General features: G+C 34.7%; 9 protein-coding genes, 1 long non-coding RNA gene and 1 pseudogene across 15 annotated transcripts; 5 read left to right on the forward strand and 6 right to left on the reverse strand.

The window, feature by feature from the left end:
- Window positions 1-7,438: 7,438 nt before the first annotated feature.
- LOC131021781 (glucan endo-1,3-beta-glucosidase 6-like) lies at window positions 7,439-11,973 on the forward strand. The gene is made up of 5 exons (XM_057951069.1): window positions 7,439-7,770; window positions 9,177-9,246; window positions 9,999-10,058; window positions 10,363-10,636; window positions 10,724-11,973. The coding sequence occupies exons 1-5, from the start codon at window positions 7,735-7,737 to the stop codon at window positions 11,829-11,831; spliced, it is 1,548 nt and encodes a 515-aa protein (XP_057807052.1). The 5' UTR covers window positions 7,439-7,734; the 3' UTR covers window positions 11,832-11,973.
- A 5,012-nt stretch (window positions 11,974-16,985) lies between these two features.
- Window positions 16,986-18,583, reverse strand: LOC131021782 (uncharacterized). The gene is made up of 3 exons (XR_009101068.1): window positions 18,432-18,583; window positions 17,933-18,292; window positions 16,986-17,517 (listed from the first exon to the last, which is right to left on the reverse strand). It is a non-coding gene; the product is annotated as an uncharacterized LOC131021782 (long non-coding RNA).
- Window positions 18,584-60,541: 41,958 nt separating this feature from the next.
- LOC131021783 (uncharacterized) lies at window positions 60,542-65,138 on the forward strand. 2 transcript variants are annotated; one of them, XM_057951070.1, is made up of 6 exons: window positions 60,542-60,681; window positions 61,869-62,705; window positions 62,787-64,127; window positions 64,199-64,306; window positions 64,382-64,585; window positions 64,668-65,138. In XM_057951070.1, exons 1-6 carry the CDS (start codon window positions 60,664-60,666, stop codon window positions 65,121-65,123), a joined length of 2,964 nt encoding a protein of 987 aa, XP_057807053.1. In that variant the 5' UTR covers window positions 60,542-60,663; the 3' UTR covers window positions 65,124-65,138. The 2 variants fall into 2 exon arrangements, with proteins under 2 accessions (XP_057807053.1, XP_057807054.1); XM_057951071.1 differs by having other exon boundaries at window positions 64,394-64,585.
- Window positions 65,139-65,262: 124 nt separating this feature from the next.
- On the reverse strand, window positions 65,263-67,696 carry LOC131023460 (uncharacterized). The gene is made up of 3 exons (XM_057953001.1): window positions 67,630-67,696; window positions 65,698-67,546; window positions 65,263-65,599 (listed from the first exon to the last, which is right to left on the reverse strand). The coding sequence occupies exons 1-3, from the start codon at window positions 67,694-67,696 to the stop codon at window positions 65,263-65,265; spliced, it is 2,253 nt and encodes a 750-aa protein (XP_057808984.1).
- Window positions 67,697-70,868: 3,172 nt separating this feature from the next.
- Window positions 70,869-74,596, reverse strand: LOC131021784 (protein FAR1-RELATED SEQUENCE 6-like). Of its 5 annotated transcripts, none has more exons than XM_057951077.1 (3): window positions 74,360-74,596; window positions 72,930-73,053; window positions 70,869-72,842 (listed from the first exon to the last, which is right to left on the reverse strand). In XM_057951077.1, exons 2-3 carry the CDS (start codon window positions 73,039-73,041, stop codon window positions 71,032-71,034), a joined length of 1,923 nt encoding a protein of 640 aa, XP_057807060.1. In that variant the 5' UTR covers window positions 73,042-73,053; window positions 74,360-74,596; the 3' UTR covers window positions 70,869-71,031. The 5 variants fall into 5 exon arrangements, with proteins under 5 accessions (XP_057807060.1, XP_057807057.1, XP_057807056.1 ...); XM_057951074.1 differs by having other exon boundaries at window positions 72,930-73,091; XM_057951073.1 differs by having other exon boundaries at window positions 70,869-73,053.
- A 4,134-nt stretch (window positions 74,597-78,730) lies between these two features.
- Window positions 78,731-81,591, forward strand: LOC131021786 (short-chain dehydrogenase RED1-like). The gene is given in 4 exon segments (XM_057951079.1): window positions 78,731-79,122; window positions 80,879-81,038; window positions 81,103-81,310; window positions 81,312-81,591. Coding segments are annotated over 4 exon segments (834 nt in total). The 5' UTR covers window positions 78,731-78,785; the 3' UTR covers window positions 81,441-81,591.
- On the reverse strand, window positions 81,445-85,286 carry LOC131021785 (uncharacterized). Its single transcript, XM_057951078.1, is given in 9 exon segments — window positions 81,445-82,361; window positions 82,458-82,493; window positions 82,586-82,654; window positions 82,656-82,729; window positions 82,824-82,980; window positions 83,080-83,178; window positions 83,180-83,236; window positions 83,460-83,707; window positions 84,660-85,286. Coding segments are annotated over 9 exon segments (1,146 nt in total). The 5' UTR covers window positions 84,736-85,286; the 3' UTR covers window positions 81,445-82,031.
- A 4,410-nt stretch (window positions 85,287-89,696) lies between these two features.
- Window positions 89,697-90,151, forward strand: LOC131023461 (peroxidase N-like). Its single transcript, XM_057953002.1, has 2 exons — window positions 89,697-89,799; window positions 89,919-90,151. The coding sequence occupies exons 1-2, from the start codon at window positions 89,697-89,699 to the stop codon at window positions 90,149-90,151; spliced, it is 336 nt and encodes a 111-aa protein (XP_057808985.1).
- A 1,354-nt stretch (window positions 90,152-91,505) lies between these two features.
- LOC131021787 (60S ribosomal protein L30) lies at window positions 91,506-93,177 on the reverse strand. Its single transcript, XM_057951080.1, has 5 exons — window positions 93,029-93,177; window positions 92,796-92,901; window positions 92,573-92,674; window positions 91,826-91,894; window positions 91,506-91,739 (listed from the first exon to the last, which is right to left on the reverse strand). The coding sequence occupies exons 1-5, from the start codon at window positions 93,047-93,049 to the stop codon at window positions 91,699-91,701; spliced, it is 339 nt and encodes a 112-aa protein (XP_057807063.1). The 5' UTR covers window positions 93,050-93,177; the 3' UTR covers window positions 91,506-91,698.
- A 7,329-nt stretch (window positions 93,178-100,506) lies between these two features.
- LOC131021788 (uncharacterized) lies at window positions 100,507-105,393 on the reverse strand. Its single transcript, XM_057951081.1, has 5 exons — window positions 104,913-105,393; window positions 102,723-104,190; window positions 101,790-101,969; window positions 101,551-101,702; window positions 100,507-101,301 (listed from the first exon to the last, which is right to left on the reverse strand). The coding sequence occupies exons 2-5, from the start codon at window positions 104,155-104,157 to the stop codon at window positions 100,783-100,785; spliced, it is 2,286 nt and encodes a 761-aa protein (XP_057807064.1). The 5' UTR covers window positions 104,158-104,190; window positions 104,913-105,393; the 3' UTR covers window positions 100,507-100,782.
- Window positions 105,394-110,660: 5,267 nt separating this feature from the next.
- Window positions 110,661-119,747, forward strand: LOC131021789 (protein CELLULOSE SYNTHASE INTERACTIVE 1-like; annotated as a pseudogene).
- Window positions 119,748-127,072: the final 7,325 nt, after the last annotated feature.

Here is a 127,072-nt window from a genome sequence, read left to right on the forward strand (position 1 = left end):
CCCATTACAGCCGTACCTCTGCCACTGCCACAACATGACTATGTATTCATTTTTCTTTTTTCCTTTTTCCTTCAATAAAGGTTAGATTTAATAGGGAAAAAAAATCCAACGAAAAAAGCAAGTGCAGATACTGTTTGGGGCTGTAATCTTAATCCCAAATTAAATGCTAAACATTGAAGTATACATAATGGATGAAAAACACAAATTTCACAAATAACGACTTCAAGCTTGCAAATTGAGTTTCATATTAAAATCTAATTCTTGAACTCTATAAGTTTAATTTGATATATTTTTAAATTGGTAGGGAGAAAATTTATGGACTTTAATTGATGCCGAAGAAATTAATAATGTGACAATATGTTTATCGATAGTATATTTCATCTAACTTTGATTTTTATAGGATCCCACACTAATTTATGGACTTTGATTTTTATGTGAGCACCATTCTTGTTAGCATTATTTTTTTTGTTTTATATATTTTTATTTTAATACTTTATAATTTTTATTAATATCATTAATTTTGTCAATTACTATATAAAATAAAAGTTCGATTATTTTTTTTATTAATTAATGAAACCTTTGTCTCTATATATAATTTCCATGGGCTACGTTAAGCTTAATCACCACACCACCCCCTCGAAAATCCTGCATTTTATTGGTTCCCAACTAAGGCAAATTTAATAAAGCCCAATCCCCAAAATAAAACGCTAACAATTTGTGAACTTTATATCTTGCGAAAAAAGTCGGTAAAATCTACAAATAAATTTGTCCAAGTGAAGTTGAAAGCATTTAAAAAAAGTGGGTGGCTAGATTTACAGCAACAAGAATTTGTGAACATCTAGTGCAAGAGGTCGGTTTTAAAATATTGCAAAGATACCTTAGTTTTAAACAAATCGTTTTATGTAATGCGACTTTCCTGTTTATAATCTCAAGATTCTCAACCATCCAATTTCTTGATTAACCAAAATACTCCCTCCGTCTCATAAGAGTGTATCATATTTTCATTTTCGTCTATCTATAAAATTGTATATCACTTTTATTTTGGGACATGACCAACTTTTTTTATTTTTAACCACAACCACTCATTTTTACATAACCTCACAATCAATTCAACCACAACCACTCGTTTGCACTCAACACATTATCTACCAATTTTTTCATAAAATTCGCGCCATCCCTTATGTGATACATTTTTACGGAATGAAGTCCACTCTATTTATCATATGAGCTCCCGGGTTAAATGCATTAGTCCAATTAATAAGGATTGCTTTGGAGTAAGCAGTCAAAAACTCAAAGTTACAGTGTGAAGTCCCATGAATGACAAATCTTGGAGTTAAAAAGTAGTCTTCTATAATGAATTTGTGATCGCTATTTTATTAGTAATAAAAATTATAATTATAACAATATTATTGAAAAATATATATAATAAATATAGTATCGTACCTACGATGATTAACAGATGAAAACACAATGAATAATTCAATACCAATTCAATATCCAGACAAACAAATAAAAAATGGTGAAGATCAATAAATTGGACACAAATCAAAGCAAATCAACTCCAAAAATAAAATTAGATAATAAAAACATTAACTTTAGGGAATGTAATTACAATTGAACCTATGTATTTACCTATTGATTCACTATCAATTTAATCCAATCTCGATGAAAAATCACATTGCTATTAATCTTCTCGAACGAACAACTACTTAATTAAATTTCCTATCACATTCAAGACTTAAGAGAATAAATTAACTCCAAATAGCACACAAAGAATAGCTTCGTATTATCCACCTATCACATTCAAGTCTCAAGGTAAAATTATATAATGCATTCCTAAATCAGCAGAGCAATTATCACATTCAAGATTCAAATTGAACAACTAGATATGTATACAAATTATTGATCAGATAATTCACAAGAAATTAGACACCAGGAATCATGAATCAGGAAGTAAATCAGGAGTATCAATAAATGAAACACATAGATTCAATGAACTATATGCAAACATTAAAATCAGAAAACAAACTAGCCATAGATAATGAAATAAATCAAAGACAATACTAAAAGAAAAGCAATTGAATTAAATAAAATGATAAAACCCAGAAAGAATTCGGGATGGACAACTTGGATCTTCAACTTTGCATAAAATCGAATCCAAGCTCTAAAAACTATGAAAGCAATAAATTCTAAAGCTAGGGCTTGAAAATGGTGTCTAATGTTGGAATATAATTGGATGATAAAATTAAATACTTATGCATATTAATTTCTTGTAGCTATCACAAACGAATCTACATCAAGGAAGCAGAATACTATAAATATTAAGATCTGAATTTACCTTACTGTAGTTTAATGGCCTTTGAGTATTAGCAACTTTTACACCGTTTAATTTTCATCAAATTTCTTATGATCCCAATTCGACCCTTTAAACGATCTCTTTTGGACCTGATGATCTACTTCGAACGAGCTTCGCGTGGCCACCTTAATAGAAGTTTCGTAGAGGAAGTTATGATTGTATTAGGGGAATGCAAATTTGTATATATTTTCTTGTGTTGGATTGTTGTACTCCCATCTTCCCTATTTATAGGGAGTGTTAGACTATGCTAAGGATTATCCAAGACCATTTTTCCTAATTTAGTTTTAATATTTTTGTAAAATTCATCAAAATACGAGAAAGTATCGAGATGATATACAATTTTTATTTAGACCATTTTTCTAATTTAACTTCAATATTTTTGTAAAGTCCATCAAAGTATGAGAAATTATCATATTTCACAAGATAAAATAATTTAAACATAAAACAATTATCAAACATTCAATTTCCTATAAAATTGGCATCATAAGAACATTAAAAATCATAAAAAAAATGAGTATTATCAATTTATAAAGTTAAAGATCTCGAATTTGAATTCACCATAACACAATTTTTGAAATTTTGATTTGGGAGACTAAAGATCTTGATATAATCATATAAAAAAATAATATTAAGTCATTTTTAATCTAAACTGATTTGATAGATAAAAAAACTGATCACTCAATTTGATTGTGGATATAATACAACTTACTTGCTCAATGGGGGTTCTAAGAATTCAAAAATTATAGTATTTCTTTCTTTTGAGACTATATTTATCAATAAATCAATTAAGTTCCACATTTTAATAATAATAATAAAAATCCCTCTTTTTTTCCACATACATAACTTATAATTCTACATTTTTTTATATAAATAAAAATTGAACAATTAATTTTATAAGTTATGTAATGATGAGCTCGAACACAACATTTGACCTTATGATAAATCACTTTTTATGCTTTATTAATAACCCAACTCAACTAAACTATTATTAATAAAAAAATTATTTTATACGAATAAAATGATTATGTGTGTGAAAATTGGGAGAGGTACTAAAAAACAGTGACGAAATCAAGAGGGTGTTTGGTTAAGCTTATTTTAAAGAGTTTATAAGATCATGTTTATGAGCAATCATCCAACCACCCAACTATTCAACCATCTTTAATATTTAATTAATTTTTCTCTCTTCCACGTCACTAATACTCATCCCAACCCAGGGACGGAGCCAAGGGGGCTAGAGCCCCCCCCTCCCAAATTTTGACTTTTTTTTAATATATAGATATATGTTTATACCTATTATAAAATAATTTTGTTATATAAAAGAGTATTTGGTTATTATATTCTCTCATGTATACTTAATTTAAGGATAATTTTGTTATTTAAAACTATATAATCTATGAAATATTATTTGTTATTATTACTATTATACTTGTCTTTTAATAAAAAATGCCTAATATGTATGAAATGCTAAAAAAATTATTATGTATTGAAACTAATTTGTAATATATAGAAAATATATAATCTATGAACATGTTGTTTGTTATTATTATTATTATGCTTGCCTTTTAATAAAAAATGTCTTAAATATACGGAACGTCCAAAAAAAAATTTGTGATATATTGAAACTATATAATCTATGAAAATATTGTTCGTTATTATTAGTATTATGCTCATATTTTAATAAAAAAAATATCTTAAATATACAGAATGCCCAAAAAAAAAATTCTCGGGGGCTACCGCCCCCGAACCCTAGTTCAAGTTCACCCCCCCGAATTTAATTCCTGGCTCTGTCCCTGTCCCAACCCAACTACCTCTATTTTTGTTCATTTATCAATGACCACGCCAACCATCCAACCACAACATAATTTTATAATTATTTTATTATTATTTGTTATCGTGATAATTTTAATAATATTAAATATAAATTAAAATATTATAAAAAATTAAAATAAAAAAAAATAACAAACTAATAAATATTTAAATTACGTCAAAACTAAAAATATAAATTACAACAATCCAAACTCAAAATAGAAAAAAAAAAATAATACATACTACGCATTTACTTATCATCTCCAAACTTTTGACATATATGCTCGATCAAGTCATGTAATAGAGAGCTGTGATCTTCTCTATTGCGAAGTTGAGACCTAGTTCTCATATAGTTGGTTAGGCTTGCAATCCTATTCGTAGAATATACGAAATCATTAGTTTCCTCTCCATCTTCACTTCGACGAGTATTCTGTCTTAGTCGATTTTCGATAAATTCTGTAGGATCATGATAGTTAAAGTAAGTGCTTCTTTCATCTTCCACTATCATATTATGCATGATGATCCAATCAATCATTATTTTCCCCATAATATCACGATCCCAAATAAGATTTGGATAATAGTCTTGGGAGGGATTGAAATTTTGAGAGTTGAAGAAAGAATTATTGCCTCGATCCATTGAAAACAAATATAGAAAAAAATACTAGATGTTATATGTAGAGAGGAAAAATGAAAGATTTTGAAGGTGTGCTGAAATATAGCAAGAGTACTCTCTATTTATAGAGAATGAAAAAATATAAATTTTGATATATATACATAGGGTTGAGTTCAACAGAGAATTATCTTTTTATTCATCATGAACAAATCTATATATTTTACGAACAGATCAACATAACTAATGAACAGACGTATTTAATAAAAATATAGAAAAACTCGCCACCAGCAGGATTCGAACCCGGGGCAAATTGCTGTTCATGCGGTATATTGATCTGTTCATTAAAATTATAGATATGTTCGTTTTTATTTTACGAATTCTCTATTCTCCACAATATTTAGCTTCTCTGTTGAACCCTTCTCTACACATATATATATATATATATATATATATATATATATTTAAATATTTTATATAAAAGATACACTAGTTTTTATTAATTATCCTAACAAAATCTGCTCAACCAATTAAATATTGACAAGTGTTAAGATATTATTGGTCCATGTTTGAGGAGAGAGAGAGAGACCGAACTTGGTCTCTTTTTTTACAAGGTCGACCATGTTGGAAGGGTGCCTTATCAATTGTTTTTTTTTTCTTCCTTTATTGACGTGGCATGAGACCAGGTCTCCTTTCTTGGAACCAATAAACATGGTCTATGGTCTTAAAATTTATAAGATGTTATTTTTAAAAAGCTTATAAGTTGTCAAAGTGTTTGAATAATTGAGCTTATAAGCTAGAGACAAAATTTTAGTTGGAGAGAGAAAATAAAAAAGAGATGAAACTAGAATGATATATGATGAAAATAAAAATCATAATTGAGTTGGTTTTGTAAAACGAGTGTTGCTTATAAGATAATAGGAAAATAAGTTGGGGATAGAGGAACTCATTTCTTGAAAAGTTTATAAGATCTTAGAGCTTATTTTTACAACGTATAAGCTCTTTAGTAGTTTATTTTGCCAAAGACTTTGAATGAACTTATAAACTCCTAAACAATTTATAAATTATTTTAAAGAACTTATTAACACCCTTTAAATCTAAATTTATTTTTGTTTTTTTTTGCTTTTTAGTGACGACCTATATATAAGAAGCTTGTTGATAATAGGGATGTAAACGAATCGAATATCATTGGATTTGATTCATATTCGTAAAAGTAATTTCATATTCGAATAAGTATTCGAATATTTTTCAAATCATATTTTACTATTCGTATTCGATTCGTATACTGATTCGCGAATACTCGAACCGAATCAAATATTCGTTTCATTTTTTTACAAGTGTATATTATGCAACATAAATCGAATATTCGATTCGGAAATTCTTACTATTTAGTTTAATTCGAATATATTTAATTAGTGATTTTAATAAAGAAAAATTCTAAAATAATATTTCAAATAATATGGAGATCACGCACGTTACATTTACTTAAAATTCAATAATACTCCCTCCGTCCACGAAATAACTTCCTATCTTTCTTTTTTGGGACGTCCATAAAAGAACTTCCTACCTATTTTTGGACTATACCCCACCACTTATAATCCTCTTACTTTTTACTTTTCACAACTCTCAATATTAATTATAACATTTTTTCACCGCTCCTCATACACTCAACTACCTTTTATTCACTCTCAATACACTCAACAATATTTTTTCTTAAAACCCGTGCCACTCACTCCTAGGAAGTTATTTCATGGACGGAGGGAGTATATGCTAAAAATATGTTTTTCTATTTCAAAATCCAACTCCCAAATTATAATACAAATCTAATATTCAAAAGTTTGAATAGCATAAATAAGCCTCAATAAAAACTCTTTAATAACAGTTTTATAAATAGAAGTGCGTCTTTGCACTTCAATTAACTATAATTATTTGAATAAATAAAGCAAGCATGTGAATGCTATCAACAACACTATTATTGTAATTCACTTTTATTTTAATAAATATTAGTATTTTTTATTTATTTTACTTTAAATCTATTTTATTATTATTTATTATATATATATATATATCTCGAATATTTTCGAATACCGAATCGAAAATCGTGATTCTCGAATCGTGTTCGATAACTAAACGAATCACAAAAAATATTTGTATTTATATTTGAATCATAAAATTTTGTATTTGATTTACATCTCTAGTTGACAACATTAGTCGAAAAGGGTGAATGACCAATGTACATAATTTCAATCCCTTATTTCCGAACTTATGAAAAAAGGTTACTAAAAGATAACTAGTACTATTAATTAACTGATCTGCCCCATAATTGATACTTTGTGGGTGTAATAAACAACTTGGCAATATGTACAAGTAGGCTCTCTTTGTACACCTAGTAGTAATATTTTTGAGATATAAGTTTGTTTTATTTTAGATTGAATTAATAAGATTTCAAGACAGTGCAGCTTGGCTAAAAAATGCTCATATCTTAATTATCGGTTTATATGATTTAAATAATGATGTTGATGTTGGAAAATTCTCGTACTTGCGAACATAATTTGTTGTCTGAATCATATCTTTTTTTTTTTCTTTCTTTTTTTTTGAGAATGTCTGAATCATATCTTTTCAAGGAACAAACTTAAAAATATAAAAACCTTACATGCAAGAGAAAAGCCCACAATACCACACCAGTATACTTTATCGATTTTCTATACATTTTGACAGCAAAAGTCCCACTTCACTGGTCCCACTCTCTCTCTCTCTCTCTCTCTCTCTCTCTATCTATCTATGCTCGCAACTTCAAAGCAGCCTAGATAACCACTGGCTATTTGCCAATGAATTTATTGCAGCTTTCTCAGCTTATTTGAATTTTTACTTCAAATTTTCAGTTCCAAGATCTAATTTTTATCTCAGTTACTTTGTTTGTTCTCTTCAAAGGAAGAGAGCTCCAAGTAGAGATCTACTGGATATGTTTCGCCTTCTGCTCTTCTTCATAGTCATCTTGGTAACCTCTCTCTCTCTCTCTCTCTCTCTCTCTCTCTAGTTTCTTCTGTCCAAAACTTTTAGCGGATAAGCGAAATATGTTTTCTTTTCTTGTATTATTCCGACAATTTTTGAATGACTAAAATCATCACCTAAAATTGTTTTTCTCTTCATATTTTAAAGGTGGTGATTTTTGATGTTGTGGGTAAGTGTAACTGGCAATAGCAATTGTGTAACCCAGGCGAAGAAATAAGATAGCATTGATTTCTTCCTTTTTGTATGTTAATAACATTTACCCTTTTGCGGTAAAAGGAAGTGTAAAGTGAGGAACTGAGGTTTCTTTTGTTAAAATGTTTATATTAGGAATTAGATTTATGGTGGAGTATGTAGTTGTACTAATTGGAAGAACGGTAAAATCAAGCTTTAGTAAAAATGCTTTAGCTTTTGGCTCGAAAAAAGAAAGAAAAAACTTTTGGTTTAATTATTGCAACTATGCTATTTATTGGAAGTGACTGCAAATTGCAAGAACATTACTTTCGGTTATAATAATGATGGCTACATGTTAGTGTTGATGCCTCTTTAATTGAGAAGTTGAAATTATTTCTGTTATTTATGACATTCTTCAAGATTTCCATTTGAGATGTTTGCGGAGAGTATGTCATTTGAGAAGTTGAAATTATTGAATTTCGTTGTCAAGAAACTTGTGTCTGAGAGTAGCTTAGTTATGTCAGATATGGCTAATTTCTATTTTCTAGTTTGGTGGCACTTTCATTCCCTTTGCTCACCTAAGATCGGTTATGACTGGCTTCCGGTTAGTAACATGTCGTAAATTCATACTCATGATTGTGAATACACCATGTATTCATAGTTCAATAACTGCCCTTCCATCCTTTGCTAAAACTAGTAATTATTGTTTTAGGCTCATAATAATCCATTAAACTAGTAATCGGGATAGTGTTCTTCATCATGCAGACTCTCATGTAATGCCAGTTAAAAGAACTTTTGATTAATTGTTTTCATTTAGATGATTGATAAGATGCGTGCTTGAGTATTTTTATCATCAAGAGTAGGATTTCTCTAATCCCACCATTTCAATGAGATATGAATCAAGAAAAACTATCTCAAAGTTTCAATCCATCAAAGTAAACAAGAGATTAACCTTACTTTATCTATCAAGATTCAAGACTAATCCTCCTAAGTAAACGCCCCCTTAGTGTTTCCTTAAATGATAGATGAATGAATCATGAGCTCGCATTATTTGTTGGATTGGAATCTGAGGCTTCTGTATTCTAACGCCTGATAAAATGCCCCAAGATGCTTGAACTGGAGGTTGTTTTTGAATTTTTTTACTTTTAGTTGCAAAATCTAAACGTTTAATTGATGATGAATTTCAGAATCTGATAGTTGCTAGTGTAATTACTGTCTCAGCTGTTAGGGCTCGGGTTGAATGGTGCAAATAATCAAAGGATTTTGACTTCAGAATCTGCTGCTGATAGAGGTAGCTTGAAATTTCCTTTGCTTTTCTCTGTGCTAGTGCTACATTTTGTGTTCTTCGTAAGGATTTCTCCAGTAAGCCTTCTTTAGGGAACTCCATCTGTTAAAATCCATGGACTAGTTCAGATACTGATAACCCCGTGTCATCCAACTTGAACAAAGTGATTGCTTTTAGTGATCACCCCAAGGCAAGTACTTGCCCTTGTGTCAAGATCATCCGGCCCAAACGCGACCGACAGGCTATGTTTGTGATACTAGTTTATGACATTGTTTAATTCATGGCCTGCTTTATCTGTAGGAAAAAGAAAAGCATTGTTATAATTCCATTTTCTTTGCTATGGAAGGTGCAAGATTAACAATGTCTGTCTAAAAGCTTCGTGTAGTTTGTTCAGTTCGACTCTAATTCACTTAGTAACTTGGGCAAATCTATACGACAAGGATAGAATTCCGGTGTAAGCAAGCACTATCTCACTGCCCAGTTATACTGAACTAGAAAGGTTGATATTGTTATATGTTTGTTTTCTTTTAATAAATTTTAATGCCACCACCACCATTACATGCAACTGTGTATAAACACGTTGGACCACCACAGAAGCAAGACCATACTGCCCTTTTGTTGTCTATCAGTTGTCCTAATAATTCTGCGATGTCGAAAATTCAAGCTGGAGGGACTTACAGGACTTACAATTTTTGTTTCTAGGATCTTGGAGTCCATGCATATTCTTACAACTAACTCTTAACTCATGATTATTTCAGATGCTGGGGATGTATCGTCTAGCACAGTCAAAATGAGTACCGTGAGTCATGCCGTTGCAGGTATTTCACACTTGTCATATGTGCATCTTTTATGAATCTAGATCTGCTTCTTTTATGTTCTGTTGCTGCTTACGGTGTTGTAAATCTTTCAAGTCTGCAGCTATTATGTTGGATATTTAAGTAATTAGAAAATACAAAAGATTTGTAAAAGGTCATTTGATTGTTGCATTTGCATTTTGTATTGCCACGCGTACTCTCAATGGCCATTGGCTTTCACACAAGATTTTGGGAGAAAATCGAAAAATGTATTGAAGCTCCATAACACAGTTTAGTTAGTATGTTGATGTCTGTTATTGTTGGTCAGTGGGAGGGATTGGCGCGAACTGGGGCTCACAATCATCTCACCGGTTGAGACCGGAGATAGTAGTGAGGATGCTAAGGGAGAATGGGATTCAGAAGGTAAAGCTCTTCGATGCTGATTATGATACACTACGAGCTTTAGGCAGGTCCGGTATTCAGGTTATGGTTGGCATTCCGAATGACATGCTTTCCGATTTAGCCAGTAGTTCGAAGGCTGCTGATAAATGGGTATCGGAGAATGTCACCCATCATATCACCGCCAACAATGTCATGATCAGGTCAGTCTTTCTCTATTGAACGGATTTGCGTGATGTTATTTTACGAGGTTGATTTTGAACTGATGACGTGAATGGTGATGGTGATAGGTATGTGGCTGTTGGAAACGAACCTTTCTTGCAGACGTACAATGGTAGCTTTCTCAGAACGATGTACCCGGCTCTCAAAAACATCCAAGACGCCCTCACGAAGGCCAAGCTTCACGACCAAGTGAAGATCACTTGTCCAAACAATGCTGATGTCTACTCGACCGAGAGTGGCTTGCCATCGGGAGGGGATTTCCGAGCTGATATCCATGATTACATGATGCCGATTGTGAAGCTGCTGAACGACAACGGAGCCCCATTTACAGTCAACATATACCCATTCATAAGCCTCTACACAGAACCCACCTTCCCCGCTGAATACGCCTTCTTCGATGGGGATGCAACGCCACTCAACGACGGTGGGATGACCTACAACAACATGTTTGATGCCAACCACGATACTCTCGTGTGGGCATTACAGAAGAACGGGTTTCCCAACATGCCTATCATACTTGGCGAGATCGGCTGGCCCACAGACGGCGATAGGAATGCCAACCTACAGTACGCGCAGCGATTCAACCAAGGCTTCATGACTCGTATGTCTGCCGGGAAAGGAACCCCGATGAGGTCCGGTCCAATCGATGCTTACCTTTTCAGCTTGATCGACGAGGACGTGAAGAGCATCCAACCAGGAAACTTTGAGCGCCACTGGGGGATCTTCAGGTACGACGGGCAACCCAAATACCCTCTCAACCTTGGCACCATAAACTCGAATTCTCTCATCCCTGCAAGAAATGTGAGCTACTTGGAGCCGAAATGGTGCATCATGAAGCCAAATGCGAGGCTCGATGATCCTAAGGTTGCGGAGAGCGTGAGCTACGCCTGCAGCCTAGGCGACTGCACATGCCTCGGATACCAGACGTCGTGTGGCGGCTTGGATGTGCGGGAGAATATATCGTTCGCTTTCAACAGCTATTACCAGATAAACAATCAGGCTGCTGAAGCTTGCAACTTCAATGGCCTCGGGACAGTGACGAGAGCCGATCCCTCCATCGGAAACTGCAGGTTTAATATTATGATCGAGCAATACTATGCTGCTGCAGCAACACTCGAAGGATCTTTCATCAGGACATTCTTGGCTGTGACCCTTATTTTCTTGAATGGTTTGTGATTTTTGATCAAGATTTGTCTTCATTTTATTTTTTCTTTAATGTAGACGAGTTTTAGGGATTGACATTTGCTGGAATATTTGCAAGATTGAGCGATCCTCCAAAATGCTTCATGCCTTATTAATGGAAATCTGGAATTGTTCATGCATTGGTTTAATTATCAAATGATGTTTTTTCTCTCTTTTTTCCCCATCATTTTCGTTCATATTCACTGACTTTTTTATTTCATGGAAATTTGTTTTGTGTGTGTGTGCGTGTGGAAGTAACAGGATAAGGGTTGATTGCATCAAAGGTAGCACATAAATATTGTTTTAATTCATATTATGTCAGATTCAAACAAATGCATCTCTAAACTATCTATATTCTTCAAATCACATGATTTGCTCAATACATGTTCAAATTCACAAAAGAGCAGCTTGTGTTGCATCTCACATTTGAACCAACTTGAAACAACAAAATATTTTCTTGCATATTGTATTTGAAGAGCTGCGTGAGTAGTGAATGAAGAAGCGTCGGATATTCGTTTGTACGTACTGATATTTCTCCTCCGGTCGATTTCATGCCATCAGCTCCCCCCCGAGGAGGACGCTTCGCTCCACTATGGTGCGATGGGACCCCCAGAGTCTCCTTTGGTGAAGCTGAACACTGATGGATCTTATGACTTACAGGCGCATCGTGGAAAGGGTGGAGGAGTGGTTCGTGATCACACTAGTCTCTCCTTGCTTTCTGCACTCCTTGTACGGCCACCTCATGTTTTGAGGCTGAGTTAGCTGCTCTGCTCGATGGTCTTAAGCTTGCTATCACGTTCTCTGTTCATATCTGGGTTGAGATGGTTGTTGCGGCAATAGTTTTGCTCATGTATGATGGCGTCACGGTCATGCTAGTATCTGTCATACTGTTGCCTGGATTCGACAGCTTATTCGACACCGGCGGATTCGTTTCACTCACATCCACCGAGAGGAAAACCGCCCTGCTGATTTTATGACTAGGCGAGGGCATCAGGTTCAGGCGTTGACTATGTTCGATTCTGTGTTTGCTCCTTGTTATTTTCTTGCTATGGTTATCCTAACTTCAGATTCAGATATCATGTTGATAGTTAGTTTTGTTCCTTCTTGATTTTGTTTCCGTTGTCTTTGGAATGTAATCACTTTTGGCTACATCTATGAATGGTTCTGTTTTGTCTCGTTTATGCTTTTTCCTTTGGTTTCAGTTGGGCGTTGTCACTTTTGAGCAGGGTCATGTATGAGATATTGGTTGATATTTATTCACAGGTTGGAGGTCTACCTAACCCCTCACTCTTCTGTTGTTTTCTTAAATAAAAGAAAAGAAAAAAAAAATAGAGAGGAAATAAATAAATAAACGAAGCATACAAAGCAAAGTGATGTGGATAAATCCTTTCTAATATTTGGGCTTGGCCCAATAGAACAGCTAAGGACTCGAGCGTTGTTAATTTATCAAAAGAAAGAAGAGCCGTAATTATTGTACAATAGCGCTTTTATTAAGTTATAAGAAAATTGGTGAGTGTGTGTTAGCTCGGTGGTATGGGGTTAATCTAAGAAAAGGTTTTTAAATTTTTTTTATTTATTCTTGTAATTTATCGGAAAAAAATGTACGATTTTTAAATTTTTTATTTATTTATATAATTTATCCAAAAAAAAAATTAAGAAAATTATGTTTTAGACCTTAAAATATAGAAAAGATAAGATAATAGCCTTGGTTAGTTAAAAGTAGTCCTCCCTTCAAAATATTGCAACTAACATGTACGTAAGTGTGATCCATGGTTGGTTAAAGCCAGATAGCCTTTTTGCCCTCTGACTGAGGTATGCATTATTTACATTTTACCTTTTTTTTTTTTTAACTTGGGGGTAGGAATGTAAACGAATCGAATCGAATCGAATATCATTGTATTTGATTCATATTCGTAAAATTAATTGCATATTCGAATCGGTATTCGAATATCTTTCGAATCATATTTTACTATTCGTATACTGATTCACGAATATTTGTTTCATTTTTTTTACAAGTGTATGTTATACAATTTAAATCGAAAATTCCTACTATTTAGTTTAATTTGAATATATTCAATTCACGACTTTAATAAAGAAAAATTCTAAAATAATATGGAGATCACGCACATTACATTTACTTAAAAATTCAATAATATATGCTAAAAATATATTCTTCTGTTTCAAAATCCAACTCTCAATACAAACCTAATATTCAAAAGTTTGAATAGCATAAGTAAGCATTTGAATAAAGCAAGCATAAATAAGAACTCTTATATAACACTTGAATAAATAGAAGTACGTCATAACACTTCAATTAACTAGAATTATTTGAATAAATAAAGCAAGCATGTGAATGCTATCAACAGTGCTATTATTGTAATTCATTTTTATTTTAATAAATACATACATACATACATACATACATACATACATACATACATATATATATATATATTTAGTTATTGAATATTTTCGAATATCGTAACTTTCGAATCGTATTAGATAACTAAACGAATCACGAAAAGTATTTGTATTCGTATTCGAATATCAAAAATTCGAATCGAATACCGAATCGAACCAAATTTTTTTGATTCATTTACACATCCTCACTTGAGAGAGTTGGGGAGGGAAAGCAGTGAGGTTTGAACACAAGACTTCACCGTTCACAGAGAAGAGATTACACAGTTTGATATCCACTTGGAACATTTACATTTTACTTCATTACTGGAAATTCTGATATCATATACACTACATTTTTCTAAAATTAAGACAACATAAGCAAAGATACCTTTGCCAACCATAATTATTAATTACTCTATTCATCACTTCACGGGATATTCGGGTTCGCCCCATATTCACGACAAAGCAATGTAGGGCAATACGAAATGGGCTAAAATTTACTTGCCCTTTTAAAAATATATACCATACTTTTTTGAAAATATTCACCTTTTTATGAAAAACTAAAATTACTTTTAACAATAATACATAAACATATCAAAATTTGATGCCTATAATTTGTGAACCCATGTGGGCCACACATTTCTCACGCCATCGGAACCTCCTCTCCGAATAGTATATTTTAATAGTAAGAAATAAAAAAATAAAGATGATCGACATCTGCACATCATGCATGCAAATAAGGACTCAACTATTACTTCGAAATGTTTAATTTTTTTAAAAGAAAAAATATTGTTACTTCGAAATACTTATTTTGTGCGCCGTGGGACATAGTCAGTATCTCATTAAATAAGTCATATTTGTTGAGAGTCGACGATTCGAAAAATAAATAACTTTAAGATATTGGAGTACTTTTTTGTGAAATGACTAAAGGTACACTTGTCAAGACTCAAGAGTGAAAGCAAGAAGAGCCCATTGAAATTTTATGATTATTTAAAAATCAAGAAATATTTGTGGTTTCAGGGCGGCCGCCCACCAACAAAGTAATTCAATTATTGTAGGTGGAATTGGATTAGGGTGGATGGATCATAATTCATACATGTATAAGCCATATTTTATTTATAAATATTATTTCACAAATAATATTTCATCTTATTTACTTATTTTATCATATGATAAGTCTATTTTTCCACTCATAATACAATTAGTTATCATTATTAACACTATTCTTATATGGATTTGAATCATTTTTTCACTCACAATATATTCAATTATTTTTATTAAAACTTGTGTCACTCTCATTTAGAGTTATTTTTTCAGAATAAAAGAAGACGGTAATTGCCTGTAAATCCATAACGTTTATACGGAATTAGTTTTTGCTCATAATTTAAAAAGTCTATTTTTAAATACATAAACTTTAATTTTTGTCTCAAATTTATCCGGTGACCGATTTTACGCCGGCGCCGGAAATGACACGGTGACAGCCGAAATTGATATGGTGGCACATTTAGGATATGTGGAAAAAAAAATTAAAAAAAAAACATCCACATCATCATCTTTCCCAATCTCCCCCACTCCCAAACCCTAACTTTCCCTCCCGCCGGCGCTGGCCGAGGTCTGGGGACGGGAGGGGTACGGCCGACGGGTCTAGGGAGGGGGAGGGGGAAGTGGCGGCGGCGATGTGGGGCGGGGGAGGGGGCGGCCGGCGCCGACGGGTGGGGGGATGAGAAGTTAGGGTTTGGGAGTGGGGGAGATAGGGGAATATGATGTTGTGGATGTTTTTTTATTATTTTAATTTTTTTTTCACATGTCATAAATAAATGTGCCACCGTGTCATTTCCGGCGCTGGGGTAAGAAAAAAATCGGTCACCGAACAAATTTGAGACAAAAACGAAAGGTTATATATTTAAAAATAGACTTTTTAAATTAAGAGCAAAAACCAATTCCGTATAAATATTATGAATTTATAGGCAATTACTCCTAAAAGAAGTATTATAACACACAAAAATTTATGTGCGACTAATCACATCTTTGCGGCCAGTAGCGTGGAGCCTCTTTACAAAAAACGCTTGTATTAATACTTTTCATAAAATAATACAATAAAGACATTGTGGCCTAGTGGATAAAGATCCTATAATATATTCATGACTTTGTTGGATAAATTCATAGTTATGAAAAAGTAGATCATGTAAACACTACAAAATTCGCGAAAAATAGCTACGGAAATTTCCGTAGCTAAAAACATTAATTCCGTAGCTAAACAGCTTTAACTACGGATCGGAAACGGAAATCGTCCGATGGTATATCGCTCGTCGCTAAATTTTTAGCTACGGAAATTCAATCCCTCGCTAACGTTAGCTACGGATTTAGCTACGGAAATTCCCTCGCTCGAATGTGTCGCCGTAAACGTCGTGTAACGTTCAGCAACAGATTTAGCTATGGGAAAATCCGTAGCTAAATTGCTACGGATTTTTCCATAGCTAAATGGCTACGGAAAAATCCGTAGCGAATCAGACAATAGACCGGCGACAGGAGTTTCTTCACCAGCTATTTGGATTTAGCTACGGAAAAATTCGTAGCTAAGATGCTAAAATTTTGTATTTTTTATTTTAATTTTTGTTTACCTAGATACAACATGTTATATATTCGATTTTCAGCAAAACTAGGAACAATAACTATTATTTCAATATCCAACACACATACTCATTATCCCAAAATAATCAATATCAAAGTCATAAACCAAAATAGTCATAAACCAAGATAGTTTAGAAATCACATATAAGTATCTCAAAACCAAACACCTAGAAATAGTAGTTACAAACCCAAATAGTCTAGAAATCACATATCTAACAAGTATTTCAAAACCAAGCACCTAGAGATAGTCGATATCGAAATCAAAACACATATATGATCATGGAACATGTGATGGTGGATTTGGATGACTAGTGGCGGTGCTTGATTGCCCTTGCAACTGCTTGATAATCTCCATTGCAACTTTAACATGTTCTTCTAATCGAGATGTCCTTTCTCGCTCCGCTTGAAGTTGCTCCTCTACATCTCCTAGGCGAGTAGCATACTGCTCTTTGTCGATGTCGGACATAGCTGAAGTACTACTCTCTCCCGATATATCGGTCTTCAAGGTTGATGCGAGACTACCTGTGCCGAACAATCTTTGCTTTTTATCTAAACCGCCTCCCAAGACATCTAGATAAATCTTGTTCATATCCACGGGCGTATCAGGATTAGATTGGCCCATCTCTGCAGCAATTTCTTGTATCTCCACCTAATTGATAAAAAATGTTATATAAAACATATTAAAAATATACACTATTAAAGACATATATTTGTTTCAACCAAACTACAACCAACAAATTTTATAAGCTACACTCAAATGATTGAAGTCTTGCTAATTCACTAAATTTAATTCTTCCAAGGGCTTTAGTGGATAGCTCAAGAACACTAAGGCTGCCAACCCATTTACACGAAAGGCTAAGTTTTATAAGAAATGCAAAGACTAAGCTCCAAGAAAGAGGAATAACTCCATCTATTGATGTAAAAGACTTGCATCCTATCTACTAATGATTGAAGTCTTAGAATTTAAGATAATGAATGGTGAGATTGAACAAGTTTGTAATGCTATTAATTCCATAAAAATGAGATAAAACTTCTTTCATATTAAAGAATTTTAAATAACTTACATCGATTCTTTCAGACTTCTTATCAGTGTAAGTCACATCCTTCTTCACGTGTAAAGCTCGAAAAGAGTCATTAGATCACACTCGACACTGGGACTCCCTTCGCTGTAGCCTGTTTATGAAGATATAAACAAACATTTATATACGATAAATAATAACAATAATAATAATAATTATATACTCAGTAAAATAACTAAAAGTTGGAAAGTTGGAGGTAGCATAGAATTATATACTCATGCAGCAGCAAAACTGCAAAGTTTGGAGGTAGCATAGAATTTTATTGACTTTAGAAGTTGTGACTTTTAGAAACTTAACATTCGAAAACTGCACAAACATATCTTTCTCCTTCATCTCGTGAAGTAACTGCAAATTAACACAACATCACATTATGTTCAAGTAATAAAGAGATATATAACCATAGCGTTTCAATAGGATATATATGTATCGATCAAGTCAACTCAAATCATAAAAATGATCAAAAGTGCTGAATTTTCATAGTGACCTGAATGCCCACATCTGATAATGTGAGGTCCGTAACATGGTGGATGCTCCAAAGAAGATGGTTAAACGTTTCAAGAGGCGGCGGCTCATCCATAAAATCAAGCCTCGCATGAGTCCAAGACGGGACATCCAAAAAACAAGTACCATAAACATCACCTGAAAACTCAAGAAGCAAGAGATTTGGAGCCCAAATTCCCAAAATTTCATAAGCATTGATGATAGAGGAGGCGAGGGTTGAAAATCATAAGTTTCTTCAATACCTAAGTTGGTGGAAGTGCAGCAATACCTAAGTTCCTTCAAGAAAATGGCCGTGGCAGAGATTCTCCAGCTATCCCTGTATATAATGCCTCATATTCTGCTGATCTGCACAAAACAGGTACTGTTTTAAGCGACTTTTGATAGTTTTTTTTATCTGCACAAAACAGGTACTGCACAAAATGGTCGTGGCAGATAAACAGGACCGCACCATTCAAAACAGTAAGTTATCAGCTTACTCGGTTATATTCCTTCATGACTTTGATCTTTCAGCTTTCTTATTATTATTTTCTTCTCATATTTTTGTTTAAGAAAAAATAAATAAATACAAGTTTTAGAAAAGTAGAAGAACTCATGCACTATGTTTCAGGTTTGTGATAGTACCAAGTCTTAAATAGTACCAAGTCTTAAATGATAGGAAACAATCAACAAACAAAAGGAATTCAATTCTCCTTCTAATGGGGGATCGAAGTTAGGATTTTAAAAATATTATACTATCAAAAGAAATCGGAGTTAGGATTATTTTCAGCATCATATATTTACATATTTAGAATAAAATGTCTGATTAATGGCATGAAAGCAGTCTGATTTATATTTACAAGCCTGGGCAGAAGAAAAAAGTATGGAGAGAGTTAGAGCCTGACAAAGGTAGTTCAGACAACTGAGCTTTGCTGCTCTATAGTACAACTCTGATAAGGCAGCTCCTGCCTCGATGTCATCTATTTACTAGTCAGACAATATAAGAATTTTAAGACTATTCCATAAATAATCTCAGGCAAAGAAGAAGTAAGATGATGACATCAACAGATTCCAAAACTAAAAGGCACAAACAAGAAACAACATGATTGAAGCAAAACTAATTTGTTAGCAATGGCTGAGCGGCACTGAGTTTGGGAAATAATTTTGCATGGCAATAAACAATCTTACTGATGGTATACTGAAGTAGGATAACATAATATAGTCCATCAAAGAGAAGTACGACCATGATACTAACAAAGTGAAAAGTACAAAGCAAACTGGGCATTGTAGAAAACCATCCAAAATTAGCATAAGGTGGAACATTGAAGTGGTACATAGAATAGAAGTCATATATCTAAAACATGAAAAATCTAGAAAACTATGGACCTATCAGAAAAATGCCACATTCAGCACCCAAAAAAACAATAAGAGACACTTACAAAAGCCAACATCTCTTGTAGATAGGACCTAAATGGAGTTTGCATAGCCTGTCAAGGAAAAATAAACAAGATAAGTTAATCAAACATATGCTCATAACACTAAACATATATTGATTTATGTTATTAGCACATATGTTATATATTGACAGCAATCCACATATATTGATGAATTCACATAGTTTTGAAAATTTAACATAAGTTTTGAATTCACAGCAAAGACAGCAATTCACGATATATAATATAAATCAATATATACCAAAAGAAATTTTCAAAATTAGCACAAAATTTTCAAAGTTCTGACAGCAATTCACGCGCAGTATAAGTTTGGTAACCCCAAAACTGCACCAGTGGTTATGGAGTCGCAAATTTCGAAGCTTACCTGTTGTTGGCAAATGTTGCAGCTATGGAGTCGCAGGACGAGGTAGGCTGGGCGAGGGCAGTGCGACGGTGAGCGTCTGAGCACCCTAAATTGGGAGTAAATATCAAATAACAAAGCTTAGTTATTAACATTCCCATGACCAGAAGAGAACCCCCTCAAATCGAAGAGAACTTACCAATTGACGGCGGCTGCGACGGTGAGCGTCTGAGTAAGGACGGTGGCGGCGCTGATGAGAAGATGGCTGTGAGAGAAATGGAAGAGCAGCGCGGCTAGGTTTGTAATTGGGGGTAAAATGAGAACCGCGCGGTTGGAGCAGCGAGAAAGAGGCCGTTAGATTTGAAAATCCGATTTTGCTACGGAAATTCCGTAGCTAAATTCCGTAGCTAGTAAGTCACAATGATTTTGCTACGGATAACATCCGTAGCTACAGATTAAATTTTAGTTTAGTTACGAATTTAGCTACGGTTATTCCGTAGCTAACGATTTTTAACAAAAAATAGCAATTTTTTTTACTTTAATGACAGAATACATCCGTAGCGAAAGTATTGCTACGGAAATCCGTTGTGAAATTTAACAAAATATATCCGTCACGAATCCGTAGCGATTCCGTCACAGAATAGCTACGGAAATAAATCCGTAGCTAAAATGAGCGTTTTTTTGTAGTGAAATTTCCTTCCCTTAATTAATAATTAGAATATATAAATTTAAATATGAACCACACATTGTACCTATGTGGACTTATAAAATCGCGACACATGACAGAGGTTTTCCAAGACGAAAAGGTGGAGGAGGATTATTGTCTCTTAAAAATATAATGATTTTGGGTTTTTCGCATTTTTAAGTTTTTTTAACGTGTTTTTAGTATGGATAATGTTGAACACAAATATGTATGCTCATACACCACCTGGCGCAGGCACAGGGTTCTTGTCATTAAAAAACATATGCATATTGTTAAACATAAATATGCATACACTGTAACACAAAAATATGCATGTAAAATTGGTTGCTTTGACACCACCAATGGGCGCAGAAGAGTCCGCAGGGCACGAGCGCACTCCCCTGGTGCGGACGTGAGACTATGATTTTTATAAGACAATACTCTTCCTTGTTTTTTTTTTAAATCTTGGAAGACCTCTGCCACGTGTCACATTATATATTATTTAAGAAAATGGTTTTACCAAATCTCAACCCTATAAATGGTTGAGTCATAATGAGAATGACTATTTATTTTTGTGAAAAATGAGAATAACGAATAAATCAATAAAATCCATGAATAAACTCCTTGTAATGCACGAATTAAGTTAATATGGTGAAACTTGTTTCCCTTTCACGATTCAAACTCAGGTGAGTATGGTTATCCTTCCTATTTTATTTAAGAACTCTTGTTTGAACATCTCCATGAGAATGCTATCTTACGTGAGAAATGCGAGTAATGAATAAATCAATAAAATATACGAGTAAATCAATATAATGTACGAATAGTTGTATCCAAATAATGTGGTGAAAAACTCGCTCTCCTTTAGGATTCGAACCCAATTAAAAATGACTATTCTCTAGTTATATTGTTTTATTCGTAAATTTTATTGACTTATTTGTTATCGATTCGCATCATTATGAAATATAATATTCTCACTATATTTTCTCTCTCTGTTAGTATTATATATATTATAATATGCAATTAGTGCATGTTTCCATTTAATTTTATTTTAATATTTTATTAACATATTAAATAGATATTACTTGTATTTATCTACTTGAATTATTAGATCACAAAATATTAGATTAGAATAAATTATTTAGGTGTGCAATATATATATGGAGAAATAAATATTATTTAGTATATACTCCCTCCGTCCCATTATTGTTGGCCTATTTTTCTTATTGGAGTGTTCCAATAATATTGATCTGTTTCGATTTTTTCCACTACGAATAATATGATCTCACACACAGTTACATATTTTTATCCTACAATCTTATTTTTCTAATACCCGTGTTTGAATGAAATAGGCCAATAATAATAGAACGAATGATGTATTATTTATACATATGAAACATACATTATGGGGAATATATGTGTATGGTATATATGTAGACTATAATTGAGTTATAACAGAAATATAATTTTTTTATGATCATTATACTTAACTAGATTTGCCCATCGTGCGATGCACGATAATAGTTATTATTAAAATTATATATATAATATTAAATTAGAAAAACTATTAAATATAACACATAGTTAATTTTGAAATGTTTAATTTTATACAATATTTATAGTTGTACTACAAAAAAATAGAGAAGTACACTAACAAAATATATAAAAACTTTAATATTTCATAAGATTATTTTTTAAAAACGAACATTTACGAATTGATAGAATAATCATAATTAATATTTTTGAAAAAGTCATAACTTTTTTTTATATATTAGATATAGATAATCTTAAATTCAATAATTAATGAATAATTTATTAATTTAGACGAAGACTACATATAGTATTTGTCAAAATTATAGATGCAGTATTCATGCAATGAAATCAACCAATTATAAGATCATATATAAATATATAATATAATATTGAAGTAACTGCAATTAATACTACATATAATTATAATTTTTTTGGAGCAAACACATATATATTTTAATTTTAAATAGTAAGTGTTATTTTTTTTATAAATTTATTTATCTTTATATTCATAATAAAGAGAATAATTTTTGTGGACGTCCCAAAATGACAAAAATTAACTATTTTTTGTGGACGGATGGAGTATGATATTATTTTTTAAACAAAAATATCAAAACAAAATTTTCAATTCCCCTTTCTTATAACCTTAACAATTTTATTTTGAGCTCCATTGTGTTTTCTATATTTCCATTTCAGATTTTTTTTTTTTTTTTTTTTTGTCGTTCTCATTAGATCTTCACTAATATTTTTAAAATGTTAATTTGCTTTATGTATAAATATGTATATCATTGCAGCACATAATTGATAATCATTAATTTTACATTTAGTTATGAATAACAAAAGCTACATGCATGGTATTAAATTCGCCAAAAATAACATGTAATAAAATACTACTCCATATTAGTAGAAGATAGGTTATACAATTTGCTAAAGTAGTGGGTTAACGGAAATGGATGTACATTGTTGGCAGTTTTTTAATCACCCTCTTTAATTAAATTTATTTACAAAATTGCCATTGAAATTGATTTCAAATCAATTTCTAATTGAAAACTGCTGTTTTAATATAGTATAGATATATACAGTAACTATATTTAATGTATAAAATAATTATATTTTTTTCATTTAAATTATTCTGTAATCGTACTTTTTATAAAATTCGAACTTAAAGATCACGAAAATGTAATTATTTTATGGGATGAGTAAAAATTAATTAATTAATTAAGGGAGTTGACTTACATTAAGTTAATATATAATATGGCGACATTATCTAAACAATACCATCTTCTTAAAGCAAATTAAATTTTAGAAATATAAAAAAGTACTGGGTATGGTTGGTTTCAAGTGGAGGGCCACCACACCAGTATTCCCTTTGTTAGAAAACTTTTAAGGAGATATAGCATCTTTATTATATGGATAACTTTCGTACCTTACTCCATTTTGCTATAAATAATGGTTTTTTATTTTTATTTTTTTGAGAGAGAGAGTGGTGGAATTTGAATCTTAGACCTTATTATTCATAGATAGAGTTCGTCGTGCTTGGTTTCCACTTGAAAACATTTATAAATAATGCTAAAAGTTAGTAGGAGGCATATTTTTTTTTAAGATACAACATACTATATATTATGTTGATGACTTAATCAAATGGTAATTATACTATTACAAATAAATAATCAAATAAGTATAATTTAATAAATCAAATAAAATACAACCCACTACAACTCACAAGCTTTCAATAAGACTTGAATCAATGACCTTTTAAAAGAGATAATCTTTTAGTGCTTCAGTTTTATCACTTGGACTAGACATCTTCAACTAGGAGTCTAGGAGGCAATGTTCAGATGAAATATGTGAAGTCCAACCCATACAAACTATAACTTATATATTTAGTGCAATGATGCGCACAATAAGTAATCATTTGTGATAGTGACAATCTCATATTTAAAGAATAATAAATATTATTTTTTGACTCATCGCTTGAGTATTTTGACGGTCACAATAAGTATCATTTGTGACGGTAACGATCGCAAAGTAATTTTTGACGAGCTACAAAATCTTTCTATAACATGATTCATTGAATCTTGGGATAATTTGGGTATTTAATTATAATTATATAATTCGAAATATTTTCGTTATAAAAAGCCGATAATTAAGGTTAAAACTTTAGTTTTTCATAATAATAACAATAATGTTTGGGTGGTCTAAACTCGTTTACTTCAACAAGGCCATGCCATTTCCGTATCTTTGAATTTGTATTCCAATAATTTAACATTCCCCAAATCCGCGTAAATTGAGCGTAGAATAATTTATTAAAATTAAATATCTTGTTGGGCAGCACGTGATTGAGCTATCTGGGTTGGCCCAAATCGTGCGGCCACGATGCAAAACCCTAGAATCATTCTTATCTGTGTTCTAATCTAAACCGCCTTTTCCATCACCACAATCGACGCCCACTATCGCAATTTCCCTTTCTTTAAATTCCCTCATTTTCACCTCGCATCCATTCCACACAGCAGAACAGATTCTAAAAATGTCTTCCATTGGGGCTAGCTACGCGGCGGTGTACGTGCAGCAGAAGCGGCAGAAGGAGAGATTAGTGAAGAAAATGGAACAAGGTGAGATATTGAGGAAACTCACTGTGGTGGAGACATCTGATTTTAAAGCTGATAAAATTTGCAGCGCCAAAAGCAAAATTCACCCCGCGCCTGTGCCGAGTTGATGTTATTATTAGTGGAATTGAGTTTGTAGTGAAGCCATCCACGATTTGTATAGCGTTATGATTCCTTCAACTTTTTAGCCTTAATCTTTTTTGTGCCTATGTATGCTGCTCCTCATATGGTAATTCTAGCCATTGTTGAAGGGAAAATGTCTTGTTACCTTTTCTTTTTGGGTTTAAGAGATTCTTAATTGTTGTTTAAGACAGATTCCATAGAGATCCACTACCACACCCAAAGTTTTATAAAAGGACTCCATAGATTTTTTATCCCTTTTTTTAAAAAATTGAATTTTAAATTAGATAAATATTAAATTTTTAAAATGAAAACTTTGTTAAATTTAAATTAAAAAATTATACTAATAATTAAAATAAAAAATTATATAAGTCGCATATACATTACAGTTCGATAAGATTGAATCTTGTTCAAATGTGCTCAATAAATTTTGTTTGAGACGGCGGTGAACTTGTTTATTGCATTGGTTTGCCGTGGATGCTTGTATCTTGATTCAAATATGTTCGAAATTTTAACGAAATTCCTTATGTAACTGCTCGATGCCTTATTGTTTCCCCCATCTCCTTATTTCATAGCATATTCGTCATTCATCCTCGATTATGCCTTCATCGTTAATTTTTATAATAACTCAAAATCTCGTTTTATTTTCTTCTTTGTTTGTTTTTTTTTTTTTTAAATTGTTAAAGGAAAAAACCCACTCACACTCTAGCTCCTAGAATGACTCGAACTTCCGAACCTATTGATTGAAGGAGAAGCGTCTTACCAACAGACTGCGCTTCATCGTCATTCTTTGCACCCTTTTATATCATTTTAAACCTATTATTATTATCGTCATTCAAAAATGGAGGATTTTTCACAAGCCTTGGCCAATTTGGGTATATATCATTAGTTAAGTGGTGCCCATACTATAGTGAGATCTCTACATCGTTAAATAATGTCGACTGATTGAGCACATTTATATCGTTATTTAATTCAGAAACTCCAAAATAAGCATGCCAAATTCACCGATATTGGAATTTAACCGTCTTGGAAGATTATCTTCAGCTCGCCGTAAATGTCCCCAAAGGGACATGAATGATAATCTTCCGTGCTAAGATTAAGAACTGGATCGGATATGGGTCAAGAGATTTTCATTCGGGACCTCTACACCACATAAATATGAAAAAATACAACATCGCACATATGCGAAATTGAATCCAAGACCTCTCATAAAAAAGAGTCTAAATTTTGAGTTAAGGGCCATTGGCTAGTTTGAGCCTTTAGTTGATATAATCTATTTATTTTTTGAACTAAGCCTATACTTTATATACTCCCTCCGTTTATGAAATTGTTTTCACTTGGTGGATGACACAAGTTTTAAAAAGTGGTGGATAATAGTTGATAATAGTGAGTGTTGGAGTTTGAGTCTCACTATTATTGTGAGTGGAGTTTTGTGGATCCTAGTGGCTAGTGCTATAAGTGAAAGTGATATTGTGGATGGATTAAAATAGTAAAAGTGAAAACAATATCATAGACGAAAGAGAGTATGATTTAAATTTATACTCCCTCCGTCCACAAAAATAGTCATTTTTTGTCATTTTGGGACGTTCACAAAAATTAATTTTTTCTATTTTTGCAAAATTTCTCTCATATGGTGGGCCAATTTTCTCCACTCACAATACAATTAATTGTCATTATTAATACTACTTTTTAAATGTGACCCTTCCTCCACTTACAATATACTAACAATTTTCATTAAAACTGTAACGTCCTCTTTTAATACTATTTTTAGTGAACGGAGGGAGTATTTATCCTAATAGAAATGCTGATATTAAACTATATTGTAATGAATGATCAAAACAACTATATTTACTACAAATAATTATTTGTATAAAAACATGTTTAAGACGTACATTTAAATAAAATTGGATAAACAATATATTTTCTACTAAGGGTGTGTTTACTTTAATGGAAAATGAGAGAAAAAATATATTTTCACTCATTTTTTACTATTTTCACATGTTTACTATGATGAAAAATTTTCTTCAAACAACTCCTTTTCACTTCTTTGCTCTCCAATATTGAATAATATTATCCTAGGTAGGGTGTGAAAATATTTTTCAATATTTTTTATTTTTTCATCACTAATAGTATAAGATAAAAAATAGGAGAAAAAAATATATTTTCTTATCCATTCTTTTTTAATAAAAATTTTTTCACCAAAGTAAACACACCCTAAAAGATGTTTAAGACGTACATGCATTTAATTAAAACTAGTATGCCCGCTCGTGCGATGCACGATCAATGTTGAAATTGAACGATATTTTTAATAAATAAATACATATATTACATATAATTTAAATATAAATAAATGCAAACATAAATCTCAAAAAAAAAATCGAAGTTATGAACAACATAATCTCAATAAACACATGAATCTGAAAACATTTGAATTTTCAATTTTTGAACTACCAATTAATTATTTATAATTGATAAAAATGAACAAATATAAGTTTAATCTTTTTAGTTTCCTTAAATTTTTATAATAGAAAAAAATATAAATAAAAAATATCAAAAATAATTTCTAACAAAAAAATAAAATAAATAAAAATAGAAAAATGAATGAAATAGAAAAAAAAATGAAGAACCATAGCATTTAAAGACATAAGATAGGAGAGAGAGGAGGATGGATGAGAGAGAAGAGAGAAAAAAATAATTTTGTGACTTTAAATGATACTAATAACTTATTTATTTTAAATTTATTTTATATAATTTTTACATCAAATTAAAGATCTTGTCATCATCTTTAATTTAACATCCATATTGAATATTTTTTTATGAATCAAAGTTTATGATTTTTAAAAGAGAATCAAAATAAAAAAAGAAAAGTGAGGAGAGAGAAATTTTGATGGGAAAAAGTAGCCGTTACAATGCTCTTTTATATATATATATATATATATATATATATATATGGGGTTGGGTTCCGGTGGATCCCTATGCTTATAATAGATCCGTAGATCCAAATCTAGACCACACATTTATGACATGTGGCGCATCAAGATGGTGACACGTGGCAAGGCATTTCAAGGCAAAATCTGGAGAGGGGTAAAATTGGAATGTAATTTTCGAAATTCAAAAAAAAAAAAAATTATATTTTCTCAAAATAGGTATATTTTAGATGCATAAAGTTTCATACGAGAATGCATGAACTTTCATATAAAAATGCATAAAGTTTCATATCAATATGCATAAGATTTCACCCCACCCCAACCCCACCCCCCACACCCCAGAACCCCACCCCCACCCACCCCCTACCCCCCACCCCCCCACCCCCCCAAAAAAAAAATTTTTTTTTTTATTTTTTTAAAAATTGATTTTCTGACCACTGACCCACCCCTACCCCCACCCCCCCCCACCAAAATTTTTTATTTTTTTATTTTTTTTATTTTCTCAAAAACTGATTTTCTGACCACTGACCCCCCTCCCAAAAAATTTTTTTTTTTTTGAAAATCAGTTTTTAAAAAAAAAAAATTGGGGGGGTAGGGGGTGGGGGGGTGGGGGGGTGGGTCGGTGGGGGGTGGGGGTGGGGGTGGGGGTGGGCCAGCAATTAGAAAATCAGTTTTTGAAAAAAAAAAAAATTTGGGGGGGGGGGTGGGGGTGGGGGGGTGGGTGGGGTGGGGTGGCAGGGGGCAGGGGCAGGGGTGGGGTGGCGAAACTACCAGATTTATTAAAATGAAATGCATTTTTTGTATAATTTAATGCATTTTTATGTGAAAACTTTATGCATTTTTGTTTGATTTTATATGCATGTGAAACATGCATATTTTTGGGGGGTGGTAATGGGGAGGGTTGGGGGGTGGTATGGGGTGGGGTGGTGAAAATACCAAAACTGGAAAAATTAAATGCATTTTTCTGTTGAAAGTTATGCATTTCATGTGAAAACTTTATGCATCTTTGTGTGAAACTATATGCATCTAAAATATATCTATTTTGAGAAAATCTAAAAAAAAATATATTTTTTTAATTATTAAATCCGAAAATTACATTCCAATTTTACCCCTCCAGATTTTGCCTTGGAATCCTTGCCACGTGTCACCATCTTGATGCGCCACATGTCATAAATGTGTGGTCAAGATTTGGATCTAGGGATCTATTATAAGCATTGGGATCTATATGATCCCATTCCTATATATATATATATATATATATATATATATATATTGATCGGGCAAAGTCATGTTAAATGTTAGTAATTAGTTCTCCATCCACTCCAAGAACCACCTTATCTCTCCATTCACCAAGATCCACCTTATATCTCCCATCTCCAATAATGCTCTTTTATATTATACTAGAAACGAACTCTAACACTTGAGTTCAAAACAATTCTAGTCTATTACAGTTAAGTCCTATGAATTTTGGTATCATCAAAACAAGGGTTAGGATATTCCACAAGGTTCCCAACATATATATATACATATATATATATTATTGTATTTTAAAATAAGATTTAAAGATATTGTACGAAATGAAGATCGGAAAAATTCGTGTATTTTAAATTAATTAAATATTGCTAAATTAAATTATAAAACTTTGTAACAGATTGCCACATAATAGAGCGAGAGTCGTTATCTTTACTTGTGCTTCGCGTTTGAGAGTGACGTTTACTTTGATGGATAAATTTATCATTGAAAAATGAGGGATTACAAAAATTTATGCCTTTCGATGAGGCATTGCTCTAGTGGCAAAGTTGAGGCACCCAAAGACTCTCATTTGTGAGAAGCCTTGGGTTCAATCCCGCTTGGCGGCGTAGGGGTGTAATCGAACCGAGTCGAGCCGAACCGAATAGTGGTGTGCTCAAGTTTGATTTGTTTAGTATCGAATCGAATCCTGAACTTTACTTACCGAATACTTTGAGGCTCGCGAGCGGCTCACGAGCCTATACGAACTTTCTAAATTTATATTTATATTCAAAATATTGATTATTTTATTTTAAAAATAAATTATGTTATTTAAAATATTAAATATATTAATTATTTTCTTATGACAAATAAAATTAATTAGAGATTTATTAAATTTAGTGGATAAATATAAGTTGTATATACTACTAATTTATATTTTTCAAGCTGAATCATTTGACGAACATGTTCACGAGCTAACGAGTCGAATACTACTAAGCTCAAGATTGGTTTGTTTATTTATCGAGCTTCTCTAAACGAACTTGAACGAGCTTTTTTCGAGCTGAGCTCCGAATAGTTCGCGAGCGGCTTGGTTTGTTTACACCCCTAGCGGCGATGTTTTCCCACTTTAAGTGGTGATGTATTGTTATTGTATTATATTGTTTGTTGGTCCCACACCTGCTTGGCGGCGATGTTTTTTCACTTTAGGTGGTGATGTATTGCTGTTGTATTATATTGTTTGTTGGTCCCACACGCAGGGCGTTCTCGCCTGCGTGCGGTGATGTTCTCTCACCGTTGTATGGTGTTGAGGTCCCGCCTGCGTGCGGATTGCATAATTAATTGTATTTAGATACCTCTTGTAACTTCAAAAAAAAAGTCTCCTTTCTTTTTCAACATTTGACACAAAAGAGAAGTTCACAATTTTTCCTTTCTTATTTTCACTATAATGATGGATAATATTAGAATGAAAAAAATCGAAGAGATATGAAATTAGAATGATATATAATGAAAATAAAAAATTATCGTTGAATTAATTTTGTAAAATGAGTGTTGCTTATAACATAATAAGAAAAATAAGTTGGGATAGAGGAACTTATTTTTTGTGGAGCTTATGAGTTCTTAGAACTTATTTTTACAGTTTATAAGCTCTTTAAGAGCTTATTTTGCCAAATATTTTGAATGAACTTATAAGTTATTTTAAAAAGCTTATAAGTTCGGCAAACACCCTCTTAATACAACACTAGTACGTCCATCCGTGCATCAATTAAACGACATGTTTAAATAAATAAATAAATAAATATAAATATTAAACAGAAACAAAATATAACAAATGAAAAATATGGTTTAAATTTATAAATGCAATTTTCAATTATGTATAAAGTGTAATGATAATTACAGTTATTAAATTATTTTAAATTATTTGATAATGAATATTAATATTACATGTTATTATTATAGAGAATTTCAAATAATGATAATAAATAAATAATTTCATACATAAACATAAACAAAAAGTTGTAAATTTTTAACAAAGAAAAAGAAAATAAAGTATTTTGAAATTTTAATAACCTATTCATTTTAAATTCATTTTTAATAATTTTTATACCATATTAAAGATCTTCTGCCGAACTTAAATTAAGATGCACATTGAATGTTTTTCCATAAAATAAATTTGACGATATTTAGAAAAGAATTAAAATTATAAATAAAAAAGAGAACAAAATAGTAAAAAATTGATAGGAAAAGGGAGAGAAAAGATGGAGAGAGAAAACTCCTCTTTTATATACTACTAGTATACGCGCCCGTGCGATGCACGACCAACATCAAAATTAAATAATATTTTAAATAGAAAAGTATATCTATTTAATATATTCAAAATATAAATCATATTTTTAAAAGTGAAATATTTCACGTCAATTAATTAAAAAAAATTATGAATACAAAAACATGTGAATTTTTAACTTTATATTTTCAATATTTCAAATATCAATTAATTAATTTTAATTGATAATGAGTACAATACATAAATTTATCAAATAAATAAAGATCTACAAAATCATCTATTTTTATATAGTTTAATATATTTTTTGAATGCATATTTAAATTATCTTTACTCGATCATTTTGTCTAAATAAAATTTTTACAAATAAAGTTCTCAAAATTCTGATTTTGCAATAAGAGATTGGATTTATTTTCATAAATAATAATTGCTCAATTGATTAAGTTTAATTTTATACTCCCTTCTTCCCACATTAATAAGCCATAAGGGCCGAACACAGATTTTAAGAAATAAAAAATTTATACTAATAAAATAAGAAAGAGAGTACTTGTTTTTTTTTTTTTTTAAGATATGTTTTTCAAAAAAGTAAGAGAGATAATTATGAGTGGATCACATTGACATAGTATGATTTAAATAATGGGTTATATGATTGCTATGTAATAAGCTTTCAATTTAGGAAATGACCTATTAAAATGGAACGTCCAAATAAGGAAATGTGACCCATTAGTATGCAACGGCGGGAGTAATATTGAATAATAATGTTCCGTTATTTTAGTTGGGTTTCGATTTTAATAATAAAAAAATAATTTGAATATATATGACAACATGCATATTTATATGCATTTAAATTTTAATTTGTATTTTTTATAGACAAATATTTTTTTTTATCAATCGATTAGTGGAAAAAAATATGGGGTTGAACATGGTATAATTACCATTTAAATTCAAATAGACGTGCTACTACAAAATTAAACTGTTCAATTTACTTTTTTTATTTTATTTCTAAATAGGATCAATAATGATGCTCCGATTAATGATTTTTCAATGGTAGTTTTGATGCTTAATATATACGTAAATCTAACGTAAAATTTAATTAAAAATAATAATAGTAGATATGTTAATATAAGTAAATATAAAAAAATAACACAAACATAACTACAAATTTAATATTTAAGATGATATAATTAATTATTCATCTATAAATTTATATTAAAAATATTTTAACCTCTACTTCAAAAATAATATTTTTAAATTGAAGAACTTTGAAATGAGCTAATATAATAAAAATATAAAATAAAATTATTTAAAAAATAATAATAATAAAACAACCGCAAAAAAGAAGAAGAAGAATGGAGATAGGAGAGAGGAGAGAGGAGAAAGAAGAAAGGAAAGAGAAAAAAAAAATTAATTTTATGATTTCAAACTACAATAACTTTTTCGAGTTAATTTTATTTTATGTAATTTTTACATCAAATTAAAGATCTTGTCATGATCTTTAATTTAACATCCATATTAAATATTTTTCATGAAGAGAATTTGATGATTTTTAAAAAGAATAAAAAAAGAAAGTGAGAAAAAAATGGTGGATATCAAAAAATATTATAGATTGTGACTTGTGAGAAGTGATAGACGTGTGAGTTGGTTAGCTATGAGAGAAAAAGTGTGATGAAATAAGTGATATAAGGAGAGAGAAAAATTGGCGGGTAAAACTATCCGTTGAAAACTGGTGTTTCATATATATATATAGATTATATAGATTGGAGTATACACATTAACAAAAATAATTGCAAAGTAAGCTTAAATTTCCACTAAGCGATCATTACTCTTGCCAGTTGCCACTATCCATTAACTTGGACAATTCCACTAATAAACCTTCCATGTCTATCTTATTTGCTTTTAATTTAGTCATTATTGTTTTTATCATGTTCTAGTTTCGGTGACACAAAGATTAAAGTTGTTTTACTTCCTGATTGTTTGATAAAGAATGTAATCCGATATAATTAAGTGTAATATATAATGATGTTATATACTATTCTAATGTGAGAGTTACATCGACTTATATCTTATTATTGGTAGTTTCATATATTTCACTATTATTTTATTTGTACTTGATATATTTCACTATTATTCTTCGTAGCATCTTGTTTTTTCTCTTTTAGAAGGGTTTAGATTTTTATTACTATCAATCATGAAAACAAAAAATATTTATAAATCTTAAATTAAATCATATCAAATCGTGTTAGTACGATTAAATTTGATTTTGGTGTCAATGTGAACATTTCACTTCTAGTTCCTGACAAGATAAGCCAAACCCTGATACAAGAAAATAATTTCTCCTTCCCTTAAACACATGTATTTATTTATTTTTTAGTACGTTTTTTCAAACATATGTATTTTGTGTTTTTGGATACCATTCGATTCATAAGTTAGATAATTTTATTCTTTTAACTTTCATTTATTACCTATAATCAATTTAATAATACTCTTTATATGAGATTCTTTCTTCATTATCAATACATTTAATAAATTGTTTTCCCTTAAAACAAAAAAAAAAAAATACACTCAATAAATACTTATTAAAACTTGTATTAAAAGATTCCATGAATATATTTAGGAGAAGGGAGAAAGTCATACTATTTGAAAAGTTATTAATGGATTTGGCGTAAAGTTAATATCTTTGACAGATACATGTTCGAAAAGAAAAAGTGGTCAAGTTGAACCAAGATTCTTTTCCAAACAGCCATAACTATTTTTGGCTTATCCGTTTCAAAATTAACAGTTTACGAATGCACAGAAAAATATTTTTAAATTTTATATTTATATAAAATTAATATTAAATCAATTATTATACTTATAAATATAATAAAAAATTATTTTAATTGAATATAATTGAATTGAATATTGAAAAAAAAAATCACAATTATAAAATTTGATATTATGAAAAAAAACAAAAAAAAGTTAAAAAAATTAAAAATAAAATACTAATTAAAAAGAATAAAAAATATATTTATTCAAAAAAGATGAGAGAGGAGAGAGAAATTTATAAAACTTTAATATTTAAACAAATATAATTTTACATTTTAAATTAAATATTTTCACAAAATATATCATATTAAAGCTCTTATCGTGATCTTTAATTTGATATGCATATTCAATATATTATAATTAATTGAATTTCACAATTTCGAAAAGAAATGTAACAACAAATAAAAAGTTAAAGAAAATGAAAAAAAATATATAGTTTAAACATAAATCTTCTATTTTATTATAACTATAACATTGCTACTCAATTTTGAAATTGATTTTAAATTGAAAACTTCCTTTTTTAATTAGTATAGAGTTGAGCCAACTTTTTTATTTAAAAAAAAAAAAAAATTAGTATAGAGTTGAGCCAACTTTTTTGTTTTATTTAATTTAGTGTCAAATCGTACACAAATACTTATACTCCTAATTTTTAACGATAGCATTCAGCATAAACCAAGGCCCGATATTTATATAAAAATATCTATGAAAAGTGATTAATGGATTAGGCATAAAGTTATCATTTCTTTGAAAGATTCTACATAGTTTGAAAAGAAAAAGTGGTCAAGTTAAAACGAGACACTTTTCCAAATAGCGGTAACTAATTTTGGATTATCCACTTCAAAACGCTTTCCTAATAATTTGAGCGAACTATTTGATTATATAATAAATATTTCTTATAATTTTAAAAAAATTAAAAAAATTGAACGAACTATTTTTGAAAAATAAATAAATACGAAAATTTGTTCATTTGAAAAAGAAATATATATATATATATATATATATATATATATATATATATATATATATATCTTTATTTCTTTTACGCAAATTATTGCGTGCAGACCACCACATGCTAATACTATACGGCCCGCGTTAGTTTTAAGCTATATTAGACAATTTATAATAAATAAATATAAAAGCATGACTTGGTGCAATGGCAACAACTGACTATTATTTCTTCTTCCATGACCTGGGGAGTTTGAAACCTTTTAACCAGATTTTGGCGATTTTATTTATTTTCTTTTAATCTTTTTTTTCTCATTGACGGATCAGGTCCCAGAATAGAAAGTTTCAGAATTTTTGAGATTTATTCAACGTGATCCCAAATTTCAGTGGATTTAATTACATCAAAAATCAAATCATGAAATTATATGAACTGCTAGATTAAGCAAGATCGACGCACAAGATTTGGTAGAAGAGTGGTCTCCATAGAAGCTAAACCTATTAATGAGGAGTAATATATGCAGAGCAGATGAATGGGCTTTGGCAGAGGAATCACTCAGAGCGAATGGGCTTAGGCAGAGGAATCACTCAGATCAGGGGAATCGCTGAGGACAGATGAATGCTCCACTCACGGACAGTCAACGGCAGGAAAGACCACGTTACCCGGGAAGCAGAGCAGAGCAGACCACAGCTCTGCCGAGGAGCAGAGCAGAGCTGTCCGCCTAGCCAGAGCTAACTTTACCACCGAGTTGGGCTTCATTTCTCTGTTTCGTGGGCTTTAGGGTTAGGCCCAATTAGTTATCTATAAATAGAAGGTTTAGCATTAGCATTGAGAATCAATTCATTCTAACACTGTTAGGTCCGAGGGTCTCGAATAGGTGTATGGGGGGGGGGGGGGGAGAATACACCTATAGGCTATTTTTATGACTATCTACTGACCTCAATCAGAGGGATCTCAGTCAGAGATTAAAACGAAACTTTACACGCAAACAAACACTCCTGTTTTACTGAAATCAGTTTCGACCAACAGAGTTGACGACTGATACTGAAAGCTCTTCAGTAATGAGTTATTAGTTAAGTTAATGGAACTTAACTAATTCAAATAAGGGCTTCAGTCGTGTTTGCAAAGATAGAGATGATATCGCTCTTCCTTACTATCAGAGGATAGTTCAGTCAGATTGATATCATACGCAGCGGAAAATAAACTTAGTTTCGCAATAGCCTCGGTGGAGCAAGTTGTTGGATTAAGGTTTCTCTTTGCTGTTAGTCAGTGTTCAGTTTTATCAATTGAAATAGCACAAGTATGAATGTAAAACTGAAAGCTGTAAATAACACAGAGACTTTTACGTGGTTCGGAAAAACCCTTTCCTACATCTACGGCTGGTTGATCAGACCAACAATCCACTCCGCAAGTGTTTGCCTGGTGCACTGCAAACCGTACCCGTGTGCTTGCCTGGTGCACACAACCGTAAACTGAAGATAACCCCTCTTCAGCACCCACACACCTCGCGTAGGATTTCCCTGCTAAGCACACCTCGTGCTCAGACTTTTCACTCAGAGTTCAGAGTACCTTCCTGAACTCCGAATCACTCAAACACTCTTATGGGGGAGAGGTTTAAACGAGTGCCAACTATACTTACAAAGAACAAGTTCTTTGAAGCAAGTTTGACCTTTGGTTTCTGGGTAAACAGATATATGCCTAGGGTCTAAGAGAATGTATGTAATCAGCAGTGACTGATTTTGGCTTTGGAATTCTCTTCTTCGATTCAAGCTTTGGGCGGTTTAAGCTTTAGGCTGAGTAGCAATTTCGGCAGAGCTTCAGCTTATGTCGTTGAATCGGTGAAGGTTGAAGTGATCCTCGAGCGCTATTTGTAGGAGAACTCTTGAATAGATCCGTTGGCGTAAATCGTCCTCAAGATTTCTTCCGTTGGAGAGCAATTCGAATTTGGGCTGAGGCTTCAATCTTCGAGGTTCCTTGTCTGTGTGGAAACGACTCTCTTTGATGGACAGGAGACGTGACATCTCTGAAAAGTAACCACCAGATAGAAATGACCTCTGCAGAGATAAGATATTGAGATCTCTGCATTTAATGCGGCTGTACTTGTGCGTACGTGGATTCCTCTGACCGTTGGAAGATCAGTCCTAGGAGGAATGTTCAACTGATACTTGACTTTAGTATCAGTCCATTGCACGCATTAAATAATCAGTCTTCAACTGATTCTTCAACTGATACTTCAGTTGGTATCTGCAGTCTTCAGTCTTCGTTCTTCAGTCTTCGACACTGCAACTAAACTAGAAACGAACTCTAACACTTGAGTTCAAAACGATTCTAGTCTATTACAAATAAGTCCTATGAATTTTGGTATCATCAAAACAAGGGTTAGGATATTCCACAAGGTTCCCAACAATTTCCCCCTTTTTGATGATGCCAAAACCACACAGCAGTTCTAGATAACAAAAAGACTAAACTCACAGCACAAGTTCTAAACAAGGGGTGAAAACAGTTCCCCCTTAACAATAGAACCTAAACAACTTGTACTTAGAGCTAGAATGAAAACAGTTCTAAAAACAGAACTAAAAGAAGACAGAAAAACCATAATCAGAGCCTGGACAAAGAGTCATTGTCTTCAGGTTGAGATCAAAAAGAAGTTCATTTCATTAATAAAGACTGATAAGCCATCAGTCGAGGTACAGAGCAAGACTTACATTGGAGTAAAAAGAAAAACAAAAACATCATGGAAAACCCATGGACTCCAGCAGTCTGCTTGGCTGCGCCTTGAACTTCTTGATCTTCATCTTCTGTCTTCGTGTCTTCATGTTCCTAAGCTTGTTCCACTCTCACTTGTGTTCCGTTGAATTGAGGTCTCATCTGAAACGTCATCCTTCTGGTGATCCATAGCTATCCCATCTACAGTCAAGAAATAGGGACATGAGTAACCTTCTCAAAAGGTTGCTCACTGACTCTGACTTTCCCAACTTTTCCCCTTTTTGGCAACATAAAAAATAGAGATGACCATGAAAGCTGAAATCAAATGAGGCTTCAACTCCAATTCTCAAGTTGTGGTGACGACTTGAGAAAGGGAGGAGTCCCGAATATGCAGAAAGAGAGGGACGTCAGGAGTGTGTGGAGAAGAATGAAAAAGAGAGGACGGAGAAGGCGGGGAGACAAAGGAATGATGAGAAGCAGTGTGAAGGAAAGGAAAGTATGCATAGCATCGTTAGAGATAATCATGAGATGCAGCTGTACATACTATCCGGAGAGCGGGGAGACAGACGAGGAGAGAAGAATTATAGAAGTGGGAGAGGAGGGGAGGAGAAACGAAAGAAATGCATGGCGAGGCGTTGATGAAAGAAAAGGATCAAAACGCGCCTTGTCATACATGGGAGAGAAGAAGATGTGAAGATGGAGAATCGAATCAGTGGTAGTCGTGAGGACTAGCACTGTCGATTTTGCGCCGGATGGCAATGAGCTTCTGCGCATTGCTGTTGCATCACATGGAGGCTTCACCAAAAGGCGAGAAGCTTCCTGAGGAACAGGTGAAGTCTGTCCATATTTAGACAGGAACTTCCAATCCATGTGCCAGGCATGAGGATGGAAGACGCTCGCTTCGTTGGATACAAGTGAGGGTAGAGCAAACTTTGACGCCGGAGAGACGTTGAGATCCAGTGGAAGGGTCCGATGAAGACCAGGTATGTGAGCGTCATTCTTCCACTCCATGACTTTGCAGTCATAGATTTCTCCTTTAGTCGGAACAAATTTTCTCTGCAACTTTTGAAACAATTGAAGCTTTTTCTCACAGTGAAGGCTGTGGAGAGTTGTTAGTTGATGCAGAAAAATCGTGAAGACAACATGGTATAAATAGACAAAAAGTGAACCATGTAGAAGATGAAAGGTTTTTCGAAAACTGTGCCTAAAATGCAATTGAAGAGAAAATTCGCGTCCGCCGTCACTGCGAGGGACTGTGTTTTCTAAAAAGTTGAAAGGCATCATTACATACTGTCATGTCAATGAGCTTTTCAAGAAATTTTATTGCAGAGGCAAAAAGGTTGGAAGGATTTTTGGCAAAAAGATCAGGACAAGTTCAATCAAAACAGATTTTCACTTTATAAAAATCTTGTCCTTCACGGATATTCCATTTTCCAACAAATCCAACAATCAGTTAAAGTTTTTTTTTTTTTAAAAGAAACTGATCAGTTAGAGAAAAGATTTTGAACTAAAAACTTAAAGCTCATAACTGAAATAACTGATTTTGAAAGCTAAGTATTTAAAATACTTACTGATCAACTGATCATAGTAGTCAGTTGATACCACGAGATCCTGGTTGATTCAACAGGATGACTTCTTCTTCAGATGAGCATTCGGACTTCATTACTTTCCACGTCGGCGATCGTAGAAGCAGCAGTTGGTTGACCACCAGTCAACATGACTGTTTGAGAAAATCTTCAAACACAGCATCACTCTTCAGGGTTGATGAGGCTGATCTTTGCACAAAGATCATTGAACCTCTCTTTTGGAAGAGCCTTGGTCAGCAGGTCCGCTCTCTGAATAGTAGTGGGAATCCATTCCACAGAGACATTCTTCTTTTAGACATGATCACGAATGAAGTGATGTCGAATCTCAATGTGCTTTACTCTGGTGTGATGAACTGGATTCTGGGAGATTGCAATAGCACTGGAGCTGTCGCAAAAGATAGGAACTTCCTTTTCGTCGATCCCATAGTCCTTTAGTTGATGGACTAACCACAGGATTTGTGAGCAGCAGCTTCCGGCAGCAACATATTCAGCTTCAGTTGTAGAGGTTGCGACTGAAGTCTTCTTCTTTGAAAACCAAGAGATGAGCTTGTTGCCTAGGAATTGACATGTTCCGGAGGTTGATTTGCGATCAAGCTTGCATCCACCGAAGTCTGAATCTGAATATCCGGTGAGCTTGATGTCGTCGTCTGCTGGATACCACAATCCTAGATTGGGCGTGCCTTTGAGATATCTCATAATCCGCTTAGCTGCATCCAAATGAGCTTCCTTAGGATCTGATTGATATCTTGCACATACCCCGACTGCAAATGCGATATCTGGTCTGCTCGCAGTCAAATACAGCAAAGATCCAATGATTTCTCTGTACTTCTTCAAAGAAACAGATTTTCCTTCTAAACCTGGATCAACTTTCCAGTTTGTGTTCATCGGGATCTTGACTGACTTCATGTGCTGAATACTGAACTTAGCTATCAGCTCCTTGGCATACTTGGACTGGCTGATCAGTATTCCTTCGTTGGTCTGCTTGACTTGCAATCCGAGAAAGAAATTCATTTCTCCCATCATGGACATTTGAAACTTGTTGGTCATGATGTCAGCAAACTTCTTGCACATGCGTTCGGTTTTGGATCCGAAAATTATGTCATCGACATAAATTTGAACAAGCAAGAGATCATCTCCTTCTTTGAGAGTGAACAGAGTTCTGTCCACAGATTCCTTTTTGAAGCCTTGTTCAACCAGATACTCCGAGAGAGTATCATACCACGCTCTTGGTGCTTGCTTCAACCCATAGAGCGCTTTCTTCAGCTTGTACACCTTTTCTGGTCCAGCAACCTCAAACCCTGGAGGTTGTTCTACATAGACTTCATCTGTGAGCACTCCATTGAGAAATGCGCACTTAACATCCATTTGGTGTACCTTGAAACCTTTGTGAGCTGCGAAGGCTAAGAAGAGTCTGACTGCTTCCAATCTGGCAACTGGGGCGAACGTCTCGTCGTAGTCGATTCCTTCTTCATGACTGTATCCTTTAGCCACTAGCCTTGCTTTGTTTCTCATAACGTTTCCTTCTTCGTCTTTCTTGTTCTTGAAAATCCATTTCAAGCCAATCACCTTTGCATCGTCTGGTCGATCCACAAGCTCCCAAACTGAATTCCGGTTGAATTCATTGAGTTCCTCTAGCATTGCGATGACCCACTCAGTAGACTTCAGAGCTTCTTCAATATCCTTGGGCTCTGTAGTTGATAAGAAACAGCTGAAATTCTTATCTTCATTGATGCAGTTCTGATTGATGTCGAAGACGAGGTTGCACATTGATCTCCGAGTCTTGACGCCATCTGATGGTTCTCCAATGATGTTCTCCTTCGAGTGGAGTTCAAACCATCTTCGATACTTCTTGATTTCATCTGAGGAAGGTGGGGCTTCTTCGGTCAGAATTGCTCTGGGGTGTTGAGTACCTTCTGGAGCAGGGGAGAGTTGAGCTGGAGCGGCTTCTGCGCGTTCAACTCGATCTTCAGCAACTGGAGTTCCCATTTGAATGATGCCATCTGCATTGGCTCCAGTCTGAACTTCAGACCTTTAAGGAAAAGGATCTAGTTCAAATAGAACCTAGTCAGATGCAGATAGTTCTTGCGAACAACCTGCTCTGATACCAATTGTTAGGTCCGGGGGTCTCGAATAGGTGTATGGGGGGGGAAATACACATATAGGCTATTTTTATGATTATCTACTTACCTCAATCAGAGGGATCTCAGTCAGAGATTAAAACGAAACTTTACACGCAAACAAGGACTCCTGTTTTACTGAAATCAGTTTTGACCAACAGAGTTGACGACTGATACTGAAAGCTCTTCAGTAATGAGTTATCAGTTAAGTTAATGGAACTTAACTAATTCAAATAAGGGCTTCAGTCGTGTTTGCAAAGATAGAGATGATATCGCTCTTCCTTACTATCAGAGGATAGTTCAGTCAGATTGATATCATACGCAGCGGAAAATAAACTTAGTTTCGCAATAGCCTCGGTGGAGCAAGTTGTTGGATTAAGGTTTCTCTTTGCTGTTAGTCAGTGTTCAGTTTTATCAATTGAAATAGCACAAGTATGAATGTAAAACTGAAAGCTGTAAATAACACAGAGACTTTTACGTGGTTCGGAAAAACCCTTTCCTACATCTACGGCTGGTTGATCAGACCAACAATCCACTCCGCAAGTGTTTGCCTGGTGCACTGCAAACCGTACCCGTGTGCTTGCCTGGTGCACACAACCGTAAACTGAAGATAACCCCTCTTCAGCACCCACACACCTCGCGTAGGATTTCCCTGCTAAGCACACCTCGTGCTCAGACTTTTCACTCAGAGTTCAGAGTACCTTCCTGAACTCCGAATCACTCAAACACTCTTATGGGGGAGAGGTTTAAACGAGTGCCAACTATACTTACAAAGAACAAGTTCTTTGAAGCAAGTTTGACCTTTGGTTTCTGGGTAAACAGATATATGCCTAGGGTCTAAGAGAATGTATGTAATCAGCAGTGACTGATTTTGGCTTTGGAATTCTCTTCTTCGATTCAAGCTTTGGGCGGTTTAAGCTTTAGGCTGAGTAGCAATTTCGGCAGAGCTTCAGCTTATGTCGTTGAATCGGTGAAGGTTGAAGTGATCCTCGAGCGCTATTTGTAGGAGAACTCTTGAATAGATCCGTTGGCGTAAATCGTCCTCAAGATTTCTTCCGTTGGAGAGCAATTCGAATTTGGGCTGAGGCTTCAATCTTCGAGGTTCCTTGTCTGTGTGGAAACGACTCTCTTTGATGGACAGGAGACGTGACATCTCTGAAAAGTAACCACCAGATAGGAATGACCTCTGCAGAGATAAGATATTGAGATCTCTGCATTTAATGCGGCTGTACTTGTGCGTACGTGGATTCCTCTGACCGTTGGAAGATCAGTCCTAGGAGGAATGTTCAACTGATACTTGACTTTAGTATCAGTCCATTGCGCGCATTAAATAATCAGTCTTCAACTGATTCTTCAACTGATACTTCAGTTTGTATCTGCAGTCTTCAGTCTTCAGTCTTCGTTCTTCAGTCTTCGACACCGCAACTAAACTAGAAACGAACTCTAACACTTGAGTTCAAAACGATTCTAGTCTATTACAAATAAGTCCTATGAATTTTGGTATCATCAAAACAAGGGTTATGATATTCCACAAGGTTCCCAACAAACACTTTATTTGTAATATGTAAAATACTCTTGAGATAGTGAAAACAAGGAAGAACCTCCCGTGGACGTAGGTCTTCATGACCGAACCACGTAAATCTTGTCTTCTTTATTGCTTTTTAGTTTAGGTGTTGATTTCATGTTACATCACCTATATATATATATATATATATATATATATATATATATATATATAGAGAGAGAGAGAGAGAGAGAGAGAGAGAGAGAGAAAGAAAGAGAGAGTGATAGGGTGATGTGCGTTTATAATGGGATAATCTAAAATGAAATATAGATCACTTTTAAAGGGTAATTTTTCATTTTCCCCAAATTCGTGACTTTTATCTAAAAATTTGTGTAATTAAGTCATCTTCAAGAAATAGTATATGTTTACCTTTTTTTTTTTTTTGCAAGAAAGGAAACGCAAGCCTTATTTAGTATGTTGGTTCTTGTTATCCTAATTTTGTTGAAACCAAATGGACATTTCACAAATCGTTTATATCAGAGTTGATTGGAAAATTAATCAATTTCATGATGAAAATTTTAGGTGTTTGATTTAATTTCCGATTTGAGTTTCCAATATTTAGAATGAGGAGATGAGGAATGGACGTTGGATTATAGGTAGAAGTGTGAAGTGGGTAATCCAAAGGTAACCGGGCCAGGCCTTTTCTATTGGGCCAGGGCTTGTAAGATCGCAGAAAGGGTGATTATAAACATAGCTCCAAATTTTCTCAATGTAGCCTCTTAATTAAATATTCCCTCTGTTTTTTATTAAGTGTCTACAGCCGTCAAAATACACATACCAATAAAATAAGATATTTATATTTGTAATCTTAGTAATTATCATAATAAATACATATGTACAACTAATTATTATATTCATACAAGTATTAAATAAAGATAAAATAGGAAGAATGTCATAATTATACTCTCAAATTTTGAAATGGAACACTTATTAAGAAACAAGGAAAATAGTAAAATAGGACACTTAAAATAAAACGGAGGGAGTAAATAATAAAAATGTTAATACATGTACTACTGTACCCTTGTAGCCCTAATTTAAACTTATCTTTTCATTTAAATCTTTTCTGTCGTCATTAACAAACCCTTATAATCCATTTTCCATTCTGCAAATTCATCTAATTACTCTCGAAATTTTCGGCAAACACATAAATACAAATAAAATCAAACACTTAGAAACAAGATCAATTATGAGTATCGCCAAAAGTTTAATGGAAGTTATGGAACATGCGAATGGTAAAGGGCAATGACTATTAAGGAGAATTTGAGAAAGAAGATCCCCATTCACGTTATATAAGATAATCAGAAGTGGTTTATTTTCCAAAGTTTTCATGGAAGTCTTATTCAAGCAAGGAGATGGTGTTTGTGGAATTATTGTGGCAGAAAGAGCAACAAAAGTAAAATGAAGATTAAGAGGGTGGAAACAAGGTAATAAGACTAAGAAGATAAAGAGAGCAAAAAGTGAATAATAACAATCAACTATACCGTAAATTCTTTTTCTATTTATTTTCTCCATTTCCAAAGCGCCATAGATCTTGTAAATTTACAGTTGGCTGGTAACAAAAGGCTTGTTGACAAAGGGAAAATAAAAATTGTGTGGTTTTTGTTCTGTAAAGTCACAAATTCCAGAGTACTTGAACTAAACATGTGTTGGCGCTACGAAGATGAATTTATTCTCCATTTATTAAGGATTTAATTTATTATTATACAGGGGCAAGATAGTAACTCTATTAATATTTATTTATTTATTTTAATTAAAAGGCTACAATGAGTAAAATAGGGGCTATGAATAGAATTGCCCTTGCAGAAATTCTGGTAGGGAGTTGGAATTATTAGTGTTGCACCCGTGCACGGTATACGATGATAAAATTTTTATATTCAAAATTTAATTATTCCTTAATTATATATGATGTCAAAAATTTTGTGCATGTAATTTTTGCTAAAAATACCTAATATCTTTAACTTGCTCCCACAACACCTCAAAATAAAATAAAAGAACAAAACCTTAGCTTTGATAATTTATTTTGTTTAATTATACATGTGAATTATTATTTTGTAAAACTTACTTAATAAAAGTTTTGAAAACCAGCCAAAATAAAACAGCTTTCTAAGAACATTTTATCCACTTAAGTTTTCAAAAAATTCCACTAATATTAGTTTTATGAAAGTTATTAAAATTGAATTTAAGTTATAAAATAATAAATGATTCATCATTTATTTTAAAATTTATTTATTTGCACAAAAGTTTATAGCAGTTTTATACGTAGTTAGACTAAGACATGGACATAATTAAGAGTATTTGACCTTAACTCATGTTTATTGTCATTGCATAAAAAAAATATTAAGGAATTGCTGCCTTTAAAACTCGAACGATAGTCTTGGATTTGCTTGAGTTAGTGTCATCCTTGGTATTAGGACTTCATGTCCTGCATTATGGCATGTGAGAACTTTTCTTTCTAATACATGTGTACCAAGTAGTCTTGTAACGATCAATCTTGTCCCACCACACAATCCATTGGAATGATCTATGTTTCTCATCAACATAAGTTATATAACATAAGTGACATCCTGGCGGGGTGACTAGTTGAAGAAAATTGGAAAGAGAATGCAGCGCGCGCTCCGGCGCACAGTCAGCCGCGGCTCACTGTCAACCGGGCTGACTGGAACAGTTTTCAACTTAATATTGACGGGATTTTGGCCCTCAAAAATAGTTTTTAACACATCAAACTCTAAGCTTTCATATTGAACTTTTATCCTTTTTCACTCTTAGGAAGCAAGAACATTAGTAGAACTTTAGTTTTTCATTTAATTTCAATTTCTCTACGCATTTGGAACAGATTGCACTTCTATTTAGTAAGAATTTCTTTATCTTTCTTCTTTGCTTTCATTGTATGGATTACTTTTGCTCTTTCTTTTATTTTTACAGCATTATGCACTAACTTCCATAATCTAGGGTTAGGGAATTCAATTGGATTTCATTGGTGTAATTTGTGAATTCTTGATGCATATGTCCGATTCAATTGTTTGATTTTCAATTTAGCAATTGATCACTGCTTTATTGTGTTTGCAACGTGTGAGATCGAGAGAAGAACTCGTTGCTTGACCGTGATTGAATTGGAATTGGACTTAATCAGAAACGTACAGTCTAATAATTGGTTAATTCACATTATTTTATTGGCGTAGATTCAAACTAGAATGTGAAAGCTATGGTTTGAGTTTCTATGTTAGTTGAATTGGTGTGAGTTTATTAATTGTGCATTGTTTTTCACTTATTCATCGATGTTCCGAGAAAATGACTCATCTCCCTAGAATCGTTTAATCTTTGAACTTTTATTTGCTTATTAATCTTGAATTTATTCTCATTGTTTTAGATACACGTACCTACTTGATTACTTGGATATTGGTTAGAATGTCTAGGCTTTATTTGCTTTACGCGTACAACACATAATTGCTAGCCCTGTTAAGCTTTCTTTGTGGATATGACTTGGGCAACTTATCACTCTACGATTGGCCTCGTTCTCTTGCGAGCAATCTAGAGATACATTTTAGGTTGAACAAACTACACCATTGTTAGGTGTGTTGTATTCGATGAAAAGTGGTGAAAAAATATATTTTTTTCCCCTTTTTTCTCTTTGAACATGTTTTCTTAGTTGGCAAATTTTCCTCGGGCGGGAAGAAAAATTTAGGGAATTTTTTCCGAGCAACCCTTTTTGCTACCTTTTCACTCAAATTCATGATAATATTATGACAAGTTATGTGTGATAAAATATTTTCTCATATTGTATACTTTTATGATCTTTCAATTTTACCCTTAAAATATATACTTCATTCGTCTCAATATGCATGGCTTGTTTCTTTTAGGCACGAGTATTAAAAAATACTAAATTAGAGGATAAATGCAATGGCTCACATGTTTAAAGAGATTATTAATAAATCTAATTATTGTTTTACATAATTTAAAAATTAGAGGCTGAATAAAAAAAAGGTGAATTAAATTGTCAAATAAACTTCATCACAATTGAATTTCTCGTCATCCGACCGGCGACAGAACAACCTCCGTCGAGAATCAGATCTAAAAGAAGATGATTACAGCTGTCAATTCCCACACAAATTAAATAATTCATCATAATTTGATCTGCTACCTCAAAATCAAATCTGTATTTTTTTGTATGAAAATCAAAAAAATCAAATTTGCATTCTCCCTCTAATTTCTAGCGAGGGTGCAGGAGGAATCCTAATTTATGTGGAGGCGGAGTGATGGAGGCGTGAAGAAGGTGGTGGCGCAGTGTATGATGCGAGGGTGGAGGCGGAGCTACGGTGGAGGCGACACGAGGGTAGATGCGGGGAAGACGTGAGGATGGTGGAGGCGCGAAGGTGGAAGAGGTGAGGGTAGAGGCGCGAGAAGAGAGAGTCGAGAGTGGAGAGAGAGGTGCGCTTCACTTTTATAGGTAGATTAATTAAATGCTAATGAAGTGCTAATTATATCCCAATTTAGAAACATGTCTTGAATATTGGGACAATCCAAAAAGGAAAATATGCCGTGAATATTAGGATAGATGGAGTACAATTTAACTCATCTTTCTATATATCTCTTTCTTACTCTTCATTCTCTCTCTCTCTCTCTCATAATACCTTTATATATTTTCCACCAATTAGAACATGAGATAAAAAGAGTATACACACCACAAAAATATGATAAAATTTTCTTATTTTTTTCTCCTTCTTTTCTAATGATAAACTTACAATAAAAGAGAACACACCCTTAATAATAAATTACGTGTTATATTTCAAACTTCTCAAATGCAAGATTGCACAATAAACACACTAGCAATTGCTGCCTAAAAACTAAATTACCATTAGTATCTCAATACTTAAACATTACACCACTACTTCCTTACACCAATTTCAAGTGTTAAACACTAATACAATTCCATCAACCGTCCAACACCATCAATTTTTTCCTTGGATGTAAGAGAACTAACATCGGTCAAGACGCGTATATATAAAGAGAAGGATTATTGGTAGCTAAATACACAAATTTTAGGTGTATTTTAATTTTGCATATAAGTTCTGAAAATTAATAAAGTATATAAACTTAAACATTAATTGTTGTAATTTTTCTACAAATTAAATATCGGTTAAAATTAAATCTAACTTTACAAAACGACCTGGCACCATATATAAAGAAACAATCATACTAACCTCTAATTAATTTTTTTCCTAACACTTTGTTTTCTTCCATTAACTTTTCCGATATAATCTGTGGTTCAACATGTTATGTCCCCGATTCTAGTGAAAGGATTTAGAGATTTAGGATGCCAACACTTTCAAAATGCCAGACATCTCAGAGTAAATGTGGAAAAATAGTCCATCACAACTTTCGAAGTTAGTGTCGAATTTATAAATTGGATAATATCATGACATAAACCCAATTCAAATATACAACAAAAATTACCAATGTCCTTTTCTAATTCCGGTAATAAGCCACTGGGAGCTTTAAAATCAGATATGCAAAGTCTAAAAGGAATTATTCGAAGCTTCGAATTAGCCTCTGGATTGAAAGTGAATTTTCAAAAGAGCATTCTGATGGGAATACACACTGCAGAAAGAGATTTAGCAGAGCTTGCGGTGGAGCTAAACTGTAAAGTTGGCTCAGTGCCATTCAAATATCTGGGTGTTCTGATAGGTGCGAATCCAAGAAAAGAAACTATGTGGAAGCCCGTCATTGACACTATCAGGAGAAGATTGAATAGGTGGGAAAACAAGCATCTCTCCTTCGACGGAAGAATTACTTTATTAAAATATGTGCTGTCGAATCTGCCCATCTACTACCTTTCTCTTTTTCGTGCTCCATCTTCTGTTATAAATAAAATCACGCAACTTCAAAGAGACTTCTTCTGGGGAAGGGAGGTGGGGGGCAGCAAGAAGATAGTATGGGTGGTGTGGGAAAGAATTTGTAGGTCAAAAGAGGATGGGGGTCTGGGGTTAGACGGGTGGACCGGTTCAATAATGCTCTATTAGGAAAATGGGGGTGGAGGCTAAGGGTGGAAAAAGATTCTTTATTGTGCAGGGTGATTTTATCAAAGTATAGGGGGATGCAAGGGGAGGCAGGTAACAGGAAGATGGGTAGAGGATCTGCATGGTGGAAAGAATTCGGTAAACAAGTTCTCTCGGCTGAGTGGTTTAAGAATAATATCAACAAAAAAATTAGAAAAGGGGATAAAACAAGCTTTTGGCAGGACAAATGGGTGAGGGAGAGCAGATTATCTTTGAGCTTTAATAGACTATTTAGAATAGCAAATGATAAAGATATTTGTATCAAAGACAAGGTGGATAATAAGCGGGAATGGGGGTGGACATGGATGAGGGAGCTTTTTGAATGGAAAAAGGAAAGTTTTTCCTGTTTACTTTCTCTTGTTGACAGGTTTTCACCAAATCAAGATAAGGAAGATGGGTGGAGGTGGGAGCTGGACAACAAAGGAATCTATTCATCGAAGTCGGTCTATAAAGAGATTGAAAAGATCTCAATCCAAGGAAGAATCTCCCATGGGTCTCTAGAGAAGATTTGGTGCAAGCTAGCACCAAGCAAAGCCACTGCTTTTTGCTGGAAACTTCTCCAAAACAGAATCCCGACCCGACAAAATCTTTCGAAAAGAGGAGTGCTCCGGGAGGACGTCGATGACAGGTGCCCCTTTTGTTTGATCCATTGTGAAACTGTGGAACATCTTTTTTTTTCCTACACATTTGCATACAAAGTGTGGTCATGCTGCTATCATTGGTTTGGAATCAACTATGTTGGGCATGTTGATCCGATTTGTGAGTTTGAGTAACATATGAGAATTGCAAGAAAGAAAGGAGCGCTAGAGTGGTGGAAAGCACTATGGATTTGTGTTGTTTGGAACCTATGGAATCATCGAAATGAGATGGTGTTCAAGAATGTGTCAAGCTGCTATAAGGATGTATAATTGAGTGGATTAAAGTACGATTTTGGTTTTGGTTTTCAAATCTTTCTCACAATAGGGCTTGTTATAGTCTTAGAGATTGGATGTGCAATCCATCTCACTGTCTTGAGCTCTTGTAATTATGTCTTTTGTATATTTGTGGTGAACTTTGTTTTTTCTGTTGAGTTGCACCCCTCGTGCTTTTTTTAATACTCTCATTTACCTAAAAAAGTCACTGGGAGCTTAATTTAGGTCGAGCGAACTAAATACAATTATTTTATTTGTTATCATGTCGTAATCAACTGCTTTTGGTCTTACTTACTATTGGTTTAAATGTGTGGCTATCATTTTGAACCAAGAACCAAAGTTGGGCTTCCACTGATTGGCTATTTTTATGAGTTTCACTTAATTTGCATAAAGTTAGGTTAGGGTAACCCAAATAATATAATAATTATAATCCATCACATTGTCGCATACGTTGATAATAACCGGTTGTAGTTTAAAAAACACAAAAATATGATCTCCTTTATATTTGAAAAAAGATAAAATAAATTTTTATATTTCAACATTTCCCCTAAAATTATCATCGGAAAAAATTTTCAGCATCAAACCAATGTCGACGTAGCACGACGAAATCTCAAATATAGGTTCAATTCTAAAAACAGATTTACATACTGGCTTCAAGCTAGCTAGTTCAGAAATACAATATTGCAATTTTAATTTGATCTAGTGATATTTTTGAAAAATAAAATAAATTTGAAATATCACATTTTGTGGAGACATTTGTTCAGAATTTGAAGTATCGAATTCATTAATTAAATTAGTTTATGTATATAGTCACATGAGACGATTTATAGCGACCACTGTCATATAGTAATAAAATATAATACATGTATTATGCACCAACAATTAATTAAAGTAGGAAATAAAATATCATTTGAATTCTAATGAGCACTCGACAAAGCGGATAACCAGGGGCGGAGCCAGACTTTCGCTCCAGGGGGGTCCATTTAAAAAAAATAAAAATAAAAATAATAAATTAATTAAAAATAAATTAGAAATAAATAATACTAACACAATTATAAATATCTTTTAAATTACAAAAATACATTTTGTTCATGCAAAACAACTTCAAAAAATGAAGATGGATAAAACTTGGGATTTTGGCAAATAAAATCATGAACTATTTCGAGTTTAACAATTTTAACGTGAATTTTTAAATGTGGCGAATTAATCACCATCTTTTCAATTTTTCCAAGTTCGCCCCTCGCAATTTTTTATGATCGTCAGATTGTGGACTTGGAATTTTTGTGGATTAATTATCCACATAATATTCATGTTACGAAAATAGTTTGCAATAAAATTACTAAATATTGAAAATTATGGTGCAAATACATGATACATCCCTTACTTATTTAAAGAAATTTGTAATTAAAACTGAACAACATCGTTTAGACCTCACAAAAACTGTATAAAGATAAATTTATATTTTTTTTATTTTTAATACTAAAATTACGAAAATATACCTACTATTTTTTAAAATCCTAGGGGGGCCTAGCTCCGCCCCTGCGGATAACATATTATAAATATATGAGATAAGTTGGTGCGAGATAAGTAGACTTTGGTAAATTTATGACATTTTAAATATATACTGGCTTGAACAGACCACTCATTAACATTGCTTTTTTAGTTGCATGGAGGCAAAATATATTCTTTTATTTGTTCAAATTAAGATAAGATGTTAGCTGTTCTCAACTAATTAATGACATTGATGTATCACCATAAAAACATTACCTACGCACATGCCTCATTAGTAAACTGTGTCCAAAAATACAAAAAGAAATTTAATAATTAGTTTAATTAGATATCAAAAAGAAATTTAATAATTAGTTTAATTAGATATCATAAATAAATTGATTAAACAACACAATCATGTCAACGGTCTCACCAAAAGAGGTTGTGAAAGTAATATCCAAATAGTTCGATTCATTCTACAAATAATCTAACATAATGCAGACTTCCTTCTAATGATCAGTTGAAGTAGTGAATATACTAACACTGTGTATTAATATTATCTAACAACTTTTTTTTTTTTTTTTGAGAGAGAGGATATCACTAACAATATTTGAAATTCAACCAATATGCCAAAATGGACGTCCATTTTGTTCATGAATAATGTTATTTGATCCATTCATATTATTATTATTGAGCATGATGTTTCTATTTTAGCACACATACTCTTATATTTTCAACTTATTCACACTCAATATTTAAATATTATAAAAAACTCATCTGACAAACCGTACGATAATTTAACAAATTGCGAAAAATAAAAGGGTATTTGACTAAATTTATTTTAAAGAGCTTATAAGCTCAGCCAAACAAGCTCAAGTGTCTCCAATCACGCATGATGGAATAGTTGTGTTGGTTCGGTCCCATGCGAGTTTATCCATAAAATGATAACTCAACTCTATAAGGATGCGCCAATGCTAATGATAATGACAACTAAAATCTATAAGGGTGCACCAATGGCGTACACTTGATAGATTGCCCATTTATTATATGACAATGTGACACAAAAACTCTCATGCTACCTCTGCACAATATGAATATTATACTCCCTCCGTCTCACTAGAATTGATACTTTTGAGTTGGGCACGGAGATTAAGAATAAAGGGTTAAGAGTGTAAAGTAGGTAGGGTTCACTTATTTTATGTGTGTAGAGAATGTAGGGACCACATACCATTTTAAAAAATGTCAATTCTAGCGGGAAAAACAAAAAAGGCAAGCGTATCAATTCTAGTACATTAGTAGAATATTTATAAATGTCATGTTATGAGTGTCCTATTAAAATCTATGTGTAGGTGTTCATGTATATTAGAGACCTCCTCATTATGTGAATGCATTTATGAAGTATTTAATTAAAATACTATTTTCTTAATTTTCCTATGTGAAGTTCAAGTAAGTTTGTGCACTTTTAATTTGATGGGGAAAAAAAAAACTTAAGTTTGTGCACTAATTGTTTATTCATATATTATTTAAATTAAATTGTATGATATAAATACACTAAATTTATATACTCAAAATGTGTATTTTAAAATCTACAATTTATTTTATTAAATACAAATAGATCACCATAGTTAAAGAGTAGTACTCCCTCCGTCCACCAAAGATATGTCACTTTACTTTCGGCACGGGTTTTAATAAAATGTGGGTGAAGTTGGTAGTGGAGTAAGGGTCCCACTTTAAATGTGAGTGGAATGGTATGGACCCTACTACTAAAAATGGATGTGGACATATTTTTTGTGGACGGACGAAAAAGGATATTGCGGCATATCTTTGGTGGACGGAGGGATCGAGTATTATTTTACTAAGCACATTAAAAGTAGATTTCCAACAACCCGATATTGTGCACAAGGATCGTTTATCTCATTTTTTAGTGTCACGGTTCTGTTTCGAACGGATAATTTAAAATTTTATTTAGTTATTTTCACATTTTCCTAAATTTAATTTCTTTTATTCTAGTTCTAATTCTATAGATTTAATTTAAGTAGAGCTGAATATATGCAATTAGGATTTATGATTATTTTTTTAGTGTATAATTTCAATTCGTAATTAATAATTTATTATTAGGATTTGTTAATCCATAATTATGGTAACTATCGTTGTAAGCTTCAAGTTATAGTGACAAATATGAATTAAGATTCATTATATTAATATAACAATTTGTGTTATAATGATCAATATATACTTATTAAAATAATAAATTTAAAAGTAGAAGGCTGAAAATAAGCCATCACAGACATTAATCCACATATATATGATACTCCCTCTGCCCCATTTCACTTGGCCTAATTTTCTTTTAGGGTCGTCCCATCCGACTTGGCCTATTTCTTTTTTTGAATAATTAATTAATTTGTACTACAATAGATATGAACTCACATACTTTACACTATAATTTTACTCTCCTTAATAACCGTACTGAAAGAACTAGGCCAAGTGAGGTGGGACGGAAGGAGTACATATTTTACATCCTCCATCTCCATTTTATAAAAATGTTATGTGGAGATCAAGTCATTCTTCAGAAGGTAAAGGGATTAGTTTAAAGACTTTAAAACTTGAGATGGGTAAGCAATGAAGAGAAATTGTTATATTCTTTTTAGGGCCCAAATATGGCATAGAAAAACCGCACAAAGCTAATGCCTAGTGGTTACCGAATAGTTAGCAGAAAAAGCTGCTGACAGCCTAATCCCATCTTAATGACCAACTATGCACAAACCATCAACAATATTTTTGATGATAATGGCTTAGCCACCTTTAAAGATGACCATTTAATATGCCCTCTCCACTTCCAATAAACTGTGTTGCATAGCCCTTAATATAGTATATATGCTTAGTGATTTTCTTGCTCAGAAAGGCAACACCAACACACCTAGCTCCCTCGCTTCGTTTGCCTATAAATTCATCGTCGCGGCGCAGTTTCTAAGCACACCAACCTGTTCATCATTTCTTGAGCTCATTGAAGTACTAGCTGGGAATATGTCTTCAACCGGAGCTAGCTACGCGCACCTCTACGTGCAGCAGAAGAAGCTGCAGAAGAGAATGGAGGAGAAGAGACCCAAAAATGATGTTAATGTTGGTGAAGGTAAGAGTAATAGTAGCAACAAGGTTTACCCTCGGAATTTCGTCTCACCTCATCATTCCGATGGAGAGAGAAGAGGTTGATCATCATATACAACCTCCCATGCATCTATTTCCATGTAATTTCGTTTTCTTTGCTCATGTAAATTAATTATGATTCTGCTTGTGTTATAATGTGTTGCTAGTTTACGTTTGTAATCTCCCTTTTCATCTTGTAATAAATATTGGATGAGTGAGTGAGTTCCGCTTGTTACATGTTTTGTCGTTTTCTCAATATATTTTAAGTTTCAAATATTCTATTTCTGTCATTTTTTCAGATAATAACGTGTACATACTCATTTTAATCAAATTGTGCCGTAAAATTTTGTGTCCGTACGTAAATTACTACTCAAAGGGTGTGTTTGCTTTGAGGTATAAATGAGGAATAAGCTATATATATTTATCACCTTGTATTTTGTTTGCTTTGATTTATAAAAAAATTCGGGCAGATTGTATAATTTTTCGGGCAACCCCTTATTCCTTGGGAAATAGATAATTTTATACCTAAGAAAGGGTGGTATAATTTTATACCACCTTATAAGTAGTGGATAAATATATTATCCTTCATACCAAATAAGATATAACAAATATGATCCTCACTTAATTAAGTGATAAATTTATACCTCATTATATTATCCCTCCATTTAAAGGGACAAAAAGCAAACACACTCAAATAGTTTTAGGAGCGAGTGTCATGAGTTTTAACAAAAATGATTAAGTATGTTATAAGTGGAGAAATGGTCCCACCATATACATATGATTAATAATGATAATTAATTGTATAGTGAGTGGAGATAGAGAGTCAGACCATGTGGTAAAATAGGTGAATAAGTTAATTTATGGAGGTTTATTGTATTTATGGAGGGCAATTGTACATGTGGGGTAGTGTCCATAAATAAAATATGACTATTTTTTGAAGATACCCAAGAAGAAAAGTTAGAACTATTTTTACAGAACGAGAGGAGTATAATTTTACAGATGATTATTAATTTACTCCCAAACTAAAATTTAAATAGAAAATAAATCCCAACAGAAGATTTCCCTGAAAAACTAAATTATGAATCTTAAAACCCGAATTTTTGGGAGTAAATCGATCTCAATAGCAAAATCAAAATCAAATAAAAGTATAATAATTTAGAAATAAAATCTTTTTTGTGGTATTAAAAACCAAAATTTGACAAAAACTTTGGAATTTGTAATTTTTTTTATTTTTTTTTAATTTGTTACAACCAAAGAAAGGAAAAAACTCACTCACACTCTAACTCCTAAGGTGACTCGAACCCCCGACCTATTGGTTGGAGGGGAAGTGTCTTACCAACAGACTGCGCTTCATCGTCAGGAATTTGTAAATTGTAAGCTACTATCCTTTATATATTCTTTTAATTTGTGACAGTTGTTATAATATGGGCGAGAAAAATATAAATATATATACATACATATGATCATATGAATAAGGGATTGGATACAATAAAAACTCTTTTGAAATATAAACTAAGAATAATTTTTAGGGGTCATGGCAAAAAAATATACAAATTTTGGAACTTGAACGTTTAATTAAGCTAAAAAAATATATGAATTTATATTTTTATTGCAATTTTCACCTGAATTTGACTTTCGGTGAAATTGAAACTTAGTTGGCAGACGGAAGTTCACCTGATATTGGTCAAACTTCCGATGATAAGGAGTATTTAGAAGCCCGGAGATCTAAAAACACAGTAATATATTTAACTGTCAACTAAGCTCTAATTTTATCGAAAGTTAAACTTAGGTGAAAATTGCAACAAAAATATAAATTCATATATTTTTTTTGCTTAATTAGAAGTTCTTGTGAAAATTATAAATTTTCTAAAGTCCGTGTATTTTTTTGCCATGACCCCTAATTTTTAACGCCATTATAGCTGAATTGAAATTTTATTAAAAAACAAAGCAAGAAATAAACAAAAAACCCCTGAAAGCATAAAAAAACAGATTAGGAGACGAGCCTCATTAAAAACCTCAACTAAGGAAAACCCAAAGAAAAAAACGAGAAAAAAGAGTACCCGAAAGAGAGAAAAATGGTGGGAGAGCTGAGTTGGAGGTATATCAAAAGTTCTGGCCTGACCATCACCTCTATATAGCTTCGGCCCTTGCCAATCAGGGAAGGAAACACTACCATAAACAGTCGAAAACAAGAAACACCAAAACAAACAAGAGAAAAAACGCTTGAAAGTCGCGGCAAGAAAACTCCATAGGAAAACGTCCGCCACAACGCTCAAGCGCACCGAGCACCGCGTTAAAATCTCCTATGATAAGAAGCTTATTTAAAGAAAGCTCCTACCACATGATTCTACAAGTGATATGGCTGTTGCAAGCATGCACAAAAGCAATCCTGAAGAGCTGACCAAGATGAGAAACGATGGTGACTCCACGCGAGCACATTCACAATGTCGCCCCATTTCTGAGGAAGAGCTAATTTGAAAGTGATTCAAAGGAAAGCCTTGAGATCATATCGGGCATCGTCAAGCATCTTATGGAACTTGGTGTTGACCCCACATTAGGCACAAGCTGCTTCTTATTAGGATCCACCGAATGTCGAAGCCCATTTTTAATAGAATTATCAAGAACTGCAATTTCTTGGTGAATGTTTAATCCAACATTATCGTAAAATCCCACATTTAGTGCAAATTTGTATCCAAGCAATGGCGAGCACCTCAAATTTCTTACTCGTCCCTTGATGACGGACGACACTATATATCGCCATTGCCACACCAATTACAACCCTTGAGTATATCCAACTCGCTAGCTAGACCACAACCAAAACAAGTTGTTCGACACATACATTTCTCTCACATATTCAAATTTCTATAATATGCCATAATCTCAAGACAATTTTGCTCTTCAATTCATCTCAATAATTTAATTTTTTTTTTAATTTCAAGGGCAAATGATATAGTCTCGGTAAGTAAAAGCGGCATCGTTTTGTTCATCTATCAATTTGACCACTTTAGATTTTTAAGTAGTCATGTCAGCCTTAGAATAAAATGAAATTGAAAGTTCAATAATTGTTGTTTAAGTTGGTGTGCCAAACTAAAATTTAGTAATCAATATGTGCGGAGAGGTTCAAGTAAAAATGACTAAATAAATAAGAACAGAGAATTATTTTTAGTTCTTTGATCAACAAGATCTCCCGTGGATGCATCATCTCAATTCGAAATCTGGAGGGAGTGATTTTTTTTCCTAGTGCATTAATGTCAACAGCGGGTGCATTAATTTTTATAGTAAATCGATGCATTAATTATAATGGTTTCCATTTTTCTTTTCTTTTATTAAATAAACAAAAATTTGAAAGATTGTAGTGAACTCAAACTTAAGACATTTACTTCAAGTAATAGCCACTCCACAATTAAGCTAACATAAACACTTATATATAGGTTTCTATTGACGTTTATAAATGTAATTACTAACCAAAGTTGGAAAAACGTAATCTCTTGACTTGATGGTGTTAATTCCATTTCTATTTGAATATCATTCATAACTAGTATGTGCCCGCTCGTGCGATGCACGACCGTCATCGAAATTGAGCGATAATTTAAATAAATAAATAAAAATGTTAAACATAATATATGTATATATATATATATATATATATATATAAACATAAATGATCTCAATAAAAAATAAATTATTCACAATATAATCTAAATAAAAATATCAATATGAAAACATTCGAATTTTCAATTATTGAAATAGCAATTAATTAATTTAATTGATAATGTGTATAAATTTATAAATAAATAAATTATGAAATATCAAAAGCAAGTATAGATGATAATGAGTATCATTATGGATCATATAATATTCTAAGATGTACTACAAAACTATTTATTTACATATAGTATAACTATAGTTTAATATAGTTTTCGAATGCATATTTAAATCATATTTATGAGGTCATTTTGTTTATGCTCAAATTTTAAAATAAAGTTACAATGTATACATTTTTTTTTTCAATTGGAAAGTGAAAAAATAAAGGGTTTAACATGAGATATGTGTCGTTCATTTTCCAAAATAAAATGTATACAATTTCAGTAAATTTAAATAAATGTGCTACTAAAAAATTAAACTCTTCAATTTACTTTTATTTTTTATTTTTAAAGAAAATCGATAATGGTTCTCTAATTACTGATTTTCCAATGAGTAATTTTGAAGCTTAAAAATTTGATTTTTAAGATATACTATATATTAGTTATTTATCTACAAATTTATATTAATATAAAGTTGACCTTTAAAAAAAATATTTTTAAGCTAAAGATTTCTTTTTTTTTTGACTTGGGGGAGTTGGGGAGGGAGAGCAGTGGGGTTTGAACCCGGGACCTCACTGTTCACACACAGGAGATCGCACCGCTTGGTGCCCCCTTGGGGACATAAGCTAAAGATTTCTAAAATAAACAAATATAAGTTTCATCATTGTAATTGCATTAAACTGATATAGTAAATATATAAACAGTAAAATATAAAAAATACTGATATATAGTAAAAACATAAAAAATAAAAAAAAAAAATATGGAAAAAAGAATGAAAGAACCGTGACATTTTAAAAAATGAGAAATGAGAGAGGAGATGATAGAGGAGAGAAGAGAGAGGAGAGAGAAAAAAATAATTTGGTGACTTTAAACTATAATAATTTATGTGTTAATAGGCAAAAGTGCCCCATTCCTTATTCATATTTTGAAAAATGCCCTCCCTTATCATGCAAAGCTACCCATGCCCTAAATTACTAATTAACCCTTAAGTGGGTCAACATCAAATGTAATGATTTCGGTTCTCTTACACAATCTTACACATTTTTGAGTTTCAATGCATTTCTTTACAATAATGACCGAAATGATTTCAATCTGTGCATGCAATGATTTTGTAAGTCACTGTATATATATATATAGTGTTCATATCTTTAAATTGTAAATATATCGACCGGACACTAATTAACACTTAAACAATATATTAAATTAAATTCAGCAAAATAGTAAAAATTAATATAAAGATACAAATAGATAGAATACAAACTTTTATGTCGATATATCATCGATCCGGCCGGTAAAATGGCCAGAGAAATGTATCCGACCGGGTACATTTCAATTTACAAATGACCCGGCCGGATACATTTTTCCTTGACAATTACCGGCCGGATCGATGATATTTAGGCATAAAATATTCTATTTTATTCAATTTCATAAAAAAAAAAAAAAAATCAAGACGCTAATAATATATATCCATGCGTATCTATCTTAAATTTTTTATTTTTTTCCCTTTAATATATTAATTTCAATACATATATTCTTTGAAATTATTTGTATATATATATATATTTATATATATATATTGTGTTATTCTTGAATGTTGATATATAGTACTATATAACACTATATATATCGTGTAAATCAATTGATATCTTTAAATTTAAAATATACTCAATATCCGTCCCAAATAAATGCATGCTTGTTACCCAAAAAAATCATGCATGTTACCGATACATAAAGGTAAAAATATCTTTCTTCAAAATTTGATTCCCTTTTGATAGACATAAAGCCGATACAATCGGCTTCTTCACTTTTACCTACTTACTTTACTTTAAAATACTAGGGTTTTTTACTCCACCACACACCTCTATCGGCTTCTTCACTTTTACCCACCGAGAGAGAGAGTTCAAAAGATTGAAGCACAGAGAGTTCAAAAGATTGAAGCACACTCGGACTCATCCATGGCATCTTCTTCACAGGTATTTATTTTTAATTTTCATGAAATTGAATAGAATAATGTATGCTAAAACACGATCGGTCCGGCCGGTGAAGTGGCCGGATAAATCGATCCGGCCGAGAACATTATTTAAATGAAACATACGGCCGGATCGATTTATCCGGCCACTTCACCAGCCGGACCGATCGTGTTTTAGCATAAATTATTCCATTTTAATTAGTTGTATGTTTATATTAATCAGTTAGTAATTTACTGAATTTAATTTAATTATATTTGGTTAAGTAATTATTATTGCGAGTTTTGCTGGGTATTACTGAATTTGTTTCAATCTGAAATATTTGTTTAAGTAATTATAATTGCATTGTGTATGTGGGCTTTGTGCAATTTGATAAATTAAAGTATTTTATGCCGATAGAACAACTACCCGTCCGGCACTATGCCCGGAATAATGAGTCCGGCCGGGACAGTTTCAATCTGAAATGTACCCGGCCGGATTCATTTTACCGGACACTTCGCCGGCCGGATAGTTGTTATTTAGGTATAAAATACTCTTTTCCATGTATCTGTATGTTTACGTTAATTATTACTATTTTACTGAATTTAATTTAATTATAATTGTTGAATTATTAATTAATGAAACTGTTATTTTTTGGTATTAATTAAATTGCCGTTTTTTAATATTTTACTGAATTTAATTAAATTGCTTGGTATTAATTGCAGTTTAATATTTTACTGAATTTTTACTGAATTTAATATTAAATTGCTGAATTACTAATTTTACTGAATTTAATATTAAATTGCTGAATTTTACTGAATTTAATTGCAGTTTAATATTACTGAATTTTTACTGAATTTAATATTAAATTGCTGAATTACTAATTTTACTGAATTTAATATTAAATTGCTGAATTTTACTGAATTTAATTGCAGTTTAATATTACTGAATTTACTGAATTACTATTTTAATATTTTACTGAATTTGACTATTTTTCTCGAATTTTAGTATTTTACTGAATTATTGAATTTTAATATTTTGCGGAATTTAATTGCAGTTTAATATTACTGAATTTTACTGAATTTAGTATTAAATTGCAGTTTAATTAAATTGGTTGGTATTGATTAAATTGTAGTTATTTAATTATGCCTATTTGTATTATTTTTTAATTTTTTTACTGAATTTAATATGGTATTCATTTTGTAAATGAATAGGCGAATGTCCCATATCTTCGTCGCGGCACTATAGACCAGACGGAGGTTGCTATCAGCACCTACTATAGGGATTCACATTTTCCGGAGCTGGTTGAAACTTTAAATGTGGTCGGCGAACAGTGCAATTCAGATTTATTGGGAAGATTTAGAGCATCATGTTTTGGGCATTTCACTGATTGGAGGCCCGGCGCGAAGAGCAATAAAGCATTACACCAGATTGTATCGAGGCAGATTGTGTCAGAAGAAAATGAGATGTGCTTCTTTCTGTGCGGAGCACGAGTCAGATTTTCCCCTGCGGACTACGCATTAGTGACTGGGCTCAATTTCGGGGGATCGAGGTTCGATGCGACATTACAGCACGACTGCAGTCGCGTGGAGGCATACCGACGATTCTGCGGTGCGCGAAGCATGACCATACAGTCGCTCATCAAACGCGTGTGCGATTTGGATCGTCTAGTGGATGATGAGGATGGGAGCCTGTACCTTCGTGCTGTCCTCGTGTGTGTGGCTCACACCCTTGTTCTTGGGTTGGATGCGCGGGTACAGCCGTGGCTTTGGGTGTTGGTGGATGATCTGGCTGCATTTGATAGATTCCCCTGGGGCGCGTATTCGTATAAGATGTTATGCCATTATACGAGAGAGACAGGAAAGGGCGAGAAGTATCACTTCTACGGTCCTTCGTGGGCTTTATATGTCTGGGCATTGGAGCGCGTCCCGGGCTTCGGACACATGGTCGCAGCATCTAGCGGTGATCCGACAGCGCACCCTCGGTTTTTGAGATGGACTTTCAGGGGTAAGCCGAAGCTTCACGGTCTGCGCGATCTATTCGAGGGACAGGTAATCAGTTATTTAAGATTATCCTCCACACCGTTACTGGTTTTACTTATGTTCTAATATATTATCTTTGTTGCTTTCTAGGGTGGTGTCATGCCCCTGGACCCCGATGCTGACGATCTGTCGAGTCACTACTTCATATCAGCGCTGACACCGGGCGAACTCTCGGTGAGCTTCAGGCCCCCCGACAACCCATTAGCTCGGGGTGTCCAATTTCCACAGGGCACCGGAGCCCGTGTTGTGGAGGAGCGCGGGGACGAGGAGGATGTACCTAGACAGCCTCGTACGACTCGCAGTCACAGTGTCCGGGGCCCTGTGAGGGATGCTCGACAGCACGAGCCGGCTCGTCATTCAGTAGATCCGGGCTCGCGCCCTGTGAGGGATGCTCGACCCCACGAGCCGGCTCGTCATTCAGTAGATCCGGGCTCGCGCCCTGTGAGGGATGCTCGACCCCACGAGCCGGCTCGTCATTCAGTAGATCCGGGCAAGCGCCCAGCGCCGCATACTTCTTCATCGTCGAGCGGATCTCGGACTGTTTCCAGTCCCAGCGAGGGTGAGGTGGATCGTAAGTGGGTGAAGAAGACGATCCGTCAGGAGATTAAGAAGGCCTTCGGCAAATTCGTGGAGAAACTGAAGAGCAAGGGTAAAAAGGATAGGTGCAAGAAGAGCAAACATTTCCGAGTGCCCGACTCCCCTGATGATGATGACCAGCGACGGTCCCCTGATCCTCCACAGCCACGGTCTCCTCCACAGCCACGGTCTCCTCCACCCAGTGCTTCAGGGCCCGACGCTTCAGGGCCAAGCGTTTCACGTTCCTGCGACGACGACCCCCGCGGTGAGGAACCACGCCATCCAGAGACCCAGGATTACGACGAGCAGTGGCGGGCCATGAATCAGTCTGTTCAGGGCGACTACACACCTGCGGAGCAGACTTTTGACTGGTCGACCCAGGTCTACCCTCATTGGTCTTCCCCATTCCTGAAGCCGCAGTATAGAACAGAGACCCCGATATTCTTTGCTGAACCGCTCACTTCTATCGCACCACATGAGTGGGGACAGTCCAGTTCGGCAGGACAGGCTCAGACGGAGGAGCCTGAGCCACAGGCAGAGCAGCCACAGGTACTGCTGCTGCAGCACCTAGAGCCTGAGCCACAGGCAGAGCAGCCGCCAGCAGAGCAGCCGCCAGCAGAGCTCCCGCGTCGCAGTCAGAGGGTGAGGCGTCCGTCTAACTATCAGCGATCGCCTTGGGTTAATAGCCAAATGCCACGTCCAGTGACACAAGTCTGCAGTGACCATTATGAGAAGTGGATGGCTAGGTGTCGAGAGGGTAGGGGTCGTGAGATTTATGTCAAGGCAAGTGGTGGTTTGCGGGAGTACGACGACTTCGCGCGGGTGGATAATGTCAGCCAGGAATTCACAACTGGGGTAAATAATCTATTGATTTTAACATTGTTAAATTACTTTCTACTAACTTATTGATTTTAACTTTGTTGCAGGATATTGACTTGTATTTCTTAAGCTTGAGAAATAGACTTCGAGCTTCAGCAGATTTACTGGATGACGTAGATATGAATAACACAATCATATTAGACACGGATTGGTTTGTAAGTAAACTTTCATTATTTGTATGTTTTCATTGGTGCGAATATAAATTATTAATTACTTCTATTGATCTGTAGATATACCTCAAGGGCGAGTGGGACGCTCTATTGGAGAAGTGGGCAGCCAGTGAGTTTACTCCAGAGGAGTATCATATATTGACGCATGGAGCAATAGCTGATGGTTGGCAGCCCCGGATAGACTGGCTCTGCCAAATACGTGGAAAAGCCGTTAAGGGCCAAGAACTTCCTCCTGGTCATATAGGATGGATGGATGCCACACAGGTAATCAGTTAAACAATTATTTGTCATTAGTCATTTGTGCTTTATATGTTGTTTCTTATCAATTCATTGTGGTTTGTCATAGGTTCTCATGCCAGTCATAATTGGCCACCATTTTGTCCTATGTCGGATCCGGTTAGGAGAATTGGTTTGCGAGGTCTATGACCCAGTATTCCACAAGCTATCACCTCGACAGCAGGATGGTCGAGTTGGTGAACTACTGCCTTTACTGAGATTGTTGCCAATTGTCCTTCAGTTGGCGAGGTGGCTAGACGACACATCCATTGATTCGACAGTGGCAAAGGAGAAGTACCCACTTATGACGGCGGTGTTTGCTCCAGCGGAGGTTCAGTTTCACCAGCAGGACTCTGTCAGCTGCGGGCCTTTCGTCTGCATGTATGCAGAACGACTGATATCTGGCTCTCCATCCATTGAGTGGGGTAACCACAACGTGGCGGCATACAGGGCCAAGGTTGCTAGATCTATATTTTCGTTGTGTGAAACTAGGACACATCGTATCAGTAGACTTGGTTTTGCATAGTTTTGTATATTGTTACATTAATGTGTGCTTCTATTTGGTTATTCAACGAGCATTATTTCCTGTAAATCATTCCAGCTTATCGAATAATAAGATAATTTAATCAATATCATTAACTGTTACAGCACACAAATACATCCCACTACTCCCTGGGCTCAGTCGCCCTGCCAGCGCACGTTCTCTTGCTGTGTCCTTCTTCATGGCAGATGCTGCACTTCTTTGGTTTACGACGCCTGATACTAGAAGACTCATCGGCTTGTGTGCTGGTGCCTTCACCACCACCTCGATGTCTACCTTCTTTTGGGCGCCCCGCTTGACCTTTTACAATCAGAGGTAATACAACCTGCTCAGCGATGTGCTCGGGAACTAACCACTGGCGTCTCGGCGGGAGATTATTAACTTCGCGAGAGTAAGTATCGATAAGAAAGTCATTCGTGTAGTACGAGTCTACATACTCCGCGATCGTATCACCGGCTTCACTATAAAAACAAACAAACTCGACAAGTAATCAATATAACGAACATTAGAACATATTTACATTTCAATGAACCCGACAGTAATCATTTCATGATCGTACCTTATTGCAGCGATTGAATGAGAACAGGGCAGTTGGTCTAGCTGAAATACTCGACATTCGCATTTTTTCTTCTCTAGATCCACCTTGAAGCTTCTGTCAGCAGTTTGCACCTTATACTTCATGCCACTCAACCTTTGTGCAGTGTATCGACGACTTTTTTGGACTTCAATAGCTACCCTTTTACCAGCCTCAACAGTCAAGCCTTGCTCGATTTGTTGTGCAGCCCTTAGTCGCTCGCTGAACCATTTCTCAATAACAATTCTGATTGCCTCTAACATCGAGCATATAGGAAGTCTTCTTGCCCACAACAATCTGGAATTAAAAGCTTCAGCAGCATTTGATGTCATAAAACTGTAGCGTCGCACAGGCATAGGACACATCGAACGAGCCCACTTCTCCGGCCCAATCCCCATTAGTTTATCGTACGCGGCTCTCTTCATAACCTTCAGGGCGTTCATAGCCCTATTGAAGTCGGACTTCTCGTACGCAAATGCAGCTTGTCGATACACCTCGACCACTGCCTTACCGTAATGCTTCAGGTTATTTTGCAAATGGTAGTAGCATAGGCCGTGGGTTGCATTTGGTAACTCATTTCTGATAGCATTGGCAATGGAGATATGCTGATCAGAGACAATCAAAAGTGGATCGGCTTGGCCATAAACACGTCGAATGCGTGACATGAAATAACTCCACGATTCATCGTTTTCTTTCGGGCCAACACCATACGCGAGTGGGAACAAACTCTCGTTGCCGTCCTTCGTCACTGCAACAAACAAAATACCCCTATTCTTGCCCTTCAAGTGTGTGCCATCGACGACAATCACTGGCCGTAAGCTGAACATGAAAGGGGTAGCCGAAGCTGCAAGAGCAACAAATAAGTGTTTGAATCGGCCATCATCGTCAACTTCCCACTCCACCCTCGAACCGGGATTGGATTGTCTCAACATGTATAAGTACTTGGGCAGCATCTCGAAGGACTGATCATGTCGACCATAAACCATCTCAGTGGCTCGATTACGGGCTCGCAATGCAACATCGTACTTGATCTGTACGCCAAACTCACGTCGCAGCTCCAGCTGGATGGCCTTCGGCTTCAAGATCTCGCAATCGTCGTGTATCTTCTGTGCTAAATATGCTGCGACGACTTTTGCGGGGGCCTTTATTCGCGCTACGCGCCCTAGCTCACCGTCGCATGAGTGCTCATTGGTGAACTTATACACTCCCCAAATGACTCCATCTTGTGACGATGCATGGAGCTTGAAGGGGCACGTATCTGAATGCTTGCATTTGACATAGACTCGTCTGCTGTCTGATTTGCTGACAGAAAATTCCTTGCCCTGCTTCATGTTCCACAGACCGATTGCAACGATCAGATCATCTTTGCTATTGAAATACATATTCTTTGACAACTCCCGAGGCAATAGCTGATAATCTTCAATATCCACAACTGCCGCTGCGGCGTCCAACGGGATAACCGGAACTAACCAATTAGTTAGTTCATCTGCTCCAGGAACCTGTTCGTCATCATCCTCGTCGATCTGCAAATTCTGCCAACCTGCATATTCAATCCCCGCCCTTCTCACGTTCTCTGGCTCCGACAAGTCTTCAGAGGCGCTTGTATCAGTCTCGGCTTCAGACGATGGAACATAATCTTCATCTACATTACCAGCATCCTCCACGAACTGAGGCTCGTACGTATATTGATCATCAGCTGGACCCCAACAACGATCAGTTATTAGGCGATCGTACTGGTACGGATTTGGCTCATCCCATGAAGGCCAACCCGTTGACTGATCATTACCCCAAGTGACCGACGGTTCAACACTTTGTTGCGCCGGTGAATCTCCGGCTGATAGGTCTAAATAAGCATATCTTTGGATTGCTTCCAATCCGTCCCCACTTTCGAATGTTGCACTGGATTCACCTCCATACCCGGAAGATTGAGGGAGATCGAACGAAGGAACATACACTCCTCCACTGTAATCGTCTTCAACAACATAAATCTCAGGAAAATGTGGCTGCGACGCCAGCAACTGAAGCAAATCATTGTCATCGGCAATAATATTTTTACTGTATACCCTGCCATTTAATCTCTTCGTCAAATAATACAAGCTGTAATTAGTGCTCAATGAATTCTCCATCATCAGGTAATTTATCATGTACACCGTACTGGCCATTGTGTCTCCGAAAATATGCAAATTCTTAGAAGAGCCGCCGATGTACTCATAACCATTGAAGGCACCTCCATAATTAACCACAAAGTATCTCCCATATTCATTCATCTACAGAAAAAATAATAAATAAATAAATATATGATGTAAATGGAATACAATGTTAAAATACAACATATAACATGTTAATACACTCGAAAACCATCTATCCGCCCGGGGAAGTAGCCGAGGAAATGTGTCCGGCCGTGTATTACATGATATATAATTACACACGGCCGGACACATTATCAAGGACACTTGTCCGGGCGGATACATAATTTTCGAGCATAATAACATGAGTTATGTAGCAATATATATGTATAGAACTAAAATGCAACTAATAATTACTAATTAATACTTTAAAACATGATAGAATTTGCTCTAATTCACATGTATTTCCTTCAAACGTGGCTTTAAATCATAGTATGCTATAATATGCTAATAATTCACATAAGCATATAGGATCAAACAAAACATTGAAAATAAACAATAACCAACTTAAATTACATTTCAAACGTAAAATGACATACCTTTAAACGTTCGGATGAGAGAATTCACAAATAATAGCTTCACCACTTGGAAAATATTAGAATTTCTAATGAGTTTGAGTGTTTTTTCACTTTGAGTGTTCGGATGAGAGGATGAGAGAATGAGAGAATTCACTCATATATAAACAACAAAGCTTCCTTCATTTCACGTGATTTTCTTTCAAATTAGAGTGTTTGACATGAATACTTTACTGACAAAGCTATTTCACATCATATTTGTCGTTTATCATCAATTTAAAAAAAAAAAAAAATTATGTCCCTTAATTGAAGGCTAATTAATCGATGGAATATAAATACAAAAAATTAACACAATCCATATTAGCACTCAAAACACACATAGGAACCAAAAAAACATCTATCCGACCGGAACATATATGTGTCCGCCCGGTGAAACCTTGTGTCCGGTCGGACACTTGTTTTTCCCGGTCGGACGCTTGTTTTTTTTTTTCCAATGTGTGTTTTGAGTGCTAATATCGATTGTGTTAATTTTTAGTATTTATTTTCCATTGATTAATTAGCCTACGATTTACTTGTAAAACCTTCGATTTTAATTCAAAAATAAATAAATATTAACTTCTCTGTCAGTATTTCACATGTTCCAACACATATTTGACCGATTTCAATGTTTAAATTGATGAATTGATGTTTTTCTTACACTTTAACAACTTTTGTCATAGATGTGTAAGAACTTTTGCGGAAAACAATGCACATCCATCACATTCAAAGGGCATTTTCGGTTCTTCACTTATTTAGGGCATGTAGTGCTTGGTATAGTAAGAGAGGGCATTTTTCAAATTATTGATAAGAGAAAGGGCACTTTAAATTTCGCCTCATAATTTATTAGTTTTAAATTTATTTTTTATAATTTTTACATCAAATTAAAGATATCATCATTATCTTTAATTTAACATCCATATTGAATATTTTTTTATAAATTAAAGTTGATGATTTTAAAAGAGAATCAAAACTATAAGAAGAAAAATAAAGAGAGAGAAATTTTGGTGGGAAAAAGTTTACGTTAGACTCCTCTTTTATATTATATATAGATTTACAACTTGATAATTTTATATTAACGAGCCATTTTATACTCCAAGAGTTGCCGAAAGGCGGGTGGGTTGCGCTGCCGAGTGTAATAAAACAATTAATGCTGCATGTTGCATGTTGCTTTTGTAACACAAGTTATTATATATTTTCCAAACTTAACTTTAATCTTATAATACAATAAGTTGCATGTTCCTGCACGTCCAAATTATATTAATTAAAAAGTCAGCAATAGCACCCTGTTTGTGACTCTGATTTAAAACAAATTAATTAGTTTTTCGTTGTTACAGTTGGATAAAATTCGTCCATGGAAAACAATTCAAGATTTAATAATAACTTCATCCTTCCTTAACTTGACAGCACATGATGAGGGTGGGTCCCATATACTAATTTTTAAATGCTTCATAGAGAAAGGGACACTTCTAATTGCGCCACTCGCAGAATGAAGCCAAATGACCTTCGGATACCATTAATATAATACACACAGACACATGGTCACATATATATATATATATATATATATATGTTAATGATTTTTACACATACAAAAATGTTTCTTTCATGAAAAAAGTATTTTTATCACAAAATGCATTATTAAATATAGAAAATATGATTTTTACTACAGCACGAGAGAGATGTTTCTACCTTAAGGCCTAAGGGCATATTCGTTTTTATCCCTATAAATATAGAAGTAATATAATGAGGTGTAAATTTATTATTTAAAGTTGAAAGCATATTTTTTTTATCTTATTTCTTTTAGTGATAATATATTTATCTCACACTTTATATTATAAAAAAATTAACCAAAAGATAAAAGGTGGTATAAGATTATTAACAATCTCCTCTAAGTATAAAATTATACATTTTTTAAAGGAAATATATTGCTCGAAATTTTATACGACTTGATCAAATTTTTATTACGTTAAAACAAATAAAATATAAGATGATAAATGAAACTTATTCCTTCCTCATATCTCACGGCAAACGCAGTCTAACATTGGCAAAAATGGCTAGACACGAGCATAACCAGTTACTGCATAGTTTCTAAGGTAAAATTCAGGATAAGCAAAAGGAATTGGAGAGAGAGAGAGAAAATAATACTGATTAATACTCAAATACAATATTCCCCCAATCTACTATAACTAGTAGTTCTGAAAATGAATTCTGATATTTTCTACATTTTACACAATTAGATTTTCAAATATCAAACAGCAGGACTACATTTGCTTCAGTTTTTATACAACTACCAAAAAATCCTATTCTGAACTTTTTCACTCATACAGATAACAAATATATTTTTCGAAAACCTTTTTCTTGACTAGCATATCACATCAAAACTAAACTAACCACAATTGCTCCATAACAAAAAACATAATCAACACCAACTAATCCAATGCTTCGCCAAAATTCATATTATACACAGTAAGAATCCCTCCTCTAATTTGATGACAGCTGAAAGGAAAGAAAAATTATGTTGCAGAAATTGGCTAGACAATACATACATGACTATGAATAGGTAGGGGTCTGGATATCACTCAATGATGGCTAGACACTTTACCTTCAATGCTATGAACTCTATCAAGCGACTCTTCAAGTGCTCGCAGCGCAATCTTGTAATGGTCGAGGGAGATCACTCCTTCCTCCACAACTTGCAATGCACTTCTATAGAGCTGGTTGAACCATTGCACCCGCTCACTGCTATCAGAGCTCTCAGCCCCACGGTCATGAAGGTAAAACCGTTTATAATCCTTTTTCCATCTCAACAAGATGTATTTCGAGGGGATCTCCTCTACTCCGTTGAAATTCAACACACACAGTGCATGACGGCATAGATAACCATAGAAGTTGAAGCAGCTGCAGATGCAACGAACTTCAGATGCACCTCGGTTGTAAAGAACTTCAAAATCTTTGATCTCTCTCCTATTTCCTTCATGCAGAACCCTTTCTTTGACTGAGAAGATTGTGATCGGTCCCTCAACATGTATCTGTGTCGTACTGAAACAAGAATACATCTCCTCCACCTCCAACTGGAATCTTTTGAATATCGCTCTAGTATATACCTTGGACAGCTGCAGTTCAAAGGAACATCGTGTTTTCAGTTCAGGACTTGAGTTTCTTGACTCGGTGTCTGCAATCACTTCTTCCTTGTGTTTTTTCTGCAATGCTAGTTCATACTTGTCGAGAAATTCTTTTAGTGGAGTCTGCTTGTGCAAGTACTTATCAAAAAAGGCATTCAGCGTTTCACCAACCTGTGCAGCAGCCATTCCCACGAAGAAGGTGTCTTTTAGGTAAACAGGAGCCCATTGTGCTCGATCCTCATATAATGATCTAAGCCACTCATTATCCGAAACTCCAAAATGCTGAATCATAAATCCCCATGCTGATTCAAAATCATATGGCTTTAAAGCCTCATAAACTCCTTTCAGAAATGCCTTCCTTACAGCATCATAGCTACGCAATCCTCCCAGTTTCTCCGGAACTTTTCTCATGATGTGTGACAAGCAAAACCGGTGTTGAGACATCGGAAACACATCAGCAACAGCACTCTGCAAAACCTTGCACCTGTCAGTAATGATGGTTTGTGGGGAAGGTCCAGATGTACAAATAAGCCATGCTTTCAATAGCCAAGTATATGACTGAATTGTCTCACTTGCAAGCAGGCCACAACCAAGTAAAATAGACTGACCATGGTGATTCATGCCAACAAACGAAACAAGAGGAACCTCATATTTGTTGGACAAACAAGTTGTGTCAAAGAAAATCACATCACCAAAGTAAACATTTGCAGCCCTAGACCTAGCATCTGCCCAGAAGACATTCCTCATACCCCCTTCATCATTTAAATCCACCAAGTAAAAGAAATTCGGGTTTGTCAACTGTACACGACAAAGGTAATTATACATTGCTTGTGTGTCGCCTTTTCTTAAGTTCAATTTATTGGTCTGATCAGAGGGAGTTTTAGCCAGCTTCTGGTTGAAGTTGGAGTTCCCATCACTACCTGCATCTATTACAAGAGCACGATAGAGTTTGATGGGTTGTATTTCAGTGTCGGGGTTCGACAGAAACTTTCTCTTGGTTCCACTACCAACCTTCTTATTAGACTTGTGAATTTTCGCTCCTAATAGATGGTTGTGCTCAAGAGTAACTTCAAGTACTCGCCACCTTTTAGAATCGACCAACCTCATCCTCATCATAGCAGGACAACCAGTTCTTGTTTCCTTCCGCAGGTGGTTCACATCCTTTACTCTTTTGAACCCCTGGCTACTGCAGCATAAGACAGCACCATACTTCTCTCTGCTATTTCTTTTAAACCACGAGTTTTTCACTCTCACGTTAAATCCTGCCTCTGTGGCATAACAATTATAATAGTTGTAAGCATCGTCATAGGACTCAAACTCCATTCCCATGGCAGGAGCAACAAATTCCTTTCTACCTTCACAAGTATTGTCCTCAAGAATGCCATTTTGACCATTGGTTAGCAGAGTAGCACAGCTTACTTCTTCTGTGGTTCTCTCAGTATGAAGGGACATTTCTTCCACACTCATCAGAAATTATCTCTGAACATAAGTACACAGAAAAGGTACAACATAGCTAACTGCCAGAAAGAATTATGATCATTATTGAAATAAAATGAAATCTTAACCATTTCTTATTTTCAATTGTTCGAAACAGCAACATGAGCTTGTATTCTTGATTAAAAAATAAAAAATCAAAGTAGATCATAGATAAGAAGCAAAGCAGAGAAAATCAAGTCAACAATGTGATATTTGTCTTGCAGCCGACACACATATTAACATAGACACATTTGCCTCATAAGTTCCAAACTGAATTTAAAGATATGAACCATAATACATAATATGATCATCTCTTCCGACAATTACCCCCCACCGAACACACTGAAATATAAATCTATGTTTTCTTAATGTTTAAGACATAGGAAACCATTCAATAGGCAAAAGTGTGAATATGGTCCCGATGTAGACATAATCATGTCTACAACTACAGAAATAACCTTACTTTTTGCAATGCATTCCCTTCATTATTCACACACAGTAAATGCCCCTTTAGTTATTTCTCTATTCTCCAACAAGCTATTCAACCACTCTAAAATTATGAACTTCTTAGCACAAAGCCACAAAACAAGTGTATATATACTCACCCAATGTCGTAAACGCTATTGTGATATGATAACCATTATATTTACAGAACGCCAGATATAGTTAGTTAACAACCAAGTTAGAAGAAACTCAAAGATTCCAAGTGAAGGAAATCCAGGGAGCATCTATAAGAAAAGGGCTTGGTATCAGAAAAGAGAATGACCCATCAAATTACAGACAGAAAAAGTGAAACAAACATAAAATGTGAAACTTAGAAATTCTAAAATTGGTTCAAATCAAGAAACTGTAAAATTGACCCAGTGATTAAACCCTTCAAGTAATTTGCATCAAGAAGAAACTTCTATCACTAACTCAGCAGTTTTAGTTCCTAAAACCTCAATGGTCAATAATCAACGCAGATTATCAGTTAAATAGTCAATCTTTGGCATTGCGGAAAGAAATATTCACATACCATGAAAAATATTTGCATATATCTTCAAATTGATCATAGAACAATTATTCACAATCTGAATTTAACGTTTCAAAAGAGGTTTTTTTTTTGTGGGGGGGGGGGGGGGGGGGGGGGGAATTCACAGTAGTACCTAATTTCAAGGTATATACAATGACAGATTCCTGTTGCACACAACAAAAGAAACCAAGAGGCAAAAGATAATTATGCATAAAAGGGGATTGGTGATTACAGCATTGAAAATTGAGAACTGAATATTGAAAAAACTGCAGCAGAGAAATTGGAGTGAGGGACTACCGCAGGTAGGGTCTGGAAAATTGCGGGAAAATGCGGAAGCGAAACAGAAGATGAATTAGCGAGGGTCCGAACCCTTCCTCCTTTAATTAAGATTAAAATAAAAAACCGTAATGAATCCAAAAAAAAAGAAGCAGAGTTTTGTTACTCAAAGAATTGAGCTAATTAGCGGTGAAGATGATCTAAGAGAATGAATCAGAGGGGCTGCCCTCTTTGGGATTTTGGGCTGCAACTCAGTTATTGTGTTTATTGCTGTTCTAGTATTTTTGTTATTTTTTTTTATTTTTTTTAGATCTAAAAAAATAAGAATAAAAACAAAAAATTTAAATTAAATTAATTTAATTATAATTATAATTAATTGTCAGAATTATTGATTGATTATTATGTGGCTGTTCTGTTTTCTTTCTTTTTTTCTACAATTTTTTTTAAATCATGTTATTTTGTTTAGAAAATTATATGTGTAATATGCATTTTTTTTATAAAAAAATGTGTAATGTGCATTTTAAAATGAAATGAAGATCATGATACGAACTTTAATTAAATACACGATAGGGTATACATATAGATAGCCAAAAATATAAGGGATTATGGCCAAAAAATGCACAAACTTTAAAAAAAGTTGCAATTTTTACTTGAACTTTCAATTAAGCCTCAAAATACATGAATTTATATTTTTATTGTAATTTTCACCTAAATTTGACTTTCAACGAAATTAAAGCTTAATTGACAGTCATGTCTATAAATTTATAACAAAAATAGCTACTATTATATTCCATATTATGTTGTGTGACATAAAATCACTCTCTTTTTTAGTCTTGTTTTACTTTTTTTTCCGTTGATTTTTTTTAAAAAGATTTTAACCAGATTCGAATGAGGTGTGCTGTCATGCTGTGTGTCACTGCCTTCAATGCTAGTCAGCACCAGAGAACACCCCAAAATGGGGGTTGTGAAATTCATATAAGGAAGTTATATTTCAACGTGGAAAATTTCTCCAAGTTAATTAGGAGAAGTACGATATTTAATTTTTCTATTAGGGTGCGTTCTCTTTGGTTGTAAATTTATTATGGAAAAATGAATGATAAATAAAATTTAACCCTTTAAATCCTTTCTTTCTTTATCCACATTTCCTACTTGACCCTTACCCATTCTTCATTTACACTACAAAGGAGGGATAATATTATCACATCATTTTTGGAGGAATAATATTATCCCTCTTTTGAAGTGTAAATGAGGAATGAGTAGGGGTCAAGTAGAAAATGTGGGAAAAGAAAGATAATATTATCACATGTTTGATTATTGTTCATGTGAACAAATGTGCATATTATTGTGTTGGTAGTGGCATCATTGTTTATGTGAACAAATATGCATATAATTTTGTTGGTAGTGTAATCATTGTTCATGTGAACAATGATAAATATTATTGTGTTGGTACTGTAATCATTGTTCGTGTGAACAATGTTGAATATTTTTTTACCCAATTATGAAAGACAAGATTTTCTATGTTATGTGCGTGGACATTCGCAAGGGAAAGATATATGTCTTGGACAACACCGTAAATCATTCAAATGCGTATATAGCCTCAATAAAAAAGTGAAATTAATTAGTTAGAATATATATGTGTGTGTGTGCGCGCGCAATCTCATTAAAAAAAGTGAAATTAATTACGAATTTTTTGTAGAAATTGATTATTAGTATCTCATTAGTTAGAAATTAATTATTAGTATCTCATTTTAAAGTGATACCAATTTTATTTTTTTTCTGTCAATGAGACGTGCATGGCAAATCCACTAATTATTCAGTAATAATCCAGATTGATTCTAGTGCATTAATACATGTTAAATTTTACTATCTCATTTTAATATAATTTTGTTTATGTAATCTTGAATATCTTATATTTTTGCATTTCATGCTTTGCTATATAATTTATATCTTTAATATCTATGTATATTTTATACATTATACATTAGATCATTAGGAATACTAAAATACAAATGATAATTTTATTTTTACGCCTTTAACCTGATTAGCCCGATGGGCTAGCCCGAAACCCGAAAGTTTAGGGTTAGGGTTGAAGATTTACAACCCGAAAAAATCTCCAACCCGATTAGCCCGCACCCGACTAATCCAGAACCCGATAGGGCTAGCCCGAAAACTCGATGGGCTGGCCCGATTGACATCCCTAGTATTAGCTACATAAACTGACCTGATATTTTAGGAGCACTAGGTTATGAAAAAAATCCTTTACAAAATAAAGTTGGAGATTTTTGTTGTCAACTAAAGATGACACGTAATCATCTTTCATGCTCACGTGGCTGTATAACTTTAATATTATTAAAATACAAAATAATAATTAATAGTAGCATTTCGAGAAAAAAATCACCAATAATATTTTCAAAATAAAATGTTTTTAATACCTCAATTTCAATACATAAAATTACTAGATCATTTAACTTTTTAAATTCATATTGCAGTGCAACTCAAATATAATTTTATCAAATTCAATTTTAGAAAACTTCTTTATGCTAAAGTTACAATAGCCAGTATAATTAACAAGATCGTATATGCAATACAAAATCTCTGTCTAATAAAAAAATGCATAATATGGGACAACATGAATTTTAAGAAATCTTAGAGTATCCACAGTGAGGGTACCTGATAGCTAACCTGATAGAGGGGGGACCACATTGGGTTAAGGAGGCTGCAGTGGGATGACATGATAGCTGACCTGATTTTTTTAGTTTTGATTTTTATATTTTTCATTTAAATTTAATTGCACAAATTTAAATAACACAATTTACTTAAAATTAAACTTCATTAATTTTAAAATCCTAAAAATTATATATTTGTTGATGTAATTTTATAGATTTGTAATGCATTTTTTAGGGAGTGTGCTTTTCGTATATACAGGCTTCAGCATGAACGATCAACGGACATAATCTGTTGAATGTGCATGAAGAACGAAGTTTCAAGAAGTCCTTGACATGCTAGAGTGGAAATTAAGTATAGTGAGCTGAAGGATGATGGTTGTTAATTATATACATCGAAGCCTTACCAGATTAATGTCACGTAAATCCTGAAGTTAAAGTATTTAAAGTGGAGTCAACATGCAATACACCGCAAAAAAAGACAGATACATGAAGGCGTATCTCGCAATATCATCTGACCTGTGCAGACAAGTAAAATCTTTTCAGAGAAGTTGGAGTTCATAAGTGTACGATATTGCAAAACACCGAAAGCAACATTTCATGGGTCGAACGAGAAGATTTTTTATGACACATAATCAAATTTTGAATTTGTTCTCTTCAACAGAATTATTCATATTCGAAACTATAAATACCACGCCACTCCCACTAGAATACCTGCATGTTAGGGTGCATATTCAAATTCTCAAGTTATTTAAGCCCTAATTTTTTGTGCTAAAAAAAACAACGTTTTTCGAAAAAGGAAATTCTCCAAGTATCAGTGATTTCTTTAAGGTTTAGATTAACGATATCTATTTCTAGAGATTTCGAAAATACATTTCCTTAGGTTCTAAGTGATTTTTGCTGTAAATCTAAAGCCTAATATCGAGTAAACTAAATTTTATAAACTGTTTTTCATTGTAACATATTGCTCATTAGTTGAAATCCAACAGATCAAACATACACCCATATGTAAGTTAGGTGTTGTTGTTAAAAGTTGTAAGCAGATAAGCTACAAGTTCGTAGTTTGAAAGCTGACGTTGTAATCAAACACGACCGCTTAATATGTAGATCAACATAATATACTTTACTGATCAAACTGACTTGCAACTTTAAAAATAAAGTGGATTTACCTATAACACATGCACACAGATGTAGTCACGTAGAAAAATTACTCCATCCGTCCACCATTTCATGTCCTACTTTCTTTTTTGGTCCGTTCATCAATTCATGTCCTACTCATTTTTAGTAATTATTTATACATTTTTTAATTAGTGGATCCCAATAATTAATATATTTTTTCTCCACTCAACTAATAAACAAAACATTTTGTGGGTCTTTCTCTCCACTCAACTAATAAACAATACATTTTTTCTTAAAATCCGTATTTTCTCCCTTAAATAATGAATTAGTGGACGGAGGGTCGTACCACGTTAAAATCTTATAAACCTCATAATATATGAATATATAGCATAATGGAAATTTAAAATAGTTATTTGAAAGTGACAAACATGCCATGAAATTGTATCAACACTAAGATTTCTGGTTCAACAAAAAAAAAAGGTTTCACGGTTTAAAAATTAAAACAAAAAGGTTTTGCTATGGTAATTTTTATTTTTATTTTTTTGAGGTTTTAGTATGTTCTGGACAGAGTCATAGTCGCATTTAAGGTCTTTACTATAAATAGATGTAGTCGGTAATAGTGATACAGAAGAAGAAACAATCAGTAGGTTGATGCGTGGAAGTCAATGGGCATTTACGAGAAGCAGGTAGTGCTGATAAGCGGCTGCTCCGCCGGAGGCATAGGCCACGCGCTAGCCCTCGAATTCGCCGCCCGGGGCTGCCTCGTGGTGGCGACGGCGCGTTCACTCTCCTCCATCTCCGATTTGCAGGACGATTCCAGGTTCTTCCTCCAAGAGCTCGACGTCTCCTCCGACGACAGCGTGCGCCACGCGCTCTCCACAGTCCTCGAGAACTTCGGCCGTATCGATATCGTTGTCAACAATGCTGGAGTCCAGTGCGTCGGCCCCGTCGCCGAGGTCCCGCTCTCCATGATCCAACACACCTTCAACACTAATGTTTTTGGTAAAATCACTCCTTTCTATTCTACTGTTTCTGGTTGATTTTCGCTGTTTTATTTTATGGGGAAGTGTTGTAGATCTATGCTATATTGGGTAATTTATGCTGCATTTGTTTGCATATAACGATATAAATTAACAGGATTGATTAATTATCTATCTGATAGAAATTAAATGGAGTTGGATTGTAGATCAGATTCCATCATATACATATTTGGAGTTGGGTTTGGCTGTTATTTGTCACGGGACGACCAAATGATTGTGGTTTTGGTAATTAGAAACTTGCTTTTGATGTTCTACTTTCCTAAGAATTTGTAGTTTGGGAAGAATTGCGGCTGGATAGCATATGCCACGGGAAGAGGAAACTTGAAGCTCAGTAAGGCTTTCATAGTATTTAGGGTTAGGCAACCGTGAACCCCTAAAGCGGCTAGCTGATCCCCACCATTTAAGACTTCCTTTCCCTATAAATTTTATTTTTATGTTAAATGTTTTTTTAAATTAAAATTTGATATTACAATAACTTAAAAAATGCAATAACTAAAATTAAATTAAAATTTGTAATGAAGAATTAGAATTAAAACTATTTGAAAGCTACATTAAGTCGATTTCGTAATGAATTTCATATCGAAAAAGTATATGCTTCTTTATAATGTATAGTGCACTATATAGAAAAAAAAAACTACATTAAGTTATATTGAATCAAAACATTGAAAAGTGTAAGTTTTTCTACTATGTATAGTAAACTATAAATAGTAAAGTTACATTTAACTAAAATTAAAATTAAAATCTTAAATTTTAAACGATTTTTATAAAAAAAAATCAATTTTATATAAACAGTAATTTTTTTATTAGTGTGTGTATCACACGCACTCTCTCTCTCATCTCGTGCACCGAGTGTGCAATTGCGAGTCCTGAGCCCCACTGCGGATGCTCTAAGAGCTGCGATTCGCACCACCCGAGCTTGTATGAGTCGGCCGCGCGCCCCCGCTCCGTGAGCCTCGGTGCAGATGCTTTAGTAGTTTATTTTCGTGTAGTCAGCCGTGTAGTTGTGTGACATTGGGATAACTGATTGATTTTGCTCTAAGTTCGTAATGATTCAATATGCTTACTCTGGAATTAATGACAGATTCTTGGTGTTAATGTGAACGTCACTTTACATTCTACTTGAACGAGAGGGAGGTAACCGTATCTCGCAATCGTGTCATGTAAAAGTTGAGTTTGTGTGCTTCGTATTTTGGCAAAAGAATTGATGTATCCAGAATAATAACATTGGGCAGATCTTTATTGCAAAAAAAAAAAAAAAAAACATTGGGCAGATCTATGTCTCATTGATTAGGGGAACTAAGAGTTTGTTGTACAATAAGTAGGTAACCATCTTGTTCTCATTTATCATTTCCTTTTCTAGGCTTCTTTCTTACTTGCCTACTCTTTGCATTACCAAAGTGGATTGCATCCTTTCAAAGTTTGACTATTTGTGGTATTCTTACCTCCAAAATAAAACTCTAATCTTAACTGCATCATTCATCTCTTGCTTTCATTCTAGCTACTTGGCATATTGCTACATTGAAATTTGTATAACCTAATAAATCCATCATTTGTGTGCCCTGTTTTCCATATGGTTGTTGCAAGAAATGCTGTCACCTCTACTAACCCATTTTTTTCACTTTTCTAATATTAACATAGAACTAATCTCCATGATGCATTAGTATCTTAATTCCTTTTTTGTTAGTAGAGAAATTGAGTTTGCGTTTTGGTATTGATAGGATCGTTGAGGTTGATTCAAGCCACAATTCCTCACATGGCATCTCGTAAGAAGGGCAAGATTGTAAATATTGGAAGCGTGTCAGTGTTGGCCCCCCTACCATGGGCAGGCGTTTACACTGCGTCAAAATCTGCTCTACATTCCCTATCCGATAATCTAAGGTATGTGGAGAATGTGGGTTTGAATGCTCTAGTTTTATATCCGTCTCACAACACCAAAATGCAGATTGGAGGTGCGACCCTTTGGGATCGACGTGATCACAGTTGTGCCCGGGGCTATTAAGTCCAACCTAGGAGACTCTGCTTTATCCATCTACAATCGAATGCCCGAGTGGAAACTGTACAAGCCATTTGAAGAAGCGATTCGAGCTAGAGCAGTCTTCTCACAGACACCCAAATCTACTCCTGCACAAGACTTTGCAAAGAAGACAGTCAATCGCCGTGCTGAAAGACAAGCCGCGCGCTTGGCTCAGCTTTGGCCATCAATCCACACTTATGGCAATATTGTACTATGTGCCCCTTTTTGTTAGAGATTTTCTCTTTAGAAAGAAGTTCAACTGCTGATATGTTTGTGGGGATGTTTTAAACACCTTTCATTTCGAGCAATCTTCCCGCTTCGTCCACGACACAATGCCTAAATAGCACTAGACTATGGGTCAGCTCTCTAAAAAGTATTCTTGTCCCAAGCAAAATAATATGCTGCTATTGATGTCTACTCAATCACACAACAAAATTTCAAGTTTACAGGAAGCCTGTTGACTAAAAATGTCAGCCCCATCACTGCAATCGGTAAGGGTGTGAAAAATATACCACTCCGGGTGCCTGAATAGGAGGAGCAAGAGGGCGAAAACTTGCAGGCGGAGGCGGTTGCTGTTGAGATATCGGCATAGGTTGCTGCTGAGGTAGCGTTGATGGCTGATGCCCCATTGGCAGCATTTGCACCATGTACGATGGAGGGGCTGGTGGAGGAGGCCCAGGCTGCATAGGACTAAGACCGCCATAATCATACGACCCAGGCTGCATATACTGTATAGGAGGCTGGTTAGGTACCGAATGATACAGAGCTTGTGAGTTGGAAACTTGCATCGAGGGCTGAGCCATGACGGCCTTGATAAGGGATTTTGTGAAGGGTTTATCTGTGCGGTCATGTAAGCTTTAGGATCTGAAACAGACAGGTTTTCCTGATTTTGACATGGAATTGCTCTGTGATGATGAGAAAGAAGTCGTTGTGGTTGATGACGACGTCAGCCCAGCACCTTTAGCTGCTTCGGCAGCAAATGTGGAGAGAACTGATGTCATAATATATTGGGAGGATGTTGAGGCTGCAAGCCTATCTGCAACTTCAGCTGCAATAGCAGCAGCAGATTTTTTTGATGTTTGCTCCGAGTTTGCATTGTCGTCTGTTGATGGTTTCAACTCAAATACACGGCCTTCATGCAATTGTTTTCGCATGCTTGTGGCTTCTTCTACTTGTGCCTGTGCAACCTGAAATTTGTTTCGAGGAATAGGTATGAGAACAACGTTTTAAAATTTATTCTTGAAATACAATTTCGTGAACAGGAAATAGTCACAACTGGATACCTGTATCTGTGTCCGAACATTCTCCAGTTCAGATTCCTGAAACACAGGAAGATTGCGTATCAACGATTCAGTATGAAAGTTGATAAATAGTGATATGCAATCATTCAGGGAGTTGACCGACTGACTACCTGCTCGTGAAGCGCATCCCTCAACTGAGCAACGAGTGCAACTCTATTGTTTTCAACCTCTTTAAGCTTTTTCAATGCATTGTTTCAATATACTCTCTTCCTCCTCCAACTCTTTGGCTAAGGTCTTACGTGATGGATCTTTTGCTGAAAAAAGTAGCAAATCCTAGAATAAATACTATAAGGCATCAATAACATACTGCAGCACAAACAACAACGCTTCATTTAACAGTCATCCTACCTTTTGTTAACGCCACATCAACATCTTTCTCCATCTTTTTCACACGATGAACTGCAGACTTGCATTTACTCAATTCTTCGTCTTCATTGTTGTGTTCGCTGAGCACCAAGTGAAAAGCTGAAACAATTTTCTCTGCTGTACCACCAATGCTCAGTTTCTGGTTTCATTAAAAGATGTTTTAGGAATATAATCTAGCAAAGCAGATAACATACAAGAAAAGATTAAGAGCCACACAAAAACAAATGGTAAATCCTACCGTCTTTATAGAACGAGAGTCCTTTTTAACTATTCTGACAGAGCGAGACCGTTTCTTCCTGAGCTCCAAAGGTGGAGGCAGTTCTTCTCCAAGCATTGCAGTCTCTAAGGCTTTTAGCTTGGGAGCCAAAAACTCTTCTTTCTTCCCAAATCCCAACCTAAAGGGCACATTATAGTCAAGCATCTTGGCCATTCACAAACCAAATTGAATATCTAATGTTCACATTTGAAAATCACAAGACTAAACAACTAAGACATCTACAGAGCAATATATGAAATGATAACCCCCGACTGAATAATCAACTTTTTCGCTTAGAGTTGAGGAAAGGAAAGAAAGAGAGGTAGTGTTCTTCTATTATTCACGACAGTAAAAAAACTCACCAATCTAGCCACCACATTCTTTCCACGATCATCACCTTTACTCTCTACCTCCTTGAGTGCTGAAGGTAAAACTTTCCAGAACTCGGTAACGAATTCATTTCCTTTACGCTTGCTGTTTTGTAGGATATCATTTGCAAGGTATAAAAGAGGTACTTTCTGGGCCATATCTGAACTGCGAAATTGTTTGTCCCATGTTGCAACCACTAGCTCTGCTTTGCTACGGTGAAATATACACCAATGCGACAAAGCTATATCCAAAGTCAAGGTAAAACCAGAGCACGTAGTTGCAAATGTAAGCAGAGTGCGCCAGAAAATTATTTCCTTACAAGTAGACCTCTAAAGCATGTTTATGAACTGTAAGCATAAACTGTATCAATTTTTAAACTTATGCATTTCCATTCTCCAGATGAAGCATATGGGAGATGAAAAATGGAGGCTCATTCAATTAAATGCCACGTGGAAGATTTGCTTACATAGAAACAAAAATTACAAAATATTCACAAAATTGTAGTAATATACTAAGACAATATTTGTCAATATAAAGGATGAAGGTTAGATATGTCTGCCATGCTTAACTAATTCAACAAAGAGCATCTACAAGAACTTGAAATGTCCATCGGTTGGTAACATTACAAAGAGTATACTTCACAACATTAGGAAAACAAAAACAAAAAAGAGTAGGAAAAAAGCTAAGATATCGTTCTAACTTAATTGTGACTAAAAAATGCCAACTCGGTAGAAATTTATCAATTTCAGACAAAACGAAATAGGATATCATTTAATTTATTGACAAGTCTGGGTGTAATAACTTCAGAAACAAAATATATTTAGCAATCTTGTCAAGATCAAATCAACAAAAACAAAATCCTAATTCCAGGTAAGCATGGACCATCAAAGTAAACGGGACTAGAAAAGATCAACTGCAAGGGGGGTGACTTCACAATGAATTTCTCTAAGCCTATACAACAAAACTGGAGCACCAAACCCCACTGTAGGAATACATGAAATGCAAAATACATAGTTCGATTACACCATTTACTAGGAAGGAATCACAAAAGGTTAGCAGCATACATGAAGTAAGGGCATCTCCCAATCCACTGATTAAACACAGAATAAATCAAGTAGTTGCAAATCACACTGAACTTGCTAGCAATACAAGGAAACAGAAAGATTTGTTGATAAATAAGCTGAGGAGGATACTTTCGATGCATTGTTGAGTGCTATTGAGCTTTGAAAGCTTGTCAGCAAGTATCTGCTCACTGAACACACTATTCATCCCACAACCGCCACCACTTTCAACTCCACCCAACAGCCGTAATTTATATAGATAGAAGCGGCAAAATCCGTAATTAAATTGAATTCAAGAGTAAAACCCTAACTTATGTATGAAGAAGAAGTGGCAAAAAATTTTATCTAACCAAAAGGGTCTGCGCAAAAACAAAGACCAGATCAACAAATTAGCTGATTTGCATTGCAATAAAATCAAAACAAAGAGAAAGGGGGCGAGTTATTCCGAAGCAAAGCAACAAATTGAGAAGGTGGGCGGAAAGAAAATTTAAAAAACAGGTAGTTTCGACAAAGTAGATAGAATTGAAACAAATTGTGATTTCAGCTATGTTGCAAACCCTAATAACAGTTATCTTGTTGGTAGGATTTTGGAAGCGGGATTGATGGGGAGGGATTCATACAGAAAGAAACGCAAACAAATAAGGAATTGGATTTGGCTTTTTTTGGTAACAAAAAATTGAGCTTGGTCTATTGTGTTGTGTGTGAAGAAGATTCTGTGAAATTTAGAGATGTAAGCGCAATTCTTTCCATGGGTATGTCACGTGCACCTGTGCTTTATAGTTATATTATATAGGTGCCCAAGCTGTCCTAAGTAATTTGTATGTTTGTTAACTTCAATATATAAATTTATTTATAATAAATAGTATTAATTATAAGTTCTTTCTCCATTGATACGACATTGTAAATAATATATGGAGTACATTTTTTCCACTCACAATATATTCAATTAATATTTTTAAAAATAATATATTCAACTAACATTCTTAAAATACATGTGCGCACCTCTTAGATCAAAGGGAGTATATGATTTGCATCCTACAATTATTGTTTTTTTTTTTTATATAAACTACATAAATACATAAGAAAATTTTAAAGAACGAAGGATTCAAACCAAGGACCTCAGGTGTTGGGCATTAACCTCCTACCATTAGGCCAATATATACCCACACAATTATTTTCTTTTTATGCTTGAGGATGAGGAGCAGTTCTCTAAATCTTACTTCTTCCGTTTCACTATAAGTGATTCAAAATTTTTCAGCATAAAAATTAAAGATATAGTGTAAATTAATTAAAAGTAGTAGGACCTCCATTTTTTCAGGATTAAATATATATTTTTTTAACATTTACAAGGAGATGGCCCAAAATAAAATAAAGGTCATTTTTAATAAGATGGAACAAGTATTCCTTAGCGACTATCATTCTAAATATTAGTAGTTATAAAAATGTGGTAAAGCAGTGGATAAATTCTACGATAATGGAAGGCGAACACTAGCAACAAGTTTCCTATCGACAACACCACAAGTGGGGTGTCAACAAAGAGCTTCCGACAAGATACAAATACAATTAGCTCAAATGATAAATGTTATCAGAAGTTTAAAATATCACAAAATTTTAATTTATCTTAATAAATAAGGGATTAGCCTTGACGCTTAAAAATCAAAAAATAATTTTACTGTTTGTATCTATGTAGTTAATCCTAAGAAATAAAATCACCCTTTCTTCCATTCCTTGCTACAGCATATCTCTAAGGGCATGTTTGTTTGGCACGGATTCTGTCCTGAGAAAGTAATCTGATTCCAAAATATTAAATTCCTGTGTTTGGTTAAATTTTTGTCAGATAGAGAATGTAATCAGAATCCTGAAAACAAGGAAAGTAGTACAACTTTCCAGGATTTTTATTCCTAGCTTTTCTTAGGTATTCTTTTCCTCATTCTCAGGATTCTTACTTACATATATATCCAATATTATTTTTTTATAAAATGAAAATTATTATTATTATTATTATTATTATTATTATTATTATTATTATTATTATTATTATTATTATTATTATTTTAAGAAAATAATAATTTAATTTTTAGAATTATGAATCATACTTATTATTATTATTATTATTATTATTATTATTATTATTATTATTATCTAACAAAAAAAAATGAATTTAATTTTAGAATTATAAATCATTTAGTTAATCTTAATAATGTACTTTGTTGTTACTATAAAATTAAGAGTAAATATCACTTTAAACTCCGAACTATTTTCACACTATCAAATATATTCTGAATTATTGAAAATAATTTTTTAAACCTCGAAAATTATATTCTGAATTATTGAAAATTAAGGGTAAACTATCACTTTAATTCTTACATATATTAATTAAATATATTTATTTAATGATACAATCCAGAATCCTAATAATTAGTTTTGACATTTCCAATCATTTTCCATGGAATCATTTTCCTGGAAATAACAATCCCAATTCAGATTACTTTCCTGACAAACAAACATGCCCTAATGGGTTTCTTTTATGTCAAGGTGATTTTTCACATCATTATTGTCAAGTGGCTCTTCAACATTCATTGGATGTGATTCACCACCATCAGGGACGGCACCGCTGCACCATCTCAGGCTTAACTAGGGGTGGCACGGTACGGTATACCTTATTAAATCGACCATACCTTATACCTTACCTTTACCTTCGGTATGGAGAAAATTCATACATTTACCTTACCCTTACATACGGTATACCTTAAGTACGGTATGGAGAATATACAAAACCTTTACCGTACCTTTATTTCGGTATACCTTACCGAATTTCGGTATACCGCACTTTAACGGTATACCAAAATAATCGGTATTACCGAAATCGAAAAAATTTAATACGGTAAAAAATTGATAACTTATTTATTTAAAACATGTTTAGATAATGAATAATATTTAACAAATATAATAATGACATAATAGTTATATCAAATTGTATAACTCATGGAAGTATATAATTTTATCATATTTATAGTCTCATACTTATATATTCATAAATTATATACTCCCTCCGTCTGTCAAAAGTGGACCACTTTGGCTAGGCACGAGATTTAATAAAATTGGTAATGATTTTGATGTAGTGGAAAAAGGGTCCCACCACTTTATGAGATGTGTGGTTGAAATTGAATTTGGGGTGGTTTTTTTGTAAATAAAGAGTGGTTGTAAGGATAAAAGATTAAAGTGGATGGTGGGACCATTTCTATAAAATGAAAGTGGTACACTCTTTGCGGACGCCCAATATAGTAAAAGTGGTCCACTTTTGGCGGACGGAGGGAGTAATAAATTATAATTATGTTATAAGTTGGGTATAATTTAGTTTAGAAAAATAATCATAATTATATATACTATACAATATAACTATGTAACTCACCTCACATGATTATGATAATAAAACTATGTTATTATATATATATATATATATATATATATATATATTAATATAAACAACACTATCATATTTATAAGATACTTATATTATTTGCTTATATTTATAATCTCGTACTTACATGTTCATATATTATATAATAAGTTGTATTAATGTTGTAAGTTAGATGTAATTTGTTTAAGAAAATTATTCATATACTACACAAAATAACAAAATTAACATTGTCTACATCTCAAGTCTCATCAATTAAACTTCAACAAAAGCAAATTTAAATATTATATTATAATTGTGTTACAATATCAATATAAATAATTCAATTATGTTAAATCATAAACTATATGTAACTTATAACATCTATATAATTTACTATATATTACATGAATGCATACAAGTATGAGAATATAAATATCATCAAATGATATAAAAGTGAATAAAATATAATATAGTATGTAAGTTATATAATTTAATATAGTATAAATTATTTATATTGATATCATAACACAGTATATATTAATATAGTATAAATTATTTATATTGATATCATAACATAGTATATTGATATAACTTACATACTATATTATATTTTATTCACTTTTATATCATTTGATGATATTTATATTCGCATACTTGTATGCATTCATGTAATATATAGTAAATTATATAGATGTTATAAGTTACATATAATTTATATGTTAGACGTAATATTATTTATAATATAATACTAATATTATAACTATGCTATTATATATGTAACTATTATGTATAATCTATTGTAAAACAATAATTTTAGTTATATATTAGAGTGGATTTTTAAAATGGCCACTTTCATATTGCAAAGATAAAAAATGTCCACTAAAATAAAAAACTTAAAAAATGTTCACTGTTACCAAAATACCCTTCACATTAAAAATTAAAAAAATGTCCACTTTACATCACCCCTTTAAAAAATCCCGCAATTCACAACCAGTGTGAATTCACAACCAAAAGTTTTTGGTTGTGAATTCATACTGAATTGTGAATTGTGAATTCACAACCAGAATTTTTTGTTTGTGAATTCACAACCAGTCGAATTTACAATCAAAATTTAATTTACAACCAGATTTTTTTGGTTGTGAATTCACAACCAGTCGAATTTACAACTATAATTTAATTCACAATCAGAATTTTTTGGTTGTGAATTCACAACCAGACGAATTCACAACTAGAATTTAATTCACAACCAAAATTTATTTTGATTGTGAATTCAAGTAACTGTGAATTTGAGTTTTTAAAGTTTGAATTTACAATTAAAACTAGAATTTATTTTGGTTGTGAATTCATAGATCTCGTTGTGAATTCAAGAATATTAAGTTGTGAATTCATCGAGTTGGTTGTGAATTCAAGAAGATTAAGTTGTGAATTCATAGATATGAGCGTGAATTCAAGAATATTAAGTTGTGAATTCATAAATTTGGTTGTGAATTCAAGAACATTAATCAATTATCCAAAATATGTTTCTATTTCAACCGATTAAATCTCTTTAATAAAATCCACAAATCATCACTAAAAAAATATTACTCATTTTATTTCTTACAATAATTAAAAATTCTCATTTCAACCAAGCACATGTAATATAAATTTCCAATCACCAACATAAGAAAAAAAAATTGAATCTCTGCTGCTGCCATAAATTCATCGAGTGGAATATCGTCGAATTCATTGGGGCTGCAGACTCGGCATCGAAGGAGGATCTGCAGCAGACGATGGATTTGAGGAAGTGGATGATCTCCAACCGCGAGTCGGCGCGGCGGAGCCGCCTCCAGAAGCATAAGCACATGGAGGAGCTGATGGCGCAGGTGGCCAATCGTTTCCAAATTCGACGCCATTGGCCTCAACACCACCGGCATCGTTGCTCTATCAGGTAATTAGATCTAAAACCCCCAATTATCCTCCCTCAATTTCCATCTCATTGTATTTCAATTCAGGCGGCCACATGATCGGGTTATCAAGGTGCGCGCTCTTCAGCGGTAGATTGTCCAACTTCAACAGCAGCGGCGCGCCGGACGCGACGCTGGACAACAGCCTGATCCCGGAGCTCCGATCGGTGTGTCCCGTCAACGGCGACGGAAACAACATGGTGGCGCTCGAAAACAGATCTAGAGACCCGTTCGACAACAGTTACTTCCGGAATCTAGTGAACGGGAGAGGAATTCTGTAGTCCGATCAGGTGCTTGTGATAGCGTTTGCAGCCTTGCTCTGGCAGATCGAAAGAGAGAGAGAAGAGAGTGGAAAGAGAGTGAAGAGAATGAGAGAGGAGAAAGAGAGAGATTACATATATTTAAAGAAGGGTATTACTGTCTTTTCAATCAAAAAGTGGACAGTTTTTATTATTTTTATCTTAGTGGACAATTTTTATCTTTACAATATAAAAGTGGATAGTTTTATATATTAACTCTATATATTATAACTATAATATAATATCAAAATAAATAATTTTATTTTATTGTATCACTTATACTATATACTGTATTTTATTTGTTTTTGTATCATTTGATGATATTTATAAATTCATGTACAATTGTATATATTCACATAATATAGATTATATACATCATTTTATAAAATTTATAAATACTTTTAAAAATATAAACATAAAAATATATATTATATATTTTAAAACTATAGATTTTGATATACGGACAACTGCGGTATATCAGAATAAGGTATTGTACCTTATTACCGATATATACTGAATATTAAGGTATACCGGAATAAGGTATGATACCGCATCACCAGTATATACAGTAATATTCGGTATACCAATATATACGGACAACTGCGGTATATCAGAATAAGGTATTGTACCTTATTATCGATATATACTGAATATTAAGGTATACCGGAATAAGGTATGATACCGCATCACCGGTATATACAGTAATATTCGGTATACCAGTAATACGGTATCATACCGTGTTCCGGTATATACCTTTAATACGGTATTTATTGATTTTTTCGGTATATACAGCGGTATCGTTATACACCGATATACCCCGGTATCTGAAAAATCCATACCTTTTACCTTATCGTAAATCTTCGGTACGGTATCATACCTTACCAAAAAAAACGGTATACCTTAAATTCGGTATTTTACGGTACGGTATGGCCGGTATACCGAATTTTCGATATAATTTTCCAGCCCTAGGCTTAACATCTAGTTCTAATTTGACATTATCGTTAATTACATCCATAATTAGTTCATTTTTCTCAATAATGGAGACAGATTCAGTAGAAACAGAATCAGATGTTACTTGAAACCCTAAATTAGGGTCAACCTCAGATACCTGATGCTTCAGTGTCTGGCCACTGGAATCTGGTTGGAGACAATTGGAATCATCATATACAACTAAATATCCAAACGATGATGCTGCAACTAGAAACATGACACAGTATTCATATTGGCACACTCTATTTAATTGATTTACCAAACAAGCTCATCCTAAAATAAAAATAACTGACAGTGCAGATTTCCAGTAAGGAAATATACAAGTCAATTACAGGTTCAAGATCAATGAATCCACAGAAAGAAAAGTGCATTGACTGTCAAAAACCAGCTAGGTCACGACCAAGCTGAACCATAACACACGGCATGGAGAAATTCCAAAGGACAATTCCAGGACTCTGATAATGTTTACATATAAAATATAGAAAATGATAAAAAGGATCCAGAATGTCAACTAAATCATTAAAACTATCTATCTTTTCTCAGTGTTCCCCAGGCAAGGATTTGATGATGTCCGAGTCACCTATATAATACAGAACAGAGTTGATAATATCAGCAATCAGTCCACTGTTCAAGTGACAATGTAAGCAAAGATGAGGCAACTCATACCAGGATCAACAATGCTGAGACATGAAACGCGGAAGTACTTCCCACATGCAGTACCCAAGTCAACATTGTCTGGTAATTCACAACGTATTTCAAAGTGTCAGATCAAACTCATCACCTGCTACCTAGAAAATACTCCATGTTTGTTGCCTTACACAAGCACTATTAGAGAAACCAGTAGCTCATTTTTACGGGTATCAATATCCTAATTCAAATTCGATAAGATTCAGACTTAGCATTCGTGCCTGTTATATCACCATTGCCATGTACTTGAAGCAACTCCACAGGCTCTATTTTGTACGTATCAGCGAATATAATACTAATAGCATACCCTTAGCTAGAATTTGTTGACTACTTCACAAACCAATCTGTATTTCTCTTTTATTTCATTGATGGCATTGCATATTGATGTTCTATATTTGTTATACTAATTTTGAAACATTAAAAAAAATTAAGTATGCAACATGTTATTTCAAAGCTTATATCTTCCCAAAACTTTACTAGATTTATCATCTCAAAATCAAGGAATGATCTCAGGCATCAACCTATGATTTGGGTTAATTAAATAACAAACATTAGATTCAGAAGCATCCACGTCAGCCCTTATTGAATAAAAACAACCAACTACATACATGTCAAATACACGCATCCTACAATAATATTCTTCAAATACACAATCAAATATGACAAGATGGCCCAGAAATAAGCATAAACACGGTCTACCAAATAAGTATTAAAACCAGCTCTTACTTCCGTTATAATGGTGAACCCCGACTTTCGCGAGCATGGCATAGTACTCAATCTCCGATTTCCTCAAAGGCGGGCAGTTGTTCGAGATCAAGATCAACTTACCTACAAAGAATTCAGCCAATCAATAAGCTCAAAACCATCTAAAACACACAGATTCAGCTGAAAAACATTCGCACAAAGAGAAATCTAACGAACATTGCACAAACGAACAAGGGGGAATTACCTTTGGAGTTGCGTAGGGTTTTGAGCACGGTCTTGTAGCCGAGCGTGTACTTGCCGCTCTTCATCACGAGAGCGAGCCTATTGTTGATGCTCTCATGAGTCTTCTTCTGAAGAACATAAATGAATCAGCGCAAGAGCGAATTAACTATTGATTTGAGATGAATTTTAGAAATAAACAGGAAACAAAATGCGAAAATAGGGAACGATGATGAGAAAGATTGGAAAGAATCCTACGGTCTTCTTGGCGGCCACCATTGTTGCTGGAGTCTGCTGGGGAGCGGCGGAGACGAAAATGAAACCCTAATTTAGGTGGAGCTGCGGCTTAGAGTGACATATAACTATAAGGGTGGTTGAAGGGTTTTAAGGGTGTGAAGAGTTTCAATTTCGTCCCTCAATATTTTAAATATTTTCTAAAACCACCCAATTTTCTTCATGTGTGACTCAAAAGTCCTTTTGTTAATATTCGGATTAATAAAGGGTAAATGTACAAATTTTCCCCACCTTCTATACATGTGTAAATCGACTCCAAAGCCATTATTTTCCCGCAATTATATTCTTTTTCTATTGTTATCATATAAATAAGTTCTCTTAAATTAACATTTCGCATTTACACGATTAAAATTTGTAGGCCTCATATGCTTCTTTCCCTTAATCTATACTAGTATATTAAAAAATGAGTTTTCAATTTAAAATTAATTTTAAATTAATTTTAAAATTGAGTGACAATTTTGTAGTTATAATAAAATTGAAAGTTTATGTTTAAACTATATATTTTGGTGCTAGGGCGAGTGGGAGATTGAAAGAGTTACACCCGGCACACCAATTAGATTGGTCATTTTTATTTAATTGTAAATTCAATCTCATTGAAATTTATATTAATAAAGGCATTTATTTATCTAATGTATTTATTTTTAATAACTTATGCGATTTAGATGAAGTCCTTAGACCATAAAGAGTTATAAGATATGATCACGCATATGATGGTGATTATGAAATATGTCTTTAAAGCTTTGGTCTTAAAATAGTTCCGAGTGAAATAACTATTCAAGAATAGGATATTGAATTGTTGGAAATAGCTCGCACATATGATACACATTCATAAGATGAGAATGTTGTGTTTCATCAACATTAACGTAGTTGACAGTAAGTGTATATATGTGGGTGCGTGTTAGAGAACGGGTACACCGAATTGACCCGATAGAAATTCTTATATGGAATTTATTTTATCGAAATAAGAATTACTATATTACGATAGTATACGATTAGTCCTTTGACTTGAGACACTATAGTAATCATTAGTTTTATTTCATTTTGATATATTTTCTGATTGCTAGACAATCACTAAAGATTTTATGTTGAATGAAATATGAACTTATATGGAGATTAATGAGTGGTCAATAAAGAATCTATTACTTGTAAGACAAGAGAATTTCCTATAGTTTTCATTGTTCATAACTTGAAGACCTTGGCCAGGGCATAATGAATTATGATTCATTGAAGAGTTATTGAATTCAATTGAAAATATAGTTATTGGATTATTTTGAGTTTTCGATTTAAATCCATACTCAATATCCAATTGGGAGATTAGATAATAGAAGGACAGTACGTATATGACGATTCATAATCATAATAGGTTTACTCGCTTTTTTCACTTAGTGTTAGGTGACCATGCTACTTGCTAGATGTTCCCATGGTTTATAGGTTCTTGAAATTTATGCGATTAAGATGAAGTCCTTAGACCATAAAGAGTTATAAGATATGATCACGCATATGATGGTGGTTATGAAATATGTCTTTAAAGCCTTGGTCTTAAAATAGTACCGAGTGAAATAACTATTCAAGAATAGGATATTGAATTGTTGGAAATAGCTCGCACATATGATACACACTCATAAGATGAGAATGTTGTGTTTCATCAACATTAACGTAGTTGACGTAAGTGTATATATGTGGGTACTTGTTAGAGAACAAGTACACTGAATTGACCCGATAGAAATTCGTATTTGGAATTTATTTTATCGAAATAAGAATTACTATATTATGATAGTATACGATTAGTCCTTTGACTTGAGACACCATAGTAATATTATATTAGTTTTATTTCATTTTGATATATTTTCTGATTGCTAGACAATCATTAAAGATTTTATAGTGTATCATTTCTTTTGGGCACGGAGATTAAGGAGTGTGTAGAAAGTAGATAAAGTAGGTTGGTGGAAATTATTTAAATATTAGGTATAGAGAGAGAGAGAGAGAGAGAGAGAATATTGACATAAAGGGAATGGGACACTACTAATGGAACAACCCAAAAAGAAAAGTGGGACACTACTAATGGGACGGAGGGAGTATAAAATATTTATTATGTATATCAAATTAAAGAACACGATAAGAGCTTTAATATGATATATTTTATGAAAATATTTGATCTAAAATGTAAAAATTAAATTTGTTTAAATATTAACGTTTTATAAATTTCTCTCATCTCTCATCTTTTTTGAATAAATATATTTCTAATTCTTTTTAATTATAATTTTAATTTTAATTTTTTTAACTTATTTTTTTATTTTTGTTTTTCATATTATCAAATTTTATAATTGTGAATTCTTTTTTATATTTTTAATTCAAATATATTCAATTAAAACAATTTTTTATTATATTTATAAGTATAATAATTGAATTAGTATTAATTTTAGTGTTAATATATAAGAGTACCCACTTTTATATAGTAAAAATAAATTTTACTCACTCAAATAAAAACATAAAAAAATACCCACTTTTTGTGTTAAATGACTAAATTACCCTTCTATATAAATGGGCAAACCCTAGTCTCCTCTCATTTTTTTCTCTCTCTATCTTCTCTCTCTCTGCACGCTCTCTTCTCTCTCTCTCTGGATTTCTCTTTTCCAAGCGGCGCCGCCGCACGCTCCCACGGCCACTGCCAACTCCGTCGCCCACGACGAGGCCAGAAGCAGAGCTACCAACCCCGGCAGCGGCGCATCCGCCATCGGATCTCAGCCGGCGCCGATTTCTCTCTCTCTCTCTCTCTCTCGATTTTTGCTTCCGATCGCGTCCAACGAAGCTTGGCCTCGGCCGCGCCGCCCCGTCCTTCACCACGCCGCCGCCTCAGCGCCGCGCCACCTCCATCGCCCACCATTTAAGGAATCTCGCCTTGGAATTGGCAGGGAAGAATGCTTCAGAAGCTTCTCTATTTGGAGCATCTGTCCATAAAAGTCAGCGGAACAGAAAGTGATGCATATAGCTTGACATATGCTGATGTTTTCCTACACAAAACTCTGAAATTGCAGCTAGTGAATAAAAGGGATGCTGGTGTGTTCATAGTGAAACTTGGAGATGATAGAGATTGTTGAAGAAAAATGGTGAATCCCAGTACTAGGATTTTAAGAAAGTATGCCATTTAGAAGAGAAATTTGAGGAAAAGTTGAATTCAATTTGAATTTAATCGGAAAAAAATATAAGTAACGAAGAAATTGATGAAAATCGCGCAATTTTGTACAAATGTTCTTGAATTCACAACCAAGTTTATGAATTCACAACTGAATTATCGGCGTTGATTGTGAATTCACAATTGAAATAGTGTTGATTGTGAATTCAAATTTTATTGGTTGTGAATTCACAACTTGAAATAGAGTGGCTGTGAATTCACGCGAATTCACAACCAATAAAACTTGAATTCATAACCAATACTTGAATTCGAGTTGAATTCACAACCAGTGTTCGAGTTGAATTCACAACCAGTGAACAGTGGGTATTTGTAAAATTTTTATATGTAAGGGTAAAATGGTAAATGTGGGTATCTTTTTAAGTTTTTATATTAGTGGGTAAAATTTATTTTTACTATATAAAAGTGGTTATTTTCAAAATCCACTCTTAATTTTATATAAATATAAAAATTAAAAATATTTTCCCGTGCATTGCTAGTCTAATAAAATTTGCGGAAAAAGAGAAGAATTGCAAATGACTTTCACAAAATGAGAAAAAAAGTTTAAAGTTTGATTACAATCTTTTAAATCGCAGATAATAGTATTAAGATGTTTTTTCAAAAAATTACAAACTCATATCAATAACATATTTGCAATTATAAATATAAATAATCTATATTATATTAAAAAGGCAATTTTCAATTTGAAATCAATTTCAAAATGAAGTGGCAATTTTGTAGTTTTAATAAAATTAAAAGCTTATTTATAAATTATATTTTATCTTTTTATTTCCTTTTTCTTTATCTTTTTATTTTTTTGTTTTATTTTTTTCTAAAATTTAAAATTTGACAAATTATAAAATCTGCAATATATATTCAAATTAAAGATCACGATAAAAGCTTTAATTTGATATTATATATATATATATATATATATATATTTTTAAAATATAAAAGTTACTCCCTCCGTCCCACTGTAAGTGAGACCTTTTTTTTGTGCACGGGAATTAAGAAAGGTGTATTTTGTGTGTAAGTGAAAAAGTGAAAAGGTGTTTAAAGGGAAAAACTTTTACCTAAAAAGGAAAGAGTCTCACTTACAATGGGACGCCCAAAATAGAAAGAGTCTCAGATATAGTGGGACGGAGGGAGTATATTATTTCAAGATTAAACTTTTTAAAAAATTCTCTCTCCTCTCTCATCTTTTTGAATAAATCTATTTTTTTTAAAACTTATTATTTTTGCCTTTTCATAATATATGTTTTTAATGTTTTGATTTTTTTAATATTCAACTTAACTATATTCAATTAATTAATTTTTTTATTATATTTATGCATATAATAATTAAGTTGATATTTATTCTATATTAATATATTAATATTTTCCGTGCATTGCACGAAATGTAATTACTAGTTTTATAAATATGCCATTAAAATATGCATTTGAATCTTGGTTTTGTCCGTCTGACATAATTTTTTGTGTTTTAGAAAAAATTACAAAAGAGAGAAGCATTCTGTTGTAGGATCAATGAATCTACATCACCAAGAAAAATATTTTTTGATTAATTTTGTCACTAAGATGTTTGAGTTCATCTTTTAGGCTGATGACTCATATTGTAACACAGTGAAACGGAAACCATATACTTTTACTAAGGGTGCATTTTCTTTGGTGGTTAAATTCTTTGGTAAAGAATAAATAAGAAAAGATGGTTCTCCTTTTTTTAATCCTAGGTTTACTAGAGATGAAAAAATAAGAAAATGTTGAAAAATATTTTCACACCCATACACTAAAATAATATTATCCAACATTAGAGAGAAAATAAGTGAAAAGAAGCTGCCCAAAGAAATTTACAATCATAATAAACATGTGAAAATGATGAAAAATTAATGAAAATATATTTTTTTCTCCCCTTTTCCATCAAAGTAAACACACCCTATGAATCTTAGGGGTGTCAAAATGGGCCGAGAATGGCCCGGCCCGATAGGCCCACCCGGCCCGCCCGTAGTTTTGGCCGGGCTGGGCTAGGATTTTCAAGGCCCAAAAAAATTCGGGCCTCCCTGGCCCGGCCCATGCGGCCCGCCGGGTCACGCGGCCCGCGGGCCAAAAAGCCCGCCGGGCTTTCGGGCCCAAATCGGCCCGTCAGTATATTAGGTGAAAATTTCAAAAATTTATATCTCCTCCCAAATCCCAATGGACCCAGCCCAATCTAAGTCCATTTCTTCAATTGACGACAATGACGAGTCAAAGTCTAACTTAAGATTTAAATTACGATCAACAATCAATATTAAATTATTTTTACTTGAAAGATTTATTTATTTTTGATTATTTTTTGTGGTTGTTATTTGATTCCAATTGATTTGATTACTGTATTAATTCATTTGTGAATAAATCGTTTTCAGCTTTTTGTTGTTTTTGCAATTAGTTTTTGTTTTTTACTTGTATTCATATTATTTACATTTAGTTTTAGTCATATTTGTTTACATTTAATTTTAGTCAATTACGTAATTTAGATGTAGATTGTTTAAGGCCCTTTTTATTTCATCGAATTTGTCTTCAATTCTTTTCTTTAAATTTGATTTAATTTATTAATTTTTGGAACTATATATATATATATATATATATATATATATTAATTTATTAATTTTGGCCCGTTTTGGCCCGGCCCGCCCGGCGGCCCGTATAGGGCCGGGCTGGGCTTCATTGTTCGAGGCCCGCTGAAATTTTGGGCCGGCCCGACCCGGCCCAAAAAATTGCCTAGGCCCGCTGGGTTGGGCCGGACCGGCCCGGCCCGCAATGTTTGACAGCTCTACCTATGATAAATAGTTTTTCATTCCTTTACTATTTAACTGCATTTAGTTAAAATCGAGATCGTAAAGAATACAAGTACCAACTAAAATATATGGGTTAAGGTGCAGATAGGCCCCTCAAGTGGAGGCCCTTAGAGCGTTTCAGTCCCCTTACTAACTGTGTGTGCAAATTGGCCCCCGAACTCTAAAAAATGGTGCAGATCGCCCCCTCTGACTTAACACCGTTATGGGCCGTTAGTCAAGGGGGCGATCTGCACCGTTTTTTTGCAGTTCAGGGGCTAATTTGCACATTTTCCCTTTTTGGAGTTCGGGGCTAATCTGCACACCGTTCATTAAAAAAAATCACATCTCATCATCTCCGACGAACTTTTTCGGCGTCAATCACCGTCAGATGAGGAAAATCACGAAATCAAGTTCCCAAGCCCCAAATCGGGAATTCCAAATCGACGTCATTGCTCCCGAAAATCACATAATCGAAATGAAAACTCGAATTCTCCCTCGAACGTCACCGCCCCCAATTGCAGAATCACCCCCAACGAATCGAACTTCGCCTTGCCGTAGGCGGTGATCGTGACCCCAATCGAGATTGAGATCATGTTGGCCATGGTCTCTGATTTGAAGGCGTCCTTCTTCAACAGCACGCCGATAGTGTAAATGGCGACGGGCATCGTCGGCCTTTATCACCGGATTTCGCCGGATTTGAGAGAAAGAGGCGACTCCTTATCGAGAAAAGCTAAGCGACTCCTCATCGAGAAAAGCCAGGCGGCGACGCCCAAGAGAGAAAGAAAGGGGCGGCGCCCTCCGAGGTTAAGGGCCCAAGAGAGAAAGAAAGGGGCGGCGCCCTTCGCCGGCCTCGCCGGAGCTTGAATCAGCGACAATGACGATCAAATTTTGAGCGAGAGAGTTGAATTAATTAAAAAGTTAAAAGGTGCAGATTAACCCCTGAACTCCGAAAAAACGGTGCAGATCGCCCCCTTGACTAACGGCCCATAACGGTGTGAAGTCAGAGGGGCCGATCTGCACCGTTTTTTTGAGTTCGGGGGCCAATTTGCACACACAGTTAGTAAGGGGACTGAAACGCTCTAAGGGCCTCCACTTGAGGGGCCTATCTGCACCTTAACCCAAAATATATTAATCAATTAAAGGCTTGAAATATTGAATCACTGAAGTAAGACTCCAAAACATATTTGTTGAAACATATCAATAATTCATGATTTCAATTAATATGATTGGTAGTTCAAATTATTTTTTACAAAATAATTTGAAAGACATTAATAATATGCTCCTAATATAGTTTTCTTTATGCATCTGATAAACAATAATTCGAAATTGTTTAGCAGCTTCAAGTTACACCGAAAGTGAGAATCATTCTGAAAATTGAAAATAAGTGGCATATTTTAGTGGGTTGGAAGATACGAGTGAAATGTAGTTGGGTGATGTAGTGCCAAATCTGGAATAATGGCAGCAGCTTTGGCAAAAGGTTGAAACGCAGCGTATGAATGCAAAGGATCCAAATGTAGCAATGTTAACAACATACAATCCTAATCAACTTAAGAAAAAAAGGTCATGTAGTCTGGGGCTGGAAGATATAACACTTTCCTAACTCAAACTCAGCCTCACATGAATCCATCACTGAACCAGCACCAGCAGCGACTCTTAACCGGAACATACCTGCAGACCTGCAAAGATGTAGTTATAATATACGTCTTACCATATCTTTCACACTAACCAATCTTATCAGAAATCTACTGAGTAACATTCTTCCCCTGTGTCTTCAGCTTTGTTGCAACTACTTCATCAGACAACGGCAGGTAGTAGATGCGAGGTGTTGCCTTGGTTTTCCGAAATAAGTCGTCCAACGTAACAATTGGCGGATCAACCTTCTCCGGGAGTGGAACTGGAAGTGGAGGTGGAGGTGGAAGGTTTAGCCTATCCCTTGCTGGGACAGGCTGTTCCCTTGGTGGATGCAGCCGTTCCCTGACATGGGCTGGAGGATTAGACAATGGTGGTGGAGGAAGAGGCGTTGGTATCTGCTGCTTCAGCAATTGCTGCCGTGGGGAAGGCTGTGCAGCAGATGGAGGTTGAGTTGGAGTTGGAGTTGTACTCGGCGAGGGAGTTGCAGGTGATGCTAGTGGAGCCTCCACGTGTGATTTGACTTCTTCAGGATCAACAAATTCCGCAACCAACAGGCGTCCCCCGTTTGTAGGCCACTGGAGATTGTATACAGCATTACGAGTTTCTAAAGCCTCTTCAACAGATGAGTACTGCATAGACAGAGTAATTTTAATAACTACTCGTGCATATCAAAGTGGGCTGGCTACCAAGCAACAAAAAATGCTGTGCACATCAATGAATTCATGTCAACATATAGGACAGTCAAAAGTACATATATGAGCTGCTGCAATCACAACGCAGAAGTATTTTGTCATAGTTACAGACACATCCTATAATTTTGTTTTATCCACAACAGAGAGAATGGGGGATGTAGTTATGGAAGTGAAGAGAAAACGTACTGAGACAAAACAGTGGGTTTTGATGTGATCCATCCAGAAACTGGTAACAGTTCCAGTTTTTCCTAGAAGTTCTTGGACGGCTTTCAAAGTAAAAGGGCGCAAAAACCGATCAATTCTAAGAGAAGTAGTTGGCGGCCTTGATGAAGGTGGAACTGCATAAGACAAACAAAATAATTCGTTGACATAATGAATGATATTACAAACAAATGACTAGAGCAATGGTGATCTCTGGAACTTACCCACACGCTCCTTGGGAGCCTCTACATTAGCCAAAGAGTTGGTCCCCGTTATGGGCTTAAAACTAGGATCAGATGAACCCTTTGGTGTTATAGAACCACTCTGTGGTTCTGAACTTTTTAAGCTTTCAGCATTCCACCTGCGCATCTTCTTTACATCATTACTGCCAACAGCTTCTTTGTCTGGAATATCAAAAGCATATAGTTAGCGATTAAAGCATTAATGGAAAAAAGTAGCAAGACATAACCACAGAAGGACAAAGTGAAATTAGTTAGTTAAGTTAGCATACACTTTTGCCAGGTAAACATCAATTTATTTAGCTTGGATTCAGAAATTGGTAAAGATTGAACTATTACAGGCACATCCAAGAAGAGACCTAATCACAAGCAAACCTTAAAACACACTACTTATCACATAACCTTAAAAAAAAAAAAGGAAACCTGCCTAGATTAACCATCTACTCGACAATTATAAGCCAAATATGTTATGTAGTCACAAGCAATACTTAGTCAATATTGTCCGAAGGCTAGATAAATGTGCATAAAGAGAGTCGTCATAGCAAAGATTTTACATAATAACACACTGGATCATTTCCGACCATATTCTCAGAATCCAGATCTTAACCTGCAAAAGTATCTCTTTTTAAGAATTCCGAGTCAACTCTATATAAGAAACATCTTGTCCACATCATTTTGCAGTATCCATTAATACAGCTTCTAAAACATTCAAAAAGGCCCCACAGATATAAGCAAGAAAACCATCTGAATATAACAAATGAAATGAAAAAAAATATAAAAGCCAGGGGTTACTATATCTGCAGAGTTTTACTACCAAATGAATTTGATATATTAATTCATGCCATAATAAGTGTCTTTTCCTGCAAATCAGGAATGCAAATTCAAAAACCAACCATAAAACCATCATGATGTGCTTACCTTGAAATTTTCTTTTCCCGGAGGTCAGGGCAGAGGCTGTCTCATTTTCAACATTAGTTATCTCAATTTCAACAGGTTGAACCTTCATCTCAACAGGCTTATCATGACCAACAACATCCACGTGATCCTCCTCTTTCAAACTAGGTGTTCCAGAGTCCACATTTTCAGTAAATGAATCAGACTTGCCGTCCATCTGCTTACTCTCCATTATATCCTCTTCCATGGAATCATCACCAGAACTCCTATCTAAACTTAGTTTTTCAGGTGGATCTATGTCACCACTATCAATGTTCTTGAGACTATCGACATTTTCTACCTCGCTACCACCGGTGTCTTCTAGGTGGGGTTTTTTGTCATGAGGTTCTTCAACATCTTTTATGTCAAGGTGATCTTTGACATCATTTTTGTCAAGTGGCTCTTCAACATCTTTTGTGTCAAGGTGATTTTTCACATCATTATTGTCAAGTGGCTCTTCAACATCCATTGGATGTGATTCACCACCATCAGGGACGGCACCGCTGGGCGACTGCTGCACCATCTCAGGCTTAACATCTAATTCTAATTTGACATTATCGTTAATTACATCTATCATTAGTTCATTTTTCTCAATAATGGAGACAGATTCAGTAGAAACAGAATCAGATGTTACTTGAAACCCTAAATTAGGGTCAACCTCAGATACCTGATGCTTCAGTGTCTGGCCACTGGAATCTGGTTGGAGACAATTGGAATCATCATTTTCTCTCTGATCCGTTGGGTGAATACCTTCATTTTGAGTTTGACTACACTGCAAGTCCTGTCCATTAAGAGGCGCCAAAGAAGTCCTGCTCTCATTGATCTGAGGTGACTGAGTATTAGGAGCAGACAGTTCAAGCTTTACATCCTCCTGCAGGGATCCATCATCTTTAAGCAATATAATAGCATCTCCTTCCTCATTTGTTCCATGATCTTGTGAGTTTGATGCTTTCGAAGTATTTACAGGTTCAATTATCTTGCCAACTTCAGTAGTTTCCACAAGAGGGGGCTCAGGAACCTGCCCTCCTTCCAGCCCAGCAGACTTGGTTTCCTGCATCAAGTCCGTTTCGATGACTTTGACTTCACCTGATGACCCAATGCAGTCATCTATTACATGCCCTGCATTCGGATCTACCTTTTCAACAATGTCAACCTCTCTCTCCGTAAAATCCTCAGTTTTTTCAGTAACATTTGTAACAGCATTTTCTTTTTCAATGGGAACCTCAGATTGCATAGATTCATTTTCTGCTTCCTCCAAGGAACTTTGCATTTCAATACGAACTGCTTCATCTAAACGCCTCACTAGATCTTGTTTCAACCCCGTAGTAGTCAATTTACGTCTCTTGAGCTCTTCCTTCAGCTCAGTGACCTTCCATTGATCAACTGATCGATTGCCAAGTTTAACATATTGTGATGACATCTTGTTTAATACCCACTTTCACTTCTATAAGACCTGCAACAACAAAAATTATAACCATTAGTATTGTTGGAGATAACATAAATAAACAGATGTACAATAGGCCAATATCAATTCCAATTAATAAAAACGTTTATTATTATAGTAGACAAACATTTTTCAAACTAGATATTTAACTTATTATGTATTAGTCCCAAAATATTGTCATTAAAAATTGTTTGGTCGAAAATTGTCAAAACACATCCTCTAAAGATGTCAGGATACAATTCCGTTCATTAAGAAAAACTGCGATTACAGAAGAAGCTTAGTAACAGACAACAATGAGCAATATGATAAAAACTACCCGAGGGGTGAAAAAGAGTTGAGAGGACAGAATGCTGGACCAAGTGAAGAATCACTTCTTGCAGACGATAAGAAGATAAATATATGCTTATGAAAATCAGACAGCCAAGGAAAACCATAAGCTCCACAAAAAAGCAGATTCATAGCCAACCACGCAATTTTTTACTTTTACATCTCCAAACCAAGAAAATTATACTCACATTAAATCCCCAAATTATATTCAAATGAAATCCCTTTCCTAAACAGAACGCCCCAATATCTACTATATTAGAGATAGAGCGTGGCCAACATGAGAAAATACCGCCAAAGACTATCTTCTTATAATCTCATATGCTAATGCTGTACTGGATTACTGCCTTGAATATTGTATTAGGATTCAAAACTGTTGGTTTCTACAGTCTCTTTAGCTTTGATACCTGAGATTTGTGCTCCAATTCTCGGAGCCAAGCTTGCGTAGTTTCAACGATTTGCCCCGCTATAAAAATGAATGATTCCCACACCCCCTAAACCTAACAGATTCGCAATCAAACGCATCCTCTCTCACAAATCATGGCTGCTCTTCGCATCAGACCATCTAAAATTTGTCGACAATCGCCCTCCTCTGTCGCCGTCACCACCACGAATGATGCATCCGTAGAACTTATGGTGATAGAAATTTGATAGAAGTTGTTGAAGTAAGCGTAGTTGAATTTAGTATGAAAGAGTAGAATAACGGAAAGTTAATCGGAGAAATCGATGACGATGATTTCTGGTAATTTGATCGGAGCAATCGATGGTGAAATGCGCCGTTCTCTGTGAGGATTTATAACCCTAGAAAATGAAATGTGAATTGTATATATATGGTTGAAGTGGGCTGTAAGTAATTGTGTATTTTGGTGGTTATTGATTTTATAATACAACAAATGGGCCAAATGTCACATTGTATTGGGCTTTATTTTTAAGAATAAATAGTTAGGCTTGTAGTGTTATTGGTTTTGAGCTGTTTTTTTTTTTCACTGGATTTGAGTTGTTTTAATTTAATTAGTGATAGTTTTATATAATTTTCAATTTCAAAGTTTAGTTAATTATAATTCTAAAGCACGAAACTCAATCCCCTCGTTTCCAATTTCAAAAAATTATAGTTTCATAATATTAAGTTAATTTCTTGGCTTATTGAATTTTTATTTCTCTATTTATAAATATTATTAATATATTTGAGATAATATATTTAGTTTATGATTAATGAATACAATATAATATGAGTTCTATGAAAAAAAACATGACAATTTTAAGTGATGAGGAGGAAAATATGTGTAAGGGGAACCTGACAATGTCGGGTTAGTCAGTGCTGGAACATGAGGCATAAGAAAGAACTTGTATAATGTTGGCGGGAAAGAACATGAATGATAAAAGCACCAAGGTCATTCGGGGAAGATTTAGGCACTACGCGTGCCAGGGCTGAATAAAAGAAAGAATAAGCAACGCTGGGGACTAAGTAGAGCTGGCACAGTCAATGGGTAACTTGAGAAGAGCTGATGTGGGCAAGAGGGGGATTTCAGAGGTGGAAGACAGATGCAGCGCTGGGAAAAATTGGCAGCCCTACTGGCTGACAACGACCTCGAAAAGATTCTCTCTAACCGACAGGGTCATTATCAGTCGTGTAATTACTAATTTACCCTTATTTTAGGCGTCTATAAATAGAAGAAATGCTTATCGTTGTAAACACATGCTATCGAATTTTAAATACAAAAGTTCTCTGTTCTCGCTCTTGTTATTCTAGTTTTCTCTTTCAATTTACCAACGCACAACAGGTGAATTACTATCCTCATAATCAAAGGGTGAAAATTATCGAACACATCATTAACTTATTTTTAATACCTTAAATAGTTGAATTTGACTGTTTTGGAATTTTATCGAGTATTGCAAAGTAATTTGAATGTTCTGAGATTTACTTTGAATAATGTATATATTTTGAATGATTTTATCGTTTTATTATTGTTTTTTTCCCTTTCCTAACTTATTTGCGTGATACATACCCCTTTGTCCATGATAAAACTTCTTAATAGGCAGTTTCATAGGTTTTAAGATAATACTATTATTGAGTGAATTACTAAATATGTGTTATAATTAATATTATGTTATTTTAATTTGCATTGAAAGTGGTGAAATGTGAAAAGTAAAAATAATTGGGTATTATAAGTGGTGAGATATAGTCCAAAAATGGAATAGAGATTTTTTTTTTGTGAACGTCTATTATAAAATTTTATCATGGACAGAAGGAGTATTAAATTATAATGTCGCTAGCATAAGTTTGGAAAATTCTCTTTTGGGTTATATTAGTTTGAGTGGACTTTTAAAATATTAAAATTTAAACAGTAAAATTTAAAACTATTATAAAAAAAATTAAAAAATAATCACACTTACCATTTTACTCTTAAGATAAAAATTTACTACGTATTGTCCACTAATTTTTTTAGTTGTGAATTAAAATTTTTGAACTCGAATTCACAATCAATACTAATTTTAGTTGTGAATTTTAGCTTTGAAATTTGGGGATGTTATATGAGAAGTTCAAAGCATAATATTTTGCTGCTTATATTGATTCAGGAGCAAGAATCTGTACAGCAAAACGAGGAGTCTTTCCAACAGACGTTGAAGAAGAACTGCCTCGAGTTGCGGGAAAGGATTTCTCAAAAAAGATTTTGCTCTTATCAAAAGGAGTAAAACAGACAGAAATATTGATCGGCGGAGCAGGACAAACACCTTGGTACAAGGTCAAGATTCCACCCATCTATTTCCATGATACAGGAGCTGATATTTTGTTCGGAAATAATTTTCTGCAAACCTTCAAAAGGTATACACAGGACAATGAAGCCAGGAGGCTTGTGTTCACAACCAATTGTGACCACAAAATCATTGTGCAAAGGCTCGAAGAAGCTTTTAATCGCTCGATGCCAGTCAACTTTCGCAGCAAGCGTGGTGATGATGGCAGACTTCGGAGACCACAAATGAAGATCAACGGAGATTCAGGGATGTTCTGCTCAAATGCAGAGCCGAGGGATTTCCGAATCTCTCCGAGGAAGAAACACAAATCCTCAAAGTTTCCTTGATATCACACAAAGATATTAGGAAAGAAGAACATGTGTCCATAGCCGACGTCAAGAGGATAATCTAGAAGTGTTATCACGAGGATCCTTTGGCATGGTGGAACAAGAACCAGCTCAAAGCTACATTGAAAGTTAAAACTGGAAAGGAGCATGAGTTCGTAAGGTTCAAACCTATCCTGATGAACACTCAAGATCAGCAGGATATGAGGAGCATAATTAAGGAACACCTTGATTTAAAGTTGATCGAACCAGGGAACTCGCCTTACAGCAGTCCTGGATTTCTGGTGAGGAATCATGCGGAGATCAAACGAGGAAAGCCGAGATTGGTCATTAATTACAAAGGAATTAATGACATTCTTGAGTTCGATGAATATTTCATCCCGAGTAGAGAACACCTTATCAACTGCATTAGAAGTGCAAAGGTATTCTCAAAGTTTGACTGCAAATCTGGATTTTACCAGATTCGTATGGAGGAAGGGAGTAAGAAGTCCACAGCCTTCTCAACTTCACAAGGACACTATGTCTGGAATGTCATGCCAATGGGGCTAGCCAACGCGCCTCAGATATTCCAAAGAAAGATGGATAATCTTCTTAAGGATTATTCTTCATTCATGTTTGTTTATATTGATGACATTCTTATTGCATCAAAAAACATTCATGAACATGTCAGGCATCTGGAAATCTTTGCGGAGGTTTGTCAACAAAAAGGATTGGTACCGTCTGAAAAGAAGACAGTCGTGGCAACCCAGAAGATAGAGTTTTTGGGAATCGAGATCGATGAGTCTGAGATAATTCTACAAGATCATATTGTGGAAAAGGTCCAGAAATTTCCAGAGGATCTCAAGGAAAAGAAGCAGCTCCAAAGCTTTCTTAGAGTTGTTAACTTTGCAGGGATGTTCATCAGAAACCTTGCAGAGCATAGAAAAATTTTCAGTCCTCTACTGAAGAAAGATGTTCCATTCGTATGGAATGAAGAACATCGCGAGGGTATGAAAAAGCTAAAAGAGATTTGTAAAAATCTCCCAAAATTTTCAATACCACAAGATGAGGACGAACTAGTCCTATACACCGACGCGAGTGATTTTTGGTGGGCAATCGTGCTCACTAAAATCACCCCTTTATGGAGAGAAACCATGCAGATATTGTAGTGGTCTCTTTCCAACAGTGAGGCTGTGCGATGACACATTAACGAGAAGGAGTTCTATGCAGTCAGAAAGGCGTTAAAGAAATGGCCGTTATTCTTACTTGCAAAGAAATTCATTCTGAAAGTCGATAACACTAACGTTAAAGCTTTCTTAACCAAGAAAATAGAATCTAAATCTGAAAAAGGCTAGATTATTAAGACGACAAGCTGGATGCCAATATTATGATTTTGATATTGTCATTTTGAAATCTGATGATAATGTTCTTGCAGATTTCTTAACAAGGGATGGAGCCAACTGAAGTTGACGCCATCATCAAGTACCAGAAGGAGCTCTCTGATAATATGGAGCTACTACTTCAGGAATGGCATGTGTGTTTACTCCATGCCAAATAAGCTGGTCGGATACAAACAGCTGATGAGGTCAAAGTGTCCAACCGAATACAAGTATGTTTCAAGGAGATGACAAATTTTCATGAAGCAATCCACAAACCGCTCCTGCGCGGGATTGGGGCTCCCCTGATCGAAGCAAGCTTTGCCGTACCGGCGGGATTACCGGTAGCAGGGGATTCAAGTACCTCTAGCACAAGTTCTGAGGCTAAGGTATCAAAACCAGATCCTCAAGATAAAGATGTTGCTAAGGCTTCACCGCTCGAACCAACATGTCAACCCTCCACCTCTGGGGTAAAAGAGGGAGATATCAATCTTAGGTCACTGACAGGCAAATCTAAGATTGATACTAACATTATTGAAATATCTCCTGCTTGGCAGATGTACCAGTCCAGATGGGAGAAACTCAATACCAGGAGGGGCATTAATCTGGGATACAGCCAGATTGATGTTGGAGGAAAATATCATTGTGTTTGGATGACCACCAGAGCCAATCCTCAGGAGATCAAATAGTGGTATAAATTTGGGGCGCTAGCCTCAGTTCATTTAAAATTTAAGAAATAAAACTATCAAAAATTACGGAGAAAAAATTAATGTTAGAAAACTATGTTAATAGATTTTTCCATCCAATAGAGCAGTTCGAAAGGAGCTGCTTATTCAGTTTTTACGTCTTAATCAAATCATTATTATTTATGCCACTTTTCTAACTTTATGCAATTATCTTTCATAATGTGGGCATTTTGGCTGTCATTAGCTACTAATTAGTATTAAATTAATAATCGCCATTATTAGGTGTCCCACCGCATACAAATACGACGTCGTACCCACTTACTTTGTATACTCAAATAGCAATACTTTTCGTCAACAAGAATGCATAAACTTGCGTGCGTATGTTGTGTTGGCCAAGGAGATAAAAGGTTAATTTTTAAGGTCAAAAGTCTTGGATTTGAGTCCCTTATGGCGCGGTCTTTAAATTTTTTTATTTAATAATGTTAATTTATAAAAAAAAAGAATGCATAAACTTTAATAGTCAATGAAATTTAGCTCATTAGTGTTAAAAGTTATGATTACTTTTGGCCATCCTTCTTCATGAACTATATATTTTTTCAATAAATGAGCAATTAATTAAATAAATAAATTTAAAAATAGTGCAACTAAAAATTTAAATTCAATATCTTTGATATTAGATATTAATCATTTACGCACAAATAATAATTTATCTATTAATTAATACTTAATGTCGTTTTTATTATTGTTGCATCACAATAAATCTTCTCTTCAATAGAAGCAAGGTTAAGTTTTGATTATTTTCTAAATACGTGGCCTAAAAAAAATCTAAGTACATGTATTTTCCTTATTTATCTTACAATATATGATTATAGTTTAATTATTTGCTTAGCCAATCACCTCACAATAACTTGAAAAGAACAAAAGCCGACGACGAAGCCGGGAAACATAACCACCGCCGCCGCTATATTTGTCGGTGGTCCATCCCCACACTCTCTCTCTCTCTCTCTCTCACACACACACACACGCACGTGAAACCTTTTTTTCTTCCTCGCTTGTCAGTTAAGAAACATTACAATTTGCAATAGAGATAATAGACACAGAAACAGAGAAAATACCACTCTCTCTGTCTCTCACTCTGCATTAATTCTACAGCACCATTGATGCTATTGAAGGATACTGTGATGCGCTCTTCCTGAATCTAACGAAAGGTTTCCTTTATCTCATTTCTGCTAGATCTTACTCATGTCTCACTACCCTGCCTCAGCTTGCAATCTATGCTGCATTCATTTTCTCTGTAAGATTTTCGACTTCATGATGTGAGATCACGTTGATCCAGTCATTTACTGCAAGATTTATGATGAGATTTTGAAAAGAGTAATATTTCTTTTTCTTGTTTTTCTAGTGTTCAGTTCAATTCAGTCAAATGTTAATAGTTGTGTGCCTCTTGATTAGTGTTTGTAACTTAATATTAGCATTCATCGGGTATGCAGAGATTTTTCGATTAAATATCTGATTCGTGCATAATTCAGTTGAAAATTTTCATTGCTACTATAAATGTGAAATTCAGATTGCTGTTCTAACTGTATAATGTGAATGATTCGTCAGTTCAACATGAGTCTTCTGCCTGTGTGGTGGGAGTGTCAAATCTGAAGTGAAGATCTCAGGATCAGACTAACAAAAAGATGGCGGCGACTCTGGCGTGGAGGGTTGCTGCTACCAACGGCAGCATCCACAATGACTCGGTAAGGTTTCTCCTTCAGTGAAAATTATGGTAACTGGATTACTGTGATTGATAAGAATCGCAAGAAATTTTCTTCATTTCTATAGCTTCTTTGAATCTTATGCATCAATCATGAATGTAATGTCTACTTGTAATGAGTGTTATATTTTTAAATTTTGTTTCTGCTAGTTATTGGTACATTCTTTGGATGCAACTGCACAATTTGGTGTTGAATCACTTGCTTTGGTTAATCAGTCCGGAGTAGACTTATGCAGACTGTTGAGAAGTTTGGGTGTCTTCTCCTGCAGTCATTATTTGGCTTTGGGGGAAGATGGACATCTAATGTGTTTATCATTAGTTCACATTTAAATTTTCATGAACTGTTCGATGCATGCAATTTGGGGCTGAAATTTTCAAAAATAAAAATAGTTTTTCTAATGTTTGATATCAGTTTAATGCATTCCCTCAAAAGTCAAACCTCAACTGAGTATGTGCTTGTATTATATGGTATGTGAATTTGAGACTCTTCTATCATAATTAATTTATGTGTTTATTTTCTACTATATATAGGAGAGAAGTGGAGAAGCAAAATCTCAGGACTGGGAGCCTCCAACTCCTCTTGCCCTCTACAAAATTAATTCAAGGTTGGTTGAACAATACCTTGGAGGAGTATTAGTATGAACCTATAGCATATACTAGTATTCAAGAACTTCAATTGAATTTGAAAACTAGTATTGTCCATCAATATTCTCATGGTCTGACATTTTTAACAAAGGCTAACAACAATCATCTGATGTGAGTATATGGAATTCATTCAAAATTCTAACTAGAATTTTTCATCCACTACATTTTTTGATATTTTGTAGCCCTCCTAGATCCAGCTTTTGATTTTTTATAATATATTTAAAAACATTCAGTATTCCTCTTTATGCACTTTTGTTTTGGCTCTTTAAACTTTGGGTATTGTTGGTATCATAGGCATAAAAATTGCTCTTCCTCCCAGGTTAATCCACGCCCAAACCAATGTGCATTTGTTTACTTCTCTGTTAGAAATCATTTCATGAGTTTATGTTGAACTAGTCTTGAAAGCCACCATGCTGCCTGTTACTTGCAGAGATAGGAGTAGCATTGAGGACCCAGATGGGACATTAGCTAGTGTTGCCCAATGCATTGAGCGCTTGCGGCAGAGTTCCTCGTCATCACAAGAAAAGGAGAATTCCTTGAAGCAATTACGCGAGCTAATAAATACAAGGGAAAATGCTTTTGATGCTGTTGGATCACATTCCCAAGCAGTTCCAGTACTTGTCTCTCTTCTTTGTTCTGGATCGTTGGCGATAAAAATTCAGGCTGCTACTGTTTTATGTTCTCTTTGCAAAGAGAATGAATTGCGAGTCAAAGTATTACTTGGAGGTTGCATTCCACCGCTGCTTGGTCTTCTTAAATCAAACTCAGTTGATGGAAAAATTGCAGCAGCAAAGGCCATATTTTCTGTTTCACAAGATGGTGCTAAGGATCACGTCGGCTCAAAAATCTTTTCGACAGAAGGAGTTGTCCCTGTGTTATGGGAGCAACTAAAGAAAGGACATAAGGCAGGACACATAGTTGATGAATTGCTTACTGGCACTTTGCAGAATCTTTGTAGCAGCACTGAGGGATTCTGGTCTGCTACTATCAAAGCTGGAGGAGTTGATACACTGATCCAATTGCTGACTACAGGACAAGCAAGTATACAAGCAAATGTATGTTTTCTTCTGGCATGTATAATGAAGGAGGATCCATCTGTTTGTGTCAAAATCTTGGCTGCAGAGGCAACTAAACTGCTTCTCAATCTACTTGGACCTGGAAATGATGCTTCTGTAAGAGCAGAAGCTGCAGCTGCTCTTAAATCTCTTTCTGCGCAGTGCAAAGAAGCAAGGCGGGAGATTGCTAGTGCGAGCGGTATACCTGTTCTAATCAATGCGACAATAGCTCCTTCAAAAGAATTCATGCAGGGCGAGTTTGCACAAACTTTGCAAGAGAATGCAATGTGTGCACTTGCAAACATATCTGGTGGCCTATCATATGTCATATCTAGTCTCAGGTCAAAGCCTTGAATCATGTAGCACCCCTGATCAAGTGGCAGACACATTGGGAGCATTAGCGTCTGCTTTAATGATTTATGACAGCAAAGCAGAAACTGCTAGAGCATCGGATTCCATGAAGGTTGAGGAGACATTGCTACAACAGTTCAAACCTCAGTTACCCATTCTGGTGCAGGAGCGTACAATAGAAGCCCTTGCTAGTTTGTATGGTAATGCGGTACTAGCAAGAAAGCTAGCAAATTCTGATGCGAAAAGGCTGCTTGTTGGTTTAATTACCATGGCCACCGATGAGGTTCAGGAAGAGTTGATAGGTTCTCTTTTGATTCTTTGCAAAAGTGAAGGTAGTTTGTGGCAAGCCCTTCAAGGTCGCGATGGGATTCAGCTTATGATAGCACTTCTTGGTCTCTCATCAGAGCAGCAGTAAGAATGTGCTGTTGCATTACTTTGCCTTCTATCTCATGAAAATGATGAAAGCAAATGGGCTATTATAGCTGTTGGTGGCATTCCTCCACTTGTCCAGATTCTGGAAACAGGGTCTGCAAAAGCCAAAGAAGACGCTGCAACAATACTTGGAAATCTCTGTAATCATAGTGAGGATATACGTGCCTGTGTGGAAAGTGTTGATGCTGTCCCTGCTCTACTTTGGCTACTAAAGAATGGAAGTTCCAACGGCAAGGAGATTGCTGCTAAGACCTTGAATCATTTGATTCATAAGTCTGATACAGCAACAATCAGTCAACTTTCTGCATTATTAACAAGTGACTTACATGAATCCAAAGTCCATGTCTTAGATGCCTTGAAAAGTTTGCTCTCTGTGGTCCCTCTGAGTGATATGATAGTTGAGGGTAACGCGGCAAATGATGCCATTGAGACTATGATAAAAATCTTAAACTCTACCAAGAAAGAGACTCAGGCAAAGTCTGCACGAGCATTGGCTGGAATTTTTGAACTGATGAAGGACTTGCGCGAAACTAGCACTGCTGTTAAGACCCTTTTATCAGTCATGAAGCTATTGAATGTTGAATCTGAAAACATTTTAGTTGAAGCTTCATACTGACTTGCTGCGATCTTTCTCTCTATCAATGAGAACCGTGATGTCGCTCTTGTCGCTAAAGATGTTTTCCCTTTGTTAGTGATGCTTGCTAACTCCTCAATACTGCCGGTTGCAGATCAAGCAATTTGTGCTTTGGTAAATCTGCTTTTAGACAGTGAAGCATCAGAAAAATCTGTTCCAGAAGAAATTATACTGCCTGCTGCTAGAGTTTTGCGTGAAGGCACGCATGCTGGAAAAGTCCATGCTGCAGCTGCAATTGCTCGGCTTCTGCGTTCTCATCAGATTGATTCTGCTTTGACTGATTGCATAAATCGTACTGGAATATTTCTGGCTCTACTTTCTTTCCTGGAAGGGGCTGACAGTAAATCTATTGCCGCATCGGAAGCTCTAGATGCACTTGCTTTCCTCTCGTGGCCTATCGATGATATTGAGCACAACCAACCTTCTTGGGCAGTTCTTTCCGACTACCCTTCTAGCATTGCACCTATAGTTTCATGTGTTGTTGATGCCACACCGCATTTGCAGGATAAAGCTATAGAAATACTCTCTCGACTCTGCCAGGCTCAACCCCTAGTTCTTGGGAACACGGTTGTCTGCATCACTGGGCGCATTTCATGTATTGCAGGAAGGGTTATCAGTTCCTCAGATGCAAGGGTTAAAATTGGTGGAGCTGCACTTCTTGTTTGCTGTGCAAAAGTGAATCATCAAAGAGTAGTTGAAGAATTAAACATGTCTGAATTGTGTACTTCACTCGTGCATTCTCTTGTTGGAATGGTAAATTCTTTGGAGTCATCTCAAGTTGGAGATCAGGGTAGCAAGGATATCATAAGTATCTCCAGGATGAATGACAAAACAAGTGAACATGACTCAGAGAAAATTACTTCAGTCATATATGGTTCGAGTATAGCTATCTGGCTCCTTTCTGCACTTGCTAGTCATAGTGACAAAAGTAAGCTGGACATCATGGAGGCTGGAGCAATTGACATTCTCACTGAACACATCTCTCAATCCTTTTTCCAGTATACTCAGGTATTTTGTTACTCCTTTATTGCTTGAGATTCAGTACTCAATACTCTCGGTGCCTTTGTTTTCATATGAACTTGCATCTGTTCCTTTCATTCGCTCATGATGCTTGTAAAGATGCTGATTTAAAAATTTCATTTCGATATTTCGTACTTATTTTTGATAACATTTTTGCAGTCTGATTACAAAGAAGATAGCAATATATGGATATCTGCTCTATTATTAGCTGTCTTATTTCAAGATAGAGATATCATTCGCGCACATGCAACCATGAAGGCAATTCCAGTGCTAGCTAATCTGTTGAGGTCAGAGGTGGCAGCAAACAGATATTTTGCTGCCCAAGCTTTGGCTAGTCTGGTCTGTAATGGTAGCAGATGAACTCTTCTGTCCGTTGCAAATTCAGGGGCAGCAGTAGGATTGATTACCTTGCTTGGTTGCTCTGATGTTGATATTCACGACCTTCTGGAATTGTCAGAGGAGTTTACTTTGGTAGGCTATCCCGACCAAGTTGCCCTTGAGAGACTGTTTTGGGTGGATGACATTAGAGTCAGTGCAACATCTAGAAAAGCGATACCTGCACTTGTTGATTTGCTTAAACCTATTCCTGAACGCCCTGGGGCACCTTTTATTGCGCTGGGACTTCTGATTCAGCTTGCTCAAGATTGTCCTTCTAATCAAACTGTTATGGTGGAATCAGGGGCTCTGGAAGGTTTGACGAAGTATCTTTCTCTAAGCCCACAAGATGCTGAGGAAGCTGCTACTGATTTGCTTGGAGTTCTGTTCAGTACACCTGAAATAAGGAGACATGAAGCTGCATTGGGTGCTGTCACTCAACTTATCGCAGTTCTGCGTTTAGGTGGAAGAGCAGCAAGATATAGTGCTGCTAAAGCATTGGAAAACTTGTTTTTGGCTGACCATGTAAAGAATGCTGAATCTTCCAGGCAGGCTGTTCAACCTTTGGTTGAAATCCTGAACACGGGATTGGAGAAGGAGCAGCATGCTGCTATTGCTGCTTTGGTTCGGCTGTTGAGTCAGAACCCATCAAGAGCTCTTGTGGTTGCTGATGTTGAGATGAATGCTGTTGATGTATTGTGCAGGATTCTTTCATCAAATTCTTCAATGGAATTGAAAGGGGATGCCGCTGAGTTGTGCTGTGTACTGTTTTGCAACACTAGGATACGATCTACTCTAGCAGCAGCCCGCTGCGTTGAGCCTTTAGTTTCTCTCCTCGTTACCGCATATAGTCCCGCTCATCATTCAGTTGTGGGAGCATTAGATAGACTTTTGGACGATGAACAGCTGGCAGAACTTGTTGCTGCGCATGGTGCTGTTATCCCGCTTGTAGGTCTTCTGTACGGTCAGAATTATTTACTCCATGAGGCTGTCTCTAGAGCTCTTGTTAAGTTAGGGAAAGATAGGCCTGCATGTAAGATGGAAATGGTGAAGGCAGGAGTGGTTGAGAGTGTGCTCGATTTACTTCATGAGGCACCTGATTTCCTCTGTGCTGCAGTTGCTGAATTGCTCAGAATACTCACAAATAATGCAACCATTGCCAAAGCACCATCATCAGAAAAAGTGGTTGAGCCCCTATTCTTGTTACTAACAAGATTAGAGTTCGGACCTGATGGACAACATAGTGCTCTGCAGGTTCTTGTCAATATTCTAGAGCATCAACAATGCCGTGCTAATTATTCCCTGACATTTCAGCGTGCTATTGAACCTCTTGTACCCTTGCTTGATTCTCCTGCTTCAGCTGTGCAGCAATTGGCAGCTGAGCTTCTTTCCCACCTGCTTTTGGAGAAGCATCTTCAAAGAGATCCTCTAACACAACAGGTGATTGGTCCGCTGATACATGTTCTTGGTTCTGGAATTCCTATTTTGCAGCAGAGAGCTGTCCGAGCTCTCGTCTGTGTTGCAGCAACATGGACAAATGAGATTGCAAAGGAGGGTGGTGTGACTGAGTTGTCCAAAGTCATACTCCAAGCTGATCCTTCGCTCCCAAATGCCTTGTGGGAGTCAGCTGCCTCTGTTTTATCCAGTATTATGCAATTTAGTTCTGAGTTCTATTTGGAAGTACCTATAGCAGTGTTAGTCAGGTTGCTTCATTCAGGCACGAAGAGCACAGTTGTTGGTGCACTGAATGCTCTTCTAGTGCTGGAGAGTGATGACTCTACCAGTGCTGAAGCAATGGCTGAAAGTGGGGCAATTGAGGCACTTTTAGAAATTCTTAGAAGTCATCAGTGTGAAGAAACAGCTGCCCGACTACTTGAGGTTTTGTTGAACAATGTAAAGATCCGGGAATCTAAAGTTACCAAGTCTGCCATTTTGCCATTATCTCAGTACCTTTTGGATCCTCAAACCCAAGGTCAGCAGGCAAGGCTACTGGCAACTCTTGCTCTTGGTGATCTTTTCCAGAATGAGGTTCTTGCTCGATCAGCTGATGCTGTTTCAGCATGCCGAGCACTAGTGAGTCTGCTTGAGGATCAACCTACAGAAGAAATGAAAGTAGTAGCTATATGTGCTCTACAGAACCTTGTTATGTACAGTAAATCAAATAAACGGGCAGTCGCAGAAGCTGGTGGTGTGCAGGTTGTGCTTGATTTGATTGGTTCAAGTGACCCTGAAACATCCCTGCAGGCTGCAACATTTATCAAACTTCTTTTTTCTAATAATACCATACAAGAGTATGCCTCGAGTGAAACTGTCAGAAGTATAACAGGTAAACATCCTCATCTCTTCGTGAAACGTTGCTTTGCATTACCATGTAGCGCGGCAACAGCTGAACGTTTTTATTTTGATGATGAGATTTTTTTTTCAAGTTCGGATTTTTCTTTATGCTTCCTATTGTTAATGCTTTATGACATGATGATTTCCTGTTTTTGCAGCTGCAATCGAGAAAGACTTGTGGGCCAGTGGTGCTGTAAATGATGAGTATTTGAAGGCCCTCAATTCACTATTTAGCAACTTCCCCCGTCTTAGAGCCACCGAACCTGCAACCCTAAGTATTCCTCATCTGGTCACCTCTCTCAAGAGTGGAATGGAGGCCACTCAAGAAGCTGCCTTGGATGCACTATTTCTTCTCAGGCAGGCATGGTCAGCGTGTCCAGCTGAAGTTTCTCGAGCGCAATCTATTGCTGCAACAGATGCCATACCACTGTTACAGTACCTAATCCAGTCAGGACCTCCTCGGTTCCAGGAGAAAGCCGAAATTTTGCTGCAGTGTTTGCCAGGAACGCTCACTGTTATAATCAAGCGAGGAAGCAATATGAGGCAATCAGTTGGGAACCCTAGTGCATTCTGCAAGCTGACTCTCGGAAATACACCCCCACAACTAACAAAGGTCTGAAATCTCACTTATTTCCCAAACTTGTTCTTTTCAGCTGTGCAGTGCTGTTTGTCATGTTTTGTCATCTACTTGTAATCCTATGCAAAAGTAAGTACTTAATTATGGTAGCTTGTATGCATGCCCCACATGGAGAAGATATGTATAGTGAGTGTATTAGTGAATTTATGTGCTATGTTTATCTTGATTTTGGTCTGTGGCTGTTACACATAGAAACTTGGATTGAATGACATCAATGCTGTCATCAGGTTGTATCCACTGGTCCCAATCCAGAATGGGATGAGAGTTTCACGTGGTCATTTGAAAGTCCTCCCAAGGGCCAGAAGCTTCGCATTTCATGCAAGAACAAGAGCAAAATGGGGAAGGTAAGTAATTGAAAGCAACCAGATATGGGGCTACTTGGTGTTTACAAAAATACAACACACTTCCCTTATTCTAATAATTTTGATTTTGATGGTATAATGACAGAGCTCACTTGGAAAGGTGATGATCCAAATAGACCGTGTAGTGATGTTGGGTGCAGTTGCTGGGGAGTACACATTGCTGCCTCAAAGTAAAAGTGGACCTTCAAGAAATCTGGAAATTGAATTCCTCTGGTCCAACAGTAAGCCGCCCTGCTAAGCTTTCACCACCTCCACTGCAAAACCAAGTTATAACGCGATTTATACATTTTTTTTTAAAAATTTATTGTGTGAAGTGTAAATATATAGTTCTAGCAAGTCCTGTGCAGCATTCTTCAATTCCTGAAACAGTTGCTTCTTGTTGTATTCTTTTGCATCTTTTTGGGTTTTTCGCATGGGCATCGACGTGGACTTCTGATGGCAGCCTCTTTGTAATTGTTTGTAACCACATTTATTGATTAAATGAGCTTTTGTGAGCTTAATAATATTGATTTTGAGAATACGTTATGATATTGATGAAAATCAATCCGTTGCTAAAGTGTATGTTAGGAAGAACAATAGTACAACGAATTTTGAGAATACATTATGATATTGATGGAAATCAATCAGTTGTTAAAGTGTATGTTAGGAAGAAGAAAAGTACAACGTGTGTTGGACAAGAGAAAGCGTGAGGATCATGATTTTGAGAGACATTGTTTAGTTAATTTATTATTTATAATTTAATATTAGAAGTTTCCTTATGATAGTGGAACTTTAATACTTTGTAAGATTCTTATTAGAAGTTTCCTTATGTTAGTAGGACTCTAATATTTGTTTTATTTAAATTCTTTAGGTCAGTTCACGGGGAATTTTTTTGGATTAATTCTTATTCAATAAACAACGGTTATTTGCTTACTAGGCTAATTCAACTGTTTCTTCTTGAGTTGCTAGGATTTTTTACAGGAGATCTCATTAATTTGCTCCAAAGGCGAGTTATGATCACGTTATTAGGCTTTCGACAATGGTTTGGAATAGGCAAAGGTTCAAAAATATTGAATCTTCAATTGAAAAACTGAATACCACAACACAAAATATTTCACTATAACTTGACAATCAAGTTGTGATCGTCGATGACATAAGCAGAGGGCTCGATGAAGCCGATAGCGCAATGAGGGTAATACGCGATTTATTGCTGGCCAACGAGGACATCGCGATAACAGAGGGCGTTCCGATCACGACTACTCAGAGAATCAGGGGCAGCGCAGGGAAGTCGTCGTTGGAATGACAACGATGAAACTGGAAGAAGAAACTCGCGAGTCGTCTGGTCGAAAACAACGCCAACACAGTGAGCAACCACGAAAGAATACATGGGAGGACAATCGTTTTCAACATACCCAAATTCGTTTCATAGGGATAGTTCTAAATCGAAGCACGAGGAAGAGGAAGATGAAAATTTAAACAATGATTCAGAAACTGAATCCGAGGAATTAGTCTATAGTAGACGAACCAAACGCCCTTGTGACCACCGTTGGAAAGGGTATCACCTGGAGTTCCCTAAATTCATGGGTGCCGACCCACTTAATTGGCTTGACAAGGCAAAGCAATACTTCGAATTATATGACATACGATTAAAGCATTGTGTTTAAATTGCATCGTACTACTTGGAGGGTGAGGCTCGACAATGGTAGCGTTGGTTTGAACGGATTCATGACAGCTCCCAAGTCGATTGGCTTCAATTCAAGAAGAGTATGCAACTTAGGTTTGGAACTGCTCGAGACTAAGATGCTAACGAGTTTATGAATAAATTGCGTCAGACTGAGACTATACGTGATTATTTGCGAGAATTGAGATATTAATGAATAGAGTTCCTCATTGCAAAACACAATTATGTTTAATTCTACAGAATAAACACAATTTCAATGGAAAATGTGTAGGCTACAAAATGAAATGCTCTACTTTTTTTTAATAAATTATTAATTAATTAAAAAAAATTTAAAGATCATGTCACGTGGACTCGAACTTAAAATTTTTAACCTTAAACATTAACCACTCCATCGCTAGGTTAACACACATTCCATTCAACCAATTATCGATTTAAACGCACCTAACATATAATTAATCAGAGAAAAGTGTCATGAAATGGCATATTCTAATGTAAGGAAGCATTAATTATTTTATTTTATCTATTTCGGGACACTCTTTTTCTGTTTAGTGTTGATGAGTCTTCTGCTTTTCTTGACTAAACTCCAACTTACATGCATCATTGCATCACACTACTCTGTAGTCACAGCTGAGCCAGAAACCTTTATCAGTTATCACATTATATATATATGCCTCATTCAATGTCTTATATCCCTAAAAACAAAACAAAAAAGATACTGATAAGACTACTATTTTGCAACAGAGAAACCTGATAATTAGAAGAAGACTTACCTCTTTTTTCATAATTTACTATCTGAAATTAGAATCATGTTATATAACAAAAAATATTTTATTTAAGCTGCACCTTCTCTTGTCGTAAATGTAGGATAATATATATCGATTGGTAATTTTACTGCACCTTCTCTTGATTAGTGCACATAGCTTTTGGTTACTAAAGTGATACCAATGTGATTATTTTAGAAACCATAACATAATGTAATTTCACTTTGCGTAATAGCTTTTTTTTTTTTTTATGTATGCTTATTGTGACAGTGGGGAAAATAGTCGTCATTCTGCTTAGTTAATATATAAATGGTAGCCAAATTCTAAAAATATATAAATTCTAGCCTTTTTTTTTGTTTAAATAGACTATTTTTATCTTAATGAAATTGTAAAAAAAAAATCGTGTTCATAGGAAAACTAAAGGTTCACGTGATCGCAAGAATTGAATGATTTCACATAATAATGTAAATTTAAATCAAAGGTCTACGCGATTGTGCGAATTGAACGATTTCGCGTGATAGTGCAAATTCATGTGCAAAACGTACAAAGGTTCACATGATCGCGCGAATTATACGATTTCGTGTGATAGTGCAAATTCATGTAAAAACAAAATATTCGAGCAAAATCAAATGTTCAAGCGATTGCGCGAATTGAACGATATGGGGTAATACTGAAAATTCTTGTGGAAATCAGTTCACGGGAAATTAAAGATTTTTCACGCGGTTACGCGAATAGATCGATTTCGCGTGAACCTTCAACTTCAACTTGAATTATTTTTAAATTTAAACTACTAGAGTTGTGTTCTCTTTGGTTATAAATTTATCATGAGAAAATGAATGATAAACAAAATTTCACTCTTTAAATCCTTTCTTTCTTTTCCCTTATTTCCTATTTGACCCTTACTCATTCCTCCTTTAGGGCCTGTTTTGTAGCTAAGTAAACACCATATTGCTTAGCATACCAGCTCATTTTACGTGTTTTGTAGCCAATTAAAGGGTACATCCTGGCCCGCTCTAATACTCGGCCCGCCCTTAAAAGTACTATTCAAACGAGAATCTGAAACCAGGGCTCCCCCTCGGTTCCATATCCAGCATTTCTACAGTAATCAAGCCAATTGTTGGAAGTTACAATTGTACCCCCAAAATCAAGGTTCAAATAATAAGAAAGCCTTATTTTCCTCTTTCATCTTGCAAATCGAACAAGCTCTGTGTTCTCCGTTGAAGTCTCATGAACACGCACCTGCAGATCCTTTCGACAGGTAAGGGTCGCCGTTTGTCGATTTTTTTTAGTTCGACCTCCAAATCTGTATGCGTTTTACAAAAATAAGACAAACCCGGTGAAATTTTCAAGATCTAAACCCATTTTTCCGAGTTAGGGCTTCCTTTTTTTTTTGGAATCTATGTTCTTCATCTAGTGGAGTCGCGATTTGCTATAGATGAATATCTGCTATGGTCGCGAAGATTTGGAAGCGGAAGATATCGTCCAATAGATGGTTTCCCCTTCCCGATTAGAGCCGCCGCGAGAATACTGTTCTTGGTCGAGCAATGAAACGTCCACCCTTTGATGAAAAATCCCTCCAAATTCTCGCCTCTATTTCTGCTGAAAACATATGGACACGCTAGTAATTTGCCAAAAAAATTAGGGACAATATGGTAATTTGAAAGGGTTATCATGTACCAAACTTAAGTCAACCAAACACACAATTATCTATTTCTGTTTTATTTCGGTGCCTACCGAACACATATGAGCGGATATTAATCAGGAACAATCCAATGAAATGTGGCCCACCTTAGCAATATGGAACAAACCCACCTTGGACTACAAAACACGCCCTTACACTACAAAGGAGGGATAATATTATCCCTCCAAAAATTATGTGATAATATTATCCCTCTTTTATAGTGAAAATGAGGAATGTGTAAGGGTTAAGTAGGAAATGATTGAAAATAAATGAAGAATTTAAATGGTGAAATTTTGGTTATCTCTCATTTTCCCATAATAAATTTACGACCAAAGAGAACGCACCCTAGGAGTATTTTGTTAAAAATTTATATATTTTGGCTAAAATTTATATATTGACTAAGCAAATTATATTTTTTCCTCTTGTCTTCCTCCTCGATGTGTATATATATATATATATAAGCAATATAATTCTATTATCAAATAAAAAAGTTATTAAAATAAAAATATAATTCCATCATTCAAAGAAAAAGAAAAATATGTGTCCTCTTCGGACGGGCATTCAATAATTAAAATAGTGAATATAATCAAAGTAGGCATTCTTAATATCAAAATATTTCACCAATGTCTGTATAGTCTTGAGTTTATCGCATATTCCTCCCCCCCGTTAAGAAAAAAATATATTTCATTTTCGTTAATTTCATAAAAAAAAAAAATACCACTTTCATTTTGAGGCGTGATTTCACTTTCTTTTTTTAATCACAAACACTTATTTTTACATTATATCACAATCAATTCAACCACAACCATTCATTTTCACTAAACACATTATCTATCAATATTTTTCTTAAAATCCTTGCAAACTCCAAAGGGAATATTATTTTTCAAGTGTTATTTTGCTTGTCTTTTGTGATGTACATTCCACTGCATAAAAACTTATTATCCAATACGCACAAAAAGTAACGACTACAAGTTCATATAAATCACAAAAATAAATGTGGTTGGTTTGTTGAGTTGATCATTGATAAATCACAAAAATAAATATGGTTGAGTTGAGAATAATATTGATAACGTAAAAAAAAGAAAAATTAAATTTAAAATTCAAAAAGTTGAATGATTCCAATAATTGTTGTTAAACATATATAATACATTGTCTTCAATCGTGCAAAAGTTAGGGTTAAAAGTTGAAATCCTATTTTGGCACGCATCCAATGAAAAAATATGAAAGTTGGAAGCTAGAACCAATTTCTAAAAATGAAAGCCAACTTGGTTTCAAAAAAAAAATGAAAGCCAACTTCTTTCCTTATTTTGGGGCCATTACAAATTTTATTTTCTTCTTTTTCATTTTGGGAACAATAAATGACCAATTAATTATTGAAAACTTAATTAGTAATATTATTATTTTGACTAAATATGTATTTTGATTTTTAATTATGTATTTCATTAATACTAGTTATAAAATTTAATTATTAATTATAATCATGAATAATTAACTTTATTTTATTAAATTATTATATTTATAACTTAAAATTATATATTATTTCCGTTCACCAAAAGTGTTTGAAGGGAATGGATTTTAGAAAATAGTTGAGAAATGTGTATATAGTTAAGAAAAAGACTCATCAAAGTTGATTTGTTAGACAATTAATAAATGGGTTGTGAGGTGAGTTTTTTGTAAACATCGAGTGTGAATTGAAAATATAAGGGTATGTTTATCAAAATGGAAATACCACATACCAAAATGACAAAAATACCCTATATAATTTTGTGGATAATTGAAGTATAAAATTTAAAATAAATTTATTAATTATGTATTGGAAAATAAATAGTTAATCACATGTATAAATATATAAAATTGTGTAATAGTGGGACCTATATGAAAGTTCAATTTGTAAGTTTAGTTAAAGAGAAAAATAAAATAAAAATTGACGACTTTTTAGAAGCTGATATAACACTAATATATACTACTCCCTCCGTCCCATTATTCATGACACGTATTCCTTTTTGGGCTGTCCCAACCTACATGACACATTTCCTTTTTTGGAAAATCAGGGGGCATTTAAGCATTAATATATTCGCTAATTATCCACCTAATCACTAATTATCCACCTAAAACTCATTTCCTACTTCTTCTTCTCTCTCTCCTTCCCCACCTACCAGCCGCCTCCCTTTTCTTCTAAAATTCTCGGCCACCACCGCCCGTCGATCTGCCGCCTCCACCGCCACCACCGCCCGTCGATCTGCCGGCCACCACCGTCATTTCCTCTCTTCCTCTATTCTCAGTTTCTCACGCACCCACTCAACCAGTGAACCCAAATCCTAAGTCTTCTCTCGTCGCCTCCACCTTTCTCTCTCCGTTGAAGAGCGCCGCCACCGGCTTCGCTCTCCCCTCTCTCGCCAATTTTTTTCGCTCGATTCCCGGTGACTACAGCCAACCTCCGCCGCGCCCAAGCCCCTGCCTCCCTCTCTGATCACTCCATCGCGCCTCCTCCGTCGTCGACGAAATCTTCAGCCCCACCGCCAGGAGACGCAGCAGCGGCGCGGTCCGCCTCCACCCTCGGCGTAGCCCCTTTCCGCCTCCACTCTAGTTTTTGGATTTTCAATTTTTGTCTTCAATACTTGGGTTTCAATGTTTGTGGGTAGATCTGGTTTTGATATTTGTTTCGATTTTGGTTTCGATACTTGTGAACTTGTGGATTTTGATTTTTGTTTGTGGATTTGGATTTGTGGATTTTTGTTTGTCGATTTTGCATATTGTTTGTGGGTTATGCTGGTGAATCGAGCTGGCCGACGACGGAGGCATCGGCGGTGGCGACTCTCCACCGCGAGCCCGGCGGCGCTGGAGGATGAAGGAGGCGGCGGCGGCCGTTCTCTGTCTCCGGCACAAAGGGCGTACGCCCTGTTCCGAACGAGAGGCGGAGAGAGAGAGATGGAGAGAGGGAAGAGGGAAGGGAGAGAGAGGTGACAGGGGGAGGACGGAGAGGGGCTGACGACAGAGGCGCTCGCCGGCGGCGGCGCCGTGTACCAGTCCGGCGACAGAGAGCCAGGCCGGCGAGAGAGAGACAGGCCGAGAGAGGAGTGACTGTGCGTGTGTACGTGACTTGTTAATTAAAATAACACTAAACATCTAATTCCCTTAATTCTACTCTTCTTAATCTCCGTACCCAACAATGTTGTCCCATAAATAATGGGACGGAGGGAGTATGAAACTCATGTGAAAGTTGTGATTATAGGAACATATATAATTGTAATCATTTTAAACAACTATAATTATTCATGAACACCAAACTAAAATACTTTCTATTTTCCCCGACTTATTACCCACTCATTTTGTAGCTGATGAATGAGATTTCTTGGCATATTTATCAAGTTTTGGCAACTTACTATATTATTTTCCTGACACAATAATCATGCACCTACATGTTTTGGGAGCCCATGGTTTTCGTTTATCTATTAATAGAAAAACACAGCACGAGCTCACCAAATTAATACTACTAAATTGGATGCCGGAACTCAACGATCACATGATAAGTTTTGCCATTTTAAAGTAATAATAGTTGTAATGATTAATGAGATCGTCTAATTCAAATTAAATTTTAATTTAATTATGCCTATTTTCTTTATCAAAACTCATGTGCATTCATTTCTTTTCGCGCCATTAAAATCCTTATATGAATTTAGTGTTGCGGCTCCTATCGCAATTAATTTGCTAGATATGCAATCAAGATAACATTATTTTAACAA

Source organism: Salvia miltiorrhiza, chromosome 4 (genome assembly GCF_028751815.1).
Source record: "Salvia miltiorrhiza cultivar Shanhuang (shh) chromosome 4, IMPLAD_Smil_shh, whole genome shotgun sequence".
NCBI lineage: Eukaryota > Viridiplantae > Streptophyta > Magnoliopsida > Lamiales > Lamiaceae > Salvia > Salvia miltiorrhiza.

Bases quoted from the DNA above. Each gene is read 5' to 3' on its own strand.
- LOC131021781 (XM_057951069.1), top strand. From the start codon at position 7,735: ATGTTTCGCCTTCTGCTCTTCTTCATAGTCATCTTG. The intron at 7,771-9,176 runs GTAACCTCTCTC...TTACTGTCTCAG, and splicing joins TCTTCTTCATAGTCATCTTG to CTGTTAGGGCTCGGGTTGAA. The intron at 9,247-9,998 runs GTAGCTTGAAAT...TGATTATTTCAG, and splicing joins AGAATCTGCTGCTGATAGAG to ATGCTGGGGATGTATCGTCT.
- LOC131021784 (XM_057951073.1), bottom strand. From the start codon at position 73,041: ATGAGTGTGGAAGAAATGTCCCTTCATACTGAGAGAACCACAGAAGAA.
- LOC131021787 (XM_057951080.1), bottom strand. From the start codon at position 93,049: ATGGTGGCCGCCAAGAAGACC. The intron at 92,675-92,795 runs GTAATTCCCCCT...AATTCTTTGTAG, and splicing joins AACCCTACGCAACTCCAAAG to GTAAGTTGATCTTGATCTCG. The intron at 91,740-91,825 runs GTATGAGTTGCC...TGTATTATATAG, and splicing joins TCTCAGCATTGTTGATCCTG to GTGACTCGGACATCATCAAA.
- LOC131021783 (XM_057951070.1), top strand. The intron at 64,128-64,198 runs GTAAATAATCTA...ACTTTGTTGCAG, and splicing joins GCCAGGAATTCACAACTGGG to GATATTGACTTGTATTTCTT. The intron at 64,586-64,667 runs GTAATCAGTTAA...GGTTTGTCATAG, and splicing joins GATGGATGGATGCCACACAG to GTTCTCATGCCAGTCATAAT.
- LOC131023460 (XM_057953001.1), bottom strand. From the start codon at position 67,696: ATGTTGTTGAAGACGATTACAGTGGAGGAGTGTATGTTCCTTCGTTCG. The intron at 67,547-67,629 runs GTATGGAGGTGA...TAGACCTATCAG, and splicing joins GATCTCCCTCAATCTTCCGG to CCGGAGATTCACCGGCGCAA. The intron at 65,600-65,697 runs GTACGATCATGA...TTGTTTTTATAG, and splicing joins CATTCAATCGCTGCAATAAG to TGAAGCCGGTGATACGATCG.
- LOC131023461 (XM_057953002.1), top strand. From the start codon at position 89,697: ATGGATTTGAGGAAGTGGATGATCTCCAACCGCGAGTCGGCGCGGCGG. The intron at 89,800-89,918 runs GTTTCCAAATTC...ATTTCAATTCAG, and splicing joins GATGGCGCAGGTGGCCAATC to GCGGCCACATGATCGGGTTA.
- LOC131021788 (XM_057951081.1), bottom strand. From the start codon at position 104,157: ATGTCATCACAATATGTTAAACTTGGCAATCGATCAGTTGATCAATGG. The intron at 101,970-102,722 runs GTAAGCACATCA...TTGATATTCCAG, and splicing joins CGGGAAAAGAAAATTTCAAG to ACAAAGAAGCTGTTGGCAGT. The intron at 101,302-101,550 runs GTACGTTTTCTC...CTGTCTATGCAG, and splicing joins AAACCCACTGTTTTGTCTCA to TACTCATCTGTTGAAGAGGC.